Source organism: Rattus norvegicus, chromosome 11 (genome assembly GCF_036323735.1).
Source record: "Rattus norvegicus strain BN/NHsdMcwi chromosome 11, GRCr8, whole genome shotgun sequence".
NCBI classification, from domain to species: domain Eukaryota; kingdom Metazoa; phylum Chordata; class Mammalia; order Rodentia; family Muridae; genus Rattus; species Rattus norvegicus.
Genome location: NC_086029.1, coordinates 83840134 through 83972447, shown reverse-complemented (window position 1 = coordinate 83972447; position 132314 = coordinate 83840134). Strand labels below are relative to the sequence as shown.

Genomic DNA, 132314 nt, shown 5'->3' with positions numbered 1-132314 from the left:
GGAGCTATCTGTAGGGTGCTGGGATGGGGAAAGGGTGCCAAGTTTCTGGCTCTCATGATAATACGTGGCTGAGTAACCAGGATGTGCATGAGGACCACCCTGGGGTGCCCTACAGGTCCTGTTACACCTGTGCTTCCTCGAGGACCAGAAAGCACCCGGTGTCCTGTCAGCCCCCACAGTGAGACCTATTACTGCTGAAAGGAAAAAGCCTGAGTCACCACCCTTAGGCTCTGTGGCCTCAGGGCCTACTTTCTATCTATTCTGTGGGGAGAACCAGAAGGACCAGGTTGGCTGAAGAGCTCGGGGCAAATCTGGCCCTCCCCCAAGACCCATGTGGATCTATTTTGGTGAAGAAGGTTTCAGGGGCCTGTGAGACAGCTCAGTAGGTAAGAGAGCTCGCTGGGCGAGCCTGCAACCTGAGATGGAGCCATGAAACCCACATAAAAGAGACACACACCTATAGTCCCAACTCTCCTACTTCAAGATAGGGCTAGGAGAGGGCAGGATCCCCTGGGAGTTTGCAGGCTGACTAGCCTGGAACTGCAACATAGCTGAAAGGAGAGAGGCCCTCCCTCAATGAGGTGATAGGAGAGAATTGACTCCTGAAGTTATCCTCTGGCTGCCATTCGCATGCCATTGTATGCTGGCACCCAGACTTTTCACACAAATCTCCCCCCTCCCTCCCTCTCCCTCTCTCTCTCCTCCCCTCTCTCCCTATCTCCCTGCCTCTCTCTCTCCCCCTCCCTTTCTCCTTCTTTCTCTCCCTCCCTTTCTCTTTCCCTCTCCCTCCCCCCTCTCTGTATGTATGTCTCTTTTCACACACAATAGATAGATAGATGATAGATAGATAGATAGATAGATAGATAGATAGATAGATAGAGCGAGCTCTGGGGTTTAGCTTCTACTCCATGGAGGAAATCCCTCCTAGCACCATGCCATGTGGCATTGTCATCCCATGAATCCCCCAGGAAAGTGTCACCATGGAGAAGACAGAGCACCCGAGGATGACAAAGCCATGGGCAACAGAACAACCTTTCTTGTTCTACAAAGGCAAGGTGTGTAACTCACTCCTCCACAGCCACAGTGGGTGTACCAACACTGCGCTCGGAATGCACGCTGATTTTCCCAGGACAGAGGACTGGGCAGGAAAGAGAAGGGCGTGGACCTGTGTGTCTGGACCAAAGAAACTGACATTTCTCCAGGAGACTGCATGCTGCGGGTTAGCATTGCCTGAGCCTCTAACTACCAGAGGAGCACCCCTGCTAGGGAGCACGGTGACAACAACCCCTATCACAGCTCACACTCTGCACGCCATTCTTCCTGACGCTTGTTCTCGATTTCCTGTAAACGGCAACAAGGCTGGAAGGTAGCAGTCACTTCTCTATATGTTATCACAGTGTTAGACAGCAACACCATTCCTCCATTATGCTTCAGCCTACAGGAAAGAATTGTAGTGATTGTCAGTCCCCAGAAGCCAGTGTGTGGGACAAAGCTCCAGTTTCCTCCTTCAGTGGTCTTCGGTGCTGTTCCATTTCTCTCCCTCCAGGTCCCCTCATCTCCCTCCCTGCCAGCATCCCTACACCTCTGAGGCACAAAAGCTATGGGGCCTCTGAGGTCCCCAGGGGTAGCTTATGGTTCTCAACTCCTCCCACGATCCTGGCTATTCTCAGGAGTTTAGTTTGGGCCCCAAAGCAGTGAATCTCACAGGACTTCATAGATGCAGCTTGCTTGTGTTTGTTTTGCAAGGCAGGGTTTTTCTGTGTAGCCGTGGCTGTCCTCGAACTTGCTCTGTAGACCAGGTGTAGACTTGAACTCACAGAGATCCACCTGCCTCTGCCTCCCCAGTGCTGGGATTACCATGCCCAGCTGGTTCATATTTTATTGAAATAAACATGATTCTTGTATTGCAACTACTAGATAATTAGGACAACTATCAGACACTGTAAAATTAAAGTTATATTTCTAACTATCTTGCCTTCTATTAAGTCGAAATCTGCCTGCCTGAAATCCTCACCCACAGGCTCTGTTCCACTTAGGGACCCCACCATGCAAGCTCTTAACGTGGAGGCTACTTTCCTGAGTAGGGGTCATGAGCAAGATCACGCTACCAAAGACCTCATCTCTCCTGTAGGATTGGACACACCACCTCACCTCACTACTCTGACTAAAGCACCAGCATTCAATCAACAAACTGTGCCAGGTCTTGGACTAGGTGCTAACACACAGGAGGGAATTCATTCTAAGTGACCTCAGAGCATCTGTACAATGAAACTCAAGTACAAGACCTGGAACCACAGAGATTGTGGAGACCGTGGACCAAGGCTTCCCCACAGAGCTGACACTTGAACTGTTCCTGCTGGAATGAGGAGCCATCTGGGCTTTCTGGGAAGAAACCAGGGAGTTTACAAAGGCACGGAGGTGCGAACAGTCACCAGAGTGGAGTATAAGAAACACGGTAGCAGTCCCCAGAACAGGGCCACGTCAGAAGCAGAACCACCATCCAGGCATTGGAAGTCTCGCCAACTGGGATGGCTACTGCAGACACACAGCTAGAAGTGTATGGCCAGACCAGAGTGCTATGGTGGCTTCCACGGGACATTTGGCAGCGTCTACAGACATTCTTGTTCTTGTCGTTAGGAAAAGGTTACTGGCCTCTAAGAGATGGGAGAAGAGACATTGCTAAACACCCTCCAGTATGTAGGACAGCCCCCAAGACAGAGAACTGTGTGCTTTGGGAAATCAGTGGTACCAAGGAGAAGAAAGACTGCTGAGGAAGATGAGCGTTTGGGTGACAGTGTAGGACGTGGGTTAGTAAGGGATGTGGAATGGGGAAATCCAATAAAAATGGCAATAGCAGCTCAGGCAGGAGTGATGGAGGCCTGGAGCATCAATGGGTAGCAGCCAATAGCAGCCAATTGGTGACGTGTAGTGATAGAGTGTTTATAGAGGACTGATGAAGCAAGGTTGCTGGGGCATCATCACCAGGGAAGCTAATATCGCTCACAAGGGCTGAATCATGGGCCTTTTTCCGTCTAGATGTGAATGGTGGCTTTATTACACTGGAGATGTCATCCACTGATCTAGGAGCCATGGATGGTTGCCACCTTGTGATCTCAAACAGCTGCTCCTGAACCTACCTTCTATTTACATTCCTGCCAGTGGAAAGGCAAGGAAAAGGAAGCTTTGTCCTCTTTGGGAAAACAATCTAGAAGCTTCAAAAACCCCACACATATCCTACCGGCCAGAACTTAGGCACATGGTTGCTCCCACCTTCAAGGGAGATGTAATCTTAAAACAAGCACCATGTACAAAGGAAGACTCTCACAGTTGTGAAATTGGTGGTGAGTGGATTGTAAGAGGCCATCAACAGTCTGTTTCATCAGCCAGATGTAGGCATGGGAAACTGAGCGGTTGGCCAGTGTCATGAAGAGAGCCGGATGGTGAGGGAAGAGAGAATTGTGGGCTAAGGCTGAGCCCACTGTGGACTGTCCAGGGAAGCCTGAAACCCCCTCTAATCTCAGAGGAAGGCACAGAGGTAGAGCTCTACAAGTAGGTAAGGGTGAGGTTGCCTAGAAATGATAATTAGTCTGAAGTCTACCAACCTCTTGGCTAAAAACAGACTCCAGATTAAAGAGCTGGGAGGAAGATGAAGTCTGAGCTTCCTAAAGTACACGTGTGTGTGTGTGTGTGTGTGTGTGTGTGTGTGTGTGTGTGTGTGTGTGTAAGAGAGAGAGAGAGACAGACAGAGAGAGACAGAGACAGAGAGATAGAGACAGAGACAGAGAGAGAGACAGAGACAGAGACAGAGACACAGAGAGAGAGGGAGCATTCGTCAGACTGATGACCTGGGTTTGAGCCCTGGAACCCCTGTAAAGGAGAGAGTTGACTCTGCAAAGTTATCCTTTGATCACTGTGACATATGCATGGCTCTCCAATCATACATAATTATAACAAATTAAATAAATGCAATTAACTTTTATAAAGTGGTGACAGTGAGCGGCAGAACTAAGGGAAGAAGAAAGAAGGGAGGAGGGGGTGGGGAAGGACTTAGAAAGAGGCACTTGGGAGAATGGTGAGGCCCTTAGCTTGTGTGAGGAGAAGCAGGAGGCAGGGTCCTGAAGGGAAGCTCAGAGTGTGTGCTGTGTGTGTGATATACGTGTGTTACGAGTTTGTGTGTGAAGGTGCATGTACACATGTGTGTACATGCATGTAGGGGTCAGAGGCATCTTCCTCAATCCCTCTTCACTCTATTGTTATTTTAAAATTTATTTATTTATTTATTTATTTATTTATTTATTTATTTATTTTTCCAGGAACATATGTGGAAGCCAGAATGACAACTTTCAAGAGTCAGTTCTCTCTCTCTCTCTCTCTCTCTCTCTCTCTCTCTCTCTCTCTCTCTCTCTCTGCCATGTGGGTCTGGGGATCCAATTCAGGCCGTCAGGTTTGGCAGCAAGCTCCTTTAACGGCTGAGCCATCTTGCTGGCCCTTCACCTCTTTTTTTTTTTTTTAACCGTTCACTTTACATCCTATTCACTGTCCCCTGCTCCTAGTCACCCTGTCCCACAATCTTTCCCCCTTCCTCCTCTCCTCCTCTGAGAGGGTGAAGCCCTGCCTTGGGTATCCCTCCATCCTGGCGCGTATGGTATCTACAGGGCTAGGCACATCCTCTCCCACCGAGGTGAACCAGGGCAGCGCAGCTAGAAGGACATACCCCACAGACAGACTCTTCACCTCATTTTAAACAAGGTGAACCTAGAACTCGCTGCCTGGATGGCTAGCTGGTCAGCAAGTCCCAGGTATTTCCCGAAGTCTCTGCCTCCCCAGCACGGGATTACAGGCAAGTGCCACCATAACCTACTGCTGCATAGCTGCTGGGAATCCAAACTCAGGTCCTTCACGTCGAGTCAGTCATCTATCTGCATGAGAATTCACTTGGTCCTGACTTTCTATGGGCCTGGAGGAATGTAACAAGTGTCTTCCACCAATCTTGTATGGAAAGTTTTCACAGCTGTTTTAAGGTCTGAGAATTCAACACACCCATCGACCGGATAGATGAGTATCTTTTGGAGAGGTGGGGACAGAGAAAAGGAAAACAGGGCAAAATAGCTGTGAATGCCTGCCCAGCACCCAGTGTGCTCTCAGCAGCCTGGAACAGGCTCCCTGTCGCAGAGAGGGCCCATGCTTCTGATGGCATCAAGTGTCAGCTCACAAAGTCCCCACCCTCTCTCTCCCACGGCTTGAGCTTCACTAGCAACTTGCCTGCCTGATTAACCCAGGACCAGAAGACAAATGACTTGTGAGAGCCTCAGTGCTGAGTGGGAGCTGCCTTGAGCCCCCAGCTTTTCATGCCCCTAGGACTGATGCCCTCAGCGACCAAGAGCCCAGGTAACCATGGAGGAAGTGTCTGGATGGTGCCTTGCTGTGCCAAAGGGGCTGGATTTGGGCTGCATGAAGCTCACCTGTGTAGCTCTCCACAACAGGTGCCAGTGATAACTGCTTCATCAGGGGATTTCATCCTGTGTAAACATCAGGGGTTATTTGCACACACTTAGAAGAAGGCTAAGTCATGGGAGATATAATCTGAGAGAACCACTGGCATATATATATGGCCATACGAAGGGCATATATATGGTTGACATAAACATCACATGCGGCAAATGACGGTCAGGCGCCACGCTCATGTTGGAAGAGTGATGCCAGAAATACTGAAAATATGTAGAATAATGATAATAGGACAGACAAGCAGACAGTCACCTTCTTAACATCCTTAGCGACAACTCCCAGACTCATCCCAGCCCATACCCAGTTATTAGTGGTGTTTCTCAGGAGATGAGTTTCCTAAGACTGCTCTGGGTCCCCACCATGTGCTCCTCATGATGGTGACTGCAGAGTCATGGGTGCTCCAGGAGGATGTTTGCTCACAGTGTGGAGCCCAGAGCTGTGGGTGGAGGAGAGAGTTCTCAAAATGAGAAAGCAATCCCCAAACGGGCAAAAGAGCTCAACAGACAACTCCCCAAGGAGTATACACAGGTGGCACACACTCACACACACACACACACACACACACACACACACACGAACACATATACACATACACACATACACACAATACACACACATACACACACGTGCATACACACATACACATACACACACATACACACATACACATATACACATACACGCACATACACACGTGCATACACACATACACATACACACACATACACACATACACATATACACACATACACACACATACACACAATACACACATACACATACACACACATACACACATACACACACATACACACATACATACACATACACACACATGCACGCACACGCACACGCACACGCACACACACATTGCAAGTGTTACTAACATGTCAGATTGGATGTGTAGAAGTTGGACTGTTTGTTTGACGATGGCAGGGACATCAAATGACACAGTCATCATAGGAGCAGGATGGTACTTCTAAATACTTAAATTTAGAAGGACCACCTCTGGGCACATGCCCCATAGTAGAACTCATTCACTCATAGTGAGAGCAGCATTAATCCTAACGGCCAAAAATGGGGGCAAGCCGAGCTCATCAACAAGTGAATTATGAACAAACCATAGAGTATGGTGCATTTAGTATGGATGTGTATAGCGTGGATATGATCTGGAAATTTTGCTAAGTGAAAGAATGTATGTATGTATGTATGTATGTATGTATGTATGTATATATGTAGTATGGTATGCATATAGTATGTATGTATGTATGCATGCATGTATGTAGAGTAGCTAGATTCACAGAGACAGGGTATAGCAGAGTGGTTGCCATGGAGGAAGGGTGGGGGGCAGGGACTGATAATGGGTTGAGCTTGGGTGATGGAAACAGCTGCACAAAATTATGGTGTCCTTAATGCCACAAACTGTACATTTAAACATGGCTGATGCAAGCCGGGTGTGGTGATTCACACCTATAATCCCAGCACTTGGGATGCTGAGGCAGAAGGATTGCTACGTCCAGGCTAGGCTAGCTACATAATGAGATCTTGCCTCAAACAAAACAAAAAAGGGGCTGGCAAAATGGCTCAGCAGGTAAAGGCGCTTGCTGTTCAATAAACCTTGAGACCCGAGCCTGAGTTTGACCTCTCGACCTGAGTCTGAGTTTGATGCCTCAACCCACGTGAGATGAAAGGAAAGAAACTCCACAAAACTGTCCTCGACTGCCGGCCCCACCTCCAGTAATAAAAACCAAAATTCCAACAATTAAAAAGAATAGTTAACCTGGCAAGTTTCATAGATACTTTATCATGGTGAATTTTGAGGAAGGTACTAGATTTCGTGTTATATCATTTTTAATACGCAAAGTCACCCCAGGTAAAATTACGTTTCAGAGAGTTGGGGTCCATCACTGCAAGAGTAAGATGATATCCTACTACAAGATCAAAACTACTCCTTTCCCACATTATTAAGCAAAAATCAAGACCATGGAAAACCAATCCACCCATCCTGGCACCTGTTCCTGGAGGAGCATGGCCAGCTGTGGAAGCCATTTCCCTGCTCTGCCAGCACTGGGTTCCCTCTGCCCTGCCAGCTCTGGGTTCCTGCACCCAGCAGGCATGGCCCAAGCCTTTGGGGAAGGCTTGATTGCCTGCAGATGACAGGAATGTGGCTCAGATGCCTGCCCCTATAATTTTGTCGGTCATATTTTTTTCACATTTTTTTCTAATGCTGACCGATGGTTTTTATAGTGAAACATTCCTTGGGTTCTCCATTTTAAAGACCCTGTCCTCCGAGCGTCCCCACAGTGTCTCTCAAGTTGGTCTGGGAATGACCAGTGATGCCGTCTTTCCCGGGGTGAGTCACGCTAAGGACAGACTGGACTCGTGGTGCAGAACAAAAGGCCTGGCAAGTCTCTTCATGAGGTCCCTGCCGAGACAAGCTGGGATGATCTTCAGTCCCTATCCCAGGACACCTAACAAGGAACACAAGGCACTCCAAACTCAAAACAGTCTTAGTTTCCTATAAGCCAGAAATCTGGCTTCAGTGGAGGAGGGAGGGGTGGCCCAGCCAGGATAATAAGACAAAAAGGACAAGTAAAGAACAGGCAGCAGCAGGGGCTTACAGGAAGTGGGGCGGCTGTAAGCTCTGGTTGGGGGCGCCATAGACGGGAGCGAAGCTGGATTCGGGGAAGGCTGCTGTGGGAGAGAGTGGGCTGGAACAGCTAACAGGATCATGAGGCCCTTGCACACCTGGCAGGTGACAATGGCGCGGTGTTGTTTATTTTACCCATCCCCCCCATCACGCTAGAGTAGTTGTTCTCAACCTGTGGGTCGCGATGCCGCTGCGTCACGTGGCCGATATTTACTTTATGATTTGTAATCACGGTTATGAAGTAGCAATGAAATCATTTTATGGTTGGGGGAGGGGGTGGTGCACCACAACATGACGAACTCTATTAAAGGGTCGAGGTGTCAGGGAGGTTGAGAACCATTGCTATAGAGGCTGCTTATTTATTTATCTTTTTTTTTTTTTTTTTTTTTTTTTTTGGTTCTTTTTTTCAGAGCTGGGGACCGAACCCAGGGCCTTGCGCTTCCTAGGCAAGCGCTCTACCACTGAGCTAAATCCCCAGCCCCTTATTTATCTTTTTTAAATGTCACATCGGCCTGAAGAATCGGCCAAGCCCAAGTGGCCAGCTTGGCAAATGCCTCTGAAATGTTCATTTTCAAAGACTCCTGCATTCCCTCCTCAGTCCCTGAAGGAGGAGTCTCAGGGCGTCTGAAGGCAGACAGTTAACAGATGGGGGTCAGGAAGGCTGGGGCAGATGCAAAGAAACAGAAGTGGGGGAAAAGTTCTCCTTGGCCTAAAGCAATTTATTCAAGTTACATTTAATTGTACATTTTAATATGAGACTTCCAAATTTTACACCACCATAAAACAGAGCAGCCTTTGAAATGATTACGCTAACAACATCGCAGTCCTTACGGCTGGAGCAGCTTCCAGCGCGTCACAACACCTAATTAAAGGTCAGGGTTGGGCGCTGTAAGGGATGTGGTGTTTCCTCGGATCTCTGCATGAACGAACAGGTCTGTTCTGGATGCCCTACATGACGGGTGGCAAGAGACTCGGGGCCACACGAACCCAGCCTACAGAGCTACATTGCTCCACCTACTCCTTTGGTTTTTAAGTTTCTAAAAACCGGTACACGTATGGGTGTTTTGCTTGCATGTGCTTTTGGGTGCCATGTGTGTACAGCGCCCAAAGAGACTGGAAGAGCGCGGTGGATCCTCTGGAACTGTAGTTACAGAGAGTGTAATGTCATGTCAGTCCTGGGAATTATACTCAGGTGCCGTGGACAGACGGTCAATGCTCTTAATTGCTGAGTCGTCCTCCAGCCCCCCCACCCCCATTCTTAGTGAGAGACCCTAAGAGGAATAGGAAAGTTCCAGGCGCTAGAGAGAAATAAAAGCAGGCCAGCGGACATGCTTGTGGAATTCGTGGAAGGCTGTGAACATGAACAGGGTCCAGTGAGTCATCCCTTAGTGGGCCTCAGGCCTCCCATCCATACTGCAGACTTGAGACAAGCACGCACAGCAGCCTATTAGGCTATTGGGGGCAGGAGGGTTGTATTTTTATTTTTTATAAAATCCCATTTCATCCAAGAGTGAAGGAAGAAAAAGGAGAGGGAGAAGAGAGGAGGGGAGGGGAGAGGAGAGGAAAGGAGAGGGAGGGGAGAGGAGAGGAGAGGAGAGGAAGAGGAGAGGAAGAGGAGAGGGAGAAGGAGATGGGGGAGAGGAGAGGAGAGGGAGGGGAGATGAAGAGGAGGGGAGAGGAGAGGGAGGGGAGGGGAGGGGAGGGAGAGGGAGAGGGGAGGGGAGGGGAGAGAGAGGAGTCTGACCACAGTGCGTATCTGTATCCGTCAATCCTTGCTCCGTAGGTGATAACTGCATCCTACTTCATTGAGATGGTTTCTCACTGAACCCAAAGCTGGGCCAGCCGTCGCCCGAAAGTTCCAGGGATCTGATTCTTGTCTCTAAGTCCTTCGGTGACAGGGCTTATAGGTGTGTGTCCCCACTCCTAGGTTTCTAGCATGGGTGCTGAGGATATGACCTTAGATCCTCATGCTGTGTAACAAGCACCCTTACTGAGCATCCAGAACTCTCCTGACTCTGTGCAGCTCAGCATAAGCATGCGGGGAACACACATGGCCTTCCCCGCCTGGATAACTTGTTGGTTCTCGTTTGTGGCTTTAAATTTTGATTTTTTCAAGACAGTGTCTCACGTGGTAGTTCTGACGAGTGTGAAACTCAGTGTGCAGGCCAAGCTGGCCTCGAACTCATGGTAATCCTATCTCCTCAGGCAAGAGCCACCACATAGCCATTTAGTAGACACAAAGTGATGGTGGTGGACAGGGGTCCGCTTCAGAGCCACACCTGACTTCTTGCAGCTGCAGACTTGGCGATGGTGTTGGCATTTCCTGCCTGAGCTGTGAAGGGAAAGAAAGGACTTGGCCTTCTTCCTTCAGAAGAGGGAAGGAAGTAAGGATACTGCTTAGTGCACCAGAGGGCAGAAGGAACGAGCCATTACAGCATGATGGGTAAAAGACATGGCTGGGCTCAGTCAGGATAAGGGTGGCTCCTGGGCCGGGCCTACGCTGACCCTACTGTATCCCTTCTGTGTATAACATGAGACAGTTCCTCACATGGAGGGCAGAGCTGTGGTCCTCGGGCCTAGGCTCTTCATGATCAAGTCAGAGAACAGAGAACCCATCTTTTCGTTTATCCTCCTAACGCCTGACTCCAGAAAAGAATTAAGTAGCTCACATAAACTGCAATGAGATCACCTAAATCAAAGCTAGGAAAACCAGAGGGAAAGACTAACAGGGAGCTAGGAACAAGACCAAAGCAAATGCTCAAAGTTCATTTGCAGACCACTCACTGAGTTGTGCAAATAGCCAAGACCCATGTGCTTTTCTGCATACATGTTGAGCAGTTAAAGGAACTTTTGCCAAGCCTAGTGGTAATCCCAGCTACTTGGGAAGCTGAGACCGGAAGTCTACGAGTTCAAGGCCAGCCTGGGCAATTAAATGAGACTAGTCTCTTAAATAATAGCTCAGTGGAAGAACACTCACCTAGCATGTGCCAAGCCCTGTGGGTCCCAGTACTATAAACAACCAAAACAAACACATTCACATTTTAAAGGTAGACTCGGCCTCCTCTTCTCACCTGTGACATAGGCAAGAGGCAGCAGACACCATGGCCACAGAGACAAACACTACAGGGCTTGGGTAGAGACAATGACGTGGCTGTCTCTGTGCTAGCCATCAGGCACATGATGACAGCCCTCTGTGACCTGCTAGGCAATGTCCCCAGTGGATGCAGGGCATGCAGCTGACTGTCACTCAGGTGTTTAAGGACTCTTTGCACCTGCCTTAGGTCAGGCAGAGCTTGAATGGAGAGGATGAATGGTGGCTAGGTTTGGCTGCTTCAGCATTCAGTGGCAGAGAAAAAGAGGCTGGGCATGTGATGGAATTTGAGGTAAGATGGCCAAGGAAGCAGGAAGAGGGAGGAACCTTGCCATGATGGACCAGATAGCTCCTTAAGCCTCCTAGCAGGGAAAGAAACCAGGTCCACAGATGTGACTAGACACAATGATGATGTACCGAAGGGAGCCGAGTCAAGGGCCGTGTGGGACATTCCCATAAGGGTCTTTGCAGGGGACACTGATCCTAGTCCAACCGGGCCCAACAGTCATCCCAGCTACAGGGTCTCATGAGATCCAGAGGTATTTCTCTCCACCAGGCTGAGGCACCTCCACAGACTAAGACGTGGCCCTGCGAGAGTCAGATTCCTCCCCTCTGGTCTTCAGGCTTGTGTGAGATGTATCTGTGGCCATCAGGAAAAAGGGCTGAGCCATGGTTCTCCTCTCAGCAACTCCCTCTACACATCATTCCTGTCATATGGCCTTTGGGACGTCAGACCTTGAGGCTAAAGATGCCCTTGCAGCCTGGTGTCAAAGTGTGGGACTTTTCCTCCCCAGAAATCAGTCCTTCGAACTGGAATTGACCTCTATTCCTAAACACGAGTCTCCTAAAACACGAGGTTCCTAAATGCCCATCAAAGCATCATGTGATCTTGGTTAATCTGTGCAAAGACAGCAAAGTTGAATAGGGATTGAGTCTAATCAGGCAACAGGTGACATCCACAGTACAGCCTACACACCAGGAAGGGCTGTGGGTCATTTAGGTAGACTCAGGCCAGCAGAAAGGTGACACACTTGGGAAGCCTGTGGCCCACAGTGTCACTGGAGCTTGTCCTCACTACCTGTCCAGCACAAGTTCAGGGGCAGCTGTGCAGAATTCCATTGCCCTGCAGATTTCTACGCCTAGTTATGGAGCTGCCTCGATCCCTCTGGTCTCCCTACTGTGCCAGCCTCTCAGGGGAGGACTTGGATCCTCAGTGTCATGCTGTGCTTGGCTGACTGAGTTCAGAAACAGGCTTTTCAACATTTCAGGATCCAGACAGAAACCAGTGTCCAGGGTCAGGAGCTACAGTCACTCTCCAGGAAGGTCCTAGCCAACATGAGTACCTGCAATGTGCCACCAGACAGTACTAGAAAGATGCAGCCCCTGGGGAGCCTCACTGTGTCCCCTGGGTATCAGTGGACCTTCTGAAGGGGCCTGTCCTCCAGAGCTCCTGGGTTGCAAAGCTCTTTCTATCTGTGCTGTCATTACATTTGTTCCAAAGATGGCTGCTCACATCCATCATCAGAGACAGCAGCAGGTCCTCGGAGAGCCAGGGGACCTCCTTATGACAGTGGCAGGGCAAGGAGCCACCTAGGAACCCCCCACCCTCACTCACCACCACCACCACCACTCAGCACTCCCAGATAGCAGCTAACCAGCACAGAGGACCAGCAGTGCCAAGGTGACTGAACTTAGAAGGGTCCCTTCAACCAGGAGCCATGAGAACCATTGACCTAGGTGTTTCTGCTAGGTGTGGCGAGAGCCATCGGGGCACCCATGGATGGGGACTGTTGGACAGGCACATGCACTGACTGTCTACCTTTGTATGGGAGCTTTGTATGGCTGGCTGCTCGACTGGGAGAGATGAGCAGGTCCATCCCTTTGGATGCAGACTGTGTGGGGAGGACAGGTGATTAGAGATGGCTTCGAAAGAATCAGGGTAGAGGATGGGTGAAGGAAAGTGAGAAAGGGGTGCTCTGGGACCTAACAATCAGACCCCAAGCTGGAAGGTCCCTCTGCTCCAGACTCCCACTTCACACACAAGGATACCAAAGCAAAGAAGGCAAGCCACTCACTCAGAGTCATGTGGATCAGGGTGACTATTGGAATCCTGCTTTAGAGCGTGACAGGATTTGCACCTAGAAATGCCTACATGTGTTCAGGACCTTTCAGTTATAATATCTAAAGTCTGGAGATGGCCAATGTGACCGGATGAAACACAAGGTGGCCTATCGGTTTTTTTCAAGCTGCCCCCCTCTGTGGAGTCATCGGACAGAGCCCTCCAGTGGGGCTCTAGCAGGAAAGGGAAGTGGCATGGGAGGGCTAAGCTAGAATGGAGGGAGGAAGGAGGGACAGAAGTAAGGCTTAGGATGTCAGGAAATAGAAAATCCTGTACCCACTCTTGTTTGAGCATTCCTTCAAGGACTCTGTGAAGGCACACTGATTATCTTCAAAGATACTCATCCACCCCAGAAGATGACACCCTGGAAACAACAGCTCAAAAAGCCTGTTATTGGAGCAGCTGGTTTGTCATGCTTGACTAAGGACGGGGCCTGACCCTAGGGCATGAAGCGCCCAAGCCGGGACAGTCCTTGCAAATTGCCCTGCGACTCAAGCAGGTGGCTCGGCAAGGTTGTGGTCAGTGTCTCAGTTGACCAGTGCCTGGGTGGTAGGTTACACCCACACCCCACCCAGTTCAGCCAGGGTAGGGGTGGTTAGTCACAGGCTGAGGTATCGGGATCTTAGAGGACATTTCCCGATTTCATTCCTATCTTCATCCAACACCAGGAATCCTTTCTCTAAGCCGAACATTGCTTGGCTTGAAGAGGAAGCTCTTGGTGGCATGCTGGGTCACGAGAACCTTGCACAGTGCTTACATTCTTTGTCTGACCCAGCAAAAACTTTACTGCCTCCAGGTCTTCCCACTAGACCCCATTCCTTTGAAATGACATAGAACAAGTCGCCTGGTGTTTGCTCGCTAATGGGTTAAACGCTTAATGGATCCACATTACCCACTCAGATTGCGGTTGCCAGCACAACAAGATGTTCAAGGTGGAAGCCAGCATTACAACACCTTTCCTCTAGAGACCTGAAACCCCTTTCCTTCCTGCCATCTCCTACCTTGATGCCTTGGTCCAAGACAAGAAAGAAACTCTTATCTAAAAAGACAAGGCTGGGTTGGGGAAATGGTTCAGTGGTTAAGAGTACTGACAGCTCTTCCAGAGGTCCTGAGTTCAATTCCTAGCAGCCACATGGTGGCTCACAACCATCTGTAATGGGATCCAATGCCCTCTTCTGGTGTGTCTGAAGACAGCTGCAATGTACTCATATAGATAAATCTTTAAAGAATAAAATAAATAAAAAGACAAGGCCATAAACATCTAAGGCTCAAGATGCTCAAAAGTGTGTGGCAAAAGCTTCTTTAAAATCTAACAGGCTGGGTGTGGTGGTGCCTGCCTGTGATCCCAGCTTGGGAGGCTTGGTACATGCTTGAGAGTTCAAGGCCAGCATCCTGGATGTCCAGTTACCCTGTGGGAGCGCGGTCATTGTGGGACTAAGGTCCTGCCTCCTTTAAAACAAACAAAAACAAACAAACAACCACAACAACAACAAAAAAAGGCTCAGTAAAGAAGAGACACCATTTTAGAAGACCACAGGTTTCCATGAGCCAACAGGAGCTCCCAAGAGCACACCAAGTGTTTAAGATGACCATCCTAGCTGACGGCTCACACATTGCAACATTCATCCATCCATGCAGGATGTGCCCACCCTTAGTACCCACTGTGTCCATGCGAGGAAAGCTAAGCATAAGTCGTTTTTGTTTGAGGGACACGGAATAAATGACACATATCAAACAGGAAGACAAGAGAGGGTCCTCCCTTATTGTTTCTGTCCTGAGTTACCACAGCCCTGGAACAAGTCTCACTGTGCCGAGATGAAGGTGTCAGGGTTGCTGTGTCCCACTGGAAGCTGGAAAGAACGCTCCAGGCCTTTCCAGGGTCTAAAAGCTACCACAGTCCTGGATCCTGGCCTCTCTCACCATGCTCAAAGCCAGCAGCATCACACCTTCACCGGACACTTACCTGGTGATAGAGCAAACTCCCACGGTCACAAAGGTTGTTAAATACCTAACAACCTCCCATTGAGTCCTTTATCTATTGTCCTATATGGAATGTCCTTTGCTGTTTAACATATCCCAATGGCCTGGGGTTGGAGCATACCTGAGGCTTTTAATCTGCCTCCCGTGGCTGGAGAACAGCAAACTCCTCCCTGTGGAAATGTGGGGATGATTACACTGGACAGGGTTAAGGCTTTGCTAGATTTCTGCTCAAAAGCCCTCGGCGTGAGTGGGATAGCTAGAAAGAAGAAACACACTCCTGCACAAATCCTTGCTGCTGTCCTTGGCTTGGCTACTTGTTTGTTTTCTTGGTTTTGTTTTTGTTGTTGCTGTTGTTGTTGTTGTTTAGACAGGGTCTCTCTGTGTAGTGTTCCTCTGTTCCTGGCTGTCGTGGAACTCACTCTGTAGACCATGCTGGCCTCGAACTCAGAGCTCCTCCTGCCCCTTCCACCCAAATTCTGGGATTAAAGGGGAGGAACCACCACTGATGCCTGGCTGGTTACTTGTTTTTTAAGGAAGACCCAAGATCTGCTTGGTTGCTTCTGGTCCTGAGAGGTTTACTACCCTTCAAGAAGCAATCAAACATCAGGGCTCAATTAAGGAAGACTTTTCTCTGTTCGGCGCTGTTAATTGAACTCAGTCCCAATGTGTCTATCACTGCTGGAATTATTAACAAGCCCCACAGTGTTGTGACTTTAGCTAGACCACAGAGAGATCTGTGCAACGGAAGGCCATGGTGTAAAGTGGTCTAATAGGGCCGAGAGGTTTGTACTGGCTGGTTTTGTGCATCAACTTGACACAAGTTAGAATCATCAGAGAAGGAGCCTCCATTGAGGAAATGCCTCCATGGCATCCAGCTCTAAGCCATTTTCTCAATTAATGATCAATGCAGAAGAGCCCAGCACATTGTGGGTAGCCCCATCCCTGGGCAGAGGTCCTGGGTTCTATAAGAAAGCAGGCTGAGCAAGACATGGGAAGCAAGCCAGTAAGCAGCAACCTCCATGGCCTCTGCATCAGCTCCTGGCTCCAGGTTCCTGCCCTGCTTGAGTTTCTATCCTGACTTCCTCCAGTGATGGACTATGGTCTGGAAGTGTAAGACACATAGACCCTTTCCTTGCCAACTTGCTTTTTGGTCATGGTCTTCTCATTGCAGCAGTAGATCCCATAACTAAGTCAAGGTTCCCTGAGGCTCAGCTTGGGGTAGCCTACATTTGTCCTAAATCCCTTTGGAAGGTCTCTAGTCAACATTTAGCAGAGACTCCATTTGTCAAAGCAAGGCAGAGCGCAGATGGCTGTCCTGGCACTCACCCTGTAGATCAGGCTGGCCTCAAACTCAGAGATCTGCCTGCCTCTGCCTCCTGAGTTCTGGGGTCAAAAGCATGCACCACCAGGGCCTGGCTCTTAGGCCTTAAAGAGGGCTAATAATACCTAACTCCTGCGTGGTTATAAGGGCTAGGACAACTGAAATCACAGGGAAGGGTGTGCTGAATATCAAAAGTCACATAGGCGGCACAGCCCCGGAAATGCAGAACTCTCCCAAGGGCTGGATTTAGAAACATTAGAGCTAGTGCTGACTAATAAAATCCAGGAGTCACTGGCACCGTGACCAGGCAGGTATGGGGCAGAAGCCGGGCAGAGAGCAGCACTGGGTGGAGGCTACTCATTGTTTTCTCCCCACAGGTGTCGGCCTCCTACTCTAGACCAGCCACTGGACTCAATTACTGTTTGTTTCTTTACGATGTTGATGGATCATCCTGTAACATTCCAGGGCCTAATGAGGGGGTGCAGGCTGTTGGCTAGGGAGTCCCGGAATCTCCCAGCCTGCGGCACACCCTGGAAGGAGTGGTGATTTTTAAAAGCTGGGAAGCCCAGAGAAAATTCTCTCAGAACAGACCGAGTCAGTTCCAACCTCATCAGAGGTCCAGCCCTGATCTGTTGAGATTCAAGGAAGGTAAGTTAAGCACAGGAGGACCTAATGGTGGATGGAGGACAGAGCACAGGAGGGACCCAGGGCAAGGAGGACCTTGTTCTTCCCAGAAATCAGGGAAAAGTTCCAGAACTAGAAACTTAGAGAAGAGAAACAGATAAGACTGAGTATCAACCACTGCCCCCTTTCCCAGGACGGCGCCCAGATGGATGTTCAGGGACTGAAGTAGCGAGAGGCCCTACACCAGAAGCAAGTGGGTAACATCATCAAAGGACCTCATATTCCAGGCAGTTTATGAAACAGAAAGGTTGCCACAGTGGTAGGTGAGCCTCGAGCCACAGTCGTGTGGGAGGAGAGAGGTCATCTTCACAGGACTTCATTGAGGGCTGACTGCTGCTTAGACCAAGTAGGAAGAGAAGGCAGGTGTGAGATATGAGCTGAAGAAAGACAGCCAGTATATGACAGCAGCTTCTGCTCCCATCCTCAGGGATTTAAAGAGATCACAAACTCTTGGACAGACGAAGCTCTCCATAAACAAACAAACAAACAAACAAACAAAACAAAACAAAACAAAACAAAACAAAACAAAAAAACCGAAGCCCCAAACCCTAGACATACATGACAGGGAAATTGTATCCCTGAAGTCTCAACACGATGGATACCAGAACCAGTGTAATGACCAGTGTAATGACAACACCAGTTGACAAGTCAATAAGGGACAAGAAATCCCACAAGATCCTGCCCCTAGAGACAAAGCTACAGGTGACCGATGGCTCCTGTGATAGTTGGGGGTGGGATCCATTTCCTTTAGGGACAATAGGTTATCCAATCCCTACTGGTCAGATCTCGACACATCCATGAACACTGAATCCTAAATGGACTCAGTAGGTTACACACACACACACACACACACACACACACACAACACAAACCACACACACATACACACACACACAAACCACACACACACACACAAACCACACACACACACCACACACACACACACACACACACACACACACACACACACACTGTCATGGATTTGGGAGGGATCAGAGAGGCACAAGAGGTCTTGGAGTAGGGAGGAGTATCGTGAAGGAAGTTCTCATGTATGAGGTTCTCAAACAAAAACAGTTTGTTAGCCCAGTGGCCTAAACTAAGTCTTGCCCCCAAAACTCTTCCTCATGTGCACCTAACTCCCAAAGTTGGTAATTTGTCTTGCCTCTGTTTTAAAATGTCCAGTAATCACCAAGGGTTTGAGAGAAATAGGAAACACACACCAAAAACATCCCAGAGGGAACATATATGCACGGCAAGGCCGTCTACAAAGTAAAAACTTTCAAAATCTCTTAAGCTTTCAGAGCATAGGAAAACCTCAAGATGCAAGCATAAAAGTTTATAAAAATCGTCCAGAGCTATGCAGTAAGACTATGTCTCAAAACAAAACCAAAATCAAATAAACAGACGGAAGGCGGTAGGTCATAATATTGTCACTCAATGGAATGTTATATAATCATCAAGTCTCCCGGAGGTGAGGACTGCTGTATTCTGGTTAGCATCACTAAGGTAAAATTTAAAATGTACCACTCAGAACCATGTGAAACACATTTCCTGAGTAATTTTACTGCTCAGGAAAGAGGAAGAGGAGGTGTTTTCAATACTTGGTTTTGACACTGTTCAAAAATTGAATTGAATAGAGCAAAGTATAAATATTTTAGGAAGCTGGCAAAGTGTCTGAAGCCATCCTCTACATTTTTCTGGAAATTTCTGAATGTCCTGAAATTTAGAAGCAACTTCACAGCTAGTCGAACTTCAGAGGATAACCCATCGAAAGTGGACACTTGTGGCTCCGCTCAGACTTTCTACTTACCAGAGAGCTTGAGATAAAATAGTCAACCAACTTGCCAGATGAAGCAAGGCATGAAGAGGCAGTGAGAAACATTAGAACAGTGGGGTCCAGAATAGTTGATCAAAACAGCTGCCCTTGGGCCCCAAGGACCAGCCCATTGTCTATCTGGCAAGGATTGCCTCACTTGGTCCTTGAAGCTCTAGTAGGGACAACTGTTATCCTCATCTGACAGATGAATAGAACAGGTTTTGCACTAGGAAGCCTGCCTCAGAGAATAGTGGTTAGAACTGAGTCTGCATTTCACCAAAAATAAACTAAAATAAAATAAAAAATAAAAATTAAAAAATCTAGATTTGTGGCTATAGGTGGCTCCGAATTTTTGCAATAAACAAGATGAAAACTATCCAAGGAGTTTATAAGCACAAGAGGCTAATTAAACAGATACTCTCAAATCATACCCAGGACCAGATTGAGGGTGTTGCGCAGGAAGGACAAAGTGAGGAACCGGGAAAGCGTCACCAAGGAGGAGATATTGGAAGTTGATGCTGAAGAAGTGCATGGATGACAGGATCCCGCTCTCTCTCCTCCTACTTGATGGTGCCTGTGGCCCGAGAGCACAGGACCTGAGCACACAGGCCTGAGGCCTCCTGTAGTCAGACACAGCTGCTGGATATAACCTCGGAGAAAGTCTGCTCTCTTCTACACAGAAGAGAATATCTTGACGATCTTCTTTCAAAACCATGATTCCCACTGAATGTGATCACCCAAACCTATAATCCTAGAGCCTGGGAGAGTAAAACAGAAGGATCTCAAGTTCAAACCCAGCTTGGGATGCATAGCGAGACATCGAAAAGTACAGAGGGTGGGGTGGGGGGCGGGCTGTAACTGCATGCTCTTTCGTGATAGCCGTCACCCGCTGGGCAGTTTTTGTATGCAGGGCGCTGGGTAAAGTTTTGTATGTTTTATTGCCTTTAATTCTTACAACAACCCTACGAGGCAGGTGCTGTTTTGTCCCCTTTCAAGAATGAGGAAGATCAGGCTTACTGGATGTACAGAGTCCTGGGGGGGGGGGCGGGTGTTAGTAAATGGGGACACCAAGACTGAACCCTCACTTGTCAGCTCCTAGCGCATGTTTAACCACTGTCTCTCACAAGCAGCCAATTACTGCAACAAGGGTTTAATTGTTTTCTATTGGAAGGATAAACGAGACTGATACAAGCGCAGTCCACTGGAAACCAAGCTGTCATTACAATCACCAACACCCGTCTCATGGTCACAGCTCCATAAATGCCTGTGAAATGATGTGGCGTTTTCTTCTAGGAAATGGGAAACAAATGACATAGGGAAACTCCCAGGAGGCCAAATGGGACTGACTAAGCAGCGCCCCAAGCTTCCCAGCACTCTCCGGAACCTTGTCGGCCAGGCTCAGGTTCCTGGGGGGTGCTTGTTTCAGAGCAAAACACCCCCCGAACCCCCCCTCCCCCGCCACGGCCTTACCTACTGTAAGGTCATTTTAGTCAGTTCGGGAGTGGGTGCTGCAAAGTGGCTGCTGTCACTGGGATGGACATGGGAGCTCCTGTGTGTCTTAGCTCAGCCTATCACAGAGGAGGCTTGCTCTGAAATTTGTCACTGGATCAGAGACCAGTGCCCTTCCAAACAGCCCCAGAGCAGAACGAATTCAAAATGAGACAACAAAAAGGAAGGGATACGAATTCTCCTTTCAGGTAGAAAGGGACAAGAACACTCCAGCTTGTTCCTGGGAAGAGCCTTCATCTCTGGGATCTAGGGTTCGCTTTAGGCCGGTGTTCCTTCCACAAATGTTACTCAATCCTTGCTCGGTGCAGGAGAGGTCTTGCCCACCTGGCAGGATGTGGCCTCAGACTCAGAAACCAAGAAAGAGCTCCTCTCTCCACCAGGCACCCAACGCTGCACAATGGGACGGGATGAGCCAAACACAAGCTAAGTCCTGTGCACCCCACCCCCACCCCCAGCTCCCGAACCTAACAACAGAGGAGGAAAACCAGGCCAGGCTAGAAAGCAGTAGCGATTTTACAAAAGGTCCTTCTGGGGAGAGGGGAGAAGGGACACTGAGAGGAAGAACTGGGAGAGGGGAAATGGAGGAATGGCACACAGCATCCTGACTGGATTCTTCTTGGGGCCCCGTCCACAATGCTCTGGTCACAGTTTGATTAGTTAGACGATTTTCCCATTGCCTCAAACAAGAGCTCCTCTCTGATTAATGTTCGAAACAGCTGGCCGATTTTAATCATGGCAAACACGATGAACCCGGCTATGGTGGCCTGGGCTATTAGAAGTAGAATATAAAGATTCCAGTAGAAGCGGTTATCGGGACTTTCACCCCTGGCCACCAGCTGGACCCACGCCCAGGACTGCGAGCTATTGGGCCGCTGGGTCGGATCCGGGGCTTTCAGAGCATTTTCGGTTGGAGGGTCGGGAGGCAGACCGCGAGGATCTGGGCACCACTGGTCACCCTGCAGCAGCTCCCAGAACGTCAGGCTGGCGCGTGACTCTGGGCCATTGCACTGCGGAGGCTCATCTCGGCCTAGGAGCTCCAGGTGATGCCGCAGCCACTGGAGGAAGGGCCACAGGCCACAGTCGCAGAGCCAGGGGTTGTGACCGAGCAGGACCCGGGTCAGTTGGGGCAGAGCCGCGAACACGTCTCCTGGCAGGGTCTTCAGCTGGTTATGCTCAAGCTGCACCGTCACGAGGCTGCTGAGGTTACGGAAGAGCGTGCGGGGCAGGGCCCGCAACCGGTTGTGGCGCAGCGACACCTGGCGCAGGCGCCCGAGGCCGCGCAGCGCGTCCTCCGGCAGCTCCTCCAGGGCATTGGTGTGCAGCGCGAGCACGCGCAGCTCCGTCAGGCCGTGGAACATGCCGCGCGGGAGCGCGCTCAGGAGCGGGTTCCGTGTCAGCCCCAGCGTCTGCAGGCCGCTCAGGTTGCGGAAGGCGGCGGCGGGCAGCGTGCGCAGGTGGGTGCCGTTCAGCCACAGCTCCCGCAGGCCGGCCATCTCCCCGAACAGCACCTCCGGGAGCTCCTCCAGAGGGTTCTCGAACAGGGTCAGCCGAGTCACGCAGCTCACATGAAGGAAGAGCGCGGGCGGCAGAGACTCCAGGAGGTTTCCGGACAGAGTCAAGGTGCTCAGGTTTCCGAGGCTGTCGAAGGCACCCGGTGCGATGGAGCGAAGGTGATTCCGCTCCAGCCGCAGCTCAGTCAGGGCGCCCAGGTTGGCCAGCAGCCCCGAATCCAGAGACATGAGCCGGTTTGAATAGAGCAGCAGTTTCTCAAGCTTAATTTGCGCCCCAAGTAATCCCTGGGGCAGGTGGGTCAGGTTGTTTCGCGATAAATCCAACACCTTCAGCTTTCCCAGGCTCGAGAAAAGGTTAGCAGGAAGAAAGGAGAGCTGATTCTGGTTCAAACAGAGATCCCGCAGGTTAAGCAGTTTCTGAAACAGGTTTTGGTCAAGGTCCCTTAGTGCATTGTGGTCCAAGAACAGCTGTTCCAAAAGCACCATCTTATCCAGGATCGCACGTGGAAGATGAGAGATTTTGTTGCGCGTCAACCTGAGGGTTTTTAGTTTTACCAGGTCATTGAAGGTGCCGGGGTCGATGGCAGAAATGTGGCTATCTGAGAGCATCAGGCGCTGAAGGACCGTCATGCCGCTGAAGCTGTGGCTCTGCAATACTCCCCGGTCCATTCTGAAGAGCAGGATGTGTGTGAGGTTCGTGGGCAGACCTAGCTCAGCGATGTGAGCCACGCTGCCGCCGGAGCATTGCACGGCATCGCGGACCACACACTTGCAGGTTTTGGGGCAGGGGAAGGGTTGGGCGCCTACTAGTGAGAGCACCGCGGACAGTAGGACGCTCCTTAGCATGTCTGAAAGGCAAGAGCATGACATAAGGCTCAGAGCAGATCTTGCAGCCCTGCACCTGCCGCAAGCACAGTTCTTGGACCAGCACTCTCGCTGCCTTGGGATGTCCAGATACAACCAAGTCTCCTTCTGTTCTTACAAAGGCGGATTAAAAAATATTCTATTCAGCTTATGTGGGTGCTGGAAGTCTAGATCAGACTTCTGGGTACACATTCTTAACCACTGAACCATCTCCCCAGTTTAGAGTATTGACATTTGGGCACTATGAACAATACCTTAAAATCGTGACAGAACGAATTAAAATTGTCACGGTCTTTTCTAGAGAATAGAAAGCAGTGCCTCTGGGACTGGCTGTGCCACTGACTTTAACAACTTAAGCAGGGAAACTTTATCCCCAATAGTCAGCAAGGGAACAGCAAGGCCCACTTCCACTAGATTCAGTTTCTTACAATCATATTTTCAAAGTACTAACATCCCACAACACATTACACCCTTCTGTAACCGCACCCCCATCCCTAAGCCCAATGGAGCCGGTACCCAATGATGCCCACTGTTCTATACCATGCTTCTCCAAACTTTGCACTGCTACAGTAACACAAGGACAGTAGGCTGGGCGCTCCAATGCACGTGAGGTTAAGGGTCACATAAATAGAATTTGAAGTCAGTCTCTCTGACTCACACATTTAAATAAGGAGCTACTGTTTCGCTTATAAGCCAAGCTGCTTAATAAAACTACTCTGGGCATTGAGTTGTCCAGGAAGCACAGAGTTCACTCAATGTTTCCCAAGTAAAAATGTGTACTGTTTCTTGTACCAGGTCTCCGTTTGCTCCTATACAGACTGAGCCTCTAATTGCATACTAATGTAAGAATATTTGGCCTTACCTGAAGCAGCTCTGCACCCTGGACTGACTGAAAGGCTCGCAGCTCTGTTTGTGACTCAGCACCTCACAGAGGAAGAGAGAGTATTCTTGCATCCTGAGGATAAAGACCTTAGCAGATAAAAAGTCAAGAAAAAGGCTATCTCCGTAAGGCACATTCTAGGTTTTAATGACAAAGAGCTTTCAGACTTTGAGAGCATGTTTGTCCTATTGTCAAAGCTAGAGGGTAGAAGACCTTAGTTTTCCCAGAAATGGTATGCTAATTCTCATTACATCGGTGACCCCAATAGGCATTTTTTTTGCATGCTATATTGCACTAATTCTCATTCTTGTGCATGAGTATGTGGGTGCACATGTGGCAGTGCCCCACTCATGGGTGTCAGAAACTTTAGGCATTTTTCACCTTCCTCCATGTAGGTTCCCCAAGGACTCCTACCATCAGTCTTAGGAGGTAATGCTCTTCACCTGATGAGCCATCTCCTTTGCCCAACATTTTCTCTCTTAAGGCTAAAGAATTCTCAAATGCCCGACCCCCACCCCCAATGGTCTAGCCATTGTCAAGCATGTTCTGTAATAGCATTGCCCAAGAGTTCATGTTCAGTTTAATGTCAAACTGCCTACTGCCGTGGTTGTACTGACACAGTGCCACATACCATTCGAGAACTCCTGGTCATCTCTGGTTGGTGCTTGGCACCCTTTCAATCTCGGGTCATTCATTGTTTCCATGAATGCCCATCCCTCACTTGGCACAGCTCAGGCCCAGCCTGAAGGGCAAAACAGCACACCAATCTATCAACCTATTGTCTCAATATGCCTTTTAATGTTGCATTTAATGACAAACTTGATGCTTTTCTTATAATGAAGAAGCTGTTCTTAAGCTTCTGAGAAACTCATGTTCTCCTTTTATGTGTATTTTTCTCTCCTTTAGACAACCTTGCTATGTATATGTAGCCCATGCTAGCTCCAAATATACAATCTTCTGGCTTTAGTATCCTAAACTTTGGGGATCACGAAGACTGCATCACAATGTCCAGCTGTGTTCATTTTCCCATATGCAACTATAATGTAGACATCCTTTATAAATGCTATTATCCATTGTCAAGTCATAGGTGTTTATCAAGTAAATCCCTCCAAGGCAAAATACCCACCAATTCCTTTAAATGCTCCAAGGCTGTTTTCCTTAGCCTTAGATCTGCGGGGGATACAGATTCCTTTGTACGTACCTAAGAGGCAGTTGCTTTAAATGTGCTATCACTATTTTTTATTTTTAAGACAAAAGGTTATTCTTCACCTTTAAAGACAAAGATCTAGTTTGGGGAGATAGCTAGATAAGCAAAATGCTTGCCTCGCAAGCATTAAGACATTTAATCTCTGGAATTCACAGGAGACAAATGTGTCCCTGGACCTTACTTCAAAGTCTTGACTGGCTCTAGTTCTCACCAAGCAGCAACTCTAGACCCCAAACTGCCACCCTCCTTGCAGTGTGCACCAGTCAGCTAGCTTTTCCCACAACCTGTCCATCAAGCTAAAATAGTCAAGCTGCCTTCCTCTCAACCACCCACGGGAGGTGGGGTGGGAGGGCAAAACCCACGACAGTGAAATTGGTCCCAAGAGAGCTACTTGTAAAAAGTATAGACATATTTAATTCATTAAAAGTTTTATTTTGAATAGCTTCAATCAAAAAAGATTTCATACAGTTATTTACAAGGCTGAATGTACAATTATGAATATCTACCTTTTTGACAACAGGGTACCATTTTTGAGCAGCAATACAATTTTAAAAATATAAAGATGTGTCATTTCTGATATATAAAGTTACTTAAAAAATCCACGGTCTCAGGGAATTTACAAATTATAACAGGAAGTAACTTTTATTAATTTCATGTGCACATAATTACCAAATTGTAATACATTAAAAATACATGTAAATGCCCAGACTGTACAAAAGTTAATACCCTATCTTGTTAAAGTTCCCAGTAGCCTCCCACCATAAATACACAAAATCCTTTTGATACAACAGAACTGCATGCATGAGATATTAGGTGTTCTCTAAAGCTTGAAGTTGCTCGTCACTGGATCTGAGTTTTTGCTGCTTTTGGAATATATATATATATATGTATGCATATACATATATACACACGAGTGAAAGCGAACATTCTTCACCACGCCTGTGGAACTGTGCACTGCTTTCATCATGGGGATAAAGTGTGAAAACAGTGACAGGCTTGCTGAAATGAAAGGTGCGATTGGAGAGCTTCAGAATGTCAGGCTTATAAAACATAAAAGTCACTGCTCTCACCCAAGCACTATTTGCAGCATTCCTTTACAGCAGTTGGTGCTAGAAGGTAGAAAACAGTTACCACTATTTATTTATATTTAAGGGAGGAAAACAAACAACTTTAAACAACCCTGAGGGAGACCCACATTAAAAAAATCTTATTTATTTAAAAAGTTAAAAAGCTACATATCATTATTTAACAATTATTTTCCCAGACATTTCTGTCCTTTAAGTATGTGCATAAATAAAATTTAAATCATCAATATCAATCTTAATACATCAAAATAATATATTTACAGATTTTAAAATTTAGGTTTGTTTATACTCAAATAATTTAATGTAAAATTCAGAACCAAAATTACTACGTAATGATGGCCTACAGGAGACTCAGTCTACCTACGGCACTAAGCAGGACCCATGTCTGGATTCACAGACATTCTTCCAACAACATTCTCAAATGGAACAGGCCTGTCCTGTCTATGTTCAAATCTAACTTCGTACAAATGCCTTCTCTCACCTACATAAGACCTTGTTCCTTTGCAAACGATATGGACAGATGAGATATAAACCCTTATCAACTCTAAATGTTAAAATGATGTGTCAACATAGCATTTATGATCATGCTCCTAACGATGTTAAATACAATTGATACTGGGTTTCTAAGCTGTAGTTAGCAATTAATCATGTTTCAGTATTTAAACCAGAGAGTAAGAGTTAACAATTCAGAAAATGATTGACTAACATTAACATTATTTGAAATGCACATGGAAAGTATAAAACAAGGAGAATAATAACTATAGAAAATAGTGCTAATTCACAGCTCAAGAGGTCTAAGATGCATAGCTTCATAGAATCATTCATGGGACAACTGTTCTAATATCGAACATATAGTATCATACATTTTGTTGGAAAAGTCGACTGTGTTTTCCTAAGAATCACTAGTGGCAACAGCAGTGACAGTGATCCTGAGACGGATTTACTTTTCCCACAATTATCCAACATCATTCGGGTCTTTGCAACATTAAAAAAAAAAAAAAAGGTTCTACAAATCTGGTTAACATTTGGTAAACTGGTATTTACTAGGTAAAAAGTATTTACTAGGAAAATAATGATCAACCCAGAGAAGTGGAAAGCATACACTTGTGGTTAAGAAAGAACACAGGGGGCTGGGGATTTAGCTCAGTGGTAGAGGGCTTACCTAGGAAGCGCAAGGCCCTGGGTTCGGTCCCCAGCTCCGAAAAAAAGAACCAAAAAAAAAAAAAAAAAAAAAGAACACAGAATAATGTTATATTGTTACATTTGTTTTTAGGGTTCACTTTATAATGCCAGTTGCCCACACTTACTCTAACTGTGAGGCATTGTGAAAGTTCCTTATGAACTATCAGATAAAACATAAATGTGCAAATGCTTTCCTCATTCCTTTTGGCTAAATAAATGTCTAATTTTTTAAAATTTTCTCAAGCTCACTTGTTACAAAACAGGTATTGATGACTTCTGGTGCCACCTAATGGCAAGAAACAAGCTCTGCAGCTCATATTGCTTTGTAAAAGTCACTCAAATTCAGGATTCATTATTCTTTTAAGCCCTATTATTCAAAGGAGAGACATATAGCAAGGTTAAGATCTAACTGAAACAAACACAACAAACACAGCATCATTCCATTCCTTTAGGTAGGGAGGGAGGGAAGGAGACGAGAGACTGGAAAAAGAGAGAGAGAGAATATAAACATCTAAAATGATACAAGTCCCAAAAGAAAAAACAAACAGGTTGAAGACATATGAATGAAGTCCACTGCCAAGAGAAATACAATACCCTCAATCTCTCTCCCTGCAACTGTATTCTGAGACAGGCTTCTACCATCTATTCTAGGCTATCCTTGGACCCTATAGGAACAATCTTCCTGCCTTAGCCTCCTGCCTGTGCAGGACTAGGGGCCTTTACTGTCATACCTGGCTCAGAAATAGACCTTTCTAGTGAGAGACTTCTTTGCTTAAGTAGACTGCTGATGTCAGATACTACATGGGACCCATGGAATACTATGAAGGACATCTCAAGACAGCAGTGGAGCACCTAGCTGTCTAGAAAGTACACCAAGGCAGGCTACACAGAAAATATAAAACCAGAAATGGAAATCACCTGAGTTGCTCTATCAACAATAACACTACAGGTCATAAAAGAAAACTGGTGTACGTTTAATGTAGTCTTCTTTGGGAGAAAACACTGGATCAAAGCAGGTTTTCAACCTATTTTCACTAAAGGCTAATCACAATTAACTATTATTTTTAACTATCACAATTTTGGGGCCTACATGTAAAAGAACTTTCTAATAAGGGGATTTGTGAAAATTATAGAGGCAAACTAGTGTCAAAACCTACAATCTGTAAAACACAAACAGTTTCTCATACCCAATACAAAGTGTGCATCGTATTTAGGTTACTGCATGAAGATATAGCCAGATTTATAGTTAAAAGCTAACTGTGCAGAAATGACACTTCACTGTTCTGTGTTTTTAACTGCCGTATTATGAGAGGGCTATATAAACTGAAAGAGTGCTGTTCTGACAGGGTCGTCACTGCTACTGGACAGCAGAGCAGTCTTTGCTATGCTATGGTGATGATCTGACATGATCCGTTCTCCTTCACTATAGCTTTGGCTTCCGTCGTCGTCTGAGGCTTCGGCGGCCACTCGGGATCAAACTGGAGCTCCTGGGCTAGATACATGTACTTTGCTTTTGGTGTCTTCTTTCTACAGCTCAGGGCCCAGGACAAGCAGCATTTCCCCCATCGATCCACTGACTCCTAGGAAAGAAAACACCCAGGTAAGGGCTTTTTGGTTACAGCACGCATCACGCACAGAAAATATGGCATGACTTCTGAACATAACAAATAACTAGGAAAAACTTCATGCAAAAAAGCCAGCTTTCAATTTAGGAACAGGTTGATTTTAAAGAGGATTTTTCCCAGCTCCTTTAGTTTTGTGCACGTATTTTATATACTGATATACTCTAACAGAAAATACTGAAGAAGGCAGTGAAAGATATCATTGTTACTGCTAATATCACTTTCAAAACACAAAGTATGAAGTAAACACCGTTAAAAAAAAGAGAGAGAGAGACAAGGTCCTGATTTAAAAAAAAAAAAAAAAAAAAAGAAGTCACATCTTTTAAAACCACAGCTTTAGCCAGGCATGGTGCCACATACCCGCAGTTTTGGTGCTGGACTGTTAATTTTTTGTCGAGATGAGAAAGGTCAGAGTCATATGGGAAGAGGAAACCTCAACTGAGAAAACGCCTCCATCGGACTAGCCTGTAGGTAAGTCTGTGGGGCATTTTCTTGATTAGCGATTAATGTGGGAAGGACCAGCCCACTGGGGGTAGTGCCATCCTGGAGAGGTGGTCCTGGGTTGTCTAAAACAAGCAAGCTCAGCAAGCCATGGGGAACAAGGCAGTAAGTAGCATCCCTCCATGGTCCCTACTTCAGCTCCTGCCTCGGCTTCCCTTAATGACAGACTGTACCCTGTGAGCCAATAAGCCTCTCCTCCCCAAGGTACTTTTGGTAAAGGTGTTTATCAAAGCAGTACAAACCCTGCTCACATAGTTGTGTAGTAAAATTCTGTTTCAAAACAAAGCAAGTACCACCATACTCACTAATGTAAAACTGCCTTTATCCAGGAGGCTTCCCTTGGGGCTCTAGAATGGGAAGGAGACACACAGAAAGGTACACAAGCAAGTACTGGGCTGGAGAGATGGCTCAGTGATGAAGAGCACTAGCTCTCCTTTAGGACCTGGGTTCAATTCCCAGCAACCACACGGTAGCTCACAACCATCTGTAATGGGATCTGAGACCGTCTTCTGGCACACAAGTGTACATGTAGGTAGAGTAATAATATACATAAAATAATCTTTAAAAATACCAATACACGGGGGGGCCTAGGGGGAGGGCTATAGGAAAAGATAACCAGGAGGGGGCCATGAGTGGGATGTAAAGTGAATATGTAAAAAAAAAAAAAAAAAAATTGAATTAAGTTTTTTTAAAAAAAGAAAAAAAAATACCAATACACAAAATAAGTTGAAACCATTGTAATCAGTCATGAAGTTACTGATGAATATGACCTTAGATAAATTATCCTTGGAGAATGGGAAAGCAGAGTTACTAGGGAAAAAAATAGTTCAGTGAAGTTTAAATAAATCTGACTATATACTTCACTTCTGAAAACAGCCCATATATTACTTTTTGGCTATTGCTTCTCCCAAGTAAAATTTAAATTCTAGATCGTTTTTTGCCCACCAACACTGACCCAGCCCACACTACCACACCACGCTCTAACCTCAACAGAAGCAACTGTACAAATGAAAGTACAGCATACCAGATGGGCATTCTTTTTTTAAACATTTTCTTTCTTTTTTTTTTAAAGATAGATTTATTTATTTATTTATTTATTTATTTATTTATTTATTTATTATATAAGTACACTGTTACTGTCCTCAGACGCACCAGAAGAGGGCATCAGATCCCATTACAGATGGTCGTGAGCCACCATGTGGTTGCTGGGATTTGAACTCAGGACCTCTGGAGGAGCACAGTGCTCTTAACCACTGAGCCATCTCTCCAGCCCCAAGATGGGCATTCTTATATGAGCATCCAAAGTACCTACAGCCAAGAAAGGCAAATGTGCTACAATGTATACTTGAAACACAATTCCTAATCAGTAGCCTAGCACTGGGGAGGCCAAGGCAGGACGTTCTGAAGCTCAGCACCAGCCTGAGTTAACCGAAATCCTTGGGCTGATTAATCTACAAAGTGAAAGCTCCAGCTCAACCAACCGGTCCACCAATCAACTAAGGCAAAGAGCAGCCAATCGACAGGACCAAGCCTTCAAAGTGAAAGCTCGGAAAACTACCTTCCCTAAGGCCCTTCTCATTCAGTAAGACAGCCATCAGTAACTCCGCCCTCCTCTTCAGTTTGTGGTTAAACATTGAGATGCATTGCTCCCAAAGATTTAAAGGCAAAATCGTAGTCACAGATAAGTTACAATCTAGGGGAAACTAAAAGATTTAAAAAGATTATTCTCCAGGTAACCTCTATTATCATCACAATGAAGGTTTCAGATGTCTGTGGTGGGACCTGCCTGCAATACTAGGTGGAGGCAAGAGCATGCTCACAAGCTGAGGCCAGCCTGGTCTACATAGTGAGTTCAAAGTGTTTTTCAGTGAGATCCTACATTTAAAAAAAAAAAGCAAAGCGAAGTGGGGGTAGGGGTGGATTTGGGGGAAGCAAAAAGAATCCACCACAGTGTTCAGCATTAGGATCCAGCGGTAACACACGCAGGGTCCTTCAGGTGATCTGAGCAGCAGGCAGCAGTTTCCTTCCCCACGGAACTCGGTTACCGAGGGGATACTGAACTACTGCATTGTGCCCCCTTTCTGGTGCTTCCAGTCTTCCATACAAGAGTGGAAAAGACCACTGTTCCTAAATATGAAAGCTGTCACCATCATTTATAGTAGCACTGCTAAAGCAGAGAACAGTGAATCCAGTGGAGGGGTGATGTACAACAGGCAGAAAGCCAAAGTAATGGGACTTAAGACAGACACACACACCCTCTACATTCACTGTTCTATACCCGTGGAAGCTAAGGCAAGCAATATAATTAAAGCCAATGGCATTAACTACACAGCATTCTTGGGTACGCATGCACACATATAACACACACATATACAGACATGAATGTGTGTACTTTTGACGTCTGTTTAAAACAATGCATATTCATTATATGCTAACTCATAAGGAATGCCTGAGATCCCCCTACTCCACCATAAATAACTAGAAACAGGTTTGTTCTTTATCTCCATACAGAAAAATACTATACATAGGTTGGTGAGCCTGCACATAAATGCACCACACAAATCTCTCCCAAAATACCATAGTTCACTGGAAGGGAAAATTAAAGGCTACAGGCATGACAGAGTGAAAAATCAGGAGAGGAAAGCAAAGGGAGAAAGTCAGTCACTGTGCAACACTAAGATGACTTAGTCACAGGGCTTAGAATGAACACTTGGATCTTCCCAGAGTAGAGAGTTTCTGTCCCTGAAGCAAGAGAACACTGGATTCTAGACTTAATTAATTTGGAATGGTTAATGTATACAAACAGAATCCCTGAGACAAGGGCAAAGGCACCACAGGTCCACAGAGAGCCACACAGAAGGCTCATACAGATCTGTAGCCACACTCGTGCTTCTGAGGCATTCCAAGTTGTACATTCTAATGCCCAGCTTTTCAGGACCAGCAGTCCTTTTGGAAACATTCTCATGCATGGTGTGTTCTGTGGTTTTCATAAATCTTCCAGTTCAATCCTCAATATAAAACGAATACACTCCAAACTCGTAGTCTATATAAGTGGAAACAGTATTTTCATGTAGATTTTAAAGTTGCAGAATGGCTACAGTTTCCAGATTTTCACTAACAAGGTATGTAACCTCAACAGGAAACAGTGCACAGCGGCATGGTTCTAGTTCTCACACGACTCCCCAACTAAGGCACTGAGGATTAGTGTGGAGGAGCCTAGACTGCAGCCTACAGCTGCGAAACCTTCAAACTAACTCAGTGGTTCCCATGAGTACGCTAAGGGAAAGAAGGAAAGGGTGTTCTTTCCCAACACTACACAGTAGTTTCAGTCTGAGATCTCCTGGGCTTCTCTTGAAAGGAGGAGCACGGAGTGGGCAGTGCGGAAGGACTGCGGCAGAGTCGGCACCATGTGCCAGGCCTGGGTAAGGCTGCCAGCAGCTGTTTGCCCGCCCGCCCGCCCGCCCGCCCGCCCTCCATGGGAGTTTCTACTTCAGGATGCGTGGCACCTCAGGCTATACAAGTCCTTGGCAGGGTCTGTGTGCTACTGGACATTTATTTAGCAGCACCAGTGGCCTCTACCCATTCTGTGTTAAAACCTGATACCTAAAATTGTCTCTATAGACACTGCCAAGCAGTCCTTGCTGGAGGAGGGAAGGGAGAGGAAAAGGAAGGGAGCTAGAGAGAGCTGCCACCAAAAGAAGCCATTACAACACACAGAAGGATCTAAGAGGGAAAATTAATTTCTCAACTTACAACTCTTTTCTAATTAGAAAAGTAAAGCTCTAAAAAGTGCTCTCTTAAAACCATAGAACTAAGGCCAAAATTCTTGTCTTTTTTTTTTGGTTCTTTTTTTTGGAGCTGGGGACTGAACCCAGGGCCTTGCGCTTCCTAGGCAAGCGCTCTACCACTGAGCTAAATCCCCAACCCCCCAAAATTCTTGTCTTAGTGGTTCCCAAAATGGGTCAGTCTGTGGGACGTGTCAAGCCTAAAAGCTATGGACTATCCCATAGCTTCATTCCCTCCCGTGGACACTTTTAGAGATAGAAATTCACATGAAATAATAAAAACTTTTAAAAAATAAGAACCAGATACTTAGAATTTTTTAAGAAAACATGTATTAGTAAGGAACACTTTTTTTTTTTTCCGCCATTTTATTGTGGTTGAAAAATTGGGGATTTCCTTGAGCTGTGTGTGGTGGTACATGCCTTTAATCCCAGCATTTAGGAAACAGGCAGACAGATCTCTGACTTTGGTTTCCGGGACAACCAGAGCTGTTGTCCAGAGAAATACCGTCTCAAAACAAAAAAACAAACAAAAAGAAAAGAAAAATTGGGGATTTCTAATTCAAATATTTTATTGGGGGCATTATTGACTAATTAAGCAAATAAACCCCTCTTTAAAACACTCCTGCATAGGGAGGGAGCTAGAGAGCTTTTTGGAGACTGTAAGTTTCCCTAGGCTGTGCCTTTCCAATGAACCCTAATATTTCACATGAGAAGGGTGACCTGAACCAGTGTGACCTTCTGCAATAATGAGGTCATCACCTAGAGAAAACACACCTTTGCCATTATCACAAAGGAGTCGCAGCTGAAGGATGACCTAAGCCCTGGTTCTGGCCTTGCCCACTACTAACTAGAGACAAACAGGCACCATACTGCTTTGAAGAAACAGAAACTGGAATTGGCATCAGGCTCATGCTGTCACTGCATGCCACCATTACTCCACCATAGAGCACACAGCACAAAACGGCATGGCATATCCTATACAGTAAGCCGGGCAGGAAACATGGATCTTAGGCCTGCTCAACTACTAACACATAGCCCAGGAAGTCACCATTTAGGTGAAAGGTATAAGAACATGAGTTAATGATCTAAGTAAAAAATGCCAGCCAATTCCCTTCAACTCCTCATATGGTTGATGGCTTAAAGACATCACCCACTCTATAAAGAGCAGTGGGTACCATGTTTTGAAACAGACTCTAATGCGGCACAATCTATCACTGAGCTCTCTATGATCTGGTACTTCTGCAGATAGACAGCTCTCCCGTGTGGGACTGAGATTAAATGTTGAAGTTTTCATAGGGCTCTGATTGACTGACAGCAGTCTAAGTCTAATCTGTAACATTTTCACACTAGGAAACATTTACTCATTGGCTTCTCTTTCCTTTTGCTAGAGGAACCTTGTACCTCCAGTAAATCACAGGCTATTCCATTGACTTTAAAAGCCCTCACCCGTATGTAGAAAGGAACAAATAATTTTCTAAGTCAGAATCGTTAGTCAGAGAAAGCAAAAGGCCACCTTAAAATAATGCATAGCAACTGGTAAAATAAATACATAATGAAATGGTAAAATAAAAATCAGAAATAAATTCTCAAAATATCTCTTGATTCTGATCCCCTACAAAACTTGATTTGAAACTTTGTTTACGTACCATTTACCATCTAAGGGAATCAAATACATAAAATATAAAGCGGACAGAAATGGAAGAACTGACTCTGGGCTAGCTGGTGGTGCACACCTTTAATCCCAGCACTCAGAAGACGAGGGCAGGCAGACTTCTGTGAGTTCAAGGCCAGCCTGGTCTAGAAAGTAAATTCCAGGACAGCCAAGGCTCTACAGAGAAGTCCTGTATAAGGACAAGGACAGACAGACTAATACACACACATACACGCACAGTTAGGATGGGAATGGAAAAGTCTTGTGGAATTCCCCAAGTCCTAAAGCACTCTATTAAATGCTTGCCATGATTTTTCTAAGACTTCTTATTTAAAAAAAGAAGAAATGCAAGGCATAACAAAGACAGCTGAAGCTACACACAGAGTAACAGAAGCAAGAAAACAAGTGGAAAAACCAAGATATAAGTGAAGAATCGACAGTAACTGCTCATTTCCAACCTGTGGTGGCTGTGTGGTGCTGAAACGGTACTCTCCTTGTTTGTCTCGACTGAACACAACTTTCCAAAGGACCGTGTCAAGGAAGAAGCTCTGAGAGACATTCCAGTGAGTTAAGAATTAAACGTAAACACACACATTTGATAACATTCACACAATGCTACATCGTTAACAAGGATTTGCTCTCCATATGGCAAACCTTAGTACATGCTACAAAAGGATAAATAACAGAGCTTTTATAGTAAATACAAATCATAAAATTCTTGATAAAAAGTCTAAACTTCCTGATCTCCAGTCTTTCCCTAACAATGTTGATGATTCAGAAAAAGAGTTATTTTCACTTAGTATCTAATATTAATTCCATCTACGGATATATTTACAAACATTTCATCAGTGCCCAATACAAATAATTCTTTAGTTAACAAGAATAAAAAAATAACATTTGAAAAGATGAATGTACACTGTAAGAAAGGGAGTGCTTATGATAGGTACAATTTTAGATGTGCTTTCTAGGACATCTAGAACAGAAAATGCAACCTATGGACCAACTTGAAATGATACATCCATTTCCCATTACATGCTCCCATCGTATGTCAATTTAAATCTAAGCCATCTTTTGTTGGGACAGCTGAGTTTCAGGATAATTTCTCAATCTTGAATTATTACTAAAATATATACAAACTTTCAAAAGCTTCCACTACACCTTTAGCCATCACAATTTTATCTGCCTTACCTGTTTCTAGCACGGGTTAAAGAGCAGCATCGAGAACTTACTCCTCTTTCTTCCTTAAGTGGTCCTCTACTCTCTCCTCACAGCACAGGCTCTGGGCACCGTCTGGATACCTGCTTCTTTTTCACCCCCCACTCATTCACAACTAGTGTTTGAATGCAACTCATCAAATCTTGATATAACTACAGAAAAGGTCAGAGCAGGAAGCTAAACGAATGTCCCTGAAATGAAATGTGAGTGTGGGCTTCTATATAATAGTTACCTGCTCTCCCAGCACTAAGTCACCCCAGAATCCCAAAGCTGAGTGCTTACCTCCACCGTGATAGACACGAAGGCATTGGTGAGGACAATGATAAGCATATATATGCGCCACTGGTATGGCACACACATAATCTAGAAGACAAAACACTTTGGTTAAAGTTCTCATCTTAATTGAGATTAGAGTATTACACCATAGAATCTAAAGCCAGGCACGGCAGCACAAGTACAGGAAATGTAGACACAGGAAGTTCATGAGTTTAGGCAATCCTCAGCTGACTAATCCTCAACAGACAAATCCAAGCTTGCTAAAATCCTATTATTTATATACATATGTATAAACAGCAAATTTATACACATACATAAATACAAGTGTTTATATGTACACTTTATCCATTAAACTTTCAATAATGTCACAAAGCATATATCTTTTCACACAATAAAATTGTAACTCAATTTTAAAAGTGACAATTCTGCATTAACTCTTAGAGACTCAACAGTCCATGTTCTAATCTATAGTGTTACAAATGTCTAACAAATCTATACTTTTCAAATAAAATCTCTTTCAAAAGTGAGGCAGAGGCCAGAGATATGAGATGGCTCAGTGGTTAGGAGCATAAGCTTCTCTTCAAAGGCTCCAACCTCAGTTCCCGGCACCTAATCTGGTAGGCTCACAGCTATCTGTTAACTGTAGTTCCAGGGGATTCAATGTCCTCATCTGGCCTCTGCAGGCACGGCAATAAGCATGCACATCCCTCTAACATACACACAATTAAAAACAAATATTTTTTTAAATATGAGCTGAATACTAATTTAATACTGGTCAAATCTCAAGGTAACTTCCCCATACTTAAGCCTCCAAACAACTGAACATGCCAAAATTTGACTGCTTTCGACAACATAAAACATCCTTTTAGTTAGCAAGTATTTTTATCACCGAGTACCTAAGACACTCTTAGAAGCCAAGGACCTGATGTGGGTCACATTAACATACTGCTTAACAAACTCTTTAAAGGTTTGATGAAGAATCTGTAAGAGATGATGGAAGACCAAGCCAGACTGGCCCAATGAACCCAGTCACAGAATTTTCATAATAAGGAAACAGCAAAAACAAAACAAAAACAACAACAAAACCCCCAAAGAACCCACGAACAAACACACTTTAACAAATGGTGGGACACAAGAAATAAAGAAGCATGATGGAAGGAGGAGATGATCATCTTAGCTTTAAGCCCGAGCTTCTTGATAAGATGTGTGCAGACACTTATGTGTACACAAAGTAGGATGCCAGTTTTCTAGTCTATCACTCTCCAATTTATTATGCCCCTTGTGTGGGATTAGAAGCATGCATAACTACATCCGTCCTTCTATGTGGGTTCTGAGGATTTGAACTTGGGCTCTGCAAGCACTCTTACTCTCTGAGCCAGCTTCTCAGCCCCAACGCTTTTTAAAATATGCAATTGGGGAACTGCCATCACTGCATATTCAGGTCTATAGAGCTCAGCAGTGAGAGCTAAACTCGGGTATAGAACTGAAGATTCTTTGAGTGACAACTACAGGCAAACCATGGCCACACGGAAGATTTTCTGAGTACTGAGGGAAAAGAGGGACATAACCAGAAAGGTGAGGAACTAATGCTTAAAGACAGATCAGAGAGAATAGGACCATGATGAAGACTGAGAATGAAAATCACAGAGGGCAGGAAAAAGCCAGAAGGGAACAAAAAACCACAATCTCCTAAGGAAACACTGGCCTGGCTACATGGTTCAATACTTCAGAAGCTAAACAAGGCCAAGGAAAAGGACTTCAAAGGCACATGCCCATTGGAGGGATATTAACTACTAAGGTAGTTCACAGCCTTAGTCAGGGCAGTTTCAGTAAATCAGCCATGCTATGTGGCAAGTGTATGGAGGTGAGTGAAATATTTGTTCAAAATCCTTAACTAAACCTCTCAATTCATGAACACACTCATATGCTGCTCTTCAAAGTTCAATACTAGTGCAGTTTTTATGAAGACTCAAGATAACCTTTCCTATGGTTTCACACATGGTGAAATGCAAGATGTTACGAGGGAACAGGTCTTCATGAGCAATCAGTTCACAGGGGTTCCCCCTTCAAGGAACGATCGATGTACTTTCCACCCAGGTAGTTTAGTTATACCAGGAGCAGGTTGTTCAGAAGTGAACTGGGCTTCCTTTACTTTCTCTTACTATAAATACTTATTATGTGATCTCTTCCATACATGCCCTTCCACCCTTGGGCTCTGAAAGAAATGGAAGTCTGCACTAAAAGCTGACCAGATGCTGGCTCAGTGCTCAGACATCTAGAACTGAAAGCCAACAAACCAAACCAACAAACAACCCCCTCTCCTCTCTTATGATTATCTTTCTTCGAGTCGAGTATTTTGTCATGGCAACAGAATTCATTAAAGGGGCTAGAGTGATGGCTCACTGGTTAAGAGTACTCACTACTCCTGCACAGGACCTGGATCCAGTTTCCAAGCAAATGGACTTAGCAAACAAGCCAATATTCTAATACTGGACAAAGATATTGACTTGAAGCCAAAATAGGTGATTAAAGATGGTAATTTTAGGGGTTGAGGATTTAGCTCAGTGGTAGAGCGCTTGCCTAGCAAGCGCAAGGCCCTGGGTTCGGTCCCCAGCTCCGAAAAAAAGAAAGAAAGAAAAAAAAAAGATGGAAATTTTATACACCAAACCTGCACCTTGGCTGCTGTCGCCATCTGTCTCAATCTAGGGAGTGAAAGCACCCAGAGGACAAAGTGATGAATGATAATGAAGATGTGCTGCGTGCACTCAGTGGAATTTATTCAGCTATAAAGAATTAAATTATATCATCTGCAGAACAGACAGACAGAATTGGAAAAAACTATGTAAGTGCAGCAACGCAGGCTCAGAAGGACAAATACACGTTCCCTCTTAGATGGCGATTCCACCTTCACATTAGGTGTCAGGGTGCTAGAAAGGACAAGTAAGAGAGGAAGGGAGCCATGCAGGAAATGGAGAGATTGGAACACATGTACATTAGTGGTTAGAGGTTTAGGCAGAGGCAGGGAGGTGGCGTGAGCTAAGGAAGTAGCCTTATGGAAACCTACTCTTTGCAAGCTGATTAAAAAGATACACAATGGACGGGGGCTTCGGGGATGGCTCAGTGGTTAAGGGTACGTGTTGCTCTTGGAGAGGATCCTGCTATAGTTCCCAGGACCCCACATGGAACCTCACAACTGCCTATAACTCTAGTTCCAGCTGGTTTGACTCCCTCTCCTGGCTCCTATGGGCACTGCATGCATGTGGTATATCTACAGACATGCAAGCAAAATACACATACAAAACAAAAATAAATCATTTTAAAAAATTATATACATGTATGTGTGTATGTATTATATATGTACGTTTTTCTTGTATTTTTTCTTAAAAGAAGAATGAGTTTGAATGAAGACCACGCAGGGGTAAACAATGCTTCCTGCAGAAGACATAAAATATATGATAATCTTAAGTGTCAGGTGTGGGGTATTTTCCTATAAATTACTGGTCAGGGAGGCCCTGGAGGCCCCTCCAACCAAAAGAGACTACAGCCATTGCTCATCCCAGCTAGAAGACTCAATTGCTGAAGATCAAAACTCTGACTACAGAAAGACACAAAGAAATCAAGCTGAAACTGATCTGGAAATTCCGCAGTAGACCTGGCACGCCACTGTGGTCTGAGACCTACCAAGCAAAGATTTATGTGTTAGTTAGTACACAAAGGTTTGGGGTAACCAACTACTCTTGACGAGATTTCAGGCTTGCTCTTTAGGACAGATCTCACTGCTGGTCCATGGCTGGGCTGGGTCACAATCCCTACTGTTGTTTTAATAAATGGATGTGAGCCTCCCAAACACGTCTGTTTCCACTGAGCAGGGCTGCTCTCAACCTTGGTCAGAGAAGCTTCTTTTGGCAGTGTCCAAAGCACTCAGTGCAGAGACTCTGCTTCCTGACTACAGACACACTGTGACCAACTGCCTCAAACTTCTACTCGCACGCATCACCCCACGACAGAAGATACCCCTCACAATGCACCACAGTAAGTCTTTTTTCTCTAAATGGCTCATCGGTATACATCCTACCATAGGAATGAGAAAAGTAACTAAAACAATATGAAAAACAAGCATTGCTCACAGAAAGAACAACTAATTGTTCCCTGAAAATATTGAGCATCTCAGAATAACTCTAATCCTAAGTGCTTTTCCTGGGTCCCAATAAGCCAATCTAAAATGTAAAAAGAAATACGCAAGAGACAACACTATCTTGATTATTCAACAAGAGGCTGCAGCAGAAGTCCTGCTCTGAAATACATAATGATTCTTTACAAAGACATCTTAAATAAAGGGAAATAAATACTGGAAAAAATAAAGGTAGTTTATTTAATCTTTCTTCGGTACCAAACATCCAAAATATTATTTAGCTGTTTACACTCCACATGATACTACAAAGTCCCTTGCTACCAATGTCTTATTGTTATCCCAGTTTCTATCAACCTTGACAAGTAATGAAGTGCTAAGCCTTACCTCCAGAAGCTGGTCAACAGAGGCAACTGGATGCAACATGATGAATAATATGAAAACATACAAAATAATCACAGATATAACAAAAAAATCTGGAAAAGAAAGCCAACAATTAGGCATTTCCCTTAAATTAAAAAGTGTCAAACATCAAGAAGCATACAATTACTTCAAATATACAATTTGGTTTGAATGCCTCTACTTAAAATGATGAAATATAAAAAGCATATACTGTTATTTCCTACAGTATAAGACATTTGCATAGCCTCCTCCTCCATATTTATTAGAGATTAACTCCATTCCCTTCAACCTTAAATGTATGCAGATAATGGTGGCATTCTGCTTTAATCTCAGCATTCCAGATGTGGACAGATCTGAGTTCCAGGCCAGCCAGTAATACACAGCAAGACCCTGATTATGTGGTTCCCTTGCCCTAATTTTATAATTACAAATGGAAACTTAATAATCTACTGCACAAAATACAACTAAAGTAATAAATATTAGTTATCTGAAAGTTATTCTAGTAGTTAAAAAAATGCTGGTTGGAACTAAAAAAAAAAAAAAAAAGATAAAACGGGGAGAATAAAAACTAAAAGAAATAATCACATGCAGGTGATTTCCTCTGGAAAACAGAGGTAGGAAGACTAAGTCTGAGGTCAGCCTGATCTGCAAGAGATCTCAGGAAAAGAATGAATCAGAAAGGATAGGTGGGTGGGTGGGTGGAGTTTGAGTTCAATAAAGAAATAACCCATGTTAGATACTTTTCAGATCTTATTGAATTTAATAATTTATCTTTAGCTAAGGAATTTGTTATATTTACCTAAACCTGTTTTTAAAAAGTTGCTGAGTCACCCCCAGACCTGACTTTTTAAATCTGCCAGGATTTCCCTAGGAGTGAATATCTATCCATGTGCATCTCTCATTAGCCCAGGTCAAGTCACTATGGCTGGGAATGCCTGGCAGTTAAGAGCACTGCTGCTCTTCTGGAAGATGTAATTTCTGTTCCCATCACCCATATCTGGTAGCTGACAACCACTTTTAACTCCAGCTCCAGAGAGAGAACCTAATGCCCTTTTCTGGCCTCTGCGAACACTGAAACACAGAGGCAGAGAGAGAGAAAAAGACATACATAAATAAAAGTAACTATTAAGTAGTACTCAAAAAAGGTAGATGTTGTGTACCTTTATATAAGCACACAAGAACCTTTTGCAAATAAAGAATGGAAAAATCTAGTATGCAGTTGAGAGAGGTAGGAACGTCTATTAGGCTGCGCTCAGCTCCTGGGTCCTCTTGGTACTGTGAGTGAGTGAGCTCTTAGCAGTCCTACAGACAAGTGTCAGAGCAGGTTACATGTTGCTAGTGACTACAGGTCTGGGCAAAGTGATTAAGTTAAAATTTTTGAGTCATGGGTTGGGGATTTAGCTCAGTGGTAGAGCTCTTGCCTAGTAAGCGCAAGGCCCTGGGTTCGGTCCCCAGCTCCGAAAAAAAAAGAAAAAAAAATTTTTTTTGAGTCATAAGTCAAATCATTTTGCCTAATGGAGAAATATTGTTACAATGAAGTTATTTTGAAAAAGTAGATCCTCTGAGATACATGAAATAATGTAAAATAAAGAGCAGGCATGGTAATTCCAACACTTAGGAGGTGGGGGAAGGAGGATCAAAAATTAAAGGATTGCCTTGAAATCCTGCAAAAGTGACCTATGGTGACCTTGTTGGAAACAAAATGTAAAATAAGCTATTCTGATGGCACATGTCTACAATCCCAATATTTGGGAGACTGAGACAGGAATATCACCAGTTCAAGGCCAGAAAGAGACAGTGGAATGTCTGCAAAAGTGAGGGTTAACTATCTATCTGTCACTGTGTTCCAGTCCTTTCAATAGAAAAGGGTTTCTTGACTATTGCCTTCAGATAGCAAAATAACACAGAAAGCAAGCACACTTCTCTTGCTTTCTTCCTCTTGATGTCTCTTTCTTAAACAGTAATCTCTACCGTGTAACTCAGCTATCTAACCCTTTTTCCTTTACGCAGTTATCAACAATATTTTTTAAGTCTAAGTTATCTGAAGCATTCCTAAAACAAAGCACTAAAACTAAACAAAAAAAATATAGACAGCCTAAATTTAGTGATAACATCTTCAGAGGCAAAGACAGGAGTTGGATTTTACAAACAAACAAAAAACCCCATAAGGATGACCAAAAAACCCGATCAGTTTCTGTGACAAAACTGAAAACTACCAGGTATAGTGCTAACAACTTCAAAACCACAACTTGGGAGGTAGACGGATCAGAAGGTCAATGTCAATACCCCCTCAGTTACATAAGACCCTGCCTCAAAAAGAAGTTAAGCCTAGTGAAAAATGACAGTTGAAATTTAAGTGTGAACCATCAATCATACTTGAAATGGAAGCACAGCCAAACACAATTATGCATGTGTAACAACAAAGTTTGAAAACTGTAGCTACACTAATAGATTTTCTAGAAAGACTGCCTCCACACCTAAGACCAATATTAATAACAGCACTAACAAAATCTCAAATTATATGTAATGCATTACATTGATTAGATTTAAAGAGCAATTGAATAGCCCTAACAAAGAACTGTTCCAAGAATTTCACTGGCAATGTACATTACTAACAAGAAAACAAGGGGTAAAAACTAGCAGAGTACATATTTGGCCGACTATACTGGTTCCTCTATACCTTCTGCAAGCACAAAGCTTACAGGAAAAAAAAAGTGCTATTTCTGCCAAAATATTTTAGTACACTTAAAAGAAATCAGTGTCACTGTCAACAATAAAATGCTTACTCAATTGAAAACATGAGGAGATAAATTTGAAGTCTTCTAATAATGTAAAGGATGCACTTTTAAAATAAGTAGCTTAAAACCAATTAAGGTGGTGGTGGGGGAGCACTTTTAAACCCAGGTCTGACAAAAAAACAAACCTGGGTATGGCTCTGTGGTAGAGCACTTGCCTGGAAAGGTTTACGCTCCAAAGTTCACCCCTACTGTCCCTGCTTGAAGTGACCTCACTCACTCACAACAATATATATTCTTTTTTATTTTTTAAACAATATATATTCCAGGATCACTACAGTTCTTCTAATACGATATGAATCTGAGGGCCAGGTTTCTTCCCAACTATAAAGAAAAAACAAAATAGAGGAAAAAAATGAAAGGAAAACCACTGTTTCTGGACACAGCACACTACGCCTTCAATCTCAGAATTCAGGAGCCTGAGGCAGGAGGGAATTACAAGTATGGGATCTGCTGAGGTGAAGGCATTTGCTGCACACGCCTGCTGGCCTGAGTCTACTCTGACTCTTACGTAAAAGATGGAAGAGAGCGGACTCTGAAAAGTGTCCTCTGTCCTCCACACAGAGGATTAATAAAAGAAATTTAAGTAAGGAAGGGCTGGGGATGCAAGTGTTACCCAGAGAAGGGTTCCTAGTGTTGTGTAAAGTGTGGTAGCAAACATCTGCAATCCTAGGACTCAATTGTGGAGGAATGGGGATCAGAAGCTCCGAGGAAGCTCAGTCACACAGCCTAGCCTATACAAGCTGCACTAAAGTGAAGAGACTTGGGGATATAATTCAATGATATGTACCTAGCTTGTGGCAGTTAACTCCCCAGGGTTTCAGCCTTAATATTGCCTCCACTTGCTCCCTCTAAAGAGGTTCACTATTTAGTATGTTAACATTACTTATAAAGTGTTCTAAGTAGCACAGCATGCTTCTAGTAGATCTCCATAACAGCTATTAGTGCAGTTACACAGTAACATGAAGGCTAATAAGAACTATTACAGAAAAATTATCAGTAAAAACAAATTTCAATGTTACCTGTTCACATATACATGCACAAGGTCAAACAAGGGCAGTGCATGTGGAAATGCTCCTCAAATCCATAATGAGAATGAGATTCCAATGATTATCATTTATATGATACCCAAAATCTAGTCCTGGCATTTTAACTGAACAATGACATCTCTTCACAGCTACACATAAACACTTGTCATTTGCTCCACGATACTGCAAAAGTCGTATCAACTAATGTTTTCAATTTTTAAAAGTATTATTATTATGTGTCATTCGACACACACACACCATGGACATTTGTGGAAGTCACACATCTGTGTGTAACTGAGTCTCTTTTTGCACTCATATCTTCTAAGAACTGGACTCAGGTTAAGCTTTTATGGCAGGACAGGTGTTCCTTTGAAGCCATTTCATTGTTCCCATTTTTCTTTTCTTTTCTTTTTTTTTTTTTTTTGGTTCTTTTTTTCGGAGCTGGGGACCGAACCCAGGGCCTTGCGCTTCCTAGGTAAGCGCTCTACCACTGAGCTAAATCCCCAGCCCCCGTTTTTATTTTCAAAAGCTAGCAACTTACATGTCTAACCAAGTTTTGTCTATAAAGCCAAAAATTTGGAAATTTATGTTGAAACCCACAGAGAGACACAGACCTCTAATCTGTTGGCCACTTCTGCAATAGGAAGCAAAAGTGACTGATATTGGAAATTGCACAGACTCTGACCTTGACAACAGTGTAAGGAACAAGGCCCCTGAAGGTGAAGCCCACTCTGGAGGAAAGCACACTCCCTGCTTCCCCCAGAGCCTCCTACAGGTCCCTGCTCTGCTTCCAATCCGAACTCTCTGTACTCACTCAAAGAAAGGGCCCAAAGTAACAGGATATGAAAACCAGAGTCATTAAAACTTAGGAGTGAGAATGCTCATGAAAGTGAAAACAAGACAGTAAACATTCAAAGCATCAAAAACCTGCCTCTCCATGAAGGAATTGATTCCCTTTTTAAAGTTTTATTTTTGATACAGGGTCTGGCTATGTATGCAGCTAAGTAGGATTGCTGGCATGTTGCCAAGACCAGGTTTCTTCTCCGTAATGTTGTAAAGGAAGAGAAAGGTAGAAATCATGATGTCACACTTACAATTCTTGTAGCAAGGCTGCCTGAATGGTTTTCCTTTTGAAAAGGCAACTGCCACTGTGAGGTACTGAAAACTGGAGATAAAAAACACTGTGGTATTCTCATAATTTTGTATTTTACAGGAATCAAGTTCAGTCCCGTTGTATAAGTGTGACGAGTTCCAACATGCGCTTCTTGTTGTATTGCAAACCCTGGAACACACAAAGACCCCATTAAGGACACAGCAGTGTCTTCCCAAGGGGCCAATGTTATTTTAGATGCCTTAAATCACTACGAGACAAGGAAAAGGTAAGACAATAGCAACACAGAGGGCGTGCAGGCTTTTCTTCACCCTTTAGCTACATATTATTATCAGTTAAAATTATAATCAAATAATTTTTAAACATATTTGGGATTTTAGCAGTGAATGTAAGCAGACCACAAGTCTGTCTTTAGCACTACCCCATGATAACTGGGGATACACCATCCTATTTAATATGTGTGGCTGTACTGTTTTACCTAGGGCTCAGACTTCTCTGGAGTTACAAGCTAACCTTCAATGCTTTCTACCCAGGGTTTGCCCTCATTTTCTGAGTGTGCAGTACTGTCAGGCATGCGCAGTTAGGAATGTCACTGCAAAAAACAGATAAATGTTAACTCTCTATAAATGGACTCTGAAAAGATTCAAGACCATTTTGTCCATTCCCTTTCATGGGCAATGCCTACATACATTTAAGCAAACAATGGGTTGGTGTTTTTTTTGTTTTGCTTTCATTTCCTAAAAATGTTAATGATCTCAATCAATCAAATTAAAATATTCACAACTGAAGAGTTGACAAAATTATCCACACTAAATAATTCAGAGTTTGTGAATAGTAGAACACTTCATAAATACCTAATATTCTTTTCAGGATGTTTTTAAATAATATTTAAAATTAAATAAAAGTGTTTCTTCAACCTGGAAATAGAAAACCTGGAAGCACTATATTATGCCTCCTGGACCCTGATGGCTAATTTTTCTCATTTTACAGGTAAGCAGGTCTCAGAAGCAAATTCATGTTCCATCTAGGTAATAAGTTGCACTTTGCCTAGACACTTTCTGCTATGATCCTATATGGTCCCCTCTAACGTTTATGCTCAAATTTAATGCCACTGAGATGCTAAGAGACTGGGTGAGAACTTTAAAGGGTGATTGAGCTCTGCCCCCATGAGTAGATGGATCCCTTTTCTTTATAACTTGGCTGTGGTACTGATGAACAGAAAATTATTCAACAACTATTCCCTAAAGACAAAAGTTAACATGACGAAAAGTCAAAATTATTAAGGTGTTTTAAAAAGCTGCATGTAATTTCTATACACAGTTTCAGGCTCATCTTTTCTAGTCACCTCATACAGTTTTTACGATGGATTGACCAACTCACTCTGAATACGGATCACACTCTTTATACTGCTTGACCCAGAAGAAGCCCAGCGACTGAAATCCAACGGAGATCACAATCTGAGACAAGACAGAGAAGAGGAGCGCCCCGGATATAAGGCCTGAAGGTGGTCTCTGTGCCACAAGCTCTTTCCAGGCAGGGTTTAAACTCACTGTAAAAGGACAACAAAGAAAAAAACATGTGTCTACATTTCTCACCAAGAAAGACATACTTAAATAAACTTGGAAATGAGACTTTTAAAATTCTGGTTTTGTCTTTTAAGTATTTAAAAGTTTCTAAATACTGACACCGGATGTCATACACATTTAAATAATCCACAAAAGTAAATGATTTATTTTAATTTCAAAAATGCCTTTAGAAACTTTTACCTTTCCATGGAAACTCATGGAAAATCCCAGTACCAGTAAAAATATAAACCAAGAGCCAATGTGTGGTAGAGGTGCACACTTGTAATCCCAGCACTCTAGGGAGGCTCAGGCAGGAGGATCACAAGTGCAAGGCTCTTCTGAGATATACAAGCAAAACCATGTAATGTTATATCATAACAGAATAACATAAAAACAAAAGAAAAAACCCTACCTATATGATATACTAGCAATGTCTGAATCTATATGAATACAACAGTAACATAAAGGAAAATTAGTCCAACTGATAACACATGGGATCTACTGTTTTCCACTATAAATTTCTATTATCTTTTGATAATAACCTCAAATGTTACAATGACACTATCAAAATTTTGCTTACTCATTAACTAGTCTTTATCATCTACTAAGCCATTTTTTAATTCAGTAATTCTCATCGGAGGTAATTTTAGCACCCCTAGGAAAGATCTGGCAAGGGCTATTTCAAGTAGTTGGAATTTGACAATATTGAAGACATGCAGTAACAATGGATCAGCTGTGTGCCTTACAATGCACAGGACAGCTCTCCACATAGAATTACCTTCCTAAAGTATAACTAAGAAGGCCTGGATCTCTTCCTGCTCAAATCTTAGTCCTCATTTCAACTAGCAAGTTCCTTCAAGTATACTTCAAGTTACTTATTTCCCAGATATTTATTTCTAGTGCAGAGAGATTTGTGAGTCCCTGTTAATTTAACAAGCCACATGCCTATTACTTATCATGGTATTAATACCAACACTAGTAAAAACTAACATCTTGTGTATGCATACATGATGGATATACAAGGGCACAGCATTAGCACTGTATTATCCCTTAAGAAATTCATAGCCTGAGTCTGAAGGCATGCAGCATCATCGCCTGGCCAACATGTCTGTTTCACACCCATGCCTTGCATTAATTAATACACCTTTTATTAATACACCTTTTATTAATACACCTCTGTAGGATAACTTGACATCAGGGATGGTGAATAGTGAGACCTTCAGCAGTTCCTTCATTGTTCAGAATTGTTTTGGCTATCCTGGGTCTTCTGTTTTCCCACATAAAGGACAAAATTGTCCTTTCAAGATCTGCAAAGAATTGTTTGCCAAGCAGGGTGGTGGTAGCACTTAAGAGGCAGAGGCAGGCAGATCTCTGAGTTCAAGGCCAGCCTGATTTACAGAGTGAGTTACAAGACTGCCAGGGTTATAGAGAAACCCTGTTTTTAAAAAAAAAAAAAAAAAAAAAAAAAAGTTGGGCTGGTGAGATGGCTCAGCGGTTAAGAGCACCCGACTGCTCTTCCAGAGTTCATGAGTTCAATTCCCAGCAACCACATGGTGGCTCACAACCATCTGTAATGAGATCCGATGCCCTCTTCTGGTGTGTGAAGACAGCTACAGTGTACTTATATATAATAAATAAATAAATCTTTAAAAAAAAAAAAAGTTGGCATTTTGATATACCAAAGGATGCTCCATCCTACCACAACGACACTTCCTCAATTATGTTCACTGTAGCTTTATCCACAACAGTCAGAAACTGGGAACAATCTAGATGTCCCTCAACTGAGTAGTTAAAAGAAAATGTGGCACCTTTGCACAATGGTATATTAGTGGTTTTAAAAAAATGACATGAAATTTTCAGGCAAATGGATAGAACTAGAAAGAAATCATCCTGGGTGATAAAACATAGACCCAGAAAGACAAATAAGGTTCATTTATAAGTAGGTAACAGTTGTTAAGTAACTAATAATCCAGTCTCAGAGAGGTTAGGTAAAGAAGGCGGCTGAGGGGAAAGCACGGGTCTCCCTGGGAAGGAAGAAGAGTCTAAGGCTGGACTAGGGACTGTGGGAACAGGAAAGGAAGTGATCAGGATCAGTGATCTATTGAAAATAGATTCCCTTACGCCGGGAGGGCTATGGAGTAAGGGAATCTATTTTCATGAAAAAGAAAAATAACATCATTAGTTAAGAGTAAGATAATGCAGCAGGGATCAGAAACATAATGGTTGAAATTGGATACTCTCCTGATTTATTACTCAAGCAAGAAGGGTAAGGTAAGCAGTTAAATGTTTTATGCCCCCCCTCCCCCCCGAGCTGGGGACCGAACCCAGGCCGTGCGCGCTCTACCACTGAGCTATCCCCAACCCTTTTATGGCTCTTTTGATGTAAATAAATCTACTCCAAAAGTAAGAGGGGAGAGAGGTAAAGAGACAGACAGACATTAGATAAAATGTGTGAGTCACTCTAGAAAACATATAGGGCAAAATATAAACCAGTAATAAAACATATACAGGAAAACTGGACCAATATAAGCTTATGTATAAAATGGTTGATGCAAATTTACCAAAATTTAAAACATATTCAAATGTTTGTGTACTTTGAAATAAAGAAAAAAAAAAAAAAGCAAAATACTCACTTGTAAATACTACTACCAAAATGATTGCCAGATCAATGAAGAGAAACTGAAAGTCTCCCAGGTTACTCAAGATCTACAAAAGTAATCGGTAAAGTTTAAGATGGTTTTCATAGCACCGTTACAGTCTTGTTTTTCCCCAAGAATGACACCTTCAAAATGGTATGTATTTGCTGGTTTTGTGTGTCAAGTTGACACAAGCTAGAATCAGAGAGGAAGGAGCCTCAGTCGAGGAAATGCCTATGTGACATCCAACTGTACAGCATTTTCTCAATTACTAATCGGCAAGGAAAAGGCCCAGTCTCTTGCAGATGGTGTCTGTCACACCTGGGTGGTGGGCTTGGATTCTATAAGAAGCACTCATTACTCCATGGCCTCTGCCATCACTTCAGCCTTGCTTGAGTTCCTAACCTGACTTCCTCCAGGGATGGACTATGATCTGAAAGTTTAAGCCAGATAAACCCTTCCTCCCTAACTTGCTTTTTGGTCACAGTGTTTCGTCACAGCAACAGAATCAGTATCAACAGAACTTCAAAGTCAAATCTTAATATAAAAGGTTTGACTTTAAATTTGTCAAAAGTATTTTTAATTTTGGCAACAAGTTTTTACTGAAAACATTTAACATTCTAATACTCATTATTCTCAAGTGTCAGTGTTTCCTCATATTTTAAATCTTTCCTTCTGATACTTTTCTAAGTAATAAAATGCTCACAAAGAATGTTACAGTGTCAATTAGGAAATTACAGGGCAATCAAGTTAGAGGATAACCTATTGAAAATACTGCCTACATTCTTTTCCAATGTATTGTTTTACAACTGAAATGTCTCTGTCTTTTTTCTGTAGCAAAGTTAACTACACCTGTAACTGTAACACAGATGGCATATGTTTCTATCCATGCTAGGGCCTCAACCACATAATGATTTTGAGGCTGGTCTACAAACTTGAAATCCTGTCCAAAGCAAGCAAAGCCAATATGTACTATAAACAAAGAACAGCTCCCCGTGCCCAACAAGAAAACCAAACCAAACCAACCAAACAAAACCCAGCAGTTTTTCCACACAAAGCTGTAGCCATGAGTGCAGGCTTTAAGGAACATGTATCCCACATTTTAATATCTCTAGGTAATTTTACAAACGCTGCATACATTTCCTTTAGGTCATGTACTCAAAATCAAAGACACATGCTCACTACCTTTTTCATGCTTTACCACTAAGTACCTACGTCTGTGTGGTGTGGGTACTCACAGAATACAGGAGAGTAACACTGAAATATTGTATGATGCTGTATAACGCCATAAATTTAAACACACAGAAGGATGTCATTAAAGCAGCTCGGCCTTCCCTGTGAATAGAAATGTTTAATGTGATTAACAGCACCTTAGCTTGTCCATCTGAACACAACTCCATCTTGACAGACATTCACGTCTACAACGAAGCTCTCAGCTACCAAAAAATGTATATATCAATACAACTGGAAGAATGTCAATCTGTTGCTAGTGGGTCACATAGGTCCAGCCACTGCTAAACATTAAACAAGTGCTACTGCTCTCCACAGTAACTCATTCTACTATGCTAGAGCAAGACAGAACAAAACAGTAAACTCTGAGCCAGGAAGAGATCTTTGTACTCATAGCCACGGGGAGGCGGGGGACAGACAGGGGGATTGCACGTTCAAGGTTATCCAAGCTACAGAGTAAATTTCTTGCCAGCTTGTGTCACAGTGGAGGTAGGGGAAACAATGGGAGTGTTATTTTTTCTGGGGCTAGAGAGCTAGTTTAGCAGGTAACAGCACTGAACATCTGGGGTTCAATTCACAGCACCCACATGGCAACTTCAAACTGTCCATAACTCTAGTTCCAGGGGTTCAGAAACACTTTTACAGCTTCCTTGGGCACGCAGCACACACATAGTATACATACTTTCATACAGGCAAAACATTTTTTAAAAGGTCTCTACAAAAAACACAAATATTAAAAAATTCAGATCTTTGTTACCTGATAAGGTTTGGCACACAAGAGATACTGGGTGTTTTAGAAGTAAAAGGAGACGCCACAGAAGCTTCAAACTCAGATAAGGAAATGCCACCATGTGCCCTCTTCAGAGCCTAACAGTTTAAAAAAAAAAATCTGATTAATTTTGTTGATGACTTAGGCTAAAGAACTACAAAATAAATCACACACACAGAGAAAAACAGTACTTACACCACAATCATTTGCACCATCACCGCACATCCCAACAAAGTAGCTAAGAAAAGAAAAATGAGTTTAAGATTTTAATTTCTTACAAGTCACATATAAAGTAGTTGATTCTCCTCCAGCACAGTCAGAGAGCTAGCCTATACATGAAACAAGTGTTCGCACACCAGGTGATCAGACATTACTGTTCAACTGACTGCACGTAGACAAATGATTTCAGTGGGCAAGGTAAGATCTTGAACACATTTTTTTGTTGTTGTTGTTATGAGTAAAAATTTCTCCCCTAGAAACTTCAAACATTGCTAGTTACTGAAATTCCAGAGCCATGAATGACTCAAATGCATTTGTGTGATGAACCTGTAAACCCAGCACTCGAGAGGAACATGAGTTGCAGGCTAAGACCCTGCCCAGAGTTCAAATCATAAAGCCACTTCTTCATTATACACACAGAGAAGGACTTAAGTGGACCAATCAGTTGAAATCAGGTTGAAAAAGGAAGAAAGAACAAATGAGACTGTGGGGCAGGGGACTAGGAGAGCTAGGGGAGAGCCAGAGAGAACGAGGAGGACCAGAGGGAACAGGGACTAAGCAGGTTTGTTTGTAACAAAGAACATACATGTACATATGTTTCAATTAAAAAGAGCACCAATTAATGATCTCCGTGTGGGTATAACCTTAAGAATTGTGGATATTTTACTTTATTTAGCCAGATAAACATGTAGGTGAACTTATTTTAAAACATACATAAAGTTCTTACCCACTTGAGGTAGATAACAATTCTTTACACACAAACATGCATGTGCACATATTTTTCACTTGAAATACGTGTTTTAGATTTTTGAAATTTTTTATTTTAAAATATTTGCCTTAAATTCTACTGTGACACTCAAAAAGTTTCAGATTTTAAAGCATTTCATATTTCTGGTGTTTGGATTAAGGATGCTGGACTTTTCCATAAGAAGTTTGAAAATGAAACTATAATTCATAAGAACAGAACCATAAAGCCCATCAAGACTCACTCTACGTTCTGCAATGCTTCCACCAACTGTGTCTTCTGATCGGGTGCCATCCGGGCAAACACAGTGCCATGCAACATCAACTAGAAAACAAACATTATTTAAAAAAAAAAAAAATGTTCACATGAGCTCATGATCTCATCTCTAAATTCACATTACTTACCTTAGGAACGAGATCTTGAAAATGTTCCAGTATCACTGAAAATGACTTTCCATTCATCGCAAAATGGTAGCGAGTCACCTGAAGATCCTCTAAGCTATCATGGGCAAGTTTGATTGGAATAGCCTATATAAAAGACATTCGACAATATTCAAGCACCCATACCAATAAAATACAGTTCTATATATTCAACATGTTTTATGCCAAGACTGATTGTTACACGATATAGATGATATGTCAGTAAAAACCTAGCGCTTATTCAAAGTAAAGGAAAATCAGTATCAAAATTTAAACATCCAGATTCTTATGATAATGAATCAGAATCTCTGGAATTCTGGCTTCTATTTTCATTTAGTTTTTGTTAATATTGGGTTTTCAAGTGCCTACTTTGTTTTTGGTTGGTTTTTTTTTTTTTTCAGACTAAATTCAAATGAGCAGACTTAAAATCTGACAATATAAACAATACCTCTGAGTCAATGGCTGACGATTCACTACACTGTGTCAGGGAGTCTGTGTAATGCCAATTGATCTTGGCCACTTTCCCATCCTTTGGAGGTAGTGCTTCAGCAATGATAACTTTGTCCTGAGGTAGAATCATCCCGCAGTCTCTGGCCACAGACACAGCCGTCAACATGTTGTCTCCTAGTTGAAGTATTTGAAACACAGAAAGGGAAACTGGACATGTGGAACAAGCACACAGGCACCAGGCTTCTACTAGAGTGCTAGGGTAGGCACAACAGGAGGAGGATGAGGAGGGTCCACAGCAGAGCTCAGAGGGAAGTGTCTCGGCACTGGAACGGGAGGAGAGAACGGACTTCCACACATAAATACATACATAGTACAGAAATAAAATGTAATAGAAAATATTCATCTGATTCTAACAAACACCTGATAACCATTTTCTATATCTACTTCAATACTAAAAATTGTAAACAATGAAAAAGGCACACATTCACTCCACAGGAGAAGGCATCCATAGATAACTCCCACGAGGCAAGGCACCCACGTGGTAAGGAAGCACAACAAAAAGGACATCACTAAAGTTTTAGTTTCTTCCTCGCTACTATTATTTCCATGAACGGATTTTTGTTAGAAGTCAAAGCAGGATTATAGCTACCTATTATCTTGGGGAAATATTTAGAGATGAAATAGTACAATCCATGGTAGAGTGAATCACTAAATAATGTGCCTTTCTAACTGACCGGCCCTCAATATCACATAACTGGAGCTCTCTCTATAGTTATGCTCACCTGTGACCATGACAGTTCGAATGTTGGCTTTATGCAAATCTTCAAGTACTGCAGGGGTTTCCTGCTTCAATTTGTTCTGCATTATAATCAGTCCCATAAAATCCATGTTGTTTTCAATGGCATCTCTGTTTAGACAAAAGATTGACAGATAAGTCTAAAAGACCTAAACCTATCTTTGTTATACAGTAAAACAAAGTAAAAGATGGGAGCCATCTCTCCAGCCCAAAATTGTCTATCTTTATAAACATTAATCAGTTCTGTAACTAAGGCATACTTATAGTTTACCCAAAATAATAAAAGAACAAATCTATGTCAAGAAATATACACAATTTATAGAATATACCTCATCAAATACACCCGATTTGAATTATGGGGAGGGGCACACCTCGCTTTAATCCCAATCAATTCCATAAGATGTCTACAAAATACAGCTCCTTATCTTGGCAATATGGTAAAATAACCATTAGCAGCACAAGGAGACCCACTCGGTACATAGGTATTGTTTTTAGAAGTGATAACCAAGAACGTTACTCTTTCAAATAACTGAGAAGTTGCTATGTGCCAGCAATATATAAAGTCCCCAGGTCAAACATAAAGACATTTCTGTAACGACAGATCTAATAAATGTTTGCAAAAACATACTTCAGCACTACCAAGGTGACAAGGTTGGTTCAATGACAGCCACATTCCTAGAAAGTCACAAACTGTCAAAGCCTTAAAAGACAAAGGTCAGAAAGCCCAGTTACAAATGTGAAATCAAGTAACCAACAACAAAGATGGGTACAGCTCAGCTAGGAAAGTGTTAGCAACGGAAGCATGAAGATCTGATTTGGGTTCTCAGCACACATGTGTAAAAAAGTGAGGCTTGGCAGTACACACGTGCTCAGGAAGCTAGCCAGCTAGCACTGAGAGAGAGTGATAGAGGGAAATGCCTACCATTGAACTCTGACATACAAACACAAGAGTCCCAAGCACACATACAACACAAACTCAACAGTAAGGGTGGCTGAGTATTTGATTCATAAAAAATAGTAATATTACAGGGAAAGGAACGGGGAAAGGACGGAGCTCAGCTGTAACAATTGGAACTACCAGTTTAGCAGCACTGAACCAGTGGGTCAGCAGATTTCCTAAGTCAAGATCTTACAAACGCGAAATGCCAAATGTCATGGACATGGTGTATTCTAAAGAATTGTACAATTCTAAAATGCAAAGGTTTCAGTAAGAGAAATGGTTATTTGAAAAACAAACAAAAAACAAACAATAGTGTTCCTATTAGGCAAAAACACAAGAGACAGTTTTGGTTAAAGGAAGAGGAAGAACAAGGAGAGATAGGATGATGATGTCAACATAGTCTATTCCAGTGCATGAAGAGCTGTAGGTAAATGAACAATTAGTCTTTAATGGGCTCAACAACAAGGGTGACATTGTAAAGAAAGGACTACTGTGTCTTCTGTGGGAATTAAAACATACCCGTGATTTTCAACCTGATATGTGTAACAATTTACTAGGTTTTTGTTTTTGCATGTGTGTGTCTTATCTGCATGTATGCCTGTTGTGCCCACAGAAGTCAGATCCACCCAGTACTGAGGGCAGCCAGGGCTCTTAACTTCTGAGCCATATCTCCAGCCCCCTTATTCTAGGTTTTCATGTTTATGTTCAGATCACTACTCTAAAACAGGCAGAAGTAGCAAGACAAACAATATTCCTGTTTGCTTACAAAATACTAAACAAAACATGAAATATTAACAAAAGGGTAAGTTCATTGTCACTTATAGCAACAGACATCAGAAGGGTGGGGTGTTTGGTAGCAACTGCCAATCTGACAAAAAAATCTAGGATTAGCTGGGAGGCAGGAGGATGCCTGTGGAGGATTATCTTGTTGTTTATGTTGAGACGGAAAGCCCCACTCCTTAAAGGTGGCCCATTCTCTGCCTGGCATCCTGCACTACAGAAATGAAAAAAGAACAGCGGTGCACGTCCACGCTTCTGTCCCCAGCTGTAACGGTACGCGATGCTCCTATACTTTGGCTGCTCCGTCATAATGACTGTACCTTGAACAGTAAGTTACAATAAGTAACTTACTTAAGTTTCCCTTTCCCTTAAGTTTCTTTTGTCTAGAAGACTATCACAGCAAAGAAACTAAGCCAAATATCAAACCGTATTTATACAGGAATAGATGTTATTAATGTCATTTGACAAAGGGCAGAAAAGAATACACAGCAGGTATCGTGGCTCAAGATTTGGTTCCCATTGGGTGGTGGCTTTTAGAGAAAATAACAAAATTGTTGCCTATTTCTAGAATAAGCCTGGCACACTGTAAAAATTTGGTAACAGGCTATAGTAGTGAGGGACACAAAGTACCAATCTTGAAAGGGGTCTCAAATTCAGTTCACAGCACCTACATCAGGCAGCCACAACCACCTATGGCTCTAGATCAAGGGCGTCACTCACTTACTTCTGCATCCCTGGGCACTGCATGGACATACACAAAACCACAAGCAGACATAAACCAAATTTAAAAATCAAAGTAACAGTTATAAGTATGTCTACACTTCTAAAGAAAATAATTATTTCAGGAAGATAAATATAGCCAACAAAATCAACATAGAGTGGGGTGTGGTGGTGCACAATTTAATCCCAGCACCAGGAGTTCCAGGCCAGCAAAAGTCTACATGGTGACTTCAAAGAGAGCCAGGAATACACAGAGAAACTGACAAAAACAAACAAACAAACAAACAAAAAACCCAAAAATACAGACTGAATGAAAAGTCGTAGTAGTTTTAGATAAAACAAAGCTCCAACGCAGACATTTCACACATTCGGTCTTTCGCAGGAATGCAGGTAATAGATTATTGAAAACTACGAGGAAGCCACTCAGTCCTACCTGCTAACATGCTGTACTTTATGCCAGGTCAGCTTTGACTCCAATTTTCTGTGTGCAAGAGCAATTACACGGAAGCCTTGTTTGGTATAATCTTCTAATACTTTCTCAAAGTCAACTGGAACTTTTAAAAATACAAGGAAATTTTAGAATTGCTTGCCACTGTAAGTTCTTGTTGACATCAGAATTGTATCCAGAGCCTCCTTACCTGTTTCAGGTTTACAGAGACTGGCAATCACCTCGGGGGCTCCTTTCATGTAGGCATCCATTCTCTTATCGCCTAGTGTCCTTGCAACCACACTCATCCGTTGCAAAGCCGAAGAAAATGGAAACTGTCGAACAATTCCTATCTCATAAATAGCCTATTTAATTTCAAAAGTGCATACAAAAGATTTATTATTCTTTAAGGGTAAAAGCAAATGTACTTATCTAAAAAGAAAGCATTCTTCACTTACTGGAAGTTCGAACAGCTCCTAAAGACAAGAGAAGAAAGTACAGATTAATACACATTAGCTAGAAAAACTAGACATCTATAAACCTCACTTAGAAAATGACAAGTGACTTTAAATACTTATGTTACTACAGTGGCTCCCAAAACCATGTGGTGACCACCAGGCCAGAATGCATAAGGCAAAGGGTTCAATGCCTAGTGGAAAGGTGGGAGGAGGTGGGAAACAATATTCAACATTTCAAATAGTCTGGAAATAAAAATATTGACACATTAAAAGCTAAAATAAATGAGGGGAATGCTAAATTTTATTTAAAAGTAAAACTAGTAAGAGTACCTTTCTGTAAATTCTAGGAGCACAGAATGCACACTAGAAAGACTATCCCATTTATAAACAGGAAGGGAACAGAAGAGCACTGAGAGTGAAATCTCAACAGCTCACAGAGAATGCCTTAGCACCGCAGGGTAACCTTCCTGATAAACTCAGTAAATACCGGCATGGCTTCTTCTGTAGACATTTCTAAACTAAATAAAAGCAAGCAGCCACTACACTGTACCATTTCTTGGTCTCCTGCAGTTGTAGACTCAGGCAGCAGCTGCTTGGAAGGACGAACCACAGTAGGCATGATCCGGTTGTGAAGCGCTGTTTCTTCCTCAGTTGCTTCTTCCAGAACCTAAAGACAAAAATTCCAGGTCACAAAATTCCAGACTTGTTTCATTTTTAGTGAACCATTAAAAAAAATTGTTATCAAAGGACATGCCAACACTAAATTATTAACATAAATAAAACAGAAATAGCTACTAAATACCTGGCAACTTCTGGACCAAGAGAGAAAGAAGTTGGAGAGAGAATAAAGAGCATACGTATGTGAATAGCCTGGCTGTCATCAGAAGGAGAGTGACACACATGGCTGTTACTTGTAAGTACTTTTAGTCTGTAATAGCACACTGATTTCTTTTCTGTCAACAAATGGGTATATTGTACACTACTTGTGTACCTGATAACAACAGAGGCCAGGAGAGGTGTGGACTCCCTGGGACTGGAGCTATGGAGTTAAGCTCCCACATCCTGCTGGGAACTGAGCACTGGTCCTCTGCAGGCTCGTGCTCTTAAGCACAGAGCCACCTCTCTGGCTCAATTTATTTTCCTAGGAAAGATGCTTGCTATGCCAAAATTATTTGATTGTGATCTTGAGATTCCTATAGTGGTAGAAGAGAACCAACTCCCAAAAACTGTCCATGTGCAGTCCAAGACAAGTTCATGAATTCTCAGTGTTTTCTCTCTCCCTCTCCCTCTCCCTCCCACACATAAAACAAAAATGTAAAGTGGTAAGAGTGAAGAAAAAAAACAAAACAAAACTGCAAACAGCCAGGGTTATGGCTAGGGCAATGGCAGAATGTGCCTGGCATGAACACACCAAACCAAAACCAGGCTGAAGCAAAACCTGTACTAAGTAAACTAAATTAGCCTAATTCACTAACTGGAGGGATCAGTGAAAACACTTTCAAACACTTAAATCTAAACAACTCCACAACAGTTTCCCACAGCTGATCATCCCACAACAGTTTCCCACAGCTGATCATCTCAAAAATTGAGATGTATCTTACTGTCCTACAATCAGTTTTAAGTCAGGTTTAAGAAGAGGAAAAGTCAACCAAGAAAATGCCCCAAGTCTGATGGGAACACTTATGACTGATGATTTATGGTTAATGGTTGATGTGGGTAGACTTAGCTCCTACAGATGATGCCATCCCTGGGCAGGTGAAGCAAACAGGATGAAGCCAGGAGCAGTGGCCCTCGCCCTAACCCCATAGCTCAGGAAGCAGAGGCAGGCGGTGCTTCTGAGTTCTAATGAGTGCCAGGACAGCCAGGGTTATGGCCTTTGCTTCATTTCCAGCCTCCAGGAAGTTCCAGCTTTGAGTTCCTACACAAACTTCTTCAAATGATGGGTATTGTGTGGAACTATAAGCTAGAATAAACCCTTTCCTCCCTAGGCTGTCTTTGGTCATGGTGTTTTACCACAGCCATAGAAACCTTAACAAAAACAGAAATACCAGGTTGAGGGGTATTGTTGTGGCAAACCTGACCATGCTTTGGAAAAGATTGTGGAAGGACTTTGAAACTTTGAGATAGAAAAGGCACCGAGTGCTCAGAGCTGAGACCAGTGTGGCTCATGGAGGTCTGACTTGTAAAGATTCAGAGGGGAAGCAACCACTTATTAAGTAGTTTTAATTAAGAATCTGTGGTTCTGGTCATCTGGTGCTTAAGAACTAGCTGTGATTAACAAAAGATGAGAATAACTGATAATGGTCAGCTGGGGCTGAGGAATTAGCAGTGATTAAAATTCTGGTGGCTGACAATTGTGGAACATGCCTTTGATCCCAACATTAGGGAGGCAGAAGCAGGAGGATCTCTGAGTTTGAGGCCAGCATAGACTACAGAGGAAGTTCAAGGAGAGCCAGGCCTACACAGATAAGCCCTGTCTCAAGACCAGAATCACTGAGCTGAAATCTGATGGGATTATTTCTCTGGTCATCACAGAATGTAGTTCAGGGTAGCCACAACTGCATCTCATGTAACTAGTAATGTGCTTGAATCATTTAAGGGTACTTATTTTGAAGGTATGAATGGGGCCAGGGAGAGAGGCTGAGGTACAGGCTCTGTGACAGAGCTAGAATCTTGCGGCGGGGGTTGGGGGGGAAACCAAGAGAAGCCACTGGTGAAGATACAGCCTAGCACCACAAAAACAGAGTGCAAGGGGGGCACATTCAAGTACTCAGGAGGTAAAGGAAGGACAGTTTGGCTACACAGCTGTGTTTATTGTGTGCCTAGGCTACACGAACCTTGTATCAAAAACGAAAAGCAAAAAAGTTGACCGTAGGACTGAAGAGATGGCTCAGCAGAGAGGCTCTTCCAAAGGACAGGCAGGCAAACCACAAACACACATAAAAATTAGAAAAGAAAATTCTAATATTCTAAATAAATTATTCTAATTATTAAAAAAAAAAAAAAGGTTGAACTTACCCACCCAATGGCTTCAAACATTTTCAAATCAAGTGGATCACCAGAAAGAACTCCTTCGATTTTTGTAAGTGAATGACAAGTAGCCATACAAGCAACAAACTGAGATTTTACCAACATCTCATTGCAAACATTGTCTTCAGGTAAAAGGAATCTAAACAGAGATTATACACTGAATTAGGACCACAAATTTCTAGATTCAAGCCAACATTCTAACATAACCTTTTTTTTTTTTTTTTTTTCCCAGAGCTGGGGACTGAACCCAGGGCCTTGCACTTGCTAGCAAAGCGCTCTACCACTGAGCTAAATCCCCAACCCCCTAACATAACCTTAAGGTCTTAATTAAAATAAGCTAAGTACAGTGAGAGAGGGTCAGAAGAAGTAGAAGATCAGGAGTTCAATCAATCCACTCTACAGTGAATTCAAACAAGAGTAGGCTGTCGACTTGGGTACAGCTCAGTAAAGAATTTAGCTAGCTAGCTACAATGCCTAAATCTGATCCTCAGAGACACCATGAACAAATATCCCTGTCCCTAAACAACTAAATAAAAATAACCCACTTAGCAAGATGTGTAGTTCCTACTATTGTAGCAGGCACAACAGTGAAAAACAAACTCATTTCGTTTGCTTTAATTTGTTTACCGCAGAGTCTGACTACTGAACTCACTCACATGTGCACCACACACAAATGTGAGAGGCAGCTGATCTAACCCTGAGCTGTATATATCCAGCCCAGGATGGTTACTGTTCCCACTCTAGACAGGGAACTGAAGGACAGTAGTCCCGTAGTTTTCTGTAAGTTACACAACAACCCACCAAGGTTAACAGAGCAAGGGCAGAAATACAAGAGATTTAGTTTCCTATGTAAAAATATGTTGAATTACTGTGCTGTACAGAATAAAGTCTGGATCTGAATGTCTGGTACTTCCTGGTCCAAAGTCCTCAAAGTATATCCTCAAAGTAAATCCTCAAAGTATAAAACATTAGTAAAGCTTATTTGGTAGCATGGAAACCACCAGTGCTTTTGGCTAAGCAAAACAAAAATCAGTATTGAAAAGGCTTTGCAGGGCTGGAGAGATGGCTCAGCGGTTAAGAGCACCCGACTGCTCTTCCAGAGGTCCTGAGTTCAATTCCCAGCAACCACATGGTGGCTCACAACCATCTGTAAGGAGACCCGATGCCCTCTTCTGGTGTGTCTGAAGACAGCTACAGTGTACTTATATATAATAAATGAATAAATAAATCTTTAAAAAAAAAAAAAAAAAAAAAAAGAAAAGGCTTTGCAGATAAAGGCATCATGCCTGACGACCAAGCTTGAGTCCAAACTCCAGATGATGGTGGAAAAAAGCTACTCCCACAAGTTGTGCTCTGACTAAAAGCACATGCATGTGCATGCGCACAGATACACACACATATACTCCCCATAATTCTTAAAATAGACATCTGAAATATACATAGAAAAATACCAGTTGTTTACTCTTAATGGTAGGTATAGTCGTATTATATTTAAATGTTGAATATGCTAAAATGTTAAAAATGAACTAGACTGATAATCTATAAAATCCAACTGATATTTACCGGGTATTTTCTACTCGCTGAATTCCCCACAGATCTAAACCATCTTCAGTAAGAGTTCCAGTCTAAAAAAAAGTACACATGCACAAAGTAAGGACAATATCTCACAAAACTAAAACAAAACGCCAAGACCCAAATCAATAACACCTACACACACACTGGCGGGGAGTGACCTCCAGGACACATCGACAATGAGACAATGAGAAACTGCATTCAACGGTACTTGCACTAGGACTCCTTCAAGTACAAGCAGGCACCTGCCTATCGACTATACTCATGTGCAGACACAAAATGAGCCAGTCAATCTACCTACCTACCAACGGGAAGTCTCTATATACTGGCAGGAGAGATAATGGTAGGACAGACTAGGGGACAAGGAAGCAAGAAAAAAGTGTAAACGCCAAAAGAGAGCTACTAACTAGTCAAACCCACGTTTAAAAAGACTGATTTTCTTCAACAAACTGTGAGGATTCAATAAAATTAACATAACATTAAATATATACATATATACACACATGCATACTTATGAATAGTAAAATAAAATCATAGTAAATACATATCGTGTCTATTCTATTAAATCAGAATTGCCTAAAAACGCCAGAGACCATATAACTCTTAGTCAATGCTACTACATTTAATTCATTAAAAATTTTTGAAACTTTATTTTTATGTGTATGGGTGTTTTGACTTTATATATAAATGTTTACCCCGTGCATGCCTGGTGCCTGTGGAGACCATAAGAGGGCACCAGATCCCTTGGAACTGTAGTCATAGAAGGCTGGAAGGTGCTATATGGGTAATGTGAATCAAACTCAGCGCCTCCTCAAGAGCAGACAACTGAGTTGTCTTAAATTTTATTGCTAACAGACTCTTTCCTTTGAGGCAGAGCCCGTATTACCCAGAGAGCCTAGAACTTGCAAATTCAAGCGATCATTCTGTCTCACTTTCCCAGATGCTGAAACTACAGTCATCCGTTTCCCTGAACTGCTGTTAAGACACTGAATACAAACACTAATTTGCAGATCTGGGTAAGTAAGCAACACTCAAGTGACTGATCACTGAGAAAAGGTTGGGGAGAAAAGCTGAAGAGATGGGTAACAAAAGGCTATTCTCTGATAGGACCTGGGTTCAATTCCCAGCACCTACATGGTGGTTCACAACCCTCTGTAATTCCAGTTCCAAGAATCTGACACCTCTTTTAGCCTATGCGAACTGTACACACATGTTGTATAGACAAAGATGTATGCAAAACACTCAACAGATTAACAATAAATAAAAGCTAAGAAAGAGGGCCAGGCATGGTGGTACACCGTGACTTTAACCCCAGCACTCTAGAGAACAGAGGAAGGCAGATTTCTGTCAGTTTGAGGCCAGTCTAGTCTATATAAATGAATGAATGAATCCAGCCAGTGCTATATAGTGAAAACCTTTTTCAAGTGGGAGAAGAGGGATAGAGAAAAAAAAATTTCAAAATCTGAATATGTAACTAAGTGAGAAATAGGAAAACTACAAAACTATTAAAAATAAGGACAAATTAATTCATAAAGCACAAACATAAATACTTAAAAGTACCACTGTAACAATTATGAAACAAACCAACCTTGTCAAAACACACAAGGTTCAGCTGTCCACAGATGTTTATCCTCTGGGGACTAATACAGAAAATCCCAACTTTTTTCAGTCTTCTCTGAGCATACACAATCCCAGCAGTCATTGCAGCAGGAAGAGCAGGTGGCACAGTAATTGTAATGATATCAAGAGACTTAATAATTATTTCCTGAACTTCTTTCTACAATCAACATAAAAATAAACATCAAACTCACAATATTCAATTTACTAATTTCATTGAAAAATAAACTTTTTGTGATAAATATATACACTCATCTATAACAACAGGCATATAAATTCTTCCCTAGAATGTTTGTGGTCCTAGGTTCAAACCCCAACGTAGGAGGGGAGTGGGAATTCTTAACAAAGATGTTTCAATGAGCTATCCAATGGACTAAGACACTAACAGCTAAAGGAGAGCTAAGGGCCAAAGTACTTGTCTCATTTTAACACCTCGATTCTTCACATGACCTTCAAACCGAAGTACTGATTTGATACAGTCTGATCCTATAAGCACCAGGGCTTAAAAGTACCTTCAATAAGTGTTTTAAAAAAGGGTTTTAGTAATTCCAGCACCCCAGAGGCAGAATTAGGAACAGGACAACTTAGCTAAATTATTATTGTATATATTATTTTTACTTTATCCCACAAGTAAGAAAAGGCTTTTGGTGTGTGCTTTACATCACCTAAAGGAAAGCAGCAGACATTCTGAAAAATTATATGCTATATTGGAAATGTTTTGTTGTTGAGATCTTGCTTGGCGTAGAACTTCCAATTTTCCTGCCTAGGCTACCCAATATATTTTGCTTTCTAATGTAATAAATAATAATGTCATATTTTCTTCAGAATTAATATTAACTTCAGACATATGACAAATAATTAAGGTCCAAACCTATCAAAAGTTCTGTACCTCATTTAGGATGCTATTGACGATTGTGTAGATAAACCCAATTCCGGCCACGACCACAAGACATAGCAGAAACAAGTAGGCGTCTCTGTAGAGCTTAAAATCAGTTGGCTTGGGATACAGTATAGAGCGAACAAGCTGTCCTTTGGAAGTACTAAATCCTTTAAAAAAATTAAAGAAAATTGTTTATCTTTTTATAAGAATTTACCTCACCAACCAGAATGCCTTTATAAACATCCAGTAGGTTTCAAATTCAAAAGAGACTTAATCTACCTGTTCTAACTACTATGGCTTTCACAAGTTCCCCAGTGTAGAAACGGGTCTGAATAACAGTCGTCCCACAGAACAAAGTGTGCCGCTTATGAGTCTCTGGGCTGTATTGCTCCTCCCCCATTCCTTTCACATCCACTGAAGGATTTGGCAAATTAGTCTTTGTCACTGGAACACTTTCTCCTATTACGAAAAATCAAATTTTAAAGGTTATCTTAGAAATCAATGTCAAATACATACTGAAAAGATGGTGAAGTTTACCTAACAGTATTGTATATAAGAACTGCTCTACATCTGGACAACACAGTGAATAAACCATCTTTTTGTTCATCATTTGATTTACTGAGAAATAAAGCTGCTTTCCACAGTAATTTCCAGAGAATGATTCACAATTTAAAAATGCCTGCCATTATATAAAAATTGTTTTTATTGACCCTTAAATAATCCCAATGACATAGCATACATCCTTAAGAACAGAATTTAAAAGTATTATTACTTTCAGTATCTGGTGATGTCATGATATCTTTAGTCACCACTAGACAGAAAGATACAATATAGACACATATCACAGAAATGTAAGGCAATTAGAGCAATGAAGAAAGAAATGAGTATGAGGATAATTCTCTAGGGTATTCACACTTCTTCAAAGACAAGAATGTAGAAAAGACATGTGTGACATTGTGTGCTTTAAGCCTCAAAATACCATGCAGGAAATAATTTCCAGTCAGATTATGATAATGAAAAAAGAGAACACAATTTAAAAGTCAGAAAGATCCACTTCTAGGTTGTGAATTTCCAACTGAATTAGCTTAAAGTCTACTTCTTCCCAATTAAAAGAATATTTAAAAAATCTTGATTTATTCCCATTTTCACATAATTTATTCAAAAGCAAATACATATCATCTCTGTAGACAAAGGCCTTCTTTCCTCTTCTCTTACTATAGACCATTTCCCTATGTCCAAGGAGCGACAAGAAGCAGGTCTAGGAATATGGTCAGTACCAGAAGGAATATAATCTTCAGCCCAGAATGTAGTCTACTTACATATAGAAAATCACTACCGATCACGTTTATGAGTAAATGATTATGATTTTGAAAAAGTTTAAACTACTGAATTTTAATACCATCAAAAACAATGAGCATGGCATTGCTGACTCCATTTACCTGTTAACATGCTTTCATTTACAATGCAAGTACCATTAATAAGTACTGCATCACAAGGCATGACTGTCCCATTTAATGGAATGATCATGACATCTCCCGGCACAAGGTCTGTAGAAAAGATCTCTTCTATTTCTGAATATGAAAAAAAGTTAGAAGTTGTCTTTAGTTTGTAATAAAAGCACAGCAAATAAATAAATGACCTACCCAAAAGTTTCTTGCTCTCAGTAAGATACTACAGTAGTATGGTTAGTACCAAAATTGCATCACATGGAGTGTCTCAACAAATAGAACTATGCACTAACCAAGCATCAAGGCTAAAGAGATGGCTCAGCAGTTAAGACCTGGTTCAACACCCACTATCTGTAACTCCAGTTCCAAGGGATCTGACGCCCTCTCTGGCCTCCATAGGCACCAAGCATTGCGATATGTCAGCTAACTTGTCTTCTGACAGGATGAGGACTAAACACAGGTGATATCAAGTTCCCATCACAAGCCCATACTCCTGTCAATCAATTTTGACGGTCAGCCACCTTAAAATACAAGCCTAAGTCCACACAGGAAATTCTGATGAACAAGCAAAATAATTTCTCCAATTCTACCAAAACTAAAACACATAAAATTTACCATTTTCTTTCCAATGGTATTCTTTCCTCACCGCAATTATTTCTCATCCTTTCTCAGTATATTTTAGTCTTTGAAATTAAAGTACAGCAAGCTGAATTTATTAAGTATATAATATTACTTAATTGTCTTCTTGAAAATTTAGAACAGGCATTGAAATCCCAACATTTGGAAGGCTGAAAAAGCAAAATCATGAATTTGAGGCCAGCCTGGTAAGACTCTTCTCAGGTGTCTGTGTGTGTAGGTGCCTCTTGCCTAAAAACAATACCAACAACTCTTGGGTTTCAGGAATACCAGTTTATACAACAGAATTAGAGGTTCAAGGTCATCCTTAGCTATATAACAGACTCGGCCAGTCTGTGCTACTAGAATACAGAAATAAAACACACACAAAAATCTCCAAAACAAAATAAGCAAATAATCCTACCAAAATAAGTAAGGTGGCAGCCAGTGTGGGAGAATCTAGTGAGAGAAGGGAGTCACTGGGAAGGAAGTAATCAATTGAATACAGTCAACAAAATGGAGCCTGAGGGCATGGCTCAAACCTAGAACCCCAGCTACTTAGGAAGTCAGAGTTGCAAAATTTAGCAATCTACTCCAGGAAGGTAGGAAGAAAGGAAGAAGGAAGAAGAAGGCAAGAGGGAGGAGGCAGGAAGTGGCAATGGGGTAGGGAGAAGAACGCTGAGAATACATGAAGGCTGACTGGTATATCCTGGAGAAATGGAAGTATCCTCCAGAGAGCATGCTACTATACTGTCTGTCCTTTACGTCATCATCTCAGTTTATACACTCCAAGCCTTCTCATTCCTACAATGAGTGTTTCCCTTTCACTATGTAACAACACCAACTCCACCATCCACTGTGCAGACCTCTCGAAAGGCTTCTTTTTCTCACTTCCACACTTTGCTGCTCTACAGCCCTGTTCTTGATCTAGGTCATGTCTTCAGTTTACTCCTCGATAAACCACGACCCATGTGGTAGTGATTTCCCATGGGTTGTCCTCTAATCTCCATACATATGCATGCATACAGTGAGATAAAGAAATGCAATTTTAAAAAACAAGATGCACATGTGCACACAGTCTACTTTACATGTGAGCATTTAATTGGACGATCTGTGCTCATTGGAAGTTCTTACCTTCATTTACTCTACAAACTGAAACTCTCACAGTACTGTGAGTTGCCACCATGTCATGTAACATAACATATTGCTGAAAGAAAAAAGAAATCAAAATCTAATAAATACAAATCCATTCCTCAACATAATTTTAAAAAAACCTTAATTACTTTGATCATTGTTTACTGCTCTGCCTACATAAATGTGAAAAGTCACAGGATGCAGAGGTGACTGACTCAGTGGTTGATATACTACGTGTGGCTTGAATGAAAATGGCCCACAGGCCAATAGGGAGAGGCATGTTAAGAGGTGTAGCCTTGTTGGAAGTGTGTCACTGGGGTGGGTTTGAGGTTTTCAGACTTTCAGGTCAGACACCATCACTCTCTTACTGCTGCCTGCTGATCCATGCGTAGAGCTCTCAGCTACCCCTCTAGCACCATGTGTGCCTGCATGTTCCCAAGCTTATAGCCATGACAATGAACTAAACTTCTGAATTGTAAGCCAGCACTAATTAAATCTTTTCCTTTGTAAGCGTTGCTGGGACCATGGTTTCTCTTCACAGTAAAAATAGAAACCCTAAGATAACTACTTACTACTCAAGCTCAGATCTGATCACTCACATCAACACCAAGCAGTTTGCCTGTAATTCCAGTACTCAAGAGGCGAGAGTGAGATTCCTAGAGCAAGCTGGCTAGCTCAATTAGTTCAGTGCATGAGCACTGAGTTCAACTGAGACCCTGCCACAATGGACAGACACAATGAATAAGGTAGAGAACAATCCAAGAAAAACTCAGGATCAAGTTGGGGCCTCTGGGCACAACTGGACTTGACAAGTGAACACATCCACACACATTCTCAAAACAGAGGGTCAAAGTAGAAAAGCCCTTGGTGGGGTTGGGGATTTAGCTCAGTGGTAGAGCACTTGCCTAGCAAGCGCAAGGCCCTGGGTTTGGTCCCCAGCTCCGAAAAAAAGAAGAAAAAAAAAAAAAAAAAAAAAAAAAAAGAAAAGAAAAGCCCTTGGTTACAAACACTGCCTAGTCTTCCACACACACAAGCAGTATACTGTCTTAAATGCAGACAAAACACTAGTACATACTTTAAAAAAAAATGTCCAAGGTCTAGCAGAAAGCAGGATTAGTTAAAGGCCCCCCTAGCTACCTTGTCTCAACAAACAAGCAAAAGGAAGTGTGTATGTGCAAATAACAGTAAGTGTACTTAATACCAAGTACTATTCATTCTACAAACCTTGCCAAGTTATTAAAAATGCAACTATATTCCTGAGATGTGTAATAAACTTGACTTACCTTTCTAATGGAATACAGTGAACTTATAATGGACACTATGGACATGACCACAATGGCTAGAGCATAGTAATAGTACTCATCGATGCTCCACAGGATAACACTGAACAGTTGGAAAATGTAGAATGGGTTGAGAACCTAGTTAAAAAGAAAAGGAAAGAAAGCTCCATCAACAACGGAAGAGGATATGTATGCATATGGATTCCCCACCACAGACTGGAGAGGTCAACAACCAGGTTCTTAAAGGATGCACACACCCTTACTCTTGCTTCCCAGTGAACACTAAACTTAATCCAGAAAGCTTAAATTATTTACATTAATTTAGGGTCATACCAAACCCAAAAACAGGTTCAACTAGAAAAGGCCAACCTGTATGAAAATTTAGGTAGGTGTTCTTTATATATTATACTTTTTAAAGTAAATTTATTTGTAATAAATTCTATGCTCTGAGCTAAAACAAAACTTTTAATCAAACAACAAATGTTTGCTTTAAAGAACATAAAAGAAAACACATTTCAAAAGTTTATTGGCATATAAGGAAAAAATAATATGTGATAATGGGCAAACTACGTTGCTCTCAAAGGGAACTTAGAATAAATGACTAGAAAGTCCTGGTAATGAGGGTTTTGAAATGGTATTTTTCATCTTTCTTAATTACTTCCCAATGTCTTTCGACTTTTGCTTTTGACTTTTCAAAGCATTTTCATGTTTAAAGTACCATTTTACTTCAAACCCAAACGAAATATTAAGAAATGATTCCAACTTTTCCATACAAGAAGTAGCAAGCAGAAATGCTTTCTTTAAAAAAAAAAAAAAATCAGAGACTGCTGCTTAATAAGATACTCTCAAACTATGGGGCTTCCTAAATGTTTTAATCACACATGAAACCATGCTTACACTCTAAGAAAGTTGTGGAAAACAATCATTACTTCTAGTAAAGCGTCCACCCAATACTACTTTTTATCTATAGCCCAAACCTCAACAAAGACTGGCAAGTCTTTCTGCCAGGCAGTTACTCACCAACTTCCCACACATATTCCTAACCTTTCACTCGCACAGCCTAGCACTTATAAATGAATCCTCACTGCAAGAGCTAACACGCTTCCTCTGACGTGAAGTCAAAGGAGCAAGGGAGCAAGAAGTCACGCACACTTAGGATGCGATGTAGACATGAAACACAAAAAAGAAATCTATATAATAGATGTATACTTATACCTTTTCCACCACATGATTTTTTTTCAATTTTTACTTTTCAAGTAAAATATGAAGCAAAGAAGCAGAAAACTAAGAACAGGTTCTTAAATACAATCCAAATTGATAGATCTGCTGTTGAGCTGTATTAAAGTCTTACCTCTTTAATCAGAAGCTTAAAAACAGAAGGCACTTTCACAGCTATTTCATTTACTCCATAAAGCAACTTTCTACGACAGAAAAATGCAGTAATTGTATAAATAATTTAGGAAAAGAATTATGCTAAATATGGGTAAAGCCAATCATAGATTCATGTTTTAAAAATCTCATGTTCCATGACTAAAATTCTCTACTTTTAAAAATAAAAAAGCTGCTGGGTCATGGTGGCTCACTCTCATCCCAGCACTCGGGGAGAGGCAGGTGGATCTGAGTTCGAGGCCAACTGTATCTTCAGACTGAGTTCCAGGGCAGCCAAGGTACACAGAAAAATCCTGTCTCAAAAGCCAAAATAAATAAGTAAAAGAAAAGAGCTAGCTACAGCATTTAAATCAGACGACATCAACAGTGGTAACCGACTTTTTAGCAGTTTGCTTCCTTTAGACTCCCATTTCCTAGATGACAAGTTCTTTCTTACTAATCAATAATAACCATGTGAGCAAAAGGGCTCATTTTTTTATTATGTGTAGGCAGGGTATCCTGAAACTTACGTATCGCTCAGGCTGCCTTTCAAACTCATGGGAATCCTCCTGCCTCAACTTTCCAAGTGCTGGGACTATAGGTGTAAGCCATCGCAACTGACTAAGATCCTCTTCTTGAACAGAGGGAAAATGTTTTTTGAGATCTCATTTTTATTTAATGTTCGTGGGTGTTTTGCCTAAATATGTAATTGCACATGCATGCACTACCCAACGAAGCTACTGGAAAGCAATGGATCCTCTGGAACTGGATTTACAGGCAATGGTGAGCTGCTATGGGTCTTCTGGAAGAGCAGTCAGTGCTCTTAACCACTGAGACATCTTCTACAGCCCCAACAGAGCAAGTTTTATTTAACTAACTTTTGTAATCAGAAAAAACAAAAAAACAAAAACCCAACCCTAAATACATTTGATGAATATTACCCTTCTCTCTAGCAAGAATATTTTACTAATGAAGTTCATTTCAAAATATTACACATTTAAAATCTTTTAGAAAACATTTTCTTAAAGTTGCTTAGAGGCTGGGAGTGCTGCTCCACTGTCAAGAGTGGCTGTCAACCCTGGCTTTAATTCCTAACAATTCCATAAACCAAGCACGATGAGGTGCTTTCCTGGAAGACCAGCACTTGGGAAGCAAACTCAAGATCAAAAAATTCAAAGACACCCACCCTTGGCCACATAGTAAGCTACCTGAGACCTCATTTAAAAAGGGGGGTGTGGAGGGGTAGTATGCATAGGTCAGTGTAAAGTATTTAACTAGCCCAAGTAAGGACCTGAATTCTATTCTACCTCTGCTCCCTCTAAAACCCATAGCTTCTTCATTGTAATCTCTTGTAATAGTACACTACATTTATCTTTAAAACGTGCAATATGCTGGCAGTGTTTATTTTTCAGAGATTGGGTTTTTCTGCATAGCCCTTGCTGTTCTGGAACCCACTTTATAGACCAGGCTAGCTTCAAACTCAGAGATCCACCTGCTTGTGATTCCCTAGCACTGGGACACTAGCATATTTTCATACTTAAAAAAAAAAAGGCTAGAAAAAGCATGGTTCCCGGTTTACAGTTTCAGGTGGGAAATTCCAGCACATGCTTACAATTCCCACATAAAAAAATCTTAAGGTGTTACTAATAATTTACAGAGCACACTTATGTGTGACTGAGAAGAACACTACCCAACACATAACACATCCCAAATTCAGAGATAGGAAAAGGTGGGGAAATTTGCATCGTAGAATTGATTAAATAGTAAAACTTAAGGGATTATTAGCTTTAACATTTTTTTATAGTTTTAAACTGATGGAGTTTTGCTCACAGTATCAATCAGTAAGGGGTAACTAACAGAATGTAGTATTCAGGAGCCTGCATTACGTGGAGAGCTGTGTGCACGTCTGGGTTTGAGAGTGTTGGGAAGAGACCTCCTTCAGTTGGATACAGTTACCTGTAGGCATGCATCCCCTTTGTCAGGCCTGCACTATGCTTTTCATACATTGACGCACAAGACACACCTTCATCCAGTCCCCTAAATAAATCCAAAGTTTTTACTTTAAACAAAGTTTAAAATAGCCAAATGTATTAATGCCTCATTTTGCTATATGTTCGAATTCAGAACTAACTTCCTTACAAACGTCTTAGAAAATCTTAACAAAAAATAGAAGTCATGAGAATTTTAAAATCTCAAATTCTTAAAATAAAACAATCAATAGTTTAAATCTCAAACACAACTAAATTATTCACTGCATTTGCCATGGCTCTAAATAATGCTATATAAATAAACATTCACAGCAGCATTATCCTCTGACAGTTTCCAAAGCTTAGGAGTCAACAATCAAACTAATAAAACTTAAGATAAAGGGTGACTAATGAGATTTTCAAACTAAAGATTTACTATTTACTGTTCGTTTTCTTCCACAATGCACAAATAAGTCCTTTTGTGACTACATTTGAAAGTACAGAATTTACAATCATAAATGTCTAAGATCTAGAACAATTCTAACTAGGAACCAACTAACATATCTGCTTTCCCTCCAAAATGTCACAATTATGCTTATTTTAATAGATACTAGCCAAATAATTCTAAAGCAAAGAGAATTAAGCACACTCCTCCTTCTTCTTTTCTACATTTTACATATAGGAAAGCTAAGTTCTACAACTTGTTGATGTTATGGTAGGTTTAAATTTTACAAGTTTCAGTGGCTGACACACAACAAGTATGTTATACGCTCTTTCCAACAGCTGTTGACTTCTCCAGAATGCAGTATAAAGAAGGACTAGCAACGAAGTGTTTAACAAGCCTGTAGGACACTGGAGTTCTTCACTAAAGCAATGGTGCATCAACGTCAACTGGATATGAGAAAAGCACTGGCCAATTCCAGAACATTCTTTAGTATTCTAGGTATGCGTTACAGGTTTTAACTTAAATGTTCCTGATTCTTGTTTTTACTGTTAACTTCAAGCTGGAGAGATGGCTCAGAGGCTAAGAGCACTGACTGCTCTTCCAGAGGACCTGAGTTCAAATCCCACAACCACATGGTGGCTCACAACCATCTCTAATGGGACTTGCTGCCCTCTTCTGGTGTGTCTGAGAACAGTTACAGAGCAAAACAGAATCCTCAGGAGGCTAAGATGGGAAATTGGATACAAACTGAGTGAAATAGCAAGACCCCATCTTTTAAATAAAGTCTAAATTATAGTAAGTTTTTATTTAACTTTGATCTCTACACACACAAATAAAGCAAATAAGGGATTACTCCAATTTGTCCTGTCCAAAGACAACATTTTACCAAGATGGTAAAAGTTTTTTAAGTACATGTTACATGATTCTTTGAGTACAACTGGATGGGACTGTCAACATTTAAGAAATAATGCAGATACTCTAGAGAAAAGCATAGGGGTTGGGAGTGGGGATCACTGATAGAGTCACCGCTTGTTAGCATGTGTGAGTCCCAGATGCTCAGCACAGTGTATACCAAAACCAGAGTAAAACTAAACAAAAACGTGAATTGAAAACCTAAGCTCCAAGGTAAACTCAAACTCTTCATGCACTCAGCCTCGTACTGTGGGGTCACAGGCACGCACCACTGTGTCTAGTTTCCTTTTATATTTTATGTAAAATTCTGAGGTACAAGTTGCAGGTGAGACTTACTTTAAAACTGTTAATAAAACTTCAAACAACATAGAGTTGTTAGTAAGTGAATTAAGTAATAAAGTAAAAGCCTCTTTGATTTTTGTGTTAACATTAGAATATAGCCACTTCTACTAAAACATTTAAAAATATTCATAACACATTCCAAAAACAATAAAGATACTTACTTTAAGAAATCAAAATTGTGAATGGCATCATTCCAGAAATATCTTATGCTATGGTGGGTAAAATAACGCATCTGTAGAACACACATAACATTAAATCAAAAGGCTTCTATCAAACAAAACAAACCTCTTAAACCTAAAGTTTTTGGAATAGGGGTTGGGAGGAGGAGGGAAGGGAAACTGCAGTTGGAATGTAATATATAAAAGAATAAAAAACAAAAACCAAAATACAAAAACAAAACCCTCAGGCTTTATTTAGTGACAGGTATTTTATAAAGCATGTAATTTTATTTCAAGCAGTAACTGAAATGTAAGATTCTAATGTATCTTTCATAATGTAGAATGTAAGTAACAGTTTCTCACAGCGTTGACACTCCATCACAGTACCTGTTGTGACTGACTTTGTGAGTATTTATTCATTTCACATCTATTTTCTTCAGTCAGACGAACAGCATGGCCATTAGAAACCTTATTAACTAAAGACTTTGCATTCAAATTTGGTTGATTCTCCAGAGAAAGAAAGTGAATTTTTGCACAAAACCATATTCTAAATTCATCCTTAGAAGAAAGGGGAAAGGTCAGTTAATTAATATTAAATATATATTAAACACTGCCTAAATCTTTATGTAAATGCTATTATTTACAAATTTAGTCATCTCTTGCTGATATGGTACTATTTCACAGTCACTTAATAGGAAAAATTTATCATCAACTTTTGACACACTTTACCAATACTATCAATAGATTTATAAAAGTTCACAATTCTTTAACTTAATCACATATATATTGAATATTAAATATTACAACCTCTTAAAAAATGCTTACAATTAAGGTTCTAAAGAAATCGCTTAAGATGTAACATCACACTCAACAGCTGGCCTAGTCAACGAGGTGTATGAATATATATAATATATAATATTATATGTAATATATAATATACACACATATATATATATTCCTAAAGGGCCAGGACCTTAAGTATCTAATGCCATGGATCAGGAAGCACTGTAGGAGGACAGCTTCATCAGCTTTAAGACTCCTTTCAGCCTAATCATTGAAACAGTATTCACATCAAAGCCATATTTAAACATACTAAACATTCCTTATCACGTCCTAGCAATAAAGTCCAAGTTACTTATTCTACACAGTTTATACAAAGCCACTATTTTACTTTCTGAATAATCCAGCTACTAGTAAATACAGCCATGGACTTACAGTCGTCCTGAGAAGCACCACTTCACAGTCTTTAACTGCAGCTCTAACACACGTGGCCTTCACTCGCCACTCAGGCATCCAGTAGAGGAGGAGGAGGAGAAAACCACCAGTACAAATCACCCCTACACAAACCATGGCAAGCTTCCAGCGGCATAAGTTATAGCCATGTATCTCCTGCACAGAAATGGCAATCACATGATGAGCAAATGATAAGGCAGATAAACTAGCATTTACTCTCAGTTACGTACTATTTTCTTTGCATAGTAACTGTATTTTCTCAACTGCTAATTTTCCTGTTATTTTCAATAAGTTCACTGTACAAATTTTAGACTTAATAGTAAAATTTGTTGATCACGTATTGTATTTATGTCTAATAATTCTTTGCTACTAACACAGCATATATATAATGTGCATGGGTATCTTGCCTACTGTCTATACACCGTGTGTATAAAATGTCCAGAGACCAGAGGGGTCACGGGATGCCCCCTGGAAATTCAGTTACAGATGGTTATATGCCCAATGCGGATGCTGAGAATCAAACCTGGGTCCTCCAGAAAAGCATCCAGTGCTCTTAACCACCCACCAAGCCAACTCATCAGTCCTATTCCTTGTAATTTTATCATTTCATTTTTAAAAGCATAAATCTTCATAAAGTTTTTATTCTGCAACCACTTACAGAAAACTGTAGACAGTTCCATCCACTTTCCCCTGACCCTAACATCTGGTGCTTCTGTCAAAAATTGTTCCTGTACTAACAGTTACACTCAGAATTTCACCAGTTTTTCTACTTACATCTTGTTTCATGACACTGCATTCCTGACTGACCGGACTGGACTGACTGACAGATGGATGTATGGACATACAGACGTACGGACAGATTGAGACAGGGTCTTAGACTGTTGAGATGGCTCAAATGTGTACGTGCTTGCCATGAAATGGGGTCTTGCACAGGTAAATGAAAGTACCCAAGGCTGGCCTCCATTCCTGCTTCTCTGCCTCCTACATCCAGAATTACAAAGCATGCACCTCATGCCTCTCTGCCCTGCACATTCCCTTTCAGTAGGTTTTGTTTGTTTTAAGTGACTTGGAAATTGTTCCAATGTCACCATTAATTAACTTCACAGGAGCTACCAAATACAACATTTCAAATTATTGAAGGCCTAGTTAGGTGTAAATTTCAAGCAATAGAAATTATTTATCCCCATGGCAACATCTGAAATATATTACAACTTATTATTCGACGTGGTGGTGTGTTGTGAGTTATCTGTATTTTGATGCTAATTCCACTGCCCCAAGGACGGCTGCCTAGTCATGTACTCAGGACTCAGGTGACTTCACCAGATCCTTCTCCCCACTGAATTTGTAAAATACAGGTGAAGGCAGGTACAGGATAGAAGGAGGCCTGTCATTGGAGGAGAAGGAAGGATGGATGGGAGAGAAGTTTGAAGGAAGAGAAGACTGGAATAGAAAGGAGAAGAGAGGAGGGAGAGGGAGAGAAGCCATGGCAAGTGACGTTAAGATTCCACTATTTATAGGTTGTTATTAATGTTCTAAAGGGATGGATGGTACTGGGCGTTGTATGTTTAGGTGGGCAATTATATCTTATCAATCGGATCTAAGGTTATTGTGTTGTCTGTTCTTTCATGTGTAGATTTAAGTGTAATGGAGTGTGGGGCCGCTGATTTGGGCCGCCACGGAATTGGAACATGTGCTTCTGACAAGATATCCGGCAGGTATCTGGGGCACTGCGGTGCCGGACCTAATAGGGATATAAAAGACAACCTTACTTTTTTTATTTTTTATATTTTTACAATAACAGTGGTGATACATGTCTATAATCTCAGCACTTGGGTGGCTAACACGGGAAAGAAAATGTGAGTTTGAGCCCAGCCTGAACTATACAGCAAGGAGAAAACTTTATCCTATGATTATTTTAAAGGCATCTACTTCACCTAACAAAAAACTGAGTTTTTGTTTTAACTGAGCTGAATTTTCACCTTTATAAACCGCAATTTTTTTTTTTTACTTGGGGAACCAGCAAGATGTCTCAGAGACTAAATATGCTTGCCATGCATGCTGACCTGAGTTCAATCACTAAAACCCATACAACTCTTTAAAAACCTACAAAACTCCTGAAAGTTGTCTTCTGACATCCACCACATGCACACCATGGCACATGTGTACCTACACCAACAGCCAGGTGTGGTGGCACCTGGAAGACACTCCCAGAACTAGGGAGACCTGGTCTATAACAAGTCCCAGGATAGCCTGAGTTACACAAAGAGACCCTGTCTCAAGGAGGGGGTGGGGAGACAGAGACAGACAGACAGACAGAGACCTTATTTGGGATACTTTAGCACTAGCTAACACTTTAAATCACCACATAAAGAACCACGTCTTCCCCCAACTGCTATCAGTTTACACGGGAAAGGGGAACTGAGTATGATGGCTTATGCGTCCCATCACAGCACACTCAGGCTAAAGCAGAAGGGTTGCCATAAACCGGAGACTAGTCTGGGCAACAGTGTATTTAGATCAGCCTGGAAAACAAAGTGAGACCCCGGGGAACAACAAACCACCTTAAGAGTAGATTGCAGGCTCAGCAGTAGAGACCAATAAAACCAAACTTATCGCATCTTTGAAGGCTCCTTGTCTCATAACGTCCTGTCAGGGCTATTGTTTCCTTTTTTTTTTTTTTTTTTTAAATGAGTACACTGTCACTGTCTTCAGACACACCAGAAGAGGGCAACAGATCTCATTCCAGATGGTCGTGAGCTACCGTGTGGTTGCTGGGAATTGAACTCAGGACCTCTGGAAGAGCAGTCAGTGCTCTTAACCGCTGAGCCATTTCTTCAGCCCTTTGGTCCTACAAGTTTTGCATATATATTATGGTTTCCAGTTTTGTGTTTCTGTGGGATTCTTGGGTGTACAGACACGGGTCTGTGTCTATGGCTACTCTTATGTCTTCCCTTGGGCTCCTTTCCTTCTGCTTGCTTTGTCCTATTCTCATTTGCTGTTTTATTTATCTTATAATATTTTGCTTTATTGTTATCCTTAGATGTCTTTTCATTTTCTATTGAGACAAAAATGGGGTAGATCCAAATGGGAGAAGTAGAAGGAACTGGGAGGAACAGAGGGAGGGGAATATATGGAATGGGCAAAAAAAGAAATCTTTTCAATAAAAGAAAAAATTGAAAAGTAATGAAACTGTCAAAAGAAGGAGAAGAAGAAGAAAAAGAAGGAGTGGGAGGGGACAGAGGAAGAGAAAAAAACCATCTGGAACCAAGTGGATTTTGCTCAAGTTCTGTCATTTATCCATATATATATATAAAAAATACTACAATATATCATATATGAATAGTATATATATATAATACTCCAATGTTCTACTTTAACCTTCCCATTAAGTCACATAGCTATGAAATACATCTAAAATTACTCTTTTCTCAGGATAAGGGCTCAGGTATTTTAAAGTCCTGCCCCCGCTTCAGGATGAAACTCTTTAAGCTGCAGGAGAGGCATACTTCTGATGGACAAAATAAATTGGTGATCCATTGTTCACTATGACTAAACTACAAGAGAAAATGAAAACCTTCAACAAACAAAAACCCTGAAAATCTATATACTAAAATCCAAACTATGCAGGCCTGGAGAGATGGCTCAGTGGTAAGGGCTGCTCTTCCAGAGAACCAGGGTTCAATCCCAGCACCCACATATGGCAGCTTGCACCTGTCTAACTCTAGCTGTGGGGCTTCTGACACCTGAAACAAACATACATGTAGGCAAAAAAACCCAATGCACATAAAAATGAATTATTTTAAAAAGTCAACGAAAAACCTCAATTCAAATAACCAAAAATAAACAATAAAACCCAATGTCAGGACACAGAGAAGCGTAACTTTAATCCCAGCATTAGATAAGCAGAGGAAGGCAGATCTCTGAGTTTGAGGCCTGTTCTACAGAAAAAGGTCCAGGACAGCCAGGGTTACTCAGAGAAACCCTGCTACCATCACTACTGCTCACTACTTCAAGTCAGGCCAGGAACAACAGAACAAGTTCCAGACCAGCTGTGGCTTTCTTTACAGTGAAGACTTTGTTGTCTAAAGCAAAGAAAACACACACACACACACACACACACACACACACACACACACACACACACACACCCTTAGAAAGGATACAAAAATTCTGATTCATGTGAGTGGGTGTTTCACTAGAGAGCAAACCTGGAGCCTCAGTACATTAGTGTAGTGAGCCATATTGGATTTGGGCCTGGCCGCTTTGTAACTGCATGGCCACAGTTAAAGTCATGGGATTGTTGGACAGAGGCCTCTCCCATGTATTTACGGCACAGGAAGAAAAGACCAAGTAGTAAACACCCGGTGTCTCCACTGCATGACCTCTGCTGAGCCCGGCTGATGCATGTGGAACCGACACACCTGGACCACACCTGGGTGGTGGTCAATTTACTTCTGCCTTTTGCTTCCTCAGCCTTTATCCTGGAGATTTAGGCTGGTCTTCTGGGATTTCTCCCTAATTAATTCAGGTCTCCTAGTCGGTCTTTTGTTACCAAAGTCACGAGCCAGGGTTTCCCACTGTGCTTCCCAGTTATTTTCTACCTGGAGACTTGGGTATATAAGTGGTGAATAAAGCTACAGGAGATTATCACTCTTCCACTCTCTCTCTCTCTCTCTCACTCTTCCCCCCCCCCTCTCTCCCTCCCTCCCTCCCTCCCTCTCTCCCTCTTGTCCTCTCGTCCTCTCTTCCTCTCCTGGCTTGACACATAACCTGTGTGTGTTGTGTGCATGTTTCTTTCATCCCGTAGGCTTTCGCCCGATTCTCGGTACCGTGTCGGTGCTGGCGCCGACACATTAGGTGGACAAACACGCCACCACTGTGGTACCCCCCCAGTCTATGTTGGTTTTCCTTTAATTGTATCCTTTTATTCCCCAGAAAATTACGAAAGTTGGCTACCATTTCATCTTCTTGTCCCTTGTTGATAATCGTCCTCTCTTCTTTGTCCATCTCTACAGTGGCTTGAAAGGTACGGTGCTTCACTCAACAGGTGAAGAGAACTGCAAGAAAAGAAACAAATGTTGGGGCTAGAGACGGCTCAGCAGTTAACACCGACTGCTCCTCCACAGGTCCTGAGTTCAATTCCCAGCAACCACATGGTGGCTCACAACCATCTGTAACAAGAGCTGATGCCCTCTACTGGTGTCTGAAGACAGTGACAGTGTACTCACATAATATATCTTTAATTTAAAAAAAAAAAGAAACAAATGTTGGCTTTCTTTAAAAACAGATCTTGGACACCAACAGAACTAGATGCTAAAACCCCACTGCTGATGGCACCACTCATGGAGAAATCAAGTTGGAACTGAGTTAGAAACAGTCCCCGGTGAGTAGCTTTCCTACTACCAAAAGGTGCTGTGCAAACTGCTACTGGAGAAAACCATCAACGGTCAAAACCCAGATATACACTCTGCACTACAATACCAACCTGTCACGTAAAACATCCTCACAAAATCTAATAGGGTCATGACTGTTACGTACATAACCAACCACTGATTGGATTTGGGACTCGTTCCACACACAGGATGGAAAGCATGCTTTGACCTGTAAATCTGTCTAAAGCCCATGTCTGGGGAAGTTTCAGACCCTTTAGTAATGAACCTATTATTCTTGTTTTGTTCAAACTACCTCCAATTGTTTTCTTGGACAGAGAAACATCTGCAGTTAGCAAAGCAATACATAACTGGTAGAATAAATGTTGAGAGCTCCAGCCCTAAACACTTAGGACAACTATTTCACCCACTCCAAGGCTGAAAGAACACCACGAAATTATAGGGGGCTGGAAAAAAAAAGAGAAACAAACAAAAGTATGAAATACTGTCCACAACACATGACATGACAGCTGTACTCACTAACTAACTCCCAGTAGCAAATCCCATCGATATTTCCTCATGGACAGAGAGTCATGAGACCCCCATCCATCCCTGAGGATCTATTGGCAGCTAATGGCTGTTAGGTGAAGAGAGTCCATTTCTTCAGTTGAATGGCCATTACTAAGTTACCTGATCAACCCTAATTAAACTCAGTGGATAATAGCAAAACAGAAAAAGTACATGAAAGCAGAAAGGCTTGCTGAGAGAACGTGCTCTGAAGTGGGAGAGAAGACAATGGGGAAGAGAGAAAGGACGGGTATGTTAAAATCCATACACAGTAGACATGGACATGAAATTATCAAAGAATAAGTTATCCTAAAAACAAAAACAAAACCTTTTAGTATACACCAGGTGTTATAGCTCATAACTTTATAATCTCAGCCCAGCACTTGGAAGGTGTGAGCACATCTGTAAAACCAAGGCCAGCATGCCACACGATGTCACACAGTGACCTCCGGGACAACTGGAGTTACATAGTAAGACTGTCTCAATAACAAACTTTAATTTTTTGTTGTTGTTGTTTTTTGTCTGCTTTGGTTTTGGTCTTTTGAGACAGGGTTTCTCTGTGTAGCCCTGGCTGGCCTCTGTGCTGGGATTTTATACCACCACCTGGCCAAATTGAAACTTTAATTTCTATTACCTTGGCAAGAAAAGTGGCCGTGCTTTACAGTTTACAAATCTCTTTAGTAATCTCTTCCTCTCCCCTTTTAAGTAATCTCTTTGGCTAGTTGTCAGTGAACTCAGTGAGTTTTCACCCTAGACATAGGGTGAAAGAACATAGAGGAAGGAACAATCAGAGGACTGCTCAGTGTGCCTGGAGTCATACAGGGTTGGTTAAGTGTTATCCTAATAAAATGTGTTAGGAGTTACTATTGTGTGTGTATTTCTTAGGTACACAATCTCTTAAGGTCTGGACTTGCTGGTACACACCTATGACCCCAGCATCCCGGAGGCAGAGGCAGGAATCATGAATGAGCAGACTGAGCTACTTGACCCTTCCTTTCCCCCACACCCCCACACCCACCCCCCACAGCCACCCCCCACTCCCGCACCCACTCCCACTCCCGCACCCACTCCCACTCCCACTCCCACACCCACTCCCACACCCACACCCAAATGCTGTGAGCTTGGTTTCCTGGCTGCTGCTTGATGCTTTACAGTGAATTTATTTCTTCTGTAAAGCCTTTTAGACCAAAGTAGATGAGTAAGACTCCCCTAACACTAAGGGATGAAAAAAAAGAGTATTTCTCTCAGAAATTAAATTATTATATATCAAAACTGCAGGAGGTATGGATTAATGAAGCATACTGAGGTTTATGATCGTAAGTAGTAGAGGGTCAACAACTGGCATGTCACTGCCACTGCAGAACCAGCTTGCATTATTTCTGAGGGGCTGGAGAAATGTATGGAGGGCCTGGCTAGGGAAGTGTATGTGATAACTAAGTGTTCTCCCACCAAACTGCATCTGTTTCCCCAGAAGACTTCCAGAGAATTTAACCAACCAGGTTGAACAAATATTTGGGAAGACAAAGCACTAGTACTAAACAAATACCCTTTTTTCTTGTCATGAATAGCAAAGGAATACACATAGGTTAAAATGCAAATAGCCTACCACTTTATACAAATGATTAAGCACTTCAGACTTTAGTCCCTGGCAAAGTCCTGGCAGTTACATAACAAATTCCAATGGCCAGTAACATTTAAATGATCAGTTCTAACCTCTTCCCCGGCTGGCCTGGAGCTTACAGTGCAGACCAATGGCCCAAGTTTTTGATCTCACCCCCCTTTTTCATCCTATCTCTCCTTTCCCTCTTTTGTGGGATTATAAAGAAATGAACCAGTATGACTAGCTGAAATTGCCATTAAAATTCAATGCTCTCATTGAGCCTGTTTACTATTTTAAAAATATTTCCCTAAATTTCCTTAACAAGTTGACCTTATTTTAACATTGAGTTTATTCCCAAAATCTTAAACAGTTAAAAGAACGTAGCAAGGAATACTCCAATTATTTGAGTTATCATGTGGTGATTTAGTGGGCAGGACAACCGATACTTAAATCTTCCTCAGCAATCACTGACCACAGTATACTGCAGCTCCTTATACAGAATTACTTCTCTATGAGTCAACTGCTTTAAGACAAAAGTAACAGCTTAACAAATTCTACTAAAGTTAGCAAAGTGATAAAATTAATTTAAATATAAAATTGTTCTAAAAAATAATCCACAGTCTGAAGCTATCTCATTAACTTTAAATATATCATACACCTCACAAGAAATTACCAAGAATTAAACCCTTCAAATACACTTGGAAAACTCATAACCCAACTGTGCTTGTGCTTACATCTAAAACATACAGATTGTAAACGGATAACTAAACGTAAGTGCTTATATAAATAAACCTTTAACATTACAAGGACTCCATAAAGACAATGAACAATAAAAAAGTCTTAAAAATACAAATGTCCTCTTCCTCTTCCCCTCTTTCTCCTCTCTTTCTGTCCTTCTCTGTCACCTTTCTCTGTCTGCCCCCTTCACCAGGTCCCAATAAAGTTTCCTTTAAACTAAAAAATACACATATATACATATATACATACACACAAATGTAACCAAGTTGCATGTTAAATGTGTTTTTCACACATCTAAGACATGTGAAGCATTAACAAGCTTTGAAAAGGTGGCCTGCATTTTTTCTTCAATCAAGTCAATTTCTACATCACAGAAAAAGAATTTTTTCTTACCAATAGCATTATACCATTGCTCTTCTCCGATCCTGACGCATCAGCTTTCAAAAGCTGGCTCTTCATATAAAATAAAACCATAAAAATCCACACAAACATTAGAATTTTATACCAAATACTGGTTCTGTTTAAATTGCTTTAAAGATGTTATGATATTAAAATTTAGGACTTTTTAATTCAGCAACTTTAAATTGGTTTTAGAAGATATGCCCTTCTGTTCTTTGCCACTGGCAGAACTCCTATTTGAATAAATCCTCTCCTGCCAGCACACACAGGTTCCGGCCTACAGTGCACGCCTGAATCCCGATGTTATCTAACAGTAAAGGGCTAGGCTATTGTCCTTAACCAAACCCTTCCTTGAATTTATAATGAAATGGATTTACTTCATCAGGAGAATAAAATGCAGGGGAGGACAAAGTGAAGCTATCCGAAATAAAAGTCACTGAGTTTTAATATAATGCTTACTCTCCCGCAGATTCCATAGTAAGAACTACTGAAATTAGTCTTTAGCCTGTTCTAGAAGTTGATGAGAGCTTATTTTCTCAAACAAGACAAACTGGCATCAACTTGCAGAGAACATCATAGACATCTTTGCTTTCCATGAGCAAAATACTGCAATAGTTCATCTGAGTCAAATGTGGTGTATACATCTGTAATCTCAGCATTCAGGAGACTGAGGTAGAATAATGAGTTCAAGGTCAGTCTGAGGCTATCGCAAAATAAAATGAAAAATTTTAAACCTGCCTAGAATTCCCAAAGGATTAATTTCACAAGGAGCTTTACAGAGTCATCAGTAACTTAAGTAAAACTTGAAGCAAAGCAATTTTAAGTATTATGTTTTGTTTTCTTTTGTGAAGACTCCCATGTAGCCCAGGCTGGTCCTGCACTTCCTATGTAGTTGCTTCTGACCTCCATATAAGTGCTACATATATACGCTCCCCCAGCCCCACTCCATAACATATGCACACAAATAAAATTTTAAGCAGACATTTACCCCTCCTTTTTTGAGATAAGGTCTCTCCATATAGCCTAAACTGCTCCTAATCTCTTGCCTTAACTTTCCAAGGGCTGAGATTACAATCGTTTACTACCTCACCCAAGTAAAAACCAAAGGACACCAAAAGGGATACTTCAACAAATACCACAACTGGTATAGACTTTCAAATTTACTGCACCCACAACAAACCCACAATTCAAAATGTGCACGCCCTGGTTCTAACTCAGCCCAGCAAACGACCTTTATTCTACTATCTATATAAATACCCACGTAAAAAGATCAATGAAATTTTAATCCTCCAACCATAGTAAGCGAACAATTGACAGTGCTGAGGACAGAACTCAACTTCAAATCAGCTCCTAACATAACAATAAAATGACATAATATAGCTTAATGAATACATGGAAATTTTACAAAGATACCAGCTACATTTTAACAAAGGTTTACTCAATACCCACTGTATCACTTCCCATCTTAGACTTTCTCTTATAATACATGCTTTTGTTTCTGTGTTTAGGCTTAAGGAAGGCTATTGTGTCCAATATACACCAAACTAAAACTGTATTTACATTTGTCAAGTGAAGTTTTTGTATTTTTTTCTGTGTTAAGGAGCAACACAAGAGGTATAACAAAATAAGTTATAATTAGGCCACACAGTATTACCCATGTTGGGATTTAATATAAAGAATGAGTTTAGCCTATACTATATCACTTTATTATAGACTATTTTTTAAATAAGCATTTTTATTTAGAGGTATTCCAAATGGTTAAAACTGTCCTCATGAGACAAAATAGTTCATCTGATAAAGCTTGGATTGGTTAATCAACTAATTAATTTATATTTTAAGACAGTATCATATAACCTAGGCTGGCCCTCGACTTCCTATGCAACTGCGGCTGGCCTTGAACATGTGACCCTCCTGCCTCTACCTACTTCCAGAGTGCTGGGATTGTAGGCATACGCCACACCACCCAGTTTAGTCTGCATTTTACAGTGTCTACTGAAGAAGGAAGGGGAATCAGAAGACAGAGTTAGCTAGTTTTACCCAGAAGGAAGACTGAATGATGTATACATAATCCTAAAATCTCCACTCTCTTTGCCTAGATCTCATCTGAAGTCATTTTACCTTTGGCATTTTTAAAGATATTTCTTTAACAAGCACGTTGCCTTTTATTTGTTCTGTTTTCTTTTTCTAATATAGAGCCTCCCTGTAGGACAGGCTTGCCTACAACTCATAACCCAGAGTCACAGAAGCTCAGCAAGCGCTCTACCACCAAACTACATACAGTGAGTTAATTTTCTTTCTTATCTACGTTTTGCTTCAGCTGAGTAAATGTTAATAATGACCCATAATACAAATATGATAAGTAGCAGCATATTTTTTATTTTGTTCTTTAAGACAGGGTTTCTCTGTGTATCCCTGGCTGTCCTGGAACTCACCCTATACACCAGGCTGGCCTCAAACTCAGAGATCCACCTGCCTCTGCCTCCAGAGTGCTGGGATCAAGGGCCTGTGCCACTACAGCCTGGCTACAAATTCTTATTTTTTATTGAATTAAGTAAGCAAGTGCATCACCATATTTAGAGAAAAAGAAACTGAGTGCAGTAGTACATATTTTAATGCCAGCCCTCAGGACACTGAAAGTTCTTTGTTGAGTTCAAGGTCAGCCCATTCTACAGTGAGTTCTGCAATGCAACAGCCAGCCAGGGCTATACACAGAGAGACGATAGAGCCAGGGTGGTGGTGGTACATACTTCTAATCCCCGCACTGCGGAGGCTGAGAGGCAGGTAGATCTGTAAGTTCAAGGCCAGGCAGTCTACAGACCTATTTCCATATTTCCAGGAGAATATAACTTCCCTACCCTCCAAAGCAAACAAAATGAAAGGCACAGGAGTCTCGGCTTTAACTTGTCCACAGAAGACAATCACTAAGAACTGTTGAGAGCATCCCCTTCGCTTATCCTGGTCTCAATCTCTCCACTACTACAATACAAGGCTGGTGAAATAACACCCTAGGCTGGATTCAACAATGAAAAAGTTGTGCCTTAAGAACACAGGCAAATGGGGCTGGAGACATGGCTCAGCGGTTAAGAGCACTGACTGTTCTCCCTACAGGTCTTGCGTTCCAATTCCCAGTAACCACATGGTGGCTCACAACTATCTGTAATGGGACCCAATGCCCTCTTCTGGTGTCTGAAGACAGTTACAGTGTATTCATATACATAAAAATAAATAAATAAGTCTTTAAAAAAAAAGAACACAGGCAAATGTAGTGACACAATGTCTTCGATCCCAGCACTTGGGGGCAGAGGCAGGTGGATCCCTATGAGTTCAAGGCCAGCTTGGTCTACATAATAAGTTCAAGGACATCCACAGCTATATAGGGACCCTGACTCTTGAAAAAAAGGAACCAAAGCAAAGCACGGGCACTCCGTACCACCTGCAGTTGCATTCTTTCACCTGTAGGTGGCAGTCCAAGATTGTGAAGGAAAAAGAATGGCTGGAATTAACTAAAATGTTCAGTGATTAGAGATAAGATATTATACACCAATTTGTTCAGTCAATATGAAAAGGAGTTGCTTTTGAAGTATTTCCCCATAGTGTGACAAGACATACGACAAAAACCATAATGAGGGCTAGGCATGATTGACACGGGTCTTTAAAATCCCAGCACTGGAAAGCAGAGACAGGCAATCTGAGATTAAGGCCAACCAGGACTCAATAGTAAGACCCTCTCAGAAAAACAAAATTAGAAAGGGGCGGGGGGAGGAGGGAAGACAGCCTGCCTAAACTATAGCCATTAAATTTGTGATGAAAAACAAGAAATAGGCAAGGTACACCATAACACAGAGACTAAAAGTGGATTCTGAGGGTAGTAGGGAGGAACACTAATTAAAACAAAGTATAATGACTTGTATGTCATAATAATGACATAATAATAATGAAATCGACTATAGATCAACTCAAAATTACAACAGGAGGAGGAGGAGGAGGAGGAGGAGGAAGAGGAGGAGGAGGAGGAACCACAGCTGCTGCCACCTAGCACAGCAGCGGCACACACTGTAATCTCAGCATTCTGCAAGTGGAAACCGGAAAATCTGCTACTAAAGCCATCCTCAGCTGCATGGGACTTCTAAAACCAGCATGGTAAACTACCTAAAACTGTCTCTTTAAAGTTAAAACAGACAAACGAACAATCTGGGCATCATGGCTACCCAGAACTGGGGGAGATCTCTGGCCAGCCTGGTCTACCAAGTGAGTTTCAGGACAACCAAGGCTACACAAAGAAACCCTGTCTTAAAAAATGAAAACAGATTTTGGGTCAGAAATGGTAGTGCATACTTGTAATACTTGAGAGGCTAAGGCAAGAAGAACACAAGTTTAAGCCAGCCTGGGCTACATAAAATCCTTCCTGTCTCTTACAGATCAATAAAAAGAGTATATATACCTTGGGTTTGATACCCAAGAAAAGAAAGGGGAAGGGGAGTGGGGGAAAAAAAGAATCCATACTATCTTTTTAGAAAACCAACTGACAGCATCTTTAAATTTAAAAAATATATACCTAAATCTAACAATTCTAATAAAAATCCACAGCATGTATATATGGATAAAACAATCCTACTGTATTATTTGTAACAAAACCTAATTCCCTTAGAATCTGTTGTGTGCAATGTGTGCCAACAGAATGTATGAATAGATTTGAAAGTAAGACAAACGAGTCCAATCTATTTTAGAGACCAGGATAGCTCTATACAAGAAAAAAAATGACTAATATGCAACTTTTGTAGCAATCAAATAGTTGCATACATGTATTTAAAAACAAGCGAAGATACAGGAATGGTGGTGTTGTGTGGCTTTAATCCTGGCACTCTGGAGACAAAGGCAGGCTGATCACTGTGAGTTTGAGGCCAGTCTGGTCTACACAAAGAGTTGTAGTTAACTAGTTTCATGGTGAGGCCTTGTCTCAAAAACACCCATCAAAGTGTTACCATTAACCAAGAAAACTTAAGTATTATAGAATCACCAGTATTCTGTACTTCAAGTTCCTCTGCAAAACTAAGATTTGTGTTCTTTTCCCCCATTGAGGGTGACAGTGGATTTGAAAGTAAAAACTCACTGAAACAAAAGGTTGTTTTAAAACAAGCAAAAGTAAAATATAACAGACACTGAAGACAATAAGGACTAAGAAAACAGAATGCCAGTAACTGTCTTGTAAACAAGACAAATTGCCAAATGAGTCTAATTACTCCAACCTAAAATCCATAATTCAGATTTAAGGCTACGGGTTTCTTTGAATAATATAAACAAAAGGTTCTCCCATTTAATGCAAATTAGTTTCAGCTTAAAACTATACTACCATTAACTAAAAGCACTTGGTTGACATTTAAACTGATGATTTAAATCTAAATGCCTTGTAGAGGGAAGATTAGCTACACTGCTTTGTGCTAATCTTTTTCCCAGTAAGTCACACACTTTCAGCCACCCACCTTGGATCCACAAATGAAACTTGTGTGCCTGCGCGCGCGCGCGCACACACACACACCCCTAAACTTTTTGAAATGCCTTAAGTAGCTCAAAAACTGGGCAGTTCTAATCATCTACCCAGCTTATCACAGATTTCCCTCTGGTAGTCCTGACTTAATACCCTCTAAATCAATGATCTATCTTTGCTGCCCTGTTCCTTCTGGAAGCCCCCAAGTATTTGCTGCCCAGGACACTTCTGGGAAGCCCTTTTGGGGGCCTGCATTTCCTCTCACCGATATTTCAGACGATTTTCCTTCTATAGCTCTAAATTTGATCCATCTCCCTCTGAAACCTGACAATTCTCTCCCCTCCCCTCTATCGAGTCATAGCCTTCAAAAATCTAAGGGTCCCACCCATCTCCCTTTGCCCAGCTATTGGCCACTAACATCTTTTTTAAAAGCTATTTATTTATTTATGTATTTATATATTTATTTATTTGTCTGTGAGTACGCTGTAGATGTCTTGTCTTCAGACACACCAGAAGTCGGATCCTATTACAGATGGTTGTGAGCCACCATGTGGTTGCTGGGAACTGAACTGTCAGTGCTCTTAACCCCTGAGCCATCTCTCCAGCCCCACAAACATCTTTATTGATCAAAACCGAATTGAGGACAAGGACCTTCATTCAGCATTTGGTCACACAGATTCCCAATTAAATCAAAGCATTAGAACCAATCACCAACAATGCTCATTAATTCCGAGGCTGCTATTTTCTACATTTTACCACAGCCAAAACTGGAGTGCTTTTTAAGTGTTTCTGTTGCTGTCAGCATGCATGGGTCACTGCACAGAATGCTTTCTCAAAATTGATGCATGTACACTGTTAGTAGTAAGTCCATGTCTTATATTACTAATGCATTTTAAATAACTAAAGTAATAGCATGCACAGAAAGGACTCAAAATACAAGCAGGAGAGTGGACAGAAGAGCCAGGCTAGAAAAGGGGATACAGAACAGTGACAGGAAAAGACGACGGCTTCAGAGGATCATATTCCTAAATCTTGTTTGGGAGATAGAAACCCCGGAAATCTCTAAGACAAGGAAGGCCCCATATACCACAAACTGACCTCCAACTTGTAGGGTATGACCTAGAATTCCTGAAACTAGGGTCCTCCTGACTCCAGTGCCTGGTTTATGGAGGGGATTGGGGGAAGGGACCCAAGCTTACAGCACCTCGTTACACACACACACACACACACACACACACACACACACACACACACACACACACTTCATTAACATTATTGCACTGCTTTCAAAAAACCAAGATTCGGTGTTTTATTCATGCTGTTTACTACAGTATGATTCATCTTTCACTCTCCCAGGCTTGCTGATTTGAAAGTCTAATCACAAAGAAGCATGAATTCAGCAGGACATTATTCTTTACAAAATAACCACTGTAATAAGAACTCAGGTCAACTGTACACGTCTGAGGAGGAGAAAGCTGTATGTTGAAGTAAGATCTGATTATAATGGACAGGTGGGCCTTTAACTCTCCATCTTCCTGCTTCAGCTTCCCAGGATAAAGACATATACCTGGCTTATGTGAACTTTAGAAATTGTATGAGTTTGTTTTTCTGCATTATTCCTTTTCTCAATTAAAAATCTGCTATGTTGATTCACTGCAGTACAGAAGACCTCAAACTATAGTCTATGGATAGTATAAAAATATTCAGGTAGCAAAGAACAGCTTGGGCTACCTAGTAGGACCATGCCTTTGAAAAAATAAGGAGTAAAGGGTACACTGGCGCTTTCATTTAATCCCAGCAGTCAAGAGGCAAAAGCAGGCAGATCTCCCTGCCTACGCTGTGAGAGAAGGCTAATCTGGACAGGTATATTTAGCCTAGAAACCACATTCATGAGCATCTACAAAACTACTGATACTGCCATTGTTATGTTGTAGTTTGTTGTTTGAGGTGCTGGGGACTGAACTCAAGGTCTCACCCAAGCAATATACCACTGGATACTCAAGCACAATTCCAGGCCTAAGTAGTAGCTTTTAAAAGACAAGCATGAGATTAAACTACATTAAAAGGCTTTACCAACAAGTTTTTTAAAAAATGACACTGACATACTTTCACATGATTATTTTCTAAAAATCCACTAAACCAATTGTTGCTACAAATAAAGCTGAACCATTTATTATGAGAAAAACAGTAACCAGGCTTCCAAGATGGCCCCCAAATGCCCTTTCTACCTCCCTCCCCCAATTCTGCTTAACTGCAGTTTACATTGTACCAGCCTAAATAGAAAGGCAAGCAGACTTACCAAACTACTACTTCCTAAGATCACTTAATTGTTAATGTCCCCTTTGTTACAATGTCACTGGGGACAAAGTGTAGCACTACTGGAATGTCTATGATGGCAACGACCACCCATCAGCTTTCAGCACTGATCTCTCATTTTCAGACCCACAGATTGAACCTTTCCATCCTTTTTCAGAGACAGTTAAAATTCAACCTTTCTTTACAACATCCCGCCCCTCAAACTTTTCAATTCGTTCTACCCTTTAATGATTTGTTTAAAGCAAGAAATTTACCAGTCACCCTACACTCCACTATTTTATACCGCCTTCTACATCTATCTAACTGGGCATCATTTCGTCTATCCTTCCTCACTCTACTCACCAGCCTTCTCTCCACAGAAGCGGTTCCACTTCAGGTCCTTTTCCAAATCTTCCTCATTCACATCTATATGTACACCAACCATGACCTACTTCTCCCTGTGTAGTCTCAATAGCTTGTCACTATCTGCAATGCCATTTCCCAAATTAGTGAGAATACATCCAAAGATTACATTCAAAATACATTCAAAAGACTCCCTGCTCATAAAAATTGAATGGTAGTTTAAAAGTTTAGAATGCTGTTCTTTAGCTTGTATCTGAAGTCTCATAATGCAAAATATGTATTTCTTTCTCTACCACTGTGGAAGAAGGGTCCAAAGTAAAAAACTAATTACAAGACTTAGTAAAGAAGCCTTTACAGCCACTTTCCAACTGCTATCCTTCACACTTAGAAACTTCACATCCCTTTCACAAAGAGCACAATTTGCAGCTCTTCAAATGGCTCTACCACTTCCTGACTCCATTCTTCTCTATACAATACTCCTTCTTCCAAGAACGCCTTCACAGACCTAGTCCGGCTGAGAAGCTGCTGTTAATCCCTCAAGCCAACTCAAGTCACTACACTTTTGACTGTTCTTTCCATCTTCTGGCACCCACTATTTTTTCCCACTACACCAAGTGTCAGAGCAGTTACTAAAGACATCAAACTTAGTCTTAAAAGCTTAAGGTATGACACTCAAGCCAGCACCTGGTAATGCAATCAAATGAACGAAATGAGGTAAGACCAAAGGTGGAATCTCTTTTTTTATGGGCAAAATCCTACAGTAAATTTTGAGTCTGGACATGCTCCACATCTTAACCTATGCCCCTTTCCAACTTAGCCAGATTCCTTCCTGATCTGTATCCCTCCCTATCACAATGTTATGTCCATCAAACTAAATCCTCTATCAAGAGCAGTGCCTCTCAACCTTCCTATTAATGTTGTGGCCCTTTAATACAGTCTCCTCATGGTGTAGTGACCCCCACAACCATAAAATTATTTTGTTGACTACTTCCTAACTGTAATTTTCAATGATTCCTGGTGGTCTAGTTGTTAGGATTCGGCACTCTCTCATAACTGAACTTTGCTACTATTAATTGTAACGTAAATATCTGGATATGTGGATTATCTAATGTGTGACTCCAAAGGGGTTGACAGACAGGTCGAGAATCACTGCTCAAGAGTCATTCTTCTCAGAAGTTTAAATGCATACAGAAGTGACAACTGGGGAGTGGGTAAGAGAGTTCAGCAGGTAAAGCACTTGAAAAGTCCCATGTTAAAGAGGACCAATGCAAAATAATCAGGGCTTGGACCCAGTCTAAAGACAAGCAGACCCCCAGGCTCACTGGCCTCAGAATATTAAAAGACATGGTCTCAAAAAAAGGAGATAGAAAGATGGTCCAGTGGTTGATAGCACTGGGTGAAGGATGGTGGCACACACCTTTAATCCCAGCACTTGGGAGGCAGAGGTAAGCAGTTCTAGGCCAACCTGGTCTTCAGAGTGAATTCTAAGACTATGCAGGGGCTCCCTATCTTGAAAAACAGGCAAAAAAAAAAAAAAAAAAAAAAAAGCACTGTTGGCTCTTCCAGAGGATCCAGGTTCAATTCTACATAGTGGCTCACAACAATCTTTAAACTTAAGTTCCAGAGAATTCAACACTGTCTTCTGGCCTCCATAGGTAGTCACGTACAGGGTACAGACACATGCAGATAAAACACATAATATGCAATATAAAACATTAAAAAATGGGCTGGAGAGATGGCTCAGTGGCTAAGATCACCGAGTGCTCTTCCAGAGGTTCAAATCCCAGCAACCACATGGTGGCTCACAACCCTGACCCCCTGATGCCTGATCAGATGCCCTCTTCTGGTGTGTCTGAAGACAGCTACAGTGTATTTATATATAATATATAAATCTTAAAAAAAACCATTAAAAAACACACACAGTAAAGTAGTAGAATAGGGGATGAAGAAATGACTCAGCAGTTAAACGTATTTCATGCTATTCTAGAAGATCCAGGTTTGGTTTCCAGTGCCCATATCAGATAGCTCACAACCTCCTCCAGGAACCTAGAAAACACACACACACACACACACACACACACACACACACACACACACAGAGAGAGAGACAGACAGACAGACAGACAGTAGGAGGCTGCAGAGATAACTCAGAGGGAAAGTCTTACTGTATAAGCATTAAGTTCTGAACCCCCAGGCCCCATTTAAAATCCAGAAATGGCAGAGATCTGTAACCCCAGGGCTTCATAGGGTTTTCTTGCAGACAATCTAGCCAATTAGCAAGCCCCAGGTTCAGTAGGAAACATTGTCTCAAGAAAATAAGGTAGAAAAGTCACAAAGAAGACACAAAGAAGAATGTCAACCTCTGACCCTTATCACCCCACCACCACAGCCCCTCTGCACAAACACAAGTTGTCTTTTGGCCTCCACACAAGTGCGTGCATATATATACACACAATACCTACATATGTTGGCAATTTGTTCTAATCTTCTGGCTCCTAATTTTCTGGCTTCAACTGCCTCTGTGGACCTGTACTGAACTGCATGAACTCAAAGGGTCGCAACTCCACTGCACTGCAACTCCACTCACTGACTTAACCAAACTCACCAACTAGAATTCAGAGATCTGCGTGCTTCTCACCCGAGTGCTAGCATTAGAGGTGTGCACCACCATGCCTGATCTAAGCTTTTCTTTATCTGAAACTTGCTCTATACCAGGCTGGCCTTGCCTCTGTCTCCTGGGATTAAAGGTGCATTTCATTCGAGCAGATCACATAGACCTGGAAGGTCTATGATCCTTTGCCAGAGCAGCCACACTGCTAGAGCAAAAGTCTCTACATGTATGCACTAACCCAGCTGAGACAGTCAAATAGTGTGAGAAAGGATAAGAAGATGCAGTGACCCTGGCCACGCACATCTTCTGGGTCTTACCATGAGGTTAAAGTTTAGAAGAGGGCTGGAGTTACCTATTTCTACTAACCAGTCTAGGTCATGGTGTGGTTCCACCGTCTCTCATCTCTAAGGAATTTCTGGATGAGTGGGAGGAGTGTCCATCCTCCCTCCTCTCCCCATAGGGGCTTAGGCTTTAGGCTTGCTTTCCCTTCTCCAAACATAAGATTCCTGGGGGAGCTCCAATTTTGAGGAGCCCACTGTTTCAATAGCTCAATGATCGCATGTCTCCTTAGACTATTTTCACCTCTGCCAGGTTGGGTACAGTGCAGAATAAAGACCCTGAAGAAAAGAACACCTACCTGACAAAGACAGGAATTTGACCGAGACCCTTTATTAACATGCTACCATTTCCCTCCCCAGACACCAATGTCTGTAAGGGCCAGTCTTAATAGTCTTACTTCTCAGCATTATTATTTTATACTCTTGGACCTTTGCTTAAGTGCCCAATACTTTTGTAAAGAAAACAAGAAAAACTAAATAACAGTAAACCCAACCTACTATTAAGGTACAATTCAGTCTTTGTAAAACTTTCTTTCATAACTATTCTGTGTGTTACCTGACTGTTCATTCTAAGGGAAGACCTACAGAATATAAGAGAAAGTTCTAATTAACAAAATTAGTCTTATTCCCTAAGGCCTATTTTAATATGACCTATGGATTGGTCTCAGATCTGGTGTTAGAATTGTTCTGTGGAACTCTCCAGCAATTCCCATCCTCAAATAACTTGCTTCAGATATTGCATTGCATTTTTGAATAGATCTCTTCTTCACTTCCATTTTTCTACACTAAGTAGTAATTATCATAAAAATAAATTTGATCATTGTAGTAATCATATTTTTGTCAACTACTATTCATGATACTTTACCCTTTTTTGTTATTTTGTTTTTTGTTGTTTTGTTATTTTGAGCTAGGGTCATGTTAGGTAGTAGCCCAGACTGGCCTTGACTTTTCAGTGAACCTCCTGTCAACTCCTTGAGATTACAAATCATCATCACCATACCCAGTTTGTTTTGATTTTTTGAGCTAGTCTCAGTAAACTTCACAGGCTGGTTCTGAACTCCTATCATCAATCATCCATGTGCCTCAACTTAGTCCCCTCAGTCATGAACTGCAGGCTCACAGCACTGTGTCCAACCATACACACTATCTAACCGCATACATTATTTTAATATCAGTAATGCTAATGTTTTAACTATCTTAATTCTATCAATGGTTACCAGGTTATCATTAACTTCAAGACATTCTATCTTTTAAATAACTACTTTACTCAAAATTAAGCTGGGGCTGGAAGAAGGCTTGATGGTTAAGAACACACACTGCTGCTCTTCCAGAGTACCCAAGTATGATTTCAAATACCCAAGCAGTGCACAACTTCCTGTAACTCCAACTCCCAGGGGTGCTAACACCTCTGGCCTCTGTAGGCATCTGAACTCCTATGCACAGACAAGCACAGACACATACACATATTTGATTAAAATAAATAAAAACGGGTTAGAGAGGTAGCTCAGCAGTTAAGAGCACTTGTTATGGCCAGGAGTAGTGGCACATGCCTTTAATCCAGAAACTGGGAGGCAGAGGCAGAAGGATCTCTGTACATTCAAGGCTCTTGTTCTACATGGAAGTTCAAGGACAGCCAGGATTAGGGACCGTCTTGGAAAAACCAAAAAACAATCAAAAAAGTCATGCTGCTCTTGCAGAACTTGAATTCCTAGCACTCATTCAGAGTCTACTAAAGATCCCAATATGACCCATAATAGTGGAGAATAGTAATCATGGTTTTTGTTATGATAACAGCTGGTTACCTTCACCACTCATAACCCCAGTTCCAGGGGTTGGACACCCCCTTCTGACTTCCTTAGGCACTAGGCACACATGTGGTACACAAATATACATGCAGGCAAAACACTTATATGTGTTACAAATAAAAATTTTAAAAGAATTACATAATTCCAGAACACTTGGTCTTTTTTTTTTTTAAACCTAAACATGTACCTGAATCCTGAACTTCTCTCTCAAAGTAAGAGAAGTATGAAAGGCAAGAACGTGGCTTTCAAGACTACATAGTTATTACTCTGTATATTTAGACCAAATTTGCTTCGATTAATAGAAAGTCACAAAAAAGACAGAGGCTAAATCCTGTAACCCACCTCTTAGATCAAGACTTAAACCAGACCAGATATGGCATACAATAGTACTCGAACCAACTGGACAGTCCAAGAATTCCTACTGCACACATGTAACTGAGGTAGTATCAGACTTTAGATATACTGCTTTCTTCTATACATGCATGTCTATGAGGAAGTTTAATTTAAAAATTAAGCACAGTAAGGTTATCAACAATAATGAAGCAACTTCACATTATACTATACTGGATGCTATGTAGATATGATCTTTTACCTTTTCTCTTCAAATATCTTAACTAAAGGAAGCAATTTCTAGTTTTTCTTTGGGCAATAGAATTGCTAGCTATATAAATAAGTAGAGATACTTATAATGACTAATAACCAACTTGTAGGAATAGGCAATGAGTGTGCTAGACCACGGGCTGACGAGGGTCTAGGCCAGAACAGTGGGACAGTATAAAATTTTATCACTACTCAAAACAATACAAAACTTGAAGTTTCTAGATCAGTAGTTCCCAATGTTAAAATGTTTACTTTAAAACAGTTCCTCAGGGTATGGTGACGCCCCCAACCATAAAACTATTTTCATTGTTACTTCATAAATGTAATTTTGCTGTTATAAATTGTAAATGTAAATATTTTGGAGATAAATGTTCACCAAAGGGGTTGAAGCCCAAAGGTTGAGAACCACTGGCCTAGACTGTATATTTCTGGAATTTTCCATTTAATGATTTCAAACCACAGCTAAACGATCATTAACTGAAACCAGCGAAGGTTAAACTATGGGTGGGAGCTGTACAGAAGGGAAACTATTGCACTCAGAATACACTTTAGCACTAGAACTTTAGAGCACATCAACTTAACAGATGTTACACACTAGATACCTCCGTTTTAAGAGTGTTCTTGTCAATAACTGATAAGCTGCTAACTTCTGCTCAATGTATGGTCTAGTCACATACAAGGTCTCACATTTAGTACTTAGAGTTAGTGCAGGCCACCAAGCATACTACCAAATAACCCTGTCCTAAAATCACAGGATTATAATCCCAGCTACTTGGGAATCCTAGACAGAATTTTAATCTAAGGTCAGCCAACAGGGACAAATGCATTAAGACTCTACCAAAAATCTTATTTAAAAACACAAAGTGGCTGGGCTAGGGATGTAGCTCTGAATAGTTCTTGCCTACCACCTGTGAAGCCCTGAATTCAAATTCAAGTTATCACAAAACACAGAATCCATTTTGTATAAGACCATCATTACCAAGATCACTGTGAAATTCTATTTCCTATCTTCTAGGCACAATGAATAGGATAAGAAAGGAACCCGGGAAGAGATAGCTGAGGGCTCCCTCCTTCACATGCACTCGTTTGCCCTCAAGCCTCTCTCTGGAAAGGGGAAAAATAACAGTTAAGTAACTTATAGGTTAAGGATTTTGAAGACAACCACAACCTACAAGCAGTTCTTATTTCTTGGCTGTATAAGTGTGTAACTAGGAACTTACTGCAAAACCTGTTTCCTGATCTAGAGAAGTTCAATAACTACCAAGCGTCTATGTTAGGGCCTGGTACATAGTACAATATCAGTAACTACTGCCATTGACAAAGTCAAGTCATTCTCAAATGCCATGAACTCTTTCTATTATAAGTTCTGCTAACTGTCAACACACTTTCTTCCTTTTCCCTTTCCTTTTCTATTTCTTTTATTTCTTTTATTTTTTTGAGACAAAAAGTCTCTTATAGCCCAGGCTAGTCCTAAGCTAAGTCTGTAGCTGAGGAGGCTTTTAACTTCTTCTTCCCTTGCACAAATTCCAAGCATTTCACACAACATCCAGGATATTACCCAGGGCCTCATACACAGTAGCAAGCACTTTACCAACTGAGCTATATCCCCAACCGCAAACACTTATTCACAGAAGAATCAGTATTTGAAAAATAAACATTTTGGGCTGGAGAGATGATTCAGTAGAGCGTTGGCTGCTCTTCCAGTTTAATTCCCAGCAGCCACATGACAGCTCACAACTACAGTTCCAGGGGATTGGACACCTCACACAGGCATACATTCAGGCAAAACACTAATGTATATACAAGATAAAAATAATTTAAAAAAAAAAGAAGAAGCATGACATGGTTATTAAGGACAAAAGAAACCAGCTGAACTATGTTAGAGTTAATATCGGGTAACAGAACCAAGCACCTCATTGGACATGAGTTTTCTTCTATCTATGAAACTATTTTAATACCAATATAGGAATTTATATCATCTCACTCAAACTAATTCTAAATTAAGATTTCAATTTCTGTTATTGGTTGGCCTGGGCAAAGAAATCAATCATAGAACTCCATCAACCTAAAACTTAATCAACTGTTTTCAAAAATATACTGCCACTTAATATTTTCATCTAACTGTACTTAAAAGAAGCAAATAAATTATCACGTTTTCTGCCTAATCCCATAACCAAAACAGGCACTGCTGATCTAACAATGCTTAAAAATCTCAACTACTCCATCCTCAACCTAATCTAAAGAGAAATGATTGGAGGTGGGGGTGGGGAGCTGGGGAGAGCAGATGTTAACACCAGGAAAAGAAATAGTATCCTCTAGGGGAAACTTAGCGGTGCTACCTGTAATACAACTGTTCAGGAGGCTAAAGCAATATCTTTTTTTTTCTTCTTCTACAACAATCATTAACCAACTTACTATTGAAAAAAAAAACAAAAAACAAAAAAACAAACCTTCCAGAAACTGTACTTTTGAAGTTGTTGTTAAACCCTGATGGGATAGAAGTCCACACAATCAATTTTGGAAACTATAGCCTATTCAGCAAAGCAACAATCCTCCAAAAGAATGTACATGTATTCCAAGAAAACAAAACCGATGCCAGTTTTAGCAAAAAGGTTTGATTCTAATCAAAGGTGGAGCGCGTTTAATGATGTGCCGGCCCTTCCAGAATAAAATTACACTGGAGATAGAAAGACAGCTCAGCAGTAAAAAGTGCTTGCTGTTCTTAGTACCTAACCACAGCAGTCAGCTCACAGCCACCTGTAACTCCGGTTTCCAAAGGCCTGGCCTCCAAAGGCATCCACGTATTTCACATACATACTCGAACATATATGCAAGTAAAAAATAACAATAATAAACTTACATGTTAGCCTCAAAACTTCTAGAACTGTATTCCTCACGAAAGACCCCCCACCTTTCTTCAATTTAAACACTCCTGATGTCCTGCTCCATAGATTCAAAAGCGCCCTTAACATAATCTTATGTTACATTCAGTTCAGACTCATGTAAGTTTCTGGGTTTATGACTCCATACCCCATTCATTTTGTACTAACACAAACCACTAAATATAGCTCTAAAACATTAATGATTAGGAGCTAATTATATAAGTGATTCATACCTCTTATGTCCAGACACCAAGATCCCAGGATGATTCTGTCAGACCTAAGGGGAAAGTAAACAATGAACACCTGTCACAAAAGCTTTCCAAATTGGGAAGCCCCAAACAGTTACTGTCAATCGCCAAATACTATTCCTTCCCCAACTCCCAACTTCACACCCCACCAGGCCAACAGTCTGACTGACTGCGTGAGGCGCAAAGGGATCCGGGTTTTTCTAGTCCTCCTCACAGCCCTGCCTTTCTCTTCTTAATCTGGAGTGTTGACACCTCAAGTCCGTTTTCCTTTCTGGACCTCGGTTATCAGTGTAAAGTGTGCTGATAGCCAGGGTAATTGACTCCTCAGTGGCTTCAGACAGTCAGCACCGGCACACGCACCCATCTGGGACCCTCCCCACATTCTTGCTCTGGGCACGCATCACCTTCTGGACTTTGTAGACCAGCTGGCCTACCGGGCCGGCCGGCCCGCACGCAGCCGGTGCACGCCAGACCTCCACACGCACACGTGCTCCCAGACAGTACCGGGTCTCGCACCCTCTCCCTGTCACACACCCCTTCCCAGAGAAGTGATGTCCGATCCCGGTCGAGGAAGTAGCCGTAGATCCACCTGGTACCCGCCACCCGGGCGACGCCTCCAGCCTCTCCATCACCTTCCCCTCCGGCCCCACACCCCGCTCGCCCAGTCACTCACCAGCCGCGCCGCCCGGCCGACTTCTCCGCGGCCTCCCGGCCCGGGCAGCCAAAAGGCCGCAGGGGGCCGGGGGGCCGCTTTCGCCACCGCCGCCGCCTCTCCTCAGCCCAGCCCCATCGCCCTCGGCCGGAGCCGGCGGCCGCGGGTCGCTCGGGCTCGAGGGTCCGCCGCCGCGCGTCGCGGCTCCGGCTGTGGGAACAGAGACGCCGCGGCGGGGCCCGGGCCGCACCGGGCGCAGGGGCGCCCGCGCTCCGCTGTCGGCGCCTGCGGCAGCGGCAGCGGCGACGGCGTGCAGCCCGGCAGGGCGAGAACAAGGGAGCGCGGCGCGGAAGACCGGCAGGGGAGGGAGGCGGTCTGCGCTGCGAAGCGGCCACCCGCCGTCGGCGACGAAGCAGACCCCCTCCCCGCGGCCTCGGCGCCCGGTCACGCTGCGGGGAGGGCCGGCGGGCACACGGGGAGCGCCCCGCGAGCTCAGGACTCCCGCGCCGGATGTGAGGTCACGTGATTGCCTCATCCCAGAGCCCAGCGCGGAGGGGCCGTCAGGGGGCGGGGCAACCCTGTGGTTCCGCCCACCTCCCCGCTTACGGGCCCCCAGCCCGCCTAAGCAAGAACCGCTAGCGGGATGCTCTTTAGGACACGTTTTGCGGTAGGCGATCAACTGTGTGTTGCTTGCAACGCAAGAAGAGCATAGTCCAAAGTCCCATTTTCTAAACAAAGACACTGAGGCCCAGTGATAAGTGCAGGCTTGTCTAGAGTGGCAATCAGAAGGACGCCTGTGCTAGCAAGGTGGAGAGCGAAGTCCTAGCTCCTAGCTCCTCCGGACCCAGATTCTTTCCCTCCTTTATCCCCACCTACACCAAAAACAAAACACTTTAATTCCAATGGAACTCCTGGCCTAGCCCGCGGGAGTGGGACAGAGAACTGTCAGGTAGGTAAGAGAAAGCTTCCATAAGGGAGACAGCCCGGCCTTAGGGAGGAGTTTCTTCCGACAGCGCTGGAAGCAAATTAAATACTTCCCTCCACAAGAGATTTATCTTGGGGCACTGCCCCGCCCGGATATTCAAATCGCGGTTTTGGTTTTCACTGCCTTCCGCTCTTTTGAGCGCGGGAAGCTGAGCCTGCCACCTGCTGCTACCAGCTCCGCCATCTTTCCACTCTGAGTCGACTTCACCTGCATCCCAGACGCCTGGACATCACTCGTTATTGTTCTCCCGCCTTCCTTCAAACATAACTTTTAGCTACTTAACTGTCTTAGAGGAGGGAACAGCTTGCCCTCAACTTCTGTTCCCACACTTGGTCACCGTCCACCAGAGAGGCATGGAGCGTCCAACCTCTTGGTCCACAGTGGAGAATGGCACCGCATTTGGGTCAGTAATGTGCCCTAGATACATGGCCCTAATATACTTCATTGGGAACAATAAGGATGCTGCCCCTGCTTTCCAACCGCGGTGATTGGGGGCCTGGGTAGCAGCCATGGACTTCTTTCTACCAGGTGATGTGGACACCACAGTAAAGGAAGATGGACCACAGCTGTGTCTTCCCAACTCCTGCTCGCCATTGTGTTTCAGCTCTCAATGTGTTTCCTAGCTCACTTGTGCTGAAGTAAATGGTACAGAATTGAGGAAGCCTGGGCAGGGCTGAACAAATCCTGCACACACTACTTCCCAGCTCCCTTAGCAGCAGGTTATTTAACCTCTCAGATCTTAAACAAGCTCAAGCCTCTTCAGGTCCTATAAATAAAACTGTCAAGCCAACCATCCACTTAGAGAGCCCTCTTCAATTAGCCATCAAGTGATTCTGACCCTCTTAAACAGTGGTCTCTCCCTGACGGCCTCTACTTCCTCATTCCTCAACTCTTTCTTGGCAAACGGAATATACAAACACACACACACACACACACACACACACACACACACACACACACACACACACACACACACACACACACACTGCTCAATTGACAGTAACCCTTGGCCTTCGTGTCATCCACCATTGGGGCAGAGCTGTCTTCAGCGGTACCTCTCAGCATCTCTGTCCCATTTGACACTGTGGATGTGTCCTCACCTTCTGAAATTCCTTCCTCAGCCTGCAGAGGCTCTCCCAGTTGTCAAGTCACTGTAACTAAGACCTCTGCCTTCCTCAGTGGCATCCTTAAGTTGGCAGCAATTGTGAGGCATCCTAAGCCCACAGCTGGACCCACTCGGCTTCACTCACTCTGGGAGGATCATCTCCACCCTTGCTTTGAACTCCCACGTCAGCCAGATGTCTTTTACAAAACAGAGAATCAAATATCCAACTGCCTGTCATGCATCTCTATGGGGGGTCACAGAGAAACACCAACAGTGTATCCAAAACTGGAACTCTTCCCTGCCTTTATAACTGCCCCACCCAAAACTATTAGCACCACCATCACATAACCATCTGAATTAGGAAATTAGGAATAGATGAGTCACAGGTGATGAGTCACCAAACCCTATCTGTTTCACAGCAAATTCCTACCTCCATTCCTCTGGCACCCATCCCTTCTAAACTATGCTGCTTTGGCAGCCTCCAACAGCCTTCTTCGGGAGAACACATCCTCCACCCTGTCTCAAAGTCCTGTCTAAAATGCACACCTACTTAAAGCTCTATGGTCAATGCACTCAGGCTTTTTAAAAAAATTGTTATTAAATGTATTTGTGGGAGTGGGGGGCACATCTTGGCACAAGTGTGGATGTCAGAGGGCAATCTTTTGGAGTTGGTTCTCTGGTTGCATGCTGTGGATGGAACCCACAGGTGGTCAGGCTTGGTACCTGCCTGCCATTCTACAGGCCATTTAATGTATATGAGTACACTGTAGATGTCTTGTCTTCAGACACACCAGAAGAGGGCATCAGAGCCCATTACAGATGGTTGTGAGCCACCATGTGGTTGTTGGGAATTGAACTCAGGACCTCAGGAAGAGCAGTCAGTGCTCTTAACTGCTGAGCCATCTCTCCAGCCCAGTTGGGGTTTTAAAGACACTACAAGCCCACACTTGGTGATTCATGCCTGTACAAACAATCAGCACTTGGGAGGTAGAAGCATAGTGAGTTTAAGGCCAACTTTGACTGTATGAGACGCTGTCTCAAGACAACAAGCCAGAACAAACTTGAAAAGCCCAGACTTCAAGATGCAGCCAAAATTTTCAAACTAAGGCAACACGCATATATGAATGTTTTACCTGCATGTATGTCAGTGTCCCACATGCCTGCCTGATACCCTTTGGGGTCAGAAGAGGTTGTTAACTCCCAGAACTGGAGTTATAGACAGGTGTAAGTTACACTGTACGTGATGAGAATTGGACCTGGACACTCTGGAAGGCTGTCAGCTCTCTCCAGTCCGTTATTTACTTTTGAGATGATGCCCCTCTATGTTACCTTGACTGATTGAAACCCACTATGTACCCCAGAATGGCTTAAAATTTTGTGGCAATCCTCCAGTGGGTGATGAGACTGCAGGCTTGTTCCTCCTCACCCACCATCTCTCCCCCTTTCTATCACATTTTCTGTCAACTATTGTCATAGTTTGAATAGGCTTAGCCCAGGGAGTGGCACTATTAGGAGGTGTGGCCTTGTTCGAGTAAGTGTGTCATTGTGGGCATTGGGCTTAAGACCCTCATCCTAGCTGCCTGGAAGTCAGTCTTCCACTAGCAGCCTTCAGATGAAGATGTAGAACTCGCAGCTCCTCCTGCACCATGCCTGCCTGGATACTGCCATGCTCCCACCTTGATGATAATGGACTGAACCTCTGAACCTGTAAGCCAGCCCCAATTAAATGTTGTCTTTATAAAAGTTGCCTTGGTCATGGTGTCTGTTCACAGCAGTAAAACCCTAACTAAGACAATTATGTTCGATTATATAGTCTTGGGATTCTTCCTCTTCGTTAAACCTTTGTTCTCGTTCTCTCTCTCTCTCTCTCTCTCTCTCTCTCTCTCTCTCTCTCCCTCCCTCTCTCTCTCTCTCTCTCTCTCTCTCAGACACACACACACACACACACACACACTCATGTACACTCATGCACACTCACACACACACTGCCTGAAAGCCAAAGATAACCTCTAGTGTATGCAGTAACATATTCTTCCCAGGTAACCTTGTCTACCATGGCTGTAGCTATCATCTGCATGTACGTTAATAACTCTCAAACCCACAGCCCATCCTTTCTTGTAAGACTCAGGACCATACACACTTCCCTGCCTCCCTTTGTCATTGTTTTTTTTTTTTCTTTTTTTTTTGGAGCTGGGGACTGAACCCAGGGCCTTGCACTTGCTAGGCAAGCGTTCTACCACTGAGCTAAATCCCCAACCCCCCCCCCTTTGTCATTGTTGTTTAAGATTTATTTTTTAAATTATACGGTAGGAGTGAGGTGAGCATGTACATGTAAATGCCCATGCACGGAAAGCCAGAGGTACCAGACCTCCTTGAGATGAAGTACTTGTGAGTCGTCCGATATGAGTGGGTCCTTGGGAAGAGCAGCTAGTGCTCTCAACCACTGTTACCTCCCAGCCCTACTAGTTTCTTCTTTTGTTGTTGGTTGGTTGTGGAGTCCTGCATGGCCTTGGAAAGGACAATGTGATGGTTTCCCATCCCTGGAGCAGAACTAGCAGGACATGGGTCTCCCAGAATGCTACAGTTGCTGTGGGCATGGGACTTGTTTGTATAATTTATTTTGCTTCATGTTCTCCATGATAATTAAAAGCAGCATGTATCTGGGAGGCGAGGGTGTGTTTAATATTCTTTAGCCAAATAGTAAACACTTTGACCTTCAGGACAACCCTTAAGGCTGTGGGAAAGAACTCTGAAAACACAGAATATATAATTTTTCAACTGTACAAAAATATAATGATGCAATATGAATCGTATGAGTGGCTTCACAGACTTAGAAGAACAGAGACAACTGCATTAATGACCCAGCTTGTCAGAAAGATGTTAAGGAAGGAGATAAAGAGATTTAGTGGCAATTGCAGGGCAAGATCCCATCCAGCTAGCTTATTGTCTATAATTACAAAGTCAGGCAGATCTCTGAACTCATCAATGTTAAAACAAGTGTATTTGCCATCTTCTAAGAGTCTAGGGCCTGGGCTGGAGAGATGGCTCAGTGGTTAAGAGCCCTGACTGCCCTTCCAGAGGTCCTGAGTTCAAATCCCAGCAACCACATGGTGGCTCACAACCATCTGTAATGGGATCTGATGCCCACTTCTGGTGTGTCTGAAGACAGCCATAGTGTACTATGATAAATAAATAAATAAATAATAATAATAAAAAAAGTCTAGGGCCTAAGGTCATAAAATAAATGCTGGTTCGTGGGATAATCAAAAGAGAACCTGGAGTAATGATTGAATTGATATGTAAATAAAAGACTGGGGTTTGATATGCTAGAGCTGAGCTATTTACACAGCTGTCTGGAGAGGCATCTCAAGTAGAAGACAAAGCTGTCAGCTTTGTACCCACATTTGACTTCAAGTCATTTCTCTCAAAGACCCCCTTCCTTAGGATCCCCTCTCCAAGCTGAGGCTGGTCCTTGGCAGTTGGTTGGTCACTTGCTTGCTTTCTTTGGCTTTTTGGTTTTGTTTTTTTTTTTTTAGACTGGGTCTCACTACATAACCCTGTCTGCCCTGGAACTCTCTATGTAGACCAGTCTAGCCTAGAATTAAAAGATCAGCCTGTTTTGAATACTCTTATGGAATTCTTTTTTTTTTTTGCCACATAAAGTATAACTTCAGTTTTATTTTTCCATGGTATTTTTTTTTCTGCCTTCATGAAATCACCTCTTTACATGGGCTTCGGTGGAGGTCGTGGTGCAGCGCCAGCAGGTCTGAATCGTGGTGGGGGTGTTCCATCCTTCCGGGCCTCACAAGATGGATTCCTGACGACCTTGCTATGAATGGCACAGCTCACGCAGTAGTGCAGCTTGACATAGAGCTTGGGAAGCACATAAGCGTCGAAGACACTTGCTTCAGATATGTCCCTGACTGCAGCGGCTTCTACAATGTTCCGAATGACAAATTTCTTAATGGCCTTATCCTTGGGCACACACCGGGTGCAGTTTGTGCAGCGAATTGGCTGCACATGGCTGGGGCCCTTTTTGGCACAACCCTTGTTCCTCCATTTTTGGTCATATTGGAGCCAAGACTTGAAAGAGCTTCTTATGGAATTCTTAGTAAGTATGTGTGCTACCTTATAAGGCATGTCTTTTAAATATTATTTTTTCCCAAGGAGGGGAGGGTCTTCTGTTTCCCAGTCTGGCCATGAATTTGTAATGTAGACTAAGATGAACTTGAACTTCTCACCCTCCTGACTCCACCCACTGAAGGAATATTGACAAGCATGGGCTACCAAACCTAGTTTGTATAGTGCTGGAGACAGAACCCAGGGCATCGTGAAGGCTACACACACTCATTTGACCAACTGAGTTGCATCCCAAGCCCGTTTTCCTTGTTTTGAGCAGGGTTTCACGAATCCCAGGCTTTCACAAATCCCAGGCTTTCTTTAAACTTGCTGTGCAGGTAAAGGTAACCATGACTGCATCCCAGCTGCTGGATGATTTCATTTCCCTTTGGATATCATTCTTTGTATCTCTTATTCTGCTTGCTGACAGCCTAATAACGTGTCTATTACAAATCTGTCCACCTCTCTCTGTCCATCACCATTGGAACGATCTCAGTCACCTCCATCGCTCACCCAGAACTATGGCAGCTATCTCCAACTGGTTTCTGCACTGTCACCCTCGACACTTGCAATCATTCTCACATCCTGACCAGAGTGTCACTGAGCGGCGGAGCATAGCTACCAATGACAATTTTCCATGGCTGCCCATTTTGCTAGGAATAAAATGTAAAAAACATTGTCGACCTATGAGGTTCGAGCCTTTTTTCCCTTTTGCTCTGCAACCCTCACCCCAGATCCCCTGTCTACCTTCCTCATCCTTGTCACATGGTCCTCTCTCAGTTCCTCATATACACCAACGGCTCTTTCCTGCCTCAGAGGCTTTGCACAACCTCCTCCCCCTTCCCTTTTCTCCTCTTCTAGCTAACACTTAGGAACTGGGCTCTGGCTTAAACACACACACATCAGATGTTGAGAAGGAGGCCAGCCATCCCCTCTTTTCCTTCATTTTCTTATCATCTCCTTTGTAGTCATCATTACAATCCTACTTGCAGGTATGTTTATTTAAATCTGTTCTTCCCGTTAAGCTAGGATTTCTGGGAAGATGGGGACCATAGACAGGATGTAAAGCTCAATGGTAAGGCACTGCAGAGCAACCAGAAGGTCCTGGGTTCAGTCCCCAGCACTTACAGGAAAGAAGAAGAGATAGGCCCGTGGGTGGTTCTATTTGCAGCCCTAGCATCTTCCCAGAAGAGGCGTTGAAATGAAGGGGCTACTGAGCTGGCTCAGCAGGAAAAGGCACTTAATATACAACCTGGCAATGCAAAATTCAATCCTAGGAACTCACGTGAGAGGTGGAAGGAGAGAACCAACTCCACAAACTAGTCCTCCAGCCTCCACACATGTGCCCCACCCCCAACTCACATATATAACTACGTCATTAACGTTTTTTTAAATTGTCTTAAGTGACAGCTGTGTGTCTTGACACACTCCTGTAATCCTGGCATGAGAAGCAGGAGTTCGAGGCCAGCCTTGGCTATGCAGTGAATTTGAAGCCAAGGCCAGACTCGGCAGCAGTGGTTCTCAACCTGGGGGTCAGCATACGTTTAGGGGTTAAATGACCCTTTCATAAGGGTCACATGTCAGATATCCTGCATATCGGATGTTTACATTACAATTCATAGTTGTACCGAATTACAGTTATAAAGTAGCAACAAAAATAATTTTATGGCCGGGGATCACTACCGCATGAGGAACTGTGTTAAAGGGTTGCAGAGTTGGGAAGGCTGAGAACCACTGCTCTAAACTCTAGAGCCCCAAGTCGGATGGCTACCTGGTGAAACACTGCTCTGAAGTCTAGAGCTACCTGCCGCCCTCCTTATTTTCCCTTCCTTCCTTCTTTCCTTCCTTCCTTCCTTCCTTCCTTCCTTCCTTCCTTCCTTTCATGTTTAGCTATGGCTAGAATGAAACCTTGGGCTTTTTGCTTACACCTATTTCACTAAGCTACATTCCATCCAATGTCCTAGTCTCTGGCGTTTACAGGAACAGAACCACACCCTTTCTACTGCTGCAATGTCTACAGCCATTTTTATTCTACAGTGAGAAAGGTAAAGACCTTGAACAGATGTTTTTATCCAGCTTCAAGAGTATCTTTCTCGTTTTTTTTTTTTTGTTTGTTTGTTTTGTTTTGTTTTCCTGGAGCTGGGGACCGAACCCAGGGCCTTGCGCTCGCTAGGCAAGCGCTCTACCACTGAGCTAAATCCCCAACCCCCTTTCTCATTCTTAATAAACTGTCTCTCTCCAGAGAGAGAGACAGAGACAGAGACAGAGACAGAGACACAGACAGACAGACAGACAGACAGACAGAGACACAGAGAGACAGAGAGGCAGAGTAGGGGGAACAGAGACAGAACATTTATGCTTCCTACTTCTTGGGATCCAAATATCTTCTGGTTGAAATGAACTCAGCCAGGCCTGCTAACCCACACCTATAATTTCACTCACTCGGGAGAATGAAGTATAAATTCAAGGCATGCCTGGGATAAAAGGAACCCGAAGGGTAATTTAGCAAGACTCTGTGTGTCAAACACATCCATAATCCCAGCAGCTAGGTGGTAGACAGGAGAATCAGGAACCTTGTGGGTGCATGTGCTGGGGGAACATTGCTATTCTGCTCATCTTGTGTGAGGCTCTAGGTTCGACCTTGGAGTGGGGGGAGGAAGGAGAAATTCAAAGGCTGCTTATCCAGGCTGTCCTCTTGGGAATACTATACTGGGTTTCTAAAGCTAGTGCAATGCATCTTTCAAGACCGTCTGCTGTCCTGCTAGATGACTCCCCTGCCTATCGAGGGGCTATTTGCACAATGGGGCAAAGCCGACTTCCATGGGACTGAAGCATTAGGCTGGCACCTCGGCACCTGTCATCCTGTACCCTCGCTGCTTCTCCAAGTGCCTGCTTCACATTCCAAACAAAGAAGCTCCTCGAGCCTGCCATTCACTAGCTTTCAGTCGTTAAAAACTTCCCCTGACCTTTGCAGCTACTTCCTATGAGGCTCAGAGGGACTGCCAGTCACCCGTGGCCTATTTTCAGAGCTGGCAGTTCTGGCTTCTAGAGCAAACATGGGACAAGCCTGGCCTCCAGGGTAGTCTCCTAGGTATCCTTTAAGTTCCTAGTTCCAAAAGGTGATTGCTCATTGGAAGGAGAGGCAGAGAGATAGGAGCCCAAAGGTAGATAGATTCTCAGTGCTGTAGCCCACAAGTCAGTATCTTAAGATCTAGATAGCCAAAGGCTATTATCTTTTGTTTGCTTAAGACAGTTGCTTCCTTGTGGGCTAGGGGGGAGAGGAAGGAGGAGGGTGTTTGCTCTTCGTTACTTTTTCCCCCCTCAAAGCAAAACGGCTTCCATAGATCTAGAAAGTTAAGTCAATAGTGATTGCCAGCTGCAGTGTGGGAGTTCTGCTGCCAAAGAATTTCTTTCATACACTTTTCAAAAGTAAGCCTGTCCAAAACACGCCTCCAGCTTGGCGTTACCTGTAATCTAATCCAGTGGAGGAAGCAGGATCCAAATAGCTCAAGGTTCTGCAAAGTCCACAACAGCTGTCACCACCAAACGAAGGGGAGCCAGGCTCTAAGCCGGAGAAGAGCTTAAACACTGTTAGTTCCACGCCACAGGGCCTTAGCCACTGTAGTCCTTAGAGTGACTTAAATAGTTCCTATTAGCAGTCAAGCAAACTGAAGTGAAACCTCTTGGAGCTGAACTACAAGTTCATTTTTCACACTGGATCTTGGTCAAAAGGCCAAGGAATAGTTCCTTGAAAGAGGGAGAGAAAGAGGGAGGGGGAGAGAGAGGGAGAGAGAGACAGAGACAGAGACAGAGACAGAGACAGAGAGACAGAGAGAGACAGAGAGAGAGAAATAATAGGGTCAGCTGGGTCTGTGTTTGGAGGCAGAGGCAGGCAGATCTGAGTTCAAGACCAGTCTAGTCTACATAGCGAGTTCCAGGACAACCAGGGCTTAGTAGAATGACTCTTGTCTCAAAATAAACAAAATAAACTAAGATAAAACAAAAAGCAAAAAAGCGGGGTCAACCTATATAGTCCAGGCTATATAGGTTGCAGCTTAAGAATCTCCAGCCTCGGGGCTGGGGCTGGGGATTTAGCTCAGTGGTGCGCAAGGCCCTGGGTTCGGTCCCCAGCTCCGAAAAAAAGAACCAAAAAAAAAAAAAAAAAAAAAAGAATCTCCAGCCTCAACCTCCCCAGTGATCCCAGTGATGAGGAGGACATCATGCTTTAAAGGTTCCACTTATCTATCCATTCACTTATTTAGAAGCAGGGTCTCCTGGATCTCAGTCTAGCCTCAAACTCACCATGTAGCTGAGGCTGCCTTTTAGCTACTGTGGTCACCAGTCTTGAACCACCCAGATCTTTGGCTTAGCCTCCTGAGTGCTGGGGTAATAAGTATACGCCATCATGCATATGCAAATTTATGGACAATTCTATCTTCAAGCTCTACGGGTTGAACCTACAACAACCAGACCAACACTCTACCAGCTGAGCTAGAACCTAAACCCTAAACTTATTTAAAGGTAAATTCGAATATAACTATGACCTTCTTTTTTTCTTTAGATTCATGTGTATGTGTTTAGGACTGAGTGTATCTAATATGCAACACACATATGCAGGTGTTCATGGAGACCGGAAGAAGGTGTCAGAGCCTCTGGAACTGGAAGTACAGACAGAACTGGCGGTATAGACAGTCGTGAACTGCCATGTGGAACCTGACCAAGGTCCTGTGCAATAATAGCAGGCGCTACAAACCTCTGAGCCATCTCTCCAGCCCCTTGGCATGTTTTTAAATACAGGTGCTCGTCAGTTTATGACGCAGTGTGTAGTGATAAATCTGTCGTAAACTTGAAATATCCCATGTTGAAAAATGTTTTAATGTGCCAGGTGTGACTGACTAGCTTAGCTTAGCTGTATACATAATAGACTGTTGCCCTTGGCCCTTACACACATATCATGTGCACACAAAATAATAATAAAAGAAAAAACTGTAAGGAAGAACCATATTCCTCTCTCTACTCCCGTCCATCCCCCACCGCATAATAACGCTTTGCATAGAGTAGTTGATGGCCAGAAAATACGACTCCACAGACAACCTTAAGGAAGTTAGGAGCTTTACCCATTCAGTCCTTTACCCAGGAACCAGGACATAAGCAGCAGGGAGTAGCCGCTCAGAAGACGGCAAAGGAACTGGGAAGATAGCCATGCACATACAGCATTTACTGTTCTATCAAGCGCACATAAGAGCCTTTACCATTCTGTCACAGGACCAGCGTTCCATCCTGGCACTACATCAGGTGGCTCACAAGCACCCATATTGTTGACTTCAAAGGACCCAGCTCACACTTCTGGACTGGAGCAGAGCCCAGCTGAGAGAGCAAGCACAAGTAATATATTGAATCAAGGGCTTAGACCATCCAGCAGAAGCAGCTGGGGAGTCTCGATTGAAACCATCATAGTAGAGTTCCCAACCCAGAGTTCTGGGCAGAGACTTTTTTCCTCTATGAAGGAACTTCCGGCTTCTCTTTCCTAACGCGGGCATCTTTCTGCCTCGGGATAAACGGCGGTAACCTCTGTTAGAAATGGGTTACCAGCTGCTGTCAAGGAGGCCGTGCCTTTTATCATCCTTGGTTGTTTTTCTTACCCCTTCCTCACTGTTATAGGGTTAGAGGCCCAGCCCACTCCAGGACAGGCAGTCTTGGAAGACACTTGAAATAAACAAACCGGAGTCTGGGAGACAACTGTCTTCCTCCCTCCCAAAGTCTCTCCGCATAAAAAGGAAACCGTGAGTGACAATTTACTAGTAAAATTTATATTACAGTTTTTAGGACTCAGGCTGTCTGTATGCCTAGAAGTGTGAGCTCAAAATGGACTATAGAATTCTGGATGTTACACAAAGCCAGCATTCCTCAGGGAATCAGCTCTCATCTGCCCAAAGGAATCCTTTCTCTTAGCTCTGGCTGAAGAGACATTTGACTGCCTGCTCACACTGGCCATGAGACACCTCCTGTAACACAAGTATGGGTTACATATTTCAAAGTCCACACCAGCATTCTGGCCCTTCCCTCCCCACAGCTACTCAGCCTCCTTATAATCCACAGGATTTGTCCAGCTCTTTTTCCTGTCTGTCTGTCTGTCTGTCTGTCTGCTCAATTATCTATGTTCTGCTGTCACACTATCTCCATTATTCTCGCCCAGTCTCCCACTTCCTTAGCCCTGGCCATGTCTAGTTCGTTTTTCTCTCTACTCTGGAACCATGCCTTCTCACCTAGGACATTCATGTATCAAATTTCTGTAGAGGACAGACAAGGTAATTCAGTCAGTAAAGTGCTTGTTTCTCACATACAAAGGCTAGAGTTCAATTCCCAGAAGCCACAGGAAAAGACAGGTGTGGTGGTATTGCCTTTGTAATCCTGGCCCTGGGGAGACAGAGACAGGAGGTCCCTTGGAATAGCCTAGCCTGGTAACCTAACCTAATTGGTAAGTTCCTCACTGATTGGCTATGTCTCGAAGGTAGATGGCACTTGAGGAATGGCACTCCAGGCTGTCCTTTGGTCTCTACACTCACATTTGGATGTACACAGGTACACACATACACAATGCATATGCTGCGATTTAGTTCAGTTGATGGGGTGCTTGCTTAGCATGTATGAAGCCTGAGGATTCTCAGCACCACATACACAGCATGGTGTACACCTTAATCCCAGAATTCAGGAGCCCAGGGCCTTATTCATGCAAAGTAAGGCAAATGAGCCATACTGCTAGCTTGAATTTTCTTTTTTATTCATCTCTCTCTCTCTCTCTCTCTCTCTCTCTCTCTCTCTCTCTCTCTGTTATTTACATCTGACTACAGGTACTCTTTTATTATGTGTCCTGCTTTTATGTGGGTCCTGGGGATTCAAACTCAGACCCTCATGCTTGTATGACAAGCACTTTCCCTGTTGAGCCATCTCTTGATGATGATGATGATCTTTTTTTATTATTATTGTTGTTGTTGTTGTTATATTTTTATTCTTAATGGATGAGTGCTTTGCCTTCATGCATGTGTTATTTTTGAATCAGGGTCCTGGCTGACCTGAAACTTGATATGTAGACCAAGCTGGCCTTGAACTCACACAGATCTGCCTGCCTCTGCCTTCCAAGTGCTGGCACTAGACGTGTGTGCCACCATTCTGCACGAGGCACGTAGGTCCTTGTACTCACAGAAAGCACTAGGGAAACACTGGGTTGTACCTTCAAAGGGAGATATATCATGTCCTCTGCCCTAGAAGACTGGGAATGGACGTGGGTAAAAGCCTAGTGACTCTTTCACCACCAACTCCATGTATAGCACTATACGCCCCAAACCTTTGCCATGAGCTTCTTTATGTGGAATCTGTTTCCTGTTAGCCTATAGATCCTGTCTTTTATGGAAGATGTTGCTCACACTTTGCAATAGCTTAGATGCAGTCCTGTCGTAAGCTTTGCTCTACAAATGACACTGAGTTATTTATTAACAGGAAAATTGTTGGGGTTTTTTTTGTTGTTGTTGTTATTGTTGTTTGCACTGTGCTTAAATATACCTAAAATAAAACTTCTCAGGGTCAGACTCTCAAAGTTTAAATCAACACTGGCTACTGATTTCTGTTGAATTTCCTTCCTATCTCAAATGTATGACACTCCGCTGGCCTTGGTGGTCACAGAGACCAACTCCCACTACCCCCCAACCCCTATCCTTTCCTATCCCCACCCCTACACATCCCCAGTCTGTATCCTTGTACACGTCATGCACGCCTGAAGCTCGTAAAGGCCAAGAGAACTCAAGGTCCCCTGAAGATAAAGTGACACGTAGATCCTGGGAATGGAAGCTGGGTCCTCTGCAAGAACAAGTGGTCTCTAGCACTGAGCCACCTCTCCAATCTCAATTATTTTTTTACTCTTAAAAAAGGTTATTGGAACTGGGTGCTGGTGGTGCAGGCCTTTGATGCCAGCACTAGGGAAGCAAAGGCAGATGGATCTCTGTGTGTTTGAGGCCAGCCTGGTCTACGGATTGAATTCCAGAACCAGAGCTGCACAGAGAAACCCTGTCTCCAAAAAGAAAGGAAGGAAGGAAGGAAGGAAGGAAGGAAGGAAAAGAAAAGAAAGATTATTGGGAAATCAAGGGAATAATATGTAATAAAGTCCATTCAAATAAGTGAGGAACAGCCAAGTATGTATAGTAAAATATTGTCGTGTGAAAAATTTGGAATGTGACCAGCTAGCCTGAACCAAACACAAGTTTAATCCCTAGCACCAAGAAAAGAGATTGTGGTAATACACACCCGAGGGTAGGGAATTCGTGACTGCATATGGAGCTTAGGGGATGAAAGAGACAGGATGTGTATTAGTTACACTAGCCTGAATGTTTAAAGCATTTTTATTATAGAAGGTCGAAGGGCCCCCAGTGCCATACAAGCTCCACCACCTACCGCAATCCCCTGGGGGAGGGGAGGGAGGGAGGGAGGGAGAGAGAGAGAGAGAGAGAGAGAGAGAGAGAGAGAGAGAGAGAGAGAGATAGGGTCTTAATGTAGCCCTGCTGGCCTCACATTCCCAGTCATCCAGTACAGATTCTGGTTAGGATTCTGTGACCTCCCACTATAACAGTAGCAATATCTATTCTGTGTGAATCAACAGTTCTTTGTTCATCTACTTTGTAGGTAATTCCTCACCACAGCCTGGTTGTGCACTCCTGGGCTTAAGCAATCACCCTGCCTCAGCTTCCCAGGGAACCAAGATTACAGGCTCACACCACTGCACTAGCTCAGACTTATTACAAAGAGGTCCCCTAACTCCAGAAAGGCTCAGGTCTTGGGCTTTTATTTCCCTGCTATTCAAAAATCACAGTTGCTGATGGCTGTTTAAAGGCATAGGGCTTTAAAGCGAAAGCAGCCTGAGGAATGATCTAGTTCACAGAAGCTCAGAAATAAGCCTTGTCCAAGGTAGAGAGGTAAAGTTAGGAGCATTCGTGGACTGAGGGAGCCCTCTGTTCAATCTCCAGTGTTGAACAAACTGGATATTAGTATTACATAGCTATAATACCCAGAGGTGGAAACAGGAAAATCCAAAGTCAAGATCAGGGCTCTCTGGAGTCACAGAACTATTGGAATGTCTCTCTATATTAAGGGAAATTGTTGTAATGACTTACAGTCTGAAGTCCAACTATCCCAACAATGGGCTGCTGTGGGTGGGAAGTCAGAGAATCTAGTAGTTACTCTGCCCCATGAGGCTAGTTGTCTCAGCCGATCTTCAGTATAAGCTGGTAAGTTTCAACAAATGTGCTGGCAATCAAGTCCAAGCAGGAGAGGAAGAGTGAGCCTTTCTTCTTCCATTGTCCTTATGTAGGTCTCCAGCAGAAGTTACCACCCAGGTTCAAGGTGTGTACCACCATGCCTGGGCCTATGCTTTTCCTGGCCAGTATGCCTCAAGATCCTGATCGAAAGCCTGTGTCTTCAGCCTTACAATCTGGATCCCAGGCGTGCCGTTCATTTCTGGATTGTAGCTCATTTTATATAAAGTCAAGTTGGTAACTGGAAATAGCCGTCACCGTCAGCCTCCTCAATGTTTCTATCATAGAATACATGAGACGGGCTGGAGAGATGGCTCAGCAGTTAAGAACACTGACTGCTCTTCCAGAAGCCCTGAATTTAATTCCCAGCACCTACATGGTGGCTCACAACCATCTGTAACAGGGATCCAATGCCTTCTTTTGGTGTGTCTGAAGATAGGGACAGTGTACTCACATACATGAAATGAATAAATAAATCTCTAAAAAAAAAAAAAGGAACACATGAGACCTCATTGGTTTGATGAAACTTACTAATGAGCATATAACCAAAAGCCCAATCCTGCTTTATAGGATGCCAACCAGCACTGCTCAGGACCAAGCCCAAATTAGCAGCCTTCCAACCTACCAGAGGGCTTAAATGTTGCAATTTTCTTGTAATAACTTCCTAGATATTAAATATGTGAATAACTCCCTAATCAGGTGTTGATTTGCTGCGTCATAGACATAATTAAGAGGCATCAATCCAGGCCTGCTAGGATTAAAGTTTAAAGCCTGAACGCTAAACCCCTCAGAGACAAGCAAACCAGAAAACAGCCAGTGCGTGATATAGAATGTCCACACACGAGCTAAGACTTGCAGCTGGGTTTTACCAAGATCCCCATCTCTGCTTCAGGCCTAGCAGTTTTCCTTGCTCTGAATGTGTGAATGGAGCCACCCCGGGGGTTGAGCCTGCTTTGGGGATGCTCTGGACCACAAGCAAGCATTCTGTAACTCTGGCGACCTATAGAACTGGAACTGGTGTAGACCGGATTAGGCTTGAAATCACAGAAGTCTGCCTGCCTCTGCCCCACCTACATGCTTGGATCAGGTGTACCACAAGGTAGTCTGCAGCATTTAAAGCGCTAGTGAGCTGGACCCTGGGAGTGGGCATCCGTGGAGGTGATCTGTTCTCATCCAAGAGCGTGACTAGGAGGACGCACTACTCAGAAATCACACTAACCACCAGAAATCCACACTAACCCTCGAAGAGGAAAACATGTTACCCGTGACGAAGACTGTGTTTTGGCGGTGTTCTTCCCTTGTACATGTGTGTATATCATCGCCCCTTGGCCTGTAGTTGCACATTAACAGGTACACCGACTGGCGAGGGACTATGAAAGCTCTGAAGAAGCTCCTGGTTCCATCCCAACACACAGCCTAGAAAACGTTCCCAAGCCACGAGAGGCCTCCCCCCACCCCCATGCCTTTTGTTGGCGTGGGTTCACTTGAAATATTCGTCATCATTCATGGTAGCACTGGACAGTCACAGAGAGAAGCTTGACAGAGATTACTTTTCCTTTCCTTCCCCTGACACTGTTCCCTTTCTTTGTCCTGGCAACAGAAGTCAGGGCTTCGCACAGAGTAAGTAAACAAGTATCCTACCGCTGAGCTAAATTACAAATGCACTGTGCCCATATGGAGTGCCAAGCTCAGAGTTTCTTTCATAAACAAACAAACAAACAAACAAACAAATAATCCACGTAGCAAGGCCTGGTAGCACACACTTGCAATCCTAGCATTTGGTGGTAGAAAGTTGAAGATAAGGAGCTAAGAGGCAGAATTAGCTGAATGTGGAGTCTGAGGATAGCCCAAATTACATAAAATGCTCTACCAGGGGAGAAAGAACTGGATATAGCCTGGCTGGTAGAGCACTCCTCCAACATGTATGAGGCCTTGGGTTCAGTTCCCATTACAGAATGAACTGACTAGCACCTTGGAGGTAGAAGCAGTTGGAGCAAGAGTTCAAGGTTCTCATCAACTACACAAGGAGTTCTAGGCTAGCCTGGGCTACATGAAATTCTGCCTTTAAAAAAAAAGTTTCTTGGGGTTTGGAGAGATGGCTCAGCAGTTGAGATCACTGCTCTTTCCAGAGGATCCTGGTTAAATTCCCAGTATTAACAGGGCAGTTCACAACCATTTTGTAACCCTAGTTCCAGAGGATCTGATGTCCTCATTTGGTCTCCATAGGGACTAGGTATGCATGCTGTACACAGACACACATGCAGGCAAAACACTCAGACATACAAAGTAAAAACAAATGTTTCTTAAGTCCAGCTTGGTGGTACGCATAATAGTGTTTGGGAGACTGAGGTAGACAGATGGTCATGAGTTTGAGGACAGACTGGACTACAGAGTGAGACTATGTTAGTCAGGATTCTCTAGATATGATAAAACCTGTGTGTGTGTGTGTGTGTGTGTGTGTGTGTGTGTGTGTGTGTGTGTGTGTGTGTAGAGAGAGAGTGAGAGAGATAGAGAGACAGAAAGACAGGCAGAAAGAGAGAGAGAGACAGACAGAAAGACAGGCAGAGAGAGAGAAAGAGAGAGAGAGAGAGAGAGAGAGAGAGAGAGAGAAAGAGAGAGAGAGAGGACTTTTCTCTACTACTTACAGGCTGTGGTCCAACCAGTCCCACAATGGCTGTCTACCAAACAGAAGGTCTAAGAATCCAGTAGTAGTTTAGTCCACAAGGCTGGATGTTTCAGCTGCTCTTTTTTTTTTTTTTTAAGATTTATTTATTTATTATATATAAGTACACTGTAGCTGTCTTCAGGCACACCAGAAGAGGGCATCGGATCCCATTACAGATGGTTGTGAGCCACCATGTGGTTGCTGGGAATTGAACTCCAGACCTCTGGAAGAGCAGTCAGTGCTCTAACCGCTGAGCCATCTATCCAGCCCTCAGCTGCTCTTCAGAATGTGCTGGAATCCCACAGAAGTGGGCTCTAATGCCTGCGAAGAAATGGGTTTGCCAGCAAGGCAAGCAGGCCAAGAGCCAAAGCTTCCTTTTTTTTGTGTGTCCTTCCTGCAGAAGGAGAGGAGCAGATCAGAGGTGATTCTTCCCACTTCGGAAGTCTGGATTAAAGGCGAGTTCATGAGCACAGCAGCCATGCTATGTCCATGCTATGTCATCACACTCTTCCTGAATCTTCTGGCTCTCAAGTTCTGTCCGACCTCTCTCCCTGAGCCTAGGGACAGGAGCGGTGATAGGCGTGTCCCGCTCATGACTGAGCACTCAATAGTCACTTTTTCTCGTCACTTCGACCAATTTTGAGTCTCTGCATTAACTACTACATGCTCCAAATACAAGTTTCTCTGGCTAAGGTGGAGGGGAGAACTAATCTAGTGCATGAACAAATATTTAGAGGCCTGTTTGAAACGTCCGTTTAGCATGTCAACAGTTTTCTTTCCCCAAAAGAAGGTTTGGTAACCTCCCAAACCACAGGCTTTTGACTGGGTTTACAATATGAGGTGTGAATTCCCTCCTGTGGAATTCCTCAAATTAGATCCAAAAAACAGTTGGCTATCTCAAAACCCCATGTCGCCATTGCACCAGTGGGGGTCTTGCCTGACAGGTTGCTATTGCAGCCCTGCAGGATTCACCCCCAGGTGATAACATTAATGGCTTTTTCTTTCCCAATGGTCTGCATAGCATCTTCCTAGCACTCCAAAAGTTAGCCAGGAAGGAGAATGTTTCCTGGTCAATTTCCACCCTGATTTCTCTGAGCTTGGCATCTATAGTGGCTATTCCTGGTTGTCAACTTGACTCTATCTGGAATGAACTACAATCCAGAAGTGGAAGGCTCACCTTTGATCCTGATCTTGAGGCTGGGAGATACAATTTTCTGACCTGGATCTTGGTATGGAGATCTTGAGGCATAGTGGCTGTGAATCCCAGGAGTCTAAGGCAAGGAGATCTCTGAGTTCAAGTTCTTCTGGGTCAAAGCAACCTTTTCTTGGAGATCTGCCTAAGGGCATCGGAAGAAGGAAGAGTCTCTCTTTTTCTCCCTGCCTGCCTTGTGGGATTGAGCCACTGCTAGATCCTTGGACTTCCATTCACAGCTACTGCTAATCATTGATGGGGAGTTGGACTACAGACTGTAAGTCATCAACAAAGTCTCTTCCTATACAGAGACTACCCATAGGTTCTGTGACTCTAGAGAACCCTGACTAAGACAGCATCCAAGGTACGCTTTGCCTTCAGCAGAAGGATCTGACCATCTCGCTCTGGTGGGCCATGGAGAGTGATAACAGAAACCTGAGTTTTTTTGGGGGGACTCTGGGGCCTTCTTCACCAATAGATCACAGAGTGTCCTAGTTACTGTTCTGTTGCTATGAGGACATTGTAAAAAAGGCTACTTATAAAAGAGCGCATTTATAACCTGGGGCTGGGAGGAGTTAACAGCTTCAGAGGTTGGACTCTTGTGGCAGGGAGCAAGGCGCTGGTATATTGCGGAGCTCTTTTTTTTTTTTTTTTTTTTTTTCGTGTGTCAAGCCAGGAGACGAAGAGAGGAAGAGAGAGAAAGAGAGAGGAAGAGGGGAAGGAGGAAGAGAGGAAGAGCAGAAGCTCTGGAGCTCTTTTACTCCCTTTGGATCTTCCTTCTTTTAAGGACTTACTCTGTCAAGGCTGGAGAGATGGATGGCTCAGTGGTTACGAGCACTTGTTGCTTTTTGCAGGGGATCTCAGCTTGGCTCCCAGCACCCCCATGAAGGTTCAGGACTCTCTTTAACTCCAGTCCCAGGAGGATCAAGACTTCATCTTCTGTCCTTTGCAGGCACTGGATATACACAGCACACAGACATACATGCAATCAAAGCACATGTACACATCAAATAAAGAAAAAAGTGTTTATTTATGTATATGAGGTCTCTTAATCACTGAGCAATCTCTCCAACCCCTTTCAGATTTTTTTTTCGGAAACAATGAGCTCTTGCTAACACACTGAGTTACGGGTAGGGGATTTAGCTCAGCGGTAGAGCGCTTGCCTAGGAAGCGCAAGGCCCTGGGTTCGGTCCCCAGCTCTGAAAAAAAAAAGAACCAAAAAAAAAAAAAAAACACACTGAGTTACTAATAATTTACTCCCTGAGGAATGCCAGTAAGTTTGGGAGCAGGTGAGAATACATGCAGACGAACATACCCAATTGGATCTGAGGCAGTACCTGACCAAGATCCCCGATGGAATTATAATTCCACAGGTGGTATTTTAGCCAGAGATAGATTTATAATCTGTCTCCTGGCCGGTCTTTACAGGACAGTCTTAAAACCAGTGAATTTTGGAAAAACTACAAGAGGTCATCCAGGAAAAACAGGAAAACCCATCCCAATTTTTTAGAACGCCTTACAAAGGCTTTATTACAATACACTAATCTGGACCCTGAAAACTCAGAAGGTAAGCAACTTCTGACGACCTATTTCTTTTCCCAGAGCTACCCCGACCTAAAAGACAAACTTAAAAAGCTAGAGTTAGTTGTGGGCCCCTAACTCCACAGGCAGAAGTTTTGGCAGTGGCCTTTAAGTGCACCATGGAAGGGACGAGAAGGCTCGCAGACTAAAGTACCCATATGCTGGCAAAGGCTGTCCGACCAGCCTCAGCCACTGCCAGGAACTCCTGGCCTTCTAGGCTAAGGGACCACCAGGCTCCTGCTGCAAATGTGGTCGACAAGGTCATTGGGCGAGGGCTTACCCTAACTTCCACAAGCCAAGGGGCCATGTCCTAGGTGCCATCAAGAGGGACACTGTACTGTTGATTGCCCCTGTGTTGAGCAGGACAGGAGACATCACATCCAGATAACCCTCCAGAGGATCTCCTAGGCTTGGCTATGGACGACTGAAGGGGCCTGAGTTCCCTGGACTTGACCACAGCCATCACCAGCAGAGCCCTGGGTAACCATTCTGGTATGTGGGCAGCCCATCTCCTTCCTCTTGAACACTGGGGCCACTTACTCAGCCCTAACAGAGTTTTGGGGACCCACTTTTCTCTCCCGTTTCCCTATCATCAGGATAGGGAGTAACCTCACCTTCGTCATCAAATCCCTCTGTTTGGCTGCATTTTTAGGGGTGTACCTCTCAGCTATTCCTTTTTAGTAGTGCCGACATGCCCTGTCCCCTTATTGGGACGTGATCTTCTAGCTAAGCTGGGATCCTCTATTTTACTCCACTCATTTGCCCAAACCCAAGCTCGCCTGCAGCCCTTCTGCTCTCTCTAGCCAGCCAACCTACCAACACGGACATGTGGCTTCCTTTACCAGCTTCTCAGACAGACCCCCGAGTCTAAAAGGTCCACAACCCCTCTGTTGCTAAACAGTCTTTCCAAGTAGGATCTGGAAACTGCTTTCTCTGTCTTTTTGTCATGGCAAACTGTTTTTAAGACATCCAGGACACATTCTGTAGGGCAAATTCTTCCTTCTGCTCCACAAAAAAAAGCTTATCTTAAAGAATGTTTGTATTGTTAATTCATGTTGTTATCTCTTTTGTAAACTTATAAGGCACAGGAAACCCACTCAGACCCACCTCTCATGGACTAAATAGACTCCACCCAGGTACGTACGTCTGCCTAAAGTTCCCACTTAACTACCTATTCCAAAGGGTGGGGTTCCCCTGGGTTTCAAATCTAAGAAAAACTTTTCTTTTCTCTCAGGTGCACTTAATCTTATTCTCTGCCTACAATATGTGTGTGTGTGTGTGTGTGTGTGTGTGTGTGTGTGTGTGTTCCAGCATCTTGTCAAGTCCAGGCGCTTACTACACCCGGGACAGCTCCAGAGAAGCGACCTCCAGTTCCAATCTCCTCTCACAGACACAGGACGCTTCTATTGGACCTGTTTCTTCTGACCTGTCCTCAGATGGTTCCACAGACCCTGGACAACAAGGAAACAGCCAGCTCTATGACTAAACAAACATCCCATACACATTTTTCTAGGTTCCCTAGAGACACGTCACCCTAAAGCAAGCAGGAAGCAGTCAGAGATCACAATGATCCTATTCCTGCTCCACCATCGCCTCTAATTTTTCTCTTTTTAATTAAACCAAAACTGGGGAATGTTGGTATTCTGTCTAAGCTCCAACCCCACAGTTGCCTGGCAACAGCCAGCTGTGCCTGACACTATATAAGGGGCTGCTTGGCCCCCTCCTTGCTCTCTTAACTCTTCTCTCTTCTCTGCTCTCGTGCCCTCTTTGTCCCTGTCCCTTCTCTCCTCATTCCCACCCCAGGACCTTCCCTCCACGTGCTCATGGCCGGCCTTTGTTCCTCCCCTCTTCTACTCTTCTTCTCTCATTAAACCTCTCCATGTGGAACCATGTTGGTTTGCTGTGTTCTGTCGGGATGCGAGCCAAGATTAACACCAGGCCCATGTCAAAATTTACTCCTCTCTGTAGCTCACATCTTCTATCTAAAAGACAGTAGTCCATCTTCCCTGCAAGAACGTAATACTGATAAGGCTATTTTGTTCCTTGTTACAGAATATTGGATTATTGTACATAGAAAACCTGTTAAATAGAAAAGCTTAAATAGATGTCAGTTGCAGGTAGGTGTGTTCTAAAAAGATACAGCCTCTAAAAGCTTCCTAGAAGCTAAAGAATGGAAATATTCTGCTTATTTTAAGGCTAATTGCCTGGGAGAGGTCTTGTGGTCTTTGCTCTAGGACTGGAGGAAAAGTCAGCTGCATGGCCTTGAGCTACCCCATCGTAAAGGTGAAATGGTTCAGCCCCTACTGACATGGCTTGGAGCCCACCTACCCCCATGATGGTGACATGGTTCAGCCTGCCAAAGGTGTAGGAGAGGAACTGTAGAGGCTTCTTTTATAGCAGTTGGACCTTTCAGACCTGTCTGCCTTTTGGCTTCGGAGAGCCCTCATGGAAGAGCTCTGGGTAAGAGATAGCAATTTTCTCTCTGGGCTTGCCAGAACAGCAGAGAAGTAGCTGACAGATCACAAGTAAAACAGTATTCTAGGAGAGAGAGCTAAGGAGCCCTCTTGGGTTTAGAGGAGCTCAAGAGAAAGGTAGACCAGAGATTTCTAAAGAGCTAATAGTTTAGTTGTAGAATTAAGCTTGTGGGGCTGGGGATTTAGCTCAGTGGTAGAGCGCTTACCTAGGAAGCGCAAGGCCCTGGGTTCGGTCCCCAGCTCCGAAAAAAAGAACCAAAAAAAAAAAAAAAAAAAAAAGAATTAAGCTTGTAAATAGATATTTTGTATAAAGTTCAGAAAATAAAGTTACCTTGCTGACCTAACAGATTTTTACTTTAGTTTATACCTCCTATGTCTTTATTGGTATAAATATTAGATACTATAAAAAGATAAATGTTACATTTGATGCTCCAACTTGTGGCAGTGTCCATGGAGGCCTAGAACTTTTTATAGAAGATGTTGTTGAATATATGACTGCACTTCAACCCAGAATGCACTTCCTAGTTCTGCCTTCCCTGCCCCTTAAGTACTTTTTTGTTGCTGTGACAAAATACTTGAAAGAAGCAAAGGAAGAGTCAGTCTACAAAGGAGTTAGCTCATGGTCTTTTGGCCCACTATGGGGGCTGGGAGGAGGCACAGCAGCACACACTTCATGGCAGCCAGCATCAAGGAGAAGGGCCAGGGAGGAGATCTATCCCTCAAAGCACAACTCAACAGCCCTGTTCCTCTAATCAGGCACCATCACCTCTCAATAGTGCTATCACATCCGGCAGTGATGTAATTCCTTGCTTAGGATGGAGCCCTTATGAGCTCATCACCCTTACAAAGTCCCATCTCCAAACATTACTCTGCAAACCAAACATTTGATGCAGGATCCTTCTGGCTCTCATCCAAATTACACAAGACGGAAAATAGACACAGCTGGTCCTGGTTGTCCCCAGGCTTACTACAGGTCTCCATTCACTACTGTCTACTCTGTGCTAGGGTTCTGTGGCATGAAGCAGAGCAGGTACCTGTCAATGTAAATTAGTCAATGTGCACGAATAAGAATATGAGTATGTTCTGTGCCCGTACCCCTGTGATTCATGTTTTTAAGAAGCAGAAGGATGAGCTGGAGAGATGGCTCAGCAGTTAAGAGCACTGTATGTTCTTCCAGAGGACCCAGGTTCAATTTCCAGGACCTGTATGTCAGCTCACACCTGTCTGTAACTCCAGTTCCAGAAGATTCAACAGCCTCATGCACGCAAAACACCAATGTACATACAATTAAAAATAACAAGAAAAGAAGGAAGGAAGGAAGGAAGGAAGGAAGGAAGGAAGGAAGGAAGGAAGAAAATGGAGGTGGAGGGGAGGAGGAAGTTCATCATTATCCCAGGTCATCTTTGCCTGGAGCTCACACCTTGTTTCAGGTCCCTGTTTCCAGAGTCCACAGCACCTCCAGCATCCTGGCAACCTATCATCTGTATTTGTGACCCTGCGTGCACTTGTATCCATCATTCCTGGACCACCTCCTGTGCTAGGTTTCACTAAGCCCTTTCAAATTTTCTTGCAGATCAGAACACCTGACCCGTCAACTGCTCTCAGAGAAACCAGGACACACTCTGCAAATAAAACATAGACAGGAACTGGGCATGGTTGACATATCCCCCTCCTCAAATAATAATAAACAAAACATCATAAGGAAAATAGGATGATTTTTATTTATAGTTTAATCTGTTTTCTGAAGATATAATTCATGTTTATTTTCAAAAACTAAGATGGCATTTTTTTTCATTTTGAAATTTAAGATAACAACTCTCTATTCAAATACAATTTGATTTTTTAGAAAAAAATTTCATTAATTTATTTATTCAGTTTACATCCCGATCACACCCCCCCCACACACACACATCCCTCCTCTCCTCCCGGTCCCACCCTTACAAATCCTCCCCCCATTACTCCCTCCCCTTCTCAGAGAAGGGGAAGCCCCTCCCCCTTGGTTACCACCCCACCCTGGAACATTCATCCCAGTAGGACTAAGTGCATCCTTTTCCACTGAGCCCAACCAGGCAGTTCCTTTAGGGGAAGGGGATCCAATGGCAGGCAACAGGTCAGAAACAGCCTCCACTCCAGTTGTTAGGGGACCCACATGAGGACTAAGCTGCACTGTGACTGCAAATGTGTAGGGGGCCTAGGTCTAGCCCCTGAGTGCTCCTTGGTTGGTGGTTCTAATTTTTTAAATAATAATAATAATAATAATAATAACAATAATATGTGTGTTGATATCCAAGTGCCTTGGTGTGCATGTAGAGGACAGAGGACAATTTGTGGAGTCAGTTCTCTCCTTTCTACCTCTGTGTGGGACCAAACACTGGTCATCAGGCTGATGCTGTCAGTAGTGAACCTGCTGATCTGTCCTGGAACCTTCTATTTTTCCTGTCTTATTAAGACCTCTACAGTGACTGTTCTTGATTGTCAACTTAATCTGGAATTAAGACCCACATGGCTGGATACCCATGAAGAATTTTTTTTCCTTAATCAAATAATGTGAGTTGGAAAGACCCACTTCCAATCTGGATTTTTGAGGTGGGAGGATCCACCTTTAATCTGGGCCACACCTTCTTCTGGAAGCTTATATAAAAGTCTCTTTGCCTGCTTTTTCTCCAGCTAGCAACTCCATTCCTTCTCTGACCTACTTTGGTATGATTGTAGTGCAGGCTGAAGACTGCCCAAGACACCCAGACTCGTGGTCTGAACAGCTACTGAATTCTTGGACCTTGCCTTGATAGATAAGCGTTGTTAGACTAACTGGAATACAGTCTGTAGTTATAACTCCTCTTTCCTGATATAGATTAATTCCACAAGTTCTGTTCCTCTAGAGAACTCTGACTAATGCAACCTCCTTATTTGTATTGATGTGCACATGTGTGCCTTTGTGTGTACCTCTAGTGAGCAGCTGCTGGTGGGGGCCAAAGGGCATCAGGTTCCCTGGACCTGGAGTTACAGGGAGCTGTGAGCCTCCTGATGTGCTGGAAACCAAACCTGGATATTCTGCAAGAGCAGGAGGTTCTCTTAACCCCCCACCACACCATCTCTCCATCCCCCTTGTTGTTGGAGACTAGGTCTCATGTAGCTCAGACGAGAGTACATGAGAGTACATAATTTATCATATGTAGCTGGGGGTGACCACCCACTCCTGGTCTACCTGCCTCGCTCTACCCTCAGAGCGCAGCCATGTCCATGTGCAGTCGGAGCAGGATGGCGGATGACTAATTTAGAGATGGCTCTGAATACTCAGGTGGGTCTCACGGCTCTGGACTCCCCCCTCTTCCTATGAAGATCAATAGTCAACAGTGAGGCTGGGATTGTCTTTTGCAGGCACAGCTGATCCGAAGAAGATCGTGGTCTTTCAGCTCAACAGTTCCCGACTCTTCAGAGATTTGATAACAGGAAAGGGGTAGAGGGCACAGAGACCAACTAGGGAGGAAAAGGCATCTTGTCTCCACAGTATCGTTCTCTCTGCTACGTGTGTGATTGGCTTTTTGTTTGAAAAAGTGTCCCCTCGGGCATTGCTTTCATATCAGTTGATTGGCATGTATCAACATATGAAATGTTTATTCTTGTCTTCTTCACTCTGGTGTACTTAATATATATGTTTACAAATGTTGAAACAGGGTTTCACCAGATAATCTAGTTTTGCTTCAAACTCATGACCCTCCTTCCTCAACCTCCCCAGTTCTAGGATGTAGGATGCTATCATGGCCTCTTTCTGTCTGTCGTCTTTCTTTTTCTTTTTCTTGTTTTTTTTTTTTAATTTTTTTACTTACATTGATGTCCTACCTTCATGTATGGCTGTGTGAAGGTGTCAGAGTCAGACAGTTGTGAGCTGCCATGTGGTTGCTGGGATTAGAACCTGGGTCCTTCGAAGAACAACCAGTGCTCTTAACAACTGACCCATCTTTCCAGCCCGCTGTAGGCCTTTCTTATCCTATACTACTTGATGTAAAGCTCTTACTTCAAACCACAGCTTTTCTTACAGGAGTGCCTGCCTGTTATCCCACAGGCTGCTAAGGACGGAGGCTCCCTGCACCTGCCTGAGGCCAGGACCAGGCCTCACACCTGGATAGGGGGTGCTCTGCCCCTGCCTCTCCTGTACCTCTTCCCACCCGACCCGCATCACCCTTTGGTACACACAGGCTCTGCTGGACCACGTCCACCGAGGTTCTGGTTTCACAGTTCTCCATCTCTGGTGCCAGGGTTAAGGGCAGTGAACTTTTGAAACAACCTCCCCTTTCTTCCAGAAGGTGGTGGAAAAACAACACTTGAACAGGTACCAGTCACGTGGACCGCACCAGGCTAAGCCAAACAACACTGTGCATGATGTTCTATGGTTCCAGTTCACAAAGTTCCTTGAAAGGGAGTTGGTCCATGGGAAAGGTTCATGGGAGCCTTGCAGAGGGAGCTACTCCAGAGTGCCACATGGAAAGGAATACGAAAAAGTGTGTGTGTGTGTGTGTGTGTGTGTGTGTGTGTGTGTGTGTGTCGGGGGCAGGGCGTGGCGTCTCTTCTATACAGATCCCTTTGTCCATTTTCCACCCCAGATTTCAAAAAGAACCCCCGAGAGGCCAGGCATTTGTGGTGTGCTATACAGTAATCCCAGTAACTGGGAGGCTGAGGCAGGAGGATTATTACTTAAACCCAGGAATTTGATGCTCTGGGAATCATAGCAAGGTCTGCCCCCTCTCACTCAAAACAAAAAAAAGGAGGGTTCTAAAATCCAGGCCTCAGCATGGTCTTTTGTGGTGTGTGCGTAGAGGGACAAGAATCTAAGGTAACCCATGTGAAATTGGAAAACTTTTGCTTTGGAGAGAGTGCCAAATGTAAAACACTTCATTGGACTTGTGGGGAAACTGAGGCCAAGAGAAGGGAGGGAACCTAGGAAGCTTGTGACAGAACTCAGGGTCCTCAAAGAAAGAAAAGCAAAGGGTTCAGACTCATCTTTTCTTGTCTTTCCTCTATTCACACTTGCCCGAAGTGTCAAGGTTTTCAATCTCCATTGCTGCTAATTTCTGTTTTGTTTTGTTTTTTCTTGAGGCAGGTTCTCATGTAGCCTAGGCTGACCTAGAACTTACTATGTAGCAGAGGATAGCCTCGAATTCCTGAACTTCCTGCTCCCACCTCCTGAGGGCTGGGATAACAATGTGTGTGCGACCAGGCACCAAAAGAGTGTGGGTTTTGATCTGCCCAGGGTAGAGCCCCGCCAAGATATTATGTTTCCATCAAAAGCATTTACTAATTAGTAAGAGTGGGAAATCTAAGAGTTATTTGTGCTGTGCGCTGGTGTGTGTGTGTGTGTGTGTGTGTGTGTGTGTGTGTGTGTGTGTGTAAAAGAGATCACATAAACCAAGAGTGCCCTTGCCCTTGGCCATGCTGATTTTGTCTTGCCTTCTGTTGATCTCTGACTCTGCCCTCTCTCCAGTCTGGGAGATCAATATAGCTACCATATTGACCGTAGGAGCATACGCCACATCACTAATGTGGCCACCCGAAGTCTAAGTGTTCCGTGAACTTTATCTCATCCCATGCGTGGTTTGGATGGTGTCCCCCAAGGCTAGAGTGTTAAAGGCCAGGATACAACAAGAAGGTGGTAGAAACCTTGGGAGAGGGGTCCTGGAGAGGTCTGCTTATCATGGAGGTTGTGCTTTGAAAGGAACTGTGGGCCCCTTTCCTTAAGATGAGTGTTTTGGAGGGTGAAAGGAGCTGTTACTCACACAGGCACTGTTGAACAGACACCTCCCAAATTGTGAGCCAAAAGGAAACTTTTCTATCTGTAAGTTGACTTATCTCAAGTATTTTTGTCACGATGGAAAACTAACTAGCACATCTCATTCATGACTTAGAAAGTTCTGTAAGCTTTTTCTGCCCCCATTTTATAGATGGGGAAATGGAGGCCCTGAGGAGTTAAATGGTATGTCTGAGATCATGAAGCAAGCAAAAAAGCAGATGTGAGATTTTAATTATATTTATTTAGTGTGTGCTTTCCCTTCCCTTCCTCCTCCTTCCCCCTCCCCTTGCCTATGCATGTGTGTTAGTGCATATGCATGTGCACACATACGCATGTGTGAAGCTCAGAGGATAACCCTGTAAGAGTCAAATCCCTCCTTCCACCACACGTGTGCTGCAGAAGGAACTCAGGTAGACCAGCTTGGCAGTGAGCACCCTTACCTTTGAGCCTTCTCACTGACTCCAAAAGTGGGCTCACTTTTACTCAGTATTTAGTGTGCCTTTCTGTGTGTGGAGGGCAGATGACCCCTCTCTCCTTCCACCCTAGCTGGGTTCCAGAGATTGAACTTAAGGTGCCAAACTTATGTGGAGAGTGCCTTTACCCACTGACCAGATTCACCAGTTCAGTCAGAATTGGGCTGTGTGTGTGTGTGTGTGTGTGTGTGTGTGTGTCTGTGTGTGTGTCTGTGTGTGTGTGTTAGTTAAGATGTCAGGTGAGAGGTCAGAGAAAGAAAAGACAGGCAGGGAAACTAGCCCTCTTGGAGAAACTAACGCACTTGGGGGAAACTAGCCAGCTTGGGGAAACTTCTGGAAAGAGCTGAGGAGGGGAGAGGGGAGATCTCTAACTCAAGACTCCAGCCAGCTCAGAGTCAGCTTACATCAGCGTGCAGACTGCCCTAGTTAAAGCGCAGGCAGAGGGAACAGGGAAAGAGAAGGAAGACTTTCCTTCTTTGGCCTCGGTTGACCTTTGCAGGGTTAATGAGGGACTTCTGAATTAGGTATGTTAGCCAGGTGATTACTAAACACCTCTGGTGGTTGGCCATTCCTGGGTTGAGAGGGCAGGGAGGACAAAAAAAAAAAA

At 42.9% G+C, this 132314-nt stretch overlaps 3 protein-coding genes and 3 long non-coding RNA genes across 16 annotated transcripts in view; 3 read left to right on the top strand and 3 right to left on the bottom strand.

The window, feature by feature from the left end:
- Nucleotides 1–20085: 20085 nt before the first annotated feature.
- Gp5 (glycoprotein V (platelet)) lies at nucleotides 20086–23941 on the bottom strand. Of its 2 annotated transcripts, none has more exons than XM_063270306.1 (2): nucleotides 23591–23918; nucleotides 20086–23034 (listed from the first exon to the last, which is right to left on the bottom strand). In XM_063270306.1, the coding sequence occupies exon 2, from the start codon at nucleotides 23030–23032 to the stop codon at nucleotides 21329–21331; it is 1704 nt and encodes a 567-aa protein (XP_063126376.1). In that variant the 5' UTR covers nucleotides 23033–23034; nucleotides 23591–23918; the 3' UTR covers nucleotides 20086–21328. The 2 variants fall into 2 exon arrangements, with proteins under 2 accessions (XP_063126376.1, NP_036927.2); NM_012795.3 differs by having other exon boundaries at nucleotides 20849–23034; nucleotides 23913–23941.
- A 1607-nt stretch (nucleotides 23942–25548) lies between these two features.
- On the bottom strand, nucleotides 25549–111723 carry Atp13a3 (ATPase 13A3). Of its 8 annotated transcripts, XM_039088616.2 has the most exons (35): nucleotides 102048–102555; nucleotides 101360–101403; nucleotides 84742–84801; nucleotides 81031–81131; nucleotides 76057–76230; nucleotides 75229–75399; nucleotides 74845–74915; nucleotides 72974–73054; nucleotides 71001–71070; nucleotides 69653–69787; nucleotides 68370–68442; nucleotides 66612–66743; nucleotides 65452–65631; nucleotides 65182–65339; nucleotides 64264–64452; nucleotides 62667–62728; nucleotides 61092–61242; nucleotides 58624–58740; nucleotides 58074–58091; nucleotides 57827–57980; nucleotides 57622–57742; nucleotides 54735–54859; nucleotides 53951–54126; nucleotides 53488–53610; nucleotides 53328–53407; nucleotides 52315–52357; nucleotides 52108–52217; nucleotides 51359–51455; nucleotides 50118–50190; nucleotides 47300–47468; nucleotides 45903–46090; nucleotides 40971–41059; nucleotides 36461–36541; nucleotides 35422–35511; nucleotides 25549–28984 (listed from the first exon to the last, which is right to left on the bottom strand). In XM_039088616.2, exons 4-35 carry the CDS (start codon nucleotides 81079–81081, stop codon nucleotides 28787–28789), a joined length of 3750 nt encoding a protein of 1249 aa, XP_038944544.1. In that variant the 5' UTR covers nucleotides 81082–81131; nucleotides 84742–84801; nucleotides 101360–101403; nucleotides 102048–102555; the 3' UTR covers nucleotides 25549–28786. The 8 variants fall into 8 exon arrangements, with proteins under 8 accessions (XP_038944544.1, XP_063126830.1, XP_038944543.1 ...); XM_063270760.1 differs by lacking the exons at nucleotides 84742–84801; nucleotides 102048–102555 and adding an exon at nucleotides 111703–111723; XM_039088615.2 differs by lacking the exon at nucleotides 84742–84801.
- Rps26-ps13 (ribosomal protein S26, pseudogene 13) lies at nucleotides 107760–108310 on the bottom strand. The gene has a single exon (XM_221359.9). The coding sequence runs from the start codon at nucleotides 108254–108256 to the stop codon at nucleotides 107840–107842; it is 417 nt and encodes a 138-aa protein (XP_221359.1). The 5' UTR covers nucleotides 108257–108310; the 3' UTR covers nucleotides 107760–107839.
- Nucleotides 108571–116662, top strand: LOC120095683 (uncharacterized). 2 transcript variants are annotated; one of them, XR_010056322.1, is made up of 3 exons: nucleotides 108641–109227; nucleotides 112797–112957; nucleotides 113501–116662. It is a non-coding gene; the product is annotated as an uncharacterized LOC120095683 (long non-coding RNA). The 2 variants fall into 2 exon arrangements; XR_005491412.2 differs by lacking the exon at nucleotides 113501–116662 and having other exon boundaries at nucleotides 108571–109227; nucleotides 112797–113050.
- A 5969-nt stretch (nucleotides 116663–122631) lies between these two features.
- LOC120095571 (uncharacterized) lies at nucleotides 122632–127260 on the top strand. 2 transcript variants are annotated; one of them, XR_005491116.2, is made up of 4 exons: nucleotides 122632–122961; nucleotides 123339–123467; nucleotides 124058–124111; nucleotides 127023–127260. It is a non-coding gene; the product is annotated as an uncharacterized LOC120095571 (long non-coding RNA). The 2 variants fall into 2 exon arrangements; XR_005491115.2 differs by having other exon boundaries at nucleotides 122632–123467.
- Nucleotides 127261–131680: 4420 nt separating this feature from the next.
- The window catches only part of LOC120095682 (uncharacterized), a 7546-nt gene continuing 6912 nt past the window's right edge, over nucleotides 131681–132314 (top strand). The window contains exon 1 of the long non-coding RNA XR_005491411.1: nucleotides 131681–132314. This exon is cut by the window's right edge and continues 225 nt beyond it. This is a non-coding gene — a long non-coding RNA (uncharacterized LOC120095682).

Bases quoted from the DNA above. Each gene is read 5' to 3' on its own strand.
- Gp5 (NM_012795.3), bottom strand. From the start codon at position 23,032: ATGCTAAGGAGCGTCCTACTGTCCGCGGTGCTCTCACTAGTAGGCGCC.
- Atp13a3 (XM_063270760.1), bottom strand. From the start codon at position 81,081: ATGGACAAAGAAGAGAGGACGATTATCAACAAGGGACAAGAAGATGAA. The intron at 68,443-69,652 runs GTAAGTCAAGTT...TTTTTCTTTCAG, and splicing joins CACTGTATTCCATTAGAAAG to CAATATGTTATGTTACATGA. The intron at 36,542-40,970 runs GTAAGGCTTAGC...TTTGTCTTCTAG, and splicing joins CTGTTGACCAGCTTCTGGAG to ATTATGTGTGTGCCATACCA.
- Rps26-ps13 (XM_221359.9), bottom strand. From the start codon at position 108,256: ATGCCTTATAAGGTAGCACACATACTTACTAAGAATTCCATAAGAAGC.